This window comes from Myxocyprinus asiaticus, chromosome 21 (genome assembly GCF_019703515.2).
Source record: "Myxocyprinus asiaticus isolate MX2 ecotype Aquarium Trade chromosome 21, UBuf_Myxa_2, whole genome shotgun sequence".
Classification (NCBI taxonomy): Eukaryota; Metazoa; Chordata; class Actinopteri; order Cypriniformes; family Catostomidae; genus Myxocyprinus; species Myxocyprinus asiaticus.
The window spans coordinates 25,869,149-25,976,852 of record NC_059364.1 but is presented as its reverse complement, the minus strand read 5'-3'; the positions used below and the strand labels follow the sequence as shown (position 1 = coordinate 25,976,852).

At 38.8% G+C, this 107,704-nt stretch overlaps 3 protein-coding genes across 8 annotated transcripts; all 3 read left to right on the top strand.

Annotated features, from left to right (window-relative positions):
• Positions 1–1,478: 1,478 nt before the first annotated feature.
• On the top strand, positions 1,479–11,846 carry synpo2la (synaptopodin 2-like a). Of its 2 annotated transcripts, none has more exons than XM_051648897.1 (4): positions 1,479–1,843; positions 3,346–3,497; positions 4,234–4,859; positions 7,461–11,846. In XM_051648897.1, the coding sequence occupies exons 1-4, from the start codon at positions 1,742–1,744 to the stop codon at positions 10,046–10,048; spliced, it is 3,468 nt and encodes a 1,155-aa protein (XP_051504857.1). In that variant the 5' UTR covers positions 1,479–1,741; the 3' UTR covers positions 10,049–11,846. The 2 variants fall into 2 exon arrangements, with proteins under 2 accessions (XP_051504857.1, XP_051504856.1); XM_051648896.1 differs by having other exon boundaries at positions 4,150–4,859.
• A 1,563-nt stretch (positions 11,847–13,409) lies between these two features.
• Positions 13,410–25,452, top strand: LOC127412500 (myozenin-1-like). Its single transcript, XM_051648953.1, has 6 exons — positions 13,410–13,545; positions 19,821–19,917; positions 22,210–22,397; positions 22,671–22,926; positions 23,839–24,019; positions 24,110–25,452. The coding sequence occupies exons 2-6, from the start codon at positions 19,830–19,832 to the stop codon at positions 24,339–24,341; spliced, it is 945 nt and encodes a 314-aa protein (XP_051504913.1). The 5' UTR covers positions 13,410–13,545; positions 19,821–19,829; the 3' UTR covers positions 24,342–25,452.
• Positions 25,453–26,386: 934 nt separating this feature from the next.
• LOC127412489 (inactive ubiquitin carboxyl-terminal hydrolase 54-like) lies at positions 26,387–106,559 on the top strand. 5 transcript variants are annotated; one of them, XM_051648892.1, is made up of 22 exons: positions 26,387–26,480; positions 66,272–66,884; positions 77,722–77,814; positions 79,962–80,096; positions 81,018–81,131; positions 82,944–83,026; positions 84,765–84,870; positions 85,739–85,885; positions 86,760–86,909; positions 88,697–88,865; positions 92,072–92,245; positions 92,416–92,604; positions 92,891–93,428; positions 96,193–96,329; positions 97,066–97,227; positions 97,485–97,604; positions 99,942–100,098; positions 100,468–101,402; positions 101,551–101,678; positions 102,123–102,263; positions 102,697–102,928; positions 104,509–106,559. In XM_051648892.1, exons 2-22 carry the CDS (start codon positions 66,738–66,740, stop codon positions 105,078–105,080), a joined length of 4,629 nt encoding a protein of 1,542 aa, XP_051504852.1. In that variant the 5' UTR covers positions 26,387–26,480; positions 66,272–66,737; the 3' UTR covers positions 105,081–106,559. The 5 variants fall into 5 exon arrangements, with proteins under 5 accessions (XP_051504852.1, XP_051504853.1, XP_051504854.1 ...); XM_051648893.1 differs by lacking the exon at positions 26,387–26,480 and adding an exon at positions 46,337–46,442; XM_051648891.1 differs by lacking the exon at positions 26,387–26,480 and adding an exon at positions 50,862–50,997.
• The last annotated feature ends 1,145 nt before the right edge of the window (positions 106,560–107,704 follow it).

The window sequence follows — 107,704 nt, the reverse complement described above, 5'->3', positions numbered from 1 at the left end:
TCTCAAGCGCCACTCCGGGTTTTCCATTTTCTGCTCCACACTGGCTCCATCTCATTGGTGAGAGCAATCCTAGCATGAAAGAAAACACTGACGTGCCAACTTTTAAAAACCTGCTACTTGCTCACGTACTATGGTTTGGAAGGCCATGAGCACAGACAAGAGGAGTGATATGAACAGTAAAGCGTCCCAGTGCTGTTATATTAAATATCAGCACTCTTCAAACGGCACTTGGCCAATCAAATTCAAGGACTGAAAGTAACTGTTGTACAATAGTATTTGTGTCACGACTGTCTGGAATACTCTATTCTGATTGGTCAATCGTGCCATTCCAGCAGTCTGATATTTCAGAATAACGACTGCACAGCTAGTGATGAAGTGATATTTCATCGGTCATCCAGGTATTGCGAGTCATCTTTCCTACATCGCATATCCCTATGCGATCTCTGCGTAAGCTAATGTAATAAACTTTAGCTCAAATCAATATTTCATGACCATTTATTTATTTGTCCAGTAGTCATGTAAAAAGCGGGATAATGAGCAATAAGATGGTCGTTTTCGACATATTAACACCAACAGAACTCGGAGTTTGAATTCAGCTGTTTCTGGAGGCTCTGTGATTTTTTTGTTCTTTTTTTCTTTCACATAATAACATAATTTCAGTGCAAATAAATACTTCATGACTATTTATTTGTTTGGTAGGTAGCCATGTAATAAGTGGGCTTAGGCATTTAGCTGTCATTATCGCAAAATAAACCCCTTTAGGGTTATAAAATATCCCTCCACTTCGCATTGGGGTCCTCACCACGTCATCAGGGTTTATTTTGGGGTAACGACTGGCTGACTGTACCTTATCCCTTACATATCAAGTCATTTAATTACTGAAAAATGACGAGATCAAAATTTAACACCTGTATGTGGAAATAAGGGGTCATCTGATTTAATATCCCACTCAGGTCAGGCATGTGTGTGCTTGTCTAAGAAGGACTGATGGGTCAATTGTCCCAGTTTGAAAGCCAAAAGGAAAGGTCTACTGTCAGTATGTGGGTAGACACAGTCATAAACTAGTTTAAAACCTGAACTTGCTCTTTATCGCATGTCACAATATAAGTTCCCAATATTACTATAATATAACACCCAGAAAAGACCAACCAGACAGAGAATTTAAACTGAGAGTAGTCTTAAATTACCTGACTACCCTCCAACCCAAAGTTACATAGATGAAATATTATATTCTTCGATGTAGGATAGTACACATTGAAAGCCATTTCTTTACATTTTAACCTTAAATGAACTGTTGTCTCCATTCTGAACATGTGCTGTCAAAAATATTTAAGTGTTCAGCCCCCACCATCCCTAAGAAGAGAGGCAAGGGGCTATTTTTATATCAGCAATGTACAAGCCCTCCCAAGCCAGCTCAGTGAGTGACAGCACAACTGGGTCCTACCTTCATCCAACACAAATTCAACTGTATAGGGAGACGGTGGGAATCTCTGCTCTTTCCCTCTCTATGTTAACTTCCTTTACTGCTGTGCTCCTATCACCAGCATCCAGCTCATGTTGTGGGAGGGGATCTTTGTGTGCTTGAGTGTGAATTCATGTTAGAGACTCAACTCAGGTTGGCTACTAAAAGAAACCCTTGGAGATTTTCTGAGGGGGCCCTGTAAATACATGGACTGTCTGTACTAAGGGCCCCCCCAGGCCAAGTAACTGCTGGAAAAAGGACATAAGCACAGACCACACCATGGTGGCTGAGGAGGTTATCATCACTCTATCTGGAGGAGCACCATGGGGCTTCAGACTGCAAGGAGGAATAGAACACCAGAAGCCTCTGCAGGTTGCCAAGGTATGATGGTTTTCGTGAGCACAGAAGAGCAAAATACACTTAAAAATTATTGTAAAATGTACTTTGCTTCTTTTTAACTCTGATGTCAGCATAGTGCTCTGTAGTTCTAATTTAATCCTTAAGCTGTAAAGGACACCAGAAGCACAGGCCCTGTGGTGTGGAACCGATCCTGTACCAAAAAAGTAAAATGACTGACAGAGCTGTGAACTTTCAAGTACTATCTCAAATGTGGGATGACCCCTTAACATTTTGAGTCCTAAATAGCTAGTGTGAACTGTACCTGTAATTATACCTACATTTTATCCTCTTGAGATAGTATAAACAATGGAATCTGATCCAGGAGCATTTCTTCATCTGCAGTTTGTCATAGACATTGGCTGTGCGGTTATTTTCATATAAATTATTTGACCAATAATAATTGAAGGTAATATTAATGTGTGTTATCTCACTGACTAATGATCTTTTAGGGTAGTTGGATGTTTCTAATAATCTTGGCTGCCATGAGGAGCATTGCATTGGCATTTTTATTTGTAGCTACACACTTTTCATCAAAAGTGTAATAGAACTAATAATAGCCTTAGACCATTAAGATCACTTTAATACAATCTGATCTCAGAGCTCATGATTACAGTCTGCTTTTCAAAATTGGAATCGGAAATTGAACGCCGGTTGGAACTGTGGCAAAGTTGGAAGCTCATGACATGCTCATTGAATCTGACTTAAATCATGTCCTGATTCTGTTTCCCCTCTCTATCCCAATTTTATGGTTCTTTACACTTTCTTTGAAAAGGCCAAAGGATCACACAGACTATATGATGCTCTTTTAGCGACTCAGGAGTGCCACACAGAATTAACGAACAGAGAATCTTAAATTTCATTAACACATCAGAATGTCATGACTATTTATAGACTGATTATTGCAGCTTAAGTAAGACTTACAGTCAGTATGAGCGAGAATGAACAAAACAACTTAAATCAGGGCCTATCTTCCTCCTGTTAGTTTGCTGGGTAAGATGGCAGACAGGAGAGGGATTTGACCAATATTCTCTCCAGATGGCATTTCAAGGTGTAAGTGAGTGAAAAGACAACATTTACACACTTGCACATGGGTTCCCATGTTTCCCGTCTATCCCAGCCACCTGATATGCTATAAGTGCTTTTTGTTCTGGTTTCAGACAACAGTTATGTTGCAAATATTCATATAAAATAGTTTGAAACATAAGGCATAGTTTTATTAAGTATTGTGAACAATGTTGTCATCTTGTTTGATGGCCCATCCCTTTTGGCATAAGAAGAAAAACAAGCCCATTTTGTGTGAGCAATATAGGCTTATTTTCAGTCTGTGCACACAACCAAACCCATGAGTCACTTATTGAGTTTCCTTGCAGATCCACTATTAAACACAAGTGTCTAGTGTTTATAGTGTACTCTTTTTAGAATCTATGGAGAACATTTAAATCCATCTTCTTTATCTGTTTATATCTGGCACATTCATCTCCTAGGTGCGTAAGCGAAGTAAAGCATGTAGGGCCGGACTGCGTGAGGGAGATGAACTGGTATCCATCAATGAGAATTCCTGTGGGAGTTTGTCGCATGCCCAGGCCATGAACCTGATCGACAGCATACCAGGAACACTACACATCCGGGTTAGGAGGTAAGCTACACCTTTGCAATGCTAAAGGTACATGGCCAAAAGTATGTAGAGCACCACACCCATACGTGCTTCATTTCAAAACCATAGACATAAATCAATCCCTTTGCTGCTAAAACAGCCTCCTCTGGGAAGACCTTCCCTTAGTTTTTGAAACATGCCTGCAGGGATTTGCTCTCATTAAGACACAAGAGTGCAAATCCAACTGATGTTGGTGGATAAGGCCTGGCTCGTAGTTGGCATTCAAGTTCATCCCAAAGTTTTTAAATTGGTTTCGGGTCTGGGCTTTGTGCAGGCCAGTCAGTTTCTTCCACATCAGACTCAGTAAATCTTTTCTTATGAACCTTTGTGCACATTGGTATTGTAATGCTGTAACAGAAAAGGCCCTCCCCAAACTGTTGACACCAAGTTGGAAGCACACAATTCTCTTGAATGTCATTGTATGATACAGTATATCATTATTAAGATTTGTCCTCACTGGAATTACTGGAATAGCTAAACCTTATAAATTGAAGAAGGGGGTCTTCACTAACCTTTGGCCCTATAGTGTAGAATATGACCGTATTAACAGTAGTTAGACCTCTAAGCCAGGGCTGCTGTGAGCTGCTGTTTATGTCCACCCCTGTGCTACTTTACTCTTTTACATGTCTATCAGGGCACTGGCTGGCTTCCAGTCGGTGGTTCTGGTTGCACGAGCTCCTTCTCCCCGCATTGATAAAGAGTACCGTGCTGCCCTTAGGGCCATGTCCCCATCCAGCTCTAGACCTCACCAGCCCAGTGTACGGCAGATCCATCGTGGGTCCCTAATATCCCTGACTGGACGCAGTGGATTGACCTCTCCTCATGGCAGCGAGGCCTACTACGGAGAAACAGACAGTGATGCAGATGTGGCCGCCCATGAAAGGCAACGCAAGCCGAAAAGACGCAGTCCCAGCAATTCACCCGCAAAGGCTGGTCGAGCTTCACCAGAGGGAGCCGAGACTTCTGAGATGAGCGGGTATGACAGTGCCTCAGATGCCCAAGTGTACCATCCTATGGGGCCTAGTGAGAGGGGAGACACATTGCCTGGCATAGCCCACAGAGAGGTGATTTACCAGCCCCCTCTGTCTGGAGCCTGGTCCTCACAGACATCCACTGAGACCTCATCCATGAGTGCGGATGACCAAAACCCACGAGAAGGGTTAATGGAAGAGGACAGTGGGTTCCAGGAACCCACAAATATTCCTCCTCTTGTATCTCCAGAGAGAGCCAAAGAAGCTCTTATGCTGAGTTCTCGTAGTCAGTTGGTGCCCATGGTTGGGCCAGTTGACCATCCAGTGGATGAGGAGCTTACATTAACATATATGGATAAAGCAAAACAAGCGAGTGAGTATATTAATTATTAGAATCAAAGTCAAGTGTGGTGGTGCTCTTTTACTAACTAAGCAGTTTGTTATTTACCGATTTCACTTCACAACACTAAAAGCAGTATTTTAACATCAAAGTGTCACCACCAACATAGTCTTATGGCAGCCAGTAATAGTTCGTCCAAGATGGCTAAATCGCAAGATATTGCACTACTTGTCTCGTATGAAAAGTTATGACTTGAAACCAACCAATCAACAAACATAATTTCAAATGAATACAGTACATGCATCAAAGTTTAGCTAGCTTCAAATTCAACACTTCATTTTAAGAAAGAAAACATATGTGAACAAATTTGGTTACTAATTCTATATTTATTTATGCAATACCAATGACTGATGTAGTATGTCTATAACTTGTAATATGCTTCCACCGTCTCATTCAAAACCCTGAAGTCACAGGACCACAGTACATAGAAATGATGAGCACCTTAAAAAACACTTTGTCTTCTACATTCATGTAAAGTTTAACCTAAAATCTTGAAGTTGATGAAAAGAAAAAGCTCATGTCGATGTTATGTGTTAACTACCCATAAATAGATGCTTTACTAACTCTAAACGAGTAGCATTTTAAAAGCAAGCTATTTTGCACTGGATCCTTCATTACTTGGCAAGATAAGTTCTAAATTTAACTTGTGATTGGCTTACTGGCTTTACAGATACTGTCTTGAACACCTGCTTTGTAAATATGTTATGAAGGTCACATCTTGTCCCAGGTAATACAGCTAGAATAATACTTAAATTACAGTGTGATTGCCTGCATGTAACCTCTTGAGGAGAGGTGGGCTGATCATCCCTGATTTATTTTAACTAGCACCAGTGTCTATATTTGTCCTGATGCCCACAGGGTTAATAACCTGAGCACTGCTTTACATGAGCTGGCATAAGCATCTCCAGCTGCTTGTTTGCTTGCTTGCACATATCAGGTGACAGTGTCTGCTGCTCTCATTCTCTCTACCTTTCTACCACCACCAATAAACCACCTCTCTCCCTCTAGGCCCACAGCTGAAATAGTGTATTGTGTATTGTTAGCGCTGAGTTAGTTCTCAGTATTTCAGTATTGTTTTCAGACATCATCAGAAATATCTGTCTGCAATTTAGAGTCTCTTAGAGGTCATCAGTGCAAGTCACATATTAGCAGACTTCAGTAGCCATGTTCGTCTTCATAAAATGTAATACAAGGCATACATGACAACAACAATGAGTTACATGTGTTTTACATTCCAAATAACACAGTGTCCATGCCAATCGCTCTGTAGCAGATAACAGTGGTATGTCACTGATCTTGGAGGGTAGCTGAGGAATGTGTTGTTTGTTGATCCCAGATCAGGTGGTAAACGCCATATTGACATCTGTGTTTATGCTAAGATTATTACTGTGGAATCTAATCTGTTGTTAATGGAATATTAATAAATAAATGAATTAAAAACATGTATAATGATAACTGTTCATTCATCTGGTGATAAAAACTTCAGATTTAACAGTTATTTTATCTGACAAAACAGCTAAACTTTATTATTTACTAATGCGTCATCTACATGTAAATTATACTGCAATGTGAAAATGACTTGTTAAATTAATGCATCAGGTCAACTACACAAGCCAATCAACATCTTTATAACTGAAGCAATTGCTTTTGCTGGTGTTACATTTTAGAGTGAAGCCCTTTGTTATAGATTGGATTTTCAGTTTTAGCTCAGTATGCTAAAAGACCTCAAGCTATGTGCCGCAGTACCATTTTAATAAAGTGTACATGCATCTTCAGAACCACAGCTATTTGAGGCAGTGGCATTTAAAGCACCAGAATAAATAAACAGACATAAATCTAAAGACAACCCTAATCTGCTCTCTAAACATTTCCATGCTCTTCTCAGGGACAACAATTAAGCACTGGTAAATTAAGCATGTCCCTATGGTACACAAATCAACTTTGCATCAAAATGATTATCGTTTTTTTCTCTAATTGCCATAGATTAATATAATGAGTGGTCCCTGTTGCAAAGAGCTTTGACAACACTCAAATTTTTAAATGTGCTAAGCTAATTGTGTGGGTCATACTAAGAATTCTTTGAATCTGGATCCCTGGCATGTGAACAGATATGCTTGTTGATTCTACTATACAGTAGCATTTTAAAAGCTGGTTCTTTGCTAACCTTTACAATCTAAAAAAAGTCCTCACTATGTTGATTTTTTGCCTAGTAATCTTTTAATAGAGAAAATTATTCTATCAACATGACCTCAGAACTCCACACAAACCTATACAAAGACTATCGTTGGCAATGCTAACAGAGGAGTTGAGTTTAGCGAGTGATTAGACAGAGAAAAGCTTTAATACTTTCCACACTGCTTTTGCACAATATTACAAGCCTAATGTGGCAAAAGACTACTGCTGACATTATTATGCACATTAGGAGAAATAACTGAAATGCCTCATATGGAATAACCAAGACTGACCATAAAATGTGGATAATGTTAAGCCATAAACAATGCATTATTCTTATTCTAGACATAATTCAACTCAAACTCAATCCTGATTCAAGTGTTTTCATCTCATATTTTGCAGAACTGAATCGCGGAGAGACAATCATGGATAAACAGGTGAAAGAGGCTCAATCCAAGTGCCGCACCATTGCCTCGCTACTGACTGATGCACCAAACCCTCACTCAAAGGGTGTTTTGATGTTCAAAAAGCGTCGACAACGCTCCAAGAAATACACACTGATCAGCTTCGGAAGTGTTGATGAGGACATGAGGCAGGACTCTCAAGAAGAGGATGGTGTATTTCCTGGTAGTGAATCAGAATTTGACGAGGATGGGTTTTCTGCTGCACCTGATTCCACTTGGGACAGTGACTACCTTGAGATGCTGGAGAGAAGATCAGCATCCAGAGGTCTGGAAGGAGAGGGTGGAGGTGCTCTGAGTCCTGGTCTGAGTGATACCTCAGGGAAGGGGGCACAGTTGTTTGAGCAGCAAAGGAGGAGGGCTGAGGAACATGCTAAGAAGATGGAAGCTGCTCAAGAACAGCTGCACAGCCAAATGCTGGGCATTGCACTGAAAGAGACGCAAGCACTTCAGACACAAAAACCACAACCAGACCCACTAACAAAGCCCAATGTCCAGCCACCACCAGTTGCTCTAAAACCTGCCAGACCTTCAAAAACACTACACCATGAAGTTCCACCAGTAGAAACACAAATGAACATTGACAGACATCAAGTTATCCCCACTATCCCTGCTATGGTTTATGAAGATACTTCAAACACAATGACGCCAGCTCCCTCTGTGGTACCTATAACTGATCTCTTAGTAACACCCTCAGAAACTATGATGCCTTCACCACCAACTCCTCTACCAGAACTTCCTGCCAGTTCTGTGTTAAACCGAACCGCCCGACCTTTTGCCCCAGGCTGCATTACCAATCGGGCAGCCACTGCTCCCGTTGTGTTTCACCCTGCAGTCAGTAAGAAGACACCCAGACCTGTTTCAGTGGCTGTCATGGGACCTCCATTTTCAACATTGTCAGAGAAGCATGCCATGGGGGTTTTACCTACCTCCATTTCTACCCTGGTCACAATGAGCCAACCAAGTCCTTATGTACCTGCTGAAATGATACCCACACAGCCCTTCATGCCTGGCAACTCTATACCTCCACCTGCTACTGCACCAGTGGAATCCTATTCTCAAACTTCTCATCACTTCTCCTCAGTGGAAAACATTCAGGTTCCATCAATGCCACTTCCCATAGTTCAAACCAAAGAACCTACTTTTCTTATAGACACTGAAACTCCTGCAATCCATATTGACACCACTGTGACCACTGTGGCCTCTGTTATGCTTCCTGCCATCCCTCAGTCCACTGCGATACTATCCCAGACCTCTTCTACTTTGACCCCTGCAGCTCCTGTGACCCCATCCAGCCCAGTAACTCCACTTTCACCTGTGGTGTATCGCGACCGAACTTCAGCCACTGGTGGCCGTACTGGTATTCTTCAAGAGGCCCGCCGGCGTAGTGCATACAAGCCTATGTTTAAGGTGCCTGACAGCAAGAAGAACTCGCCAAACCCTGAGCTGTTGTCTATGGTGCAGAACCTAGATGAAAGACCCAGGCATAGGTATTCTGAACCTGAAAATGTTGTCCAGAACATGGATGACAATAGGACAAGGATCCCACCACCTGTGGCTCCTAAGCCACGGGTCATACCAGAAATGTCATATATCCCTCAGGCTGAAGGGAAAGGTGCAGAGCTGTTTGCTCGTAGGCAGAGTCGTATGGATTTTTTTGTTGTAGACTCTCCACCTCTACAGAAACCTCAAACTCTTGGGGCTCAACACTCCCAATCAGTCAAGGATCTCATCCAACCACGTGAGCCCTCACCAACCACATCCCAATGGAAGTATTCTCCCAACATTCGTGCTCCTCCACCCATTGGTTACAACCCCCTGCTTTCTCCCTCCTGTCCTATCGGGGTGCAACGTGGAGGGGCCAAGGTGTCCGAGGAAAGCTCGAAAGGAAGTAAAGGTGGTTATGTGTTCCCGAAAGAGGGTATCAAAGTCTTGGACTTCATGAGGAGACAACCCTACCAACTGAACTCAGCAATGTTCTGTTTTAACACACAGCCTTCAACACCCTCCTACCAAAGGCAGCAGAGGGAGGGGCATACTCTGACACAACCTAAGCAGATCCCAGTGAAGGCGGCACGTGTTTATGAAATCAAACGATTCTCCACTCCAACCCCAATGTCAGCCCCAACTCTGAACCCTACAGTGCTTGTACCACGATCACAGTCCACATATGGTGAGCATCTATCCCGTTCTGACATGACATCCCCACCCCCCGCACCTACTTCACCACCTCCACCTAAACCAGTACCGGAATCCACTCCGGCCCCGGGCCTCCCAGAGCGCCCCAGAATTTCAGCTGTGCCCATCCCTCACCCAATGCCCTACTCACCCCCAGCTCCCATGTCAAGTATGTCAAGCCTTAGTTACTCTCGGCTCCAAGCTGCTAAACAGTTTAAGAGTGCACCTGAGTTAAGTGCCCTACCACCAAACCCTTTAAAGTCTCCAATTCAAGTTCCCAAACCTCATTTTACTGCAACACGAGTGGGTATTCAGCCCCTTGCCTGGAGGCCTGGAACCCTACCTCACTGACAAGATTACCTTATATCGAAGAAGCTGAACCATCTGCTTCTGTTCCCTTCTCAAAATTCATATTTTTCAAATTTGATAAATGTATTCATATGCATTTAATATATCTTGAAGATTCAAGGAAACTATATTTTTCATATTAGATGAAAAGTGTTCACTGTTGGAGTCAGTGATCATTGAGGAAAGGAAAACAGAACAATTCTAAATTGTTAGTTATGAAAACCATTCTCTGTTTAGTGTTCAATATAAAAATCTGTCTCTTTTATTATATTAAATATGATATACTCAATATTATTACATTTTACATTAATTTTTGCTTGATTGTTGTAGTGCTTGCAAGGCATCACAGTTGTAATAATCCTCAAACATTCTGGTTAGGGTTTGTTCTAAACCCCCAACACTAAATATTAAACCATAAATCTGTTCTTGTTTTTGGAAAACTTTAAACTTTTTAAGAAATTTCTACAATTGACTTACATTGATTGAATGTTCAGTATTCAAAATGTAACTTATATTGATGACATAGCTGTAAAATGTACAAATTGATTGTGGTTGGTCTTCTTTATTACAACTATTTGCATAGTGTATTGTTATTGGTTTTTCTTGTATGTATTTAACCATCTATACTAATGCAAAGACAGTATGGGAGCTGCATGGTCATTCACACAGGATTTGTTTATAAAAGTTGAACAGGCAGATGTCTACACAGACCAGCAATCAATAGCACAGACTGAACACAAAACATGCCCTGTGTGAACAGCCCCTTATGTGTTGATTCTGAATGTCATGACAACAGCAAAGTGGCTTTGAGGCAGCATTTCATATATGCAGAACCGAAGCCTAAAACCTAAGCTTACCTAAAATGGTATTCATCTTCAAAATATCCTCTTCTGCGTTCTGTGGAAGACATTCATTCAGATTTTGAATAAATTATGACAATTTATTTTTGAGAGAACTATTACAGAAAACCACGTGTTTTGATTTATTTTTATATAAACGTGCTAAGTGGTCAAATCAGCAAGTGTTAAAGTTAGGAAACGTACAGTGTTTGAAAGAGTCCTTGAGACAGACATTTAGGCTATCTGAGCACTGAAGCAGATCTGTCATGTTGAGATAGGCATGAAAAGTGCAAAGCTAGAACTGTACAGGAATATCAGAAGGTTAATAAGCCAACTGGCTTTATTGGAATTAATCAGGATACTCATTGTCAGATGACATATTTGAATGCTTTACATAATGGCTTTGAGGCTGATGATTCCTGGGATGGATTGTTGTAGAATGTGTTCCCAAAGCCCTCAGAGATATGAGGCAAGTCTTAAGGAAAGGAATCTGAGGTCTTGTAACACTCAGGAAACAATGGATGGAAGTACAAGGAAGAACATCACAACAATGTTTATTAGATTTACGGAGAGAACGAATAAATAATGTTTGCTGTTTTGTAGGTGAAAATATATATATTTTTTATTTAGAATATGAATAATGTTGCCAAAGATCAAGTAGATATGGTGTTTAACTCCTGAGCCAAGATCTTGTTTATTTTTCTTTCCCATTAGTGTTATTATGTTTTATTGTATTAACTATGCAATTAAAGCTTTCATTTGTTCAATTGTCTTATTTTGGCTATTGTACAAATCATTAGATTAATGTGTCTTTGCAAAATGAATGTCTCTGAATAGTGGGGTTCTTTTTGCAATGCATATAATGAAGATCAGTTGAACCCTAGGATGCTAGTAAAAGTGTCTTGTATTTATAGTACAATGATAATACTGTATAAACAAGTTTGAATAAAATATTCCTGAAATTTCACACAATTGTCTCTGTCTCATGGCATGAAATGAGAATCTACACTTTACAATTTGAAACTGTGCAGTTGATACCTTTAGGAGATATTTCTACTTGATCTGACACTTGAATTCTTGTTGTAATAAACTAATGTAGTCAGGTTGATTTAGTCATATTATATAATACTGTTGACTAGATTAACAACAGTTAGTTTACATGTCATCATATAAAGCTGATTTTTATAGGTTACCTGACAAAATTTTTTTACAGTGTATTGCAGTGTAGAATGCAGGCAGGATCTCGGCGTCTTGCTAATGCTCTCATACATAACTATTGTAGCCTATTCATTTTTGCTTCTAGGGCATGTTCATTTTAGCCTTCGGTGTATGGGAATTTGTGAATCTGACTCTATTTTTTAATTATCATGGTCAGTGTGGACTTTTGGGAAGATTAAAAACCATTGTTTATGTCACGAAGGTGACTAATCATCACATAGTGATGCTTCTTTGCCACATTTCATTGCATATATCAGGTTATTATATAGTGAAACATGAGTAAGCATTTCAGTGTTTTTTAGCATTTTAGTTCTAATACATATCAAAATTATTAAGAGTCAATGACTCTTCTAAAACTCAGTAGTGGTGAAGTAGGGTACCCTGATGGTTAAGAAGCGCTTTTGCTGGTTCTATTCTCACACATATGCTGTCATCCTATATTTAGTGCTGATAATGTTCAGGCACTTTTTATGGCTGCTCCAAGCTTTCCCCTTTTATACATGTGGTTAGATTCCATTTATGAGTGGATCCTTCCTGAAAGATAGAAAGAATCTGATGAGTTCTCCGGTTCATAAAGTGTAAATGATGCAGGTGATGAAAGTGATGTAAGGCACATTGTCTCTGTGATAGGTTCATTTCAATTCAGTTTTATTTGCATAGTTTTTTACAAAACATATGGCTCCAAAGCAGCTTTACAGAAAACAGAAAGGTGATATTCTGGCAGTGCAGTGTGTGAATAAGGCTTCATGTTCGGTAGAGAAATATTAAAATGCAAGAATTCAGTGTGCTAAAATACCTATTTGTACTACCCAGGACAGCAATGTCAAATGTATGAGATTGCAAATTTGTTAATTTTCTTAATAATTTTCTCATTGCCGCTAAAACTGTTTAGAACCATGTTTTATTGTTATAACATTGGCTGCCCTGTCCAAGACTGACCCTCTGGATCTTAGTGCTTAAATCATTATCATAAAAACAAATTTAGCACAGTTAGGGAGCCCACAATTGGATTTAAAAAGCAAATTGTAGGTGATTAACGAAAGACGAAAAAGTGCAAATCTATTACTGCCGCAACATTCAGACCCTTATGTCAATGTGAAGCTATGTGTGCAATTGCCCGGTCTCTCTCACATTCTCTTACTTAACTATATTTAGCCAATGAAACATCTGCGAGAAAGATATTAGTCTCTTGATATTCCTATCAGCAAAGTGCTGTGCAGACCAAACGCACCCCCCATACCCCTCACTCCCCCTTCTTACCCCAACTCACCCTCCCCTCCATGAATATCTGTCATCCATGTCCCGAATGGATTTTGCACTCCCTGGGTTCTTGGTCTACCCACAGGTCAAAGGTACCCTGGAACTGGTAAACTTAAGCCACCAGCCTTTGCCTATTTTCACTGTACCTTTAAGACCACTTTCCTCAAGGAGTCAAGAGCCTTGGTAAGTTTATTATGAGATTTTTTTCTGTCACTTTACTAACAGCACACACTGTTCAACTAACAGCTGCATGCTGGAGAGAAAATGACCAGCAATAATTTCTGTTGCTGGCATGGTAACCACAAAACTAGTTTGCAAGCAATGACAGCACATGCAAAATGTTTGCACTGATTGGAATAATCAAATTTATATGTACAGTTTTCCCCATGTCTTTTGCTGCCAGAAAGTGGGAAAGTGTTGAACACTCCCCCCTTTAGCCTGGCTGATGATTTTATATGGAGTGCAAAGCCTGTACTGTCCAGCTGGGGGAACTTAAGTCTGGTGAAGCCCAGCTCGTGATTATTTTACATGGTGGGTCACTGTGCCCCCTCATCCCAACACTACATCCATCCATGGTGTCATTTCAGTTTGAGTGAGATTTTCGATTTCTCAGCAGAGTTAAGTCACTGTATACGTGTTTATATGTGTGTATGTTTGTGAACGAACCTAAGTATCTGACAATAAAACCAATGCCATGACTCGTCGCTAAAAGGTCTTGCTTCAAAACAGTGTTTATAAATAGCCATACTGTATTGAGTTACAGTCAAGTCGATGCAGTGTTTGCCATTCACAGAGTCCTGAAGAAACTGCACATGACGTATACTCTGTGCTCAGTGAAGCTGATGGGACATTATGAAAATTCTACAAGATAAGCTCATATTACTGCTTGCCAAGAACTGTTTAATTACCTCCATGTCCAGACTTTGAAAGTAAAATGTTTTGATAATTATTATCAAGTAGCGTGACCAGATTCCTGCTTGTGGAAAACAGGACAGCCCCCTCTCAGCAAAACTGAAATTGACATATCCTTACCTAGGCACAGATCAATGCGAAGTAGAGGGTGCATCATAACCTGTAACTGCTGTCACCTTGTACTTTTCGCTGGCAGCAATTTTTCTCAGTGTGCGCTTGACTTTCAAGAGTTTATTGTAAAATGAAGAGCAGTCCAGTCCAAAATTAAGATGTACGAAAAGCATTGCCTTCATGACTGTTACACTGAGTCAAGATTTATCCGGTGTCCATGCTCCGTTCCTTTTTATTTTTTTTATAAAAAATAAAAAAAATTCTCCCAATTTGGAATGCCCAATTCCCAATGTGCTTTTAAGTCCTCGTGGTCACGTAGTGATTTGCCTCAGTCCGGGTGGCGGAGGACGAATCCCAGTTGCCTCCGCGTCTGAGATCATCAACCCACGCATCTTATCACATGGCTTGTTGAGCGCGCTGCCACAGAAACATAGCGCGTGTGGAGGCTTCACGCCACCCACCACGGCATCCACACTCAACTCACCACGCACCCCACCGAGAACGAACCACATTATGGCGATCACGAGGAGGTTACCCCATGTGACTCTACCCTCCCTAGCAACCGGGCCAATTTGGTTGCTTAGGAGACCTGGCTGGAGTCACTCCGCACACCCTGGGATTCGAACTAGCGAACTCCAGGGGTGGTAGCCAGCATCTTTACCATTGAGCTACCCAGGCCCCCCATGCTGCATTCCTTAATGAGAACACGCAGATGTCCAAGGCAGGCATAAAACACACGACAAACTCCACAACCTTGGCTAAGACTCCGAAGATGATGGTCTTGCTTTCCAGCTCACAAAAAAGGTCTGTTCATCTCTCAGACACGGCCGTCTTATTCATGCTCCACTCAGTGATGCAACGAGTGACAATGTTTTTCGTGCAAGCCCACTCATCAAAGAGCGAGGTTTTGTCAGTCAAACTGAGAGCGGGGATTCTGGAGTAGAAGTGTTCAAAGCTGCTCTGAATGTCTTTTCACTCTGGGATGTCTCTCAGTCTCTCAAGTTTTTCTGTGTTCTCCAATGAGCGGCTCCAATTTTGGAGGTAATCCACTGATGCTGAATAAAAGTTTCTGACTGCACAAAAGAAATCATTTGTTCACATGTCACCAGCTTCAACCAGGGCATCCAACTGCTTTTTAATGTAAGAGGGTATGAATGATTCCTCCAGCCTGGCCTGCAAGACTTCTCTCAGGTCATGAATGTGAAAAGCTATGGCCGTGCACAACAGAATGATAAGCAAAAAGTCCTTCACCTTGTCAGATTCGCAACTTTGCTTCACAAAGAAATCGCTAACACTTGATGTGGCACACTTACTTTTAGCAGCATCTACATGCTTTTGTGTATGAACATGCTGCATGATGTCGGTGCGGCCTCCATGGGAGATGGAAGAGCGAGCTCCACAAATCTCACACCTCACTTTACTAGGCTCTGTCTGTGACTCCTTTTTTAGATATTTAAACTCTTGAAGATCCTCATTAAATGTACATGCACGCTTGCTTGACATTTTTCCAGCCGCAAGTTCATCTGTGTGCTCTTTCAAACTGACTCTTCAATCAGTTCACTAACTGGATGTCTACTGGGGATTGTGATTGGATAGTTTATTCCAGTCATGTACTTCAAATAACATGGTGTGATTTTATTGGTTTTACAAGCCATATCCTTGGCTACCTTTGATTAGAATACTCACGTGACTGAGAAAGCTGCATAGGCAAGAGAGAAATTTTAGGAGAGGGGAAATATGGGACAAAAAACTATTTTTTTCAGAATAAGTCAGGACACTAGAAAAAGTGCATGAATACGGGACTGTTCTGGAAAAAACGGGACTTCTGGCCACCCTATTCCATGTTGATGTAAATAAATTAAAGTGTTGAAATGTTTTAGTGTTCTGTTTAATAAGAATTATTATCCTTAAATAATGCAATTCAAATTATGACGTGAATAGAAGTGAATAGAAAAGGCAGAATATCAAAAGCACAACTCAAATGCAATTGCCATCATTGTTCAGAAGAAGGATTTAAGAGAAGTTATTACCGTAGAACAAGGAAAAGCAAAACATTTAATAAAAATTGTATTAAATTAAAGCTGAAGTATGTAACTTTTTCTGTATTAAAATATTTTCTCCTATCCCACCTTAATATGCAGAGACAACAAGTAAGCCATTCATAGGTTAATTTTCTCGAAAACTGTAAACACTGTTTATGTTACGCTATGAAAAATGCTGTTTGTTTTAAGCAACCAGTTTAGACCCGCCCCAAACAACGTTATTCAACCAATGGCGTGATTTAGGGGTGGGACTATCTCTTTGTTTGACTAATGGCAGACGGGGGGCGTTTGCATAAAACTGTTTTGATTTTTGCAATTCCATTTTGTTGTGCTAGTGGCGCTGAAATATTTCATCTTTAAAAAACTAAAATTTTATAACAAATTCAAATCTGGCTAAATCTGGAAAAATTGGGCTGAAATTATGATCTTCATTCCCCCTATTTTAAATATATAGCTTTACTATCCTTGAACTTTGAAAGGCAGTAGGTCTACATGTACTTCAAGACAAAAAACAAACAATTTACATAGGCTTAGATAATGGCTAGTTCGCCCAAAAATGAAAATTCTGTCATCATTTACTCACTCTCATTTGTTCCAAATCGGTATGCCTATCTTTCTTCCATTGGAATGCGAAAGGAGATTTTAGGCAGAATGTTAGCCACAGTCACCGTTCATTTACTTTGCATCTTTTTTTCCATACACAAAAAGTGAATGGTGTTTCAGGCTAACATTCTGCCTAACATCTCCTGTTGTGTTCCATGGCAGAAAGATAGCCACAGGTGTTTGGAACAACATGAGGATGAATAAATTATGACAGAATATTCATTTTGGTGTAACTTTCCCCCTTAAAAATTAAAAAATATCAATTATAAGTTATTTCTGTTCTGTTGAGAGCCACTGTTTGCTTGTTTGTAAGTCTGATAAATAAGTTTGTAAGGATGTCACAATAATTGTGTCTGGATGTTGTGTCTTAAAATACCACTCCAAGCACTGTTGGGGCAGAAATGACAGACTTCAGCTTTAAAACTTTTGCAGAAATTAAAGGATGGGGATGTATGCTAAATTTTCTTGAATCAACACTTTCCTTGATCAAATCAGTGTAATGCAATGTCGATTTTTACATGTGTGTCAGCTTGTTTAAAGGAAAATTCTCGGTTCAATACAAGTTAAGCTTAATCGACTGAATTTGTGGCATAGTATTGATTACCACAAAATTCAATTTTGACTCGTCCCTACTTTTCTTTAAAAAAAAAAGCAAAAATCTGTGTTACAGTGAGACACTTACATTCAAAGTGAATGGGGCCAATCCGTAAACATTAAAATACTCACTGTTTCAAAAGTATACATAAACAAAAACACATAAACAATATGTGTGGTAACATGATTTAGTGTGATAAAATCACTTACTAACCTGTTCTGTGTAAAGTTATAGTAAATTTTACAACTTTGTTGTAATGACAATGTAATGTCAACAAACCCTAAAACAACTGTAAAAATTAAGATTTAAACAACTTTACAGCTAAATAATACATGAGTTTTAACTGAAGAATTAATGTAATTGCTGTTATAAAATTATAAGCTTCACATTTCTGTCTTTACACCCTCCAAAAATTGGCCCCATTCACTTTTAAGTTTCTCACTGTAACCTTTACTTCTGCTTTCTTTAAAGAAAATGATGGACGAGTTGAAATTATTTTTTGTGGTAATCAACACTGTGCCACAAATGCTATCGATTGAGCTTAACTTGTATTGAACCAGGAATATTCCTTTAAAGGGGTATTTATATATTATATATATAAATAATTTTATTATCTTTCCTGAGGTCCACTTATAATGTTAGTAAATTTTTTTTTTTTTTTTTTTTGTTGCACCAAACAGTCATAATTTAGTCATATATAATAATTTTCCACCCTGTCTCTGCCCTCTGTCTGAAATGCTCAGTTTTAAGCTGTCTGGCCCTTTAAGACTTCATTGTAAACACCCAGTGCTATGAATGGCTAACATCATGAAGCCCTTCCAATACAGCAGTTTTTTAAACGTTTGTTCATTTCCGAAGTAAATGAACAAACTCCACATAACATTATAAAACTACATTTCTGGGTTAATACATAATGTACACCCAACACATATTCATCTGAATGTATCAAACTGTTCGCTCAAGCAGCACCATAAACTATAAAACAGTCATGACATATGACATATTCATGAATGAAACTGGTTACTTATGGTTTTTCATCCAGTAGTCTAATTTTAACTGCCCCATCTTTCAATAACAGTCCTTTGCAATGCTTGAATCATATCGTGAATGTTTCACAAGCAATTCATAATGAAATCTTCTGAATACACAAATGTAATTCAATCCACGGTGATGTTGGGTGATTCAACCGGCTTCAACAGGCCAAAGCAGAATGCTGGTCTTCACATCTCACATCTTCCGTATTTGTTTACACACAGGACTTCATGTGTTTCTCCCAGTCGGTGGCAGCAGCAGAATGAGATGCGTTTTTAAAAGTTGTGTTGTACCGCTCTTAAAACGTGGCACACATCACCGGAAACACATCAAAACAATCAAAGATGTCCTGTAGTGCATGTTTACATAAGACCAACAAACAAAAATAGCACAGATGGGTGCAAAAACGGTTCAGTACTCCTTCAAAACAGCACAACATCAAGACAGCTCAGCTGAATTAAACAAAATTAGGGAAGCCTTTTTTTGGCGTCTTTTAAAAGCGGCGCGAGATGTATGATAACGGTCAAAGCCGTGCACGTTTATGTAGAAAAACATTTAAATCCAGATAGGCACATGAAGGTGTCCTGTGTAAGACCACTTTGGATGAATTTTGCATGACAGGCCCAATCTCTCTCCTCTTCACCTGTGTGACTGACTGAACACCAGTGGGCGGAGCCAAGGGTGCAATGACATCACAAGTTCCACAAATTCCAAACAAGCCTCCTTTTGCAGCTTGGTTTAAATAAATGCTCTTTTTCTATTAAGGAGGAAGTTTTCAGTTCTGAAACTTACAGTATGTTTTTACAGTACAATAACCTCATATCAAAAGATCAAGGAAAATTTGATTCCTCATGTCATGACCCCTTTAATGCATATGTGTAATACGTACACATTTACTTTAAGTATAGATTGTTGTCTGGCCTTTTATTTTAGTTTTTACACAAACCATAATCAGAGTGTCATTTATCTGCACTGAAAGACATGATTTCAGCAAACATGAAAGGCCTCTTCAACTCTTCTCTGAATCTTGCTTTGAAAGTTATAGAATCATCTGTTATGTGAATTTGCTATTCAGTAGATATACATTTTTGTTATAGTTTAGACATAGTTTTATAGTTATAGATATCTAATCAAACCCTCTACTCTGATATTGTTTTTCTCAGTCTGAAACCATGCCTCTCTCAGGAACTCCAGCCCCACCCAACAAGAGGAAAAAGCCTACCAAGATAATCACTGACCTGTCACACATAACCCAGGATGGTAAGCCTTTGTCCTCAACATTGATGCATATTGACTGACGAATGTAATCATACTGTACAACCAAGCAAGGACGCCATGCATTATACATATTAATGCAAGATTTTCTCGAAGGTGGAAGCTTTGCTAAGAATAACATTTCCTGACCATGATATTGAGCTCTGAGACTAACAGATTCTGCCCTTTCTTTTATCTTTTATCATACATACACCGGTAATAACAGTTTTTCTTTATATACAGTATCTTTTATGGTGCAGTATATATAATTGATGTGTTTTTGTTTTTTAGCCTTGTTGAGTCTGACAGGTGAAAAGGTGTTTTTGAAAGTTGTCATTAAAGAGATTAGAGGCTTTGACGATAACAAAAACACAGACAGTATCTAACCTGGTCCAGCAACTGTGTTGGCAGCCATTCTAGGGTGATGACAGAATGATCAGTTCATACAGAGAGACAGACAGAAAAGTAAAAACGTTATTTATGTCACTTTCAAACTGTTCATTGGGAACTTTATCTAAATTTCAGGGCCTGTCACTAAGGTTTCATGTGTCTGGATTAATCTGTTTTAATAAGTAGGCATATGATATAGCAACAACATTTATCTTGTAGATTTCACAGCCGAAATGCCAGCTGTCTCTCTAATTATTACTGGAGTATCTCTCCCTTCTCCTCACATTATAATCATGAGACTCATACTCCACTGAAAGAATATTACATATGAGTCTCCAGGTGGAAAACTTGACTAATTAACATGTTATTTTCTATACTTTTAAATGAGACCAAGAAACTGTTGTTGTGGAAAGACAGAAAATATAGCTTGTGAGGAGATTGCTGTTGATGCTTTTGTCTGAGAGATTCCTGTGATCTTGACATTTATGTCTGTATTTTCACTAACTATCCTTGGGCAAAATTATTTTTTGTGACCACACAGTCATATTCTATGTTAAGCAGTCAGTGACATTATAGCTAATGCAGAGATAACTGATAAGTTTCAATTGAAATTTGTAGTTTACTTGATCACTGTCATCAGCATTTTCAGGGAACTGTGGATTATTTTCCAGCACAAACAGTGGGTGGCAGGATGACTAATAGCTATCCGGTTACTGTTATGATTACAGTGTAGAAAAATACCTAGATACATTTGTAAAATATGAATGATACACTGAACACGGATGACCTCTGTTCTAGAGAACCCAGGAGATATTTCACTTTCTAAGTATAGTCTTTTCATATTAATAATAGGATGCACAATTATAATTCAACTAATGCATTGTCAGCACTATGATGCTAAAAAACCTCTCAGTTCTCTTTCTGTTGTCTCCCAGAATACTAAATCTATGCACTAGCTTTTCTGGAATTTTGTATTGATATACTTCAAATGTGATTGAATTGCTTTTGTTCATATTGTTCCTCATTTGTAAGCCCTTGGATAAAGGTATCTGCAAAATAAATAAATGTAGATATAAAAATGCAATAATGCCGATTGCACTTTGCATTAACATGAATAAATTAAATTTACTAGCTTGCCAATTTACATGCTTTCAACTTAGAAAAGGACATACTCATATTAATGTTATTATTACTGTTAAATTGATCACACTGTTTTGTAAAGATCTTGACCAGTAATTTCACCAAATTAGTTATTAATTAATATCTTAATATATACTTATGCATGGCACAACAGCACGATTGTGGGTGTGATATTGCTTTTATACAACAGTTCAACATAAAATAACAATAAATAAAAAACATTTCAGTCAAAAATTGACCAGTTAGTTCAAGCATTTCTTCTCTGCCAGCAAAAATATTTTTTTTAAAAAGCCAAAGGATCAAGACAACTCCACTCTCTGCACTACACACTCAATACTCTGTTTTGAACTAGTTGTGTTTCATTCATAAATGAATCAGGGTTTTTGAATGTATCTTTTCAGTGAACAATCGTTCTCATTCACTTCCTTTGTTTCTGTGGTAAATTACTCTGTGTTTTTAATTAATCAGTTGAGTCAATGATTGAATGACTCACTTATAACATAAAAGATGCTCATTTGTCGCCACCTACTGGAGTAAATATGCAATCTCCAGAAATGGATACTGAGCGAATCAGTGAATGAAATCAAAATGAACGATGAATCTTTGGAAAGCCATGGACCCAGAGAAGTGGAGTGATACATATAGTGAAGCATCACCGTGCTGTTGGACTGTATATCAGCACTCTTGGAGCGCCATTCGTTCAATCAGATTTGAGGACTGGAACTAACTGTTGTATAATACTTACTAATAATAACTCATTATTTCTAGAGTATGATTCAGAGCCTGAGGCTTCAGAGTTTGATTTGGGGAAAAAGATAAGGACACCAAAGGATACCATGCTGGAGGAACTGTCCCTGATGAAGAACAAAGGCTCCAAGATGTTCAAGATGAGACAGATTCGTGTGGAGAGGTTTATCTATGAGAACAACCCCGACCTCTTCAGTAGTGAGTCTATGGTAAGGAATGTTAAAATTCAATATACTGTAGTTATCAATAAAATTCAGTGTATCTGTTCTCAGATGGTAGATTTTATGCATCAAACTGTTCTTATGTTCTAATTCTAAAATCTATCTAAATGTATTCTCTGTAAATATTCTTCATTCTGTAATCATTCTGATCCCATTATTTTCATTTCAATTTTCCATTCCAAATACAATCTGAGTCTTGATTTTGAAATGCCACTGAATTTGTTCTTCCACTAATTATATTGTTACTGATCTCTGCGTAAGGATAACCTCCAGAAATTTGTGCCCAGTCTGGGGGGCCAGATGATGGATGTTGGTGGCTGCCTGATTGGTGGACAGATGGCTGGCCATGCTGGTGGGTCTGGCCAAGCACCAGTGCCTCCTCCTAAACCAGGAAGCTATGGCAAGGGAGCAGGGGGTGGGCTGGCAGCAGATGGGCTCACTGGAGGTGCTGCAGGGGCAGCAGGAGCCGGAGCAGGAGCCGGGGGGAAGGATGGTGTGTCAGGAGATGCCTCATGGAGTGAGTAGGAACCCAGAATAGCTGCTTTTCCACTATCGGGCAAGTTCGAGCCAGGGTTATCAACTAGTCAGCCAATAGCCTTGGGCCACAAGACCAAAATCGAACTGCATTCCCACCATTGGGCCAATAGCCCCGCAGTGTTGCCCTAAAACCTGCCCTTAATACGCCGCCCTGGTGCCAACGTCACACACTTGCCCATTTCGCAAGCAAGAGGGAAACTCAAGCTGAGGTATCAGACTCTGGGGACTAGCTAGCCCTTGAATTGAGCACAGATTTGTACTGTGCCCACAATTTTTTCTGGAACTTGTACCGCTGTGCACTGGATACACAATTTGGCAAGTTCAGCTACAGTATATTTAATGATGTTGCACATTTTCATCAGCTCAAATATTTAGAAAAGCCCTGATTTCATCTACTGACCAGTACTGACGATTCTACATTCTCCGTTGATCTGTTGAGATAGCTAGATATGAATAATTTGGAAAGGAGGATCTTGGTGCTTAAACATCTGACCTGACTTTGCCTTTGACATTGACCCCGCCTCAATCACCAGTTGGCCTTCTTTGGCCCAAGGGTAATCGGCGGGCCAGGGTGCTTGTCAGTTGGCCCCAAGGAGGCACAATGAATCCCCGGAAGTGATGGTAGGAACGCAACTGGTCCTGGCACGAACTAGCATGCCCTCATTTGGCCCAATAGTGGAAAAGCGGCTAATGAGATCTTCAAACACTAGCCAGTTCACCCACATTAAACTGCCATTGAGACTCATGATGAAAACAATTAACAAATGTTAAAGTGTTAACAAATTACATAATCTCTACATAGCAGGTTTTTATGTAGATGTACATGATCATTTGTTCAATAGTGCACATGACTGATCCCTTTCAATCAGTTTATATTTCTTTTTCTCAATAGGCGAGGAAAATGCTAAGGCTGCTTTGGAAAAGGCTAAAAAAGGATCTGAACATGTGAAGACATATACTTCACCTTGGGAACGGGCTATGAAGGGAAATGAAGAGCTTCTAGCCACAATGAAGCCTCAAATGCCAGGACCCTCTGCTTCTAAGGAGCTAAGCAAATTTAAGAGCTTCAACAGGTGCCTCACTGCACTTGCATCTGGCTATAATTGTACTTTTTTCAATCCTGTTACATTTTGTCTTCATTATGTGTCTTTTAAACTGTATAGGAGTGCTATACCCTATGGGGGCTTTGAGAAGGCTGCTCAGCTGATGACCTTTCAGCTGCCAGACATCGAAGTGACTGAGGAGCCAGAACCAGCAGTGGTGTACCAGCATGATATAAGCTCACGGCCCTCATTTAATCGCACACCCATTGGCTGGGGAGGAAGCATTGAACCAGGCAGTATTCACATGGAGTTGGATACTATACCATTTGATGGGGAGACTGGAGACCTGTGAACCTACAACCCTTCAAACAAACCATACCTAATTTATGCCTGCCCTAATTACCCTGCACTCTAATTAACAGACAGACAGACAGACAGGCAGACACACACACACAAAACATACACATAGTCACCTGTGCACCAATGCTTGTGTCCTGTAGCATATTCAAAATGTTGTCCCAAAGAAATTGTAACAATCTGTAGAATCATTAGGATGACAAATAAAATGTACAAATAAGTAATGTCCAAATGTTGCTCTCTCAATGTACACATTTTAGCTTTAGTCTACATATGCATCTGAATGTGGGCTTTTTACAAATAAATATGTATGTCTTTGCATGAAGCATGAAGCATGAAGCATATACACTTAAATGATCATAAAAGGTTTCAGTTGGATACTGAATGAGACTGAAATTTTGCTTTGCTTCTTATTTTGTCAGCATGTTGCACTTTAGAGATGGAAAAATGAGCAATACTTGTGCCTTTGGGCAACAAAATCCAGTAAGAAGGGAAGGACTGCTTGACACAAAATGCCTTTTTCTGTCACAAAATAAAATAAAAATTAAAAACAATAAGATAAACAGGTAACACTTTATAGTAAGGTTCCATTTGTTAACATTAGTCAACAAAATTGACGGACTAGCAATAAACAATACTAATACAGCATTAACTAATCTTGGTAAATGTTAGTTTCAACATATACTAATACATAAAAAAAAAATTACAAGTTGTATTAGTTAACATTAGTTAATGCACTATGAATTAACATGAACTAACAATGAACAATTGTATTTTTATTTACTTACACTAACTAAGATTAATAAATGCTGTAAAATTACATATCTTTCATTGTTTGTGCATGATACCTAATACATTAACAAATGTTAATAAATGGAACCTTTATGTACTTTAAAGTGTTACCTAAAAACAGAAAAAAGGTAATTGTGCAATCTACAACCTTCATTTTAAATAACATATGATCTCATATTACAATTCATACAGTGTAATACACAAATCACAATGTCCTTGTTACCACGAACTAGTCTTCTGAAATTTGGCATGATAAAAAGAACTCACTGCTGCGTTTACTCTAGTACATGCCCATTCTTTAATAAACTATTGATAGCTTATATTTTTGTTTTGGTCTTTTGTAACTTTAAAGGGATAGTTCACCCAAAAATGAAATTTCTCTCTTATCATTTACTCACCCTCATGCCATCCCAGGTGTGTATTAATTTCTTTCTTCTGCTGAACACAAACAAAGATTTTTAGAAGAATATCTCAGCTCTATACATCCATACAATGCAAGTGAATGGAGGCCAGAACTTTGAATCTCCAAAAAGCACATAAAGGCAGCATAAAAGTAAGACTCGAGTGGTTAAATCCATGTCTTAATAAGCAACAACATAGGTGTGGGTGAGAAACAGATCAATATTTAAGTCTTTTTTACTATAAATCTCCACTTTCACTTCTACATTTTTCTTTTGTTTTTGGCGATTCACATTCATCGTGCATATCGCCACCTACTGGGCAGAGACTTAATAGTAAAAAAGGACTTAAATATTGATCTGTTTCTCACCCACACCTATCATATCGCTTCTGAAGATATAGATTTAACCACTGGAGTCTTATGGATTACTTTTATGCTGCCTTTATGTGCTTTTTGGACCTTCAAAGTTCTTGCCTCCATTCACTTGCATATTCTTCTAAAAATATTTGTTTGTGTACAGCAGAAGAACGAAAGTCATACACATCTGGGATGGCTTGAGGGTGAGTAAATGATGAGAGTAAATAATTTTTGGGTGAACCAAATACAGTGTTTGTAATTAGATTGGAAAGAAGAAAGTTACTACTGCTCCTACTGCTGACCACAGCCAGCCAAATGGTTGCGATGGTTCATAAGCACTTTTTACCTACAGGTGAAATCCAATTCTATTTAAACAGTCTAGACAGCCTCTGTATTTATTTACAGTTAATACATCCCTAACCATGGCCCAGTCTCACTCCATCGATACCTGAGACGCCAAACATCGCGAGAGTTGGTTGCCTTGGCTGCAGCACACGGTGACGCTGAGGGATGTTTAAGGTTTAGCGGCAGAAAATAACAGATTTTGCCCTAAAGACCAGCCAGGGGAAGGATGCACACGGCAAGGTAAGGAAACAACAATTCACTATCTTATAGAAATTGGCGGCATCAGTTCACCTGACGTTAAATAGGGGGAGAAGAGACGTTTTGCTCTGTGAGTTGTAAAGTTAAGACGTAGCTACTCTTCCTCGGGCATGTGCTGCTAGGATCCTGAAGAAATGCGAGTGACGTTTGTAAACAAACAGGGATGCAGCGCTGCCAGAAAGGATGGCTTTATTCATTTACGCAGCGCTGCGTATTTCAAAGTGGCGCTTTCATGTTTAATATGGTTCTTCACGAGGGTTGTATTATATTACAGGCATATTGTGAAGGAGACTCTACATCTCACATGCTCTAATGTGCTGACCAAGCTGTGCACACTGTTCGTTGTGGCGAATACAACCCAACTGCGTACCTAGAAGTTCGCCACGTTATAGAATAACCACATGGTTGGATCTCGGTCGTGTCGATGTATGAATATATTCTTTCATATAAGGCAAATCACAAATGCAGATTTTCTTATTTTATTTATTGGTGATAAAATGCAACCTACATAAAATAAAAATCGTGGTATTTTTATTTTAGAGGTGATACTTTTCTGGTTCTGTTGCATTGCGTCTTAACTTATCCAGTATGAGACCTATGCTCCTTACCATTTGCAATGACGTAGCGGTTTCTCTTTTCAATACAGTCGATTGTCCTCTAACCGCCAATATCATATGGTGACGTTTTAGCGGCTGTGCAGGTGAGAGAGGCAAAGAGAGATGTGTATAGTAGGTCCTGCAGGGGTGCTGACCCATCCATGCATCCATCCATCCATCAGTATTTTAATATTTTCTAAATAGGCCCTTAAAGGTATAGTTCACCCCAAAATTAAATGTTCTCATTATTTAATTACCCTCATGCCATCCCAGATGTATGACTTTCTTTATTCTGCAGAACACAAACGAAGATTTTTGGAGAAATATTTCAGCTCTGTAGGTCAATACAATGCAAGTGAATGGTGACCAAAACTTTGAAGCTCCAAAAAGCACATAAAGGCAGCATAAATGTAGTCCATAAAACTCCAGTGGTTAAATCCATGTCTTCTGAAGAGATCCAAATGGGTTTGGGTGAGAACTAGGCCTGTCAAGATAATTAAGTTATCAACTTATCGTACGTTACATGGACACGACCTCGATAATTTTTGCTGACCTTGATATTGCCTTTTGTGTTTACATGCGTGTTTGTTAATATAAGAATGAATGTCACCAACATTTTAGCCAGTGTTTTAGTTGTTTTAATAGGTGTTTTTCCTAATAACTGCATAATTCCAGCCAGAAAGTTTGGAAGAGTAAGTCAAAATGGACTTGGTTTCAAAGCCGCATCCCAGAGCTCCAATGTGGGAACATATTGGCTTTAAGCCAAATGAGAGAGGAGAGCCCATTAACGCGAACGAGCCGGTATGTCGACTTTGTTTAAAAACAGTGACAATGAAAAGTGGCACTACAACTAACTAGGGCTGGGCAAAAACATAATTATCGAGATATATATCGAGTATCGTCAATTTGTTGAAAAATATTGAGATGTAATTTCTGAAGCCATATCGCCCAGCCCTACAACTAACCTAAAAGCTCATCTAAAACATAACCATCCCATCCAGTTTTCCGAGCTGGGAACAAAAACAGCAGTTGGAGATGGAGTGGGGCCTTCCCGACTTAAATTATTTTTAACATTCCGATTCCAATGTCTGAATATTGTTAAGAATTGAAAGTTCATTGCTCTTTGAAAGGGTGTACTTGCATTATTATGCTATTATATTATCATTATATCAGTGGCATAAAATGGTCTTAAAATTACAAAAATATCGTTTATCGCAATTATTTCTGGGACAATATATCGTCCAACAAATGTAGTTATCGTGACAGGCCTAGTGAGAACAGACCAAAATGTAACTCCCCTGTCACTATAATGCCGCGTCCACACTAATACGTTTTCATTTAAAAACGCATCTGTTTCTCTACGTTTTTCATACTGAGATGTGAAAACGGAGCTTTACGAAAACGCTCTTCCAAGTGGATAATTTGAAAACGCTGGATTCGCACGTGTGGACAGGGGAAACAGAGATATCTGAAAACTATGACATATTTGTTGTCATGTGATGCAGTCATGTAATCCATTCAACCCAAAAATATCAAGATGGTGGCCCATGTTGTAGCAGCATTTATTTTTACTGTTCATTTTGATAGCGTTGTTAAAGATAAATGTTACTTTGTACAACCTTCAAATTGCATTCCTTCAAAGGCGACGGCAAGTTTACTCGAAATTGCTGTCCGGCGACGGAACACGAGGACAATTGTGTTTCAGACCGTACATGGAACGTAGATTTTTCGCATGCGTAGTAAGGGCATTTTAGTGTGGACAGAGAGTGTTTCGAAAACGAAAATGCCGTTAAAGGTATCCGGATTAATGTGGATGTAGCCTAAATCTTGGCAAGCATGATTTCAAGCTCAATTACACTTCCTAGCATCATCTAGCACTCTGCACATGCATCAAGCACTAGGAAGTGTAATCGAGCTTAAAATAATGATTGTGCCTGACTATAATGGCAAGATGTACAGTGAAAATGAGTTATGGTACTTTGGTCTGTTCTCACCCAAAATTGATTAGATTGCTTATGAAGACGTGGATTAAACCACTGGAGTCGTGTGGATTACTTTTATGCTGCCTTTATGTATTTTTTGGAGTTTGGAGCTTCAAAGTTTTGGTCACCATTCATTTACATTGAATAGACCTACAGAGCTGAGATATTCTTCTAAAAATCTTCGTTTGTGTTCAGCAGAAGACAGAAGGTCATACACATCTGGGATGGCGTGAGGGTGAGTAAGCGATGAGAGAATTAGCATTTTTGAGTGAACTATCCCTTAAATGGTTCATTACTTTTTGTTTTGTTGTTTTAATGTCTGTGGTCACATCTATTTATAGATTATTTATTCCTGTCACCTGCTGTTCAAGGGAAATTACAAGATTATAAAATAATAATAGCAGTCATAAACCTGGAGTGAAAATGTCTGAATGCATGTGAACATTGCAAGGAAACTCTTTGAAGTAACTCTGCATTTCAAAAGTATTATTTTTAAATTGTATTAATTTTTTCTTTCCAAATAGAACAACATTCACATTTTTAAAACGATTTGGGTTTAATAAGTTGGATCATTGCCATGCACAAACATGTTTCAATTAGTTCTCATTGTGATGGTATGTTACGTAAACAAGGTGACGTGTCTCTTAATGCAGAGAAGAGGAGTGATCAAAACAGACACCCCTGCATCCCAACATTCTCCTTATGTTTTTGTATCACCCCCCCCCCCCCCCCCCATTTCTCTGGAAAAAGTAAATAAGAGTCCTGGCATGCATGCAAAAGAAGGATACTAATTGTTATGTAAAATTTAAAGATGAATAAATTAACATACTGATGGTCGGCCCTCAAGGGCCTATGCTACCATGTATTCATCAGCGGACAGAGTCTTCAGTCAGGCTAATTGGTTGGGGGTGTATGAGATTCCTGTAAATTTCACAACATGCTGTATGGGCTTACGACATGAAGGGACAGAAAAGCCCTTGAGGGTAACTTTTATTAAACTTCTCAAGGTAGAGGACAATTGGAGCTAAGTGGAGGACATTCATGTGTAAATCAAAACTTTATCTTCGTTTGATATTTGCCAAGGTCTTTTCCTTGTAAGGGCAGTTTTCCTGCTTAATCAAGATGAAGCCCCAACAGAGACAAAACTTTTCTAATTTTTGAGAAAGCAGCACAAGGTCTCTGTATGGAACAGCTCTTGCCATTTTATAAAATATGTCTTTGTTATTTTACAAAGAATGGCTCAATGTTTTCTATTTTTTTCAGTTATTCTTTATTAATTGTGCTTGGAGAAATGCTTTTAAAGAAATGGAGGGGAATAGAGAAACATAAATCCATTCGTGCTTTCAGTGGTTTCAGTGGTCTTTGGAGAACTGCTCACACACACCTCTCTGTCTCTGATTGAATTCTGTCTACTGGCCTATAGTGAACCAATAGCAAAAACTTAAAGGCCCTCCTCTTACAATGAAACCTGTGTAGCCTACTTTTTATTATACGTAGCATATGTTTGTGTGTCTATGTGCTTATGTGTGCCTGATACCAGGTAACTGTCTCGATCAGTCATAATGTAACAGTCTCTGAAGCCGAAAGTCTGGTCACACTCTACATTAGTTCTATTAAGTTACACTGAACTTACAAAGTCCTCTCTGTAACAATACATAAAGTGAATATGAACACTAAAGTCACACTTAATAATGTCTGAATTTTATTGTGTTAGATAAAATATAAAACTAAATGGCTTTAATTTGAAGGAAAGATAGCACAAGCACACGTTTAAAGCAAAGCATTTCACAAAAACAAATTTTATACTTTTTAAATAAAACAATAAAATACTGGTTGAAATGAAGACAAAAAGTATTTAGACACTTTCTGGTTGTCAAACTTACTGGAACATGTCCATAGTTAATGTGATGAACCTGTGGTTACTCTGCAGGGTAACTGATTTCACACATCCACTAAAAATGTCCTTGAAAACAGCTGGATAAAGGGATAGTTTACCCAAAAATGAAAATTCACTCATCATTTACTCACCCTCATGCCATCCCAGATGTGTATCACTTTCTTTGTTCTTCAGAAAACAAATTAAGATTTTTAGAAGTATCTCAGCTCTGTTGGTCCATACAATGCAAGTGAATGGGTGCCAAAATTTGACTCTCCAAAAAGCACATAAAGGCAGCATAAAAGTAATCCATAAGACTCCAGTGGTGAAATCCATATTTTCAGAAGTGATACGAAAAGTGTGGGTAAGAAACAGATTATATTTAAGTCATTTTTGCAAGAAATTCTTCTCCCTGCCAATCACCAAATCACCAAAAACACAAGAAGAAGAATATGAAAGTAAAAGTTAAAGTGCAGATCGACTGAGCAGGGAGGAGAATTTATAGTAAAAATTGACTACAATATTGATATGTATCTCACCCACACCTACTCAAACTGCTTCTGAAGACATTGATTTAACCACTAGAGTCATATGAATTACTTTTATGCTGACCTATATGTGATTTTTTGAGCTTGAAAATTGTGGCACCCATTCACTTGCATTGTGTGGACCAAAAGAGGTGAGAAGTTCTTCTAAAAATCTTCAGTTTTGTTTTGCTGAAGAAAGAAAGTCTTACACATCCGGGATGGCATGAGGATGAGTAAATAATGAGAGAATTTTCATTTTTGGGTGAACTATCCATTTAATCCATTTCAAGCACTGTGTAAGAGTAATAGTTGATCGTGGACACTTTGTAACACTGGCAACAATAATGTTTGATTACCTGGTAAGGGAAGTTAAGATGTTTTACTGGGTACAATCATGATGTCAAAGTGTAAGAAGACTCAGGGGCCGTTTACAGGAAAATGTTTTATTTGTTTTGGCTGTTCGTTTACACGACAACAGCGTTTTGGGGCCTGAAACACAAACTTTTGAAAACGGGTTTCAAAGTGCAAGGTTTTGAAAACAATGCCGTTATCGTCTCCGTGTAAACATACAAAAACGATGACGTCATGCGCATGCGTATTACGTGTTATATAAAGAATGATGGATTGATAGGGATCAATTTGAGATGTGTAATTATCAGTATGAATACTGGTGTCTTTGCAAATAACAATAATCAACAATTTATTCATTTGGAGTGTTTTGTATGGAGTGTGAACATTGTACAGTGGGCAGAACCTGCTATTTGAAAATCTTGAAATTAATGTATGGATTCAGATGGGAAAAATGTATTTGTATTTTAAATGTTATTTATTTATTTACTTAATTTTATTTGATGTACCTTTACCCTGCAATTCATTCACCCACCGCTTAGCCTATAGACAGAGATGTGATACCATGTACAGTATTCAAAGATATGCTTAGAATATGAAAACATGAGGCAGTGAAAATGCATGTTAGATCCAGTGTACACAAGACCTCTCTCTCCATCAGAAGATATCCATATATCAGAGTTCTGTCTGATATCCAAAACCAGTCAACATCAACAGCTTGTTATGTTAACTTACTCTCCTACCAGCCCAAGAGTCCGCAGGGGGAATACAGAAGAAGGCAGGAGATGAAGTGATGGTAAAAATGAGCAGAGTTTATTGAATAATCTTGAGAGTTCAGTCTATAGGCATGCGCGAGTACTTCAAAACAATGCGCGAGACATTCAAAACTACAATGGCGGACTACAGGACTGTGTTTATGCTGCTCAGGATTTTGAGTTTATTGACGCTTCTCCAGCAAAGTGTAGATTTACTGCATCACTACTACGACCAGCGATCGCCATCTTCATTGTTTGTATTCACCGCTCTGTGGAAGAATGCTTATTTGCGCAGGCGCGTAATGTGTCTTTACAAAGTGACATCGCCAACTACTGGCCTGGCATGCATAATACAGCGTTTTTAGTCGTTTTCACGGATCCGTGTGAACGGGGATCCTTTTGACAACGTTGTCGTCTGTACGCGAAACTTTTCAAAAACGCAAAGGAAAAACTTTTCCGTTTTTAGTACATTGTTGTCGTGTAAAGGTACCCTCAATTTGTTCTAAGATTGCAAAAACTGGTTGACCTTGTTCTGAATAGGCATCTGTGAGTCATTGAATAGGCATTTCATTAGACTATTATTTCAATAGGCTATTGCATTTGTACTGATTGTCTTATTAGGGGTCCAAGCACCTTTGGTGCTGGAACTCTATTTTATCCATACTGATTTTGTTATTATTAGGGGTCCAAGCACCTTTGGTGCTGGAACCCTATTGTATCCGTACTGATTTTAAAAAAAAAAAAAATTTCTTTATTGATTCCTACAAAACACACATATATATATATATATATATATATATATATGGAATCAACATTTAAACCCCACAACCACCCCTCCCAATCCCCAACCCTGCCCTGACCCCCAGCAAACATCCCTGTGGTCACATAAGAGTATATACACATGATTATAGACACAAAAATAAAAAGATAAAAATAATAATAATAATTATAATTACACATCCAGCAATGTCAGATATCCGCCCCATTTTTCCATAAACAAATTCAATTTTCCTAGTCTTCTAAACGACCCTTCTTCAAAGGCCGCCACCCTCCCCATCTCTGAGCAACACTCATGAAATGAGAGTGCTCCAGCTGGTCTCCAACCCCTTAAAAGTAGCGCTAGTTAGGACCCAACTTTTTATGTGTCTATTCTCAATGTCGATGACTGCCCCATTGCCCAAAATACAGAGTCTGGGGCAAAATGAAAGCCGAGTGCCCAAGACATCACACACAAGACTCTGAACCTTCAACCAAAACTCCTGGATTTTATCACACCCCAAAAGACATGGCTTATGTCTCCAACCTCTGATTGGCATCACCAGCAGGTGGATGTGTCTTTAAGAACAAGTATGCCTAAATCCAATCTAGAGGGGGTCCAATAAAATCGATGTAAAATCTTGAATTGCAGAAGGCACACAATATTTTTACTAGCTAGATCAGGGAAATTGGACGGTAACTCTTGCACTCACTTGGATCTTTGTCCTTTTTAAGAATCAGATTGATCTGGTCTTGTGTCATGGTTGGCAAACTTCTAACAAAAGTGGATCCAGTTCTGTAGCATAAGATCTAAAAAAAAATTCAGCGGCAAAGCCATCTGGCCCCGGAGCTTTGCCTGTAGGCAAGGCCTTAATTACCTTGTCAAGCTCCTCCAAGTTTATCTCAGAATCAAGAGAATTTTTTTGCTCAGTCGTCAGCTTAGGAAGTTCTAATGGTTCCACAAAGTTTCTAATATCTTCACCGGTAGACGAAGATGTGGAACTATAAAGATCAAGATAGAATTCTTTAAAAGCATTATTAATATCAATGGCTGAGGTAAATATTTCACCACCAGCAGATTTCACTGAGGGAATGGTGGAAAAAGACTCCCTATGCTTTAGATATCTAGCCAAAAGCTTACCCTGAATAGCCAAAACTCCACCTTCCGCGACAAAATAGTATTATATCTGTATTTCAGTCGGGTCAGTATCGAGGCCATCAGATGACATTCGGCACTTCAGTTCTGCTTCTGCACTTTTAATATTCCCTTCCAACTCCACGAGTTCTCGTGCTTTGGATTTAGGCATACTGTATGATCCAACCCCTAAGAACCACTATAAGTGCCTCCCAAGCCACGCTCACAGAGGATACTGAGGACCAGTTGGTCTCCATATAAACATTGATTTCAGCCTTTAACATCTATTGGAAATCAGGATTTTGCAAAAGGGATAGATTAAAGCACCAACTATATGATTTCCTTTTCTCCATATGTGGCAACACCTCTAAACTCACCACGGCATGATCTGAGACTAAGATGTTTCCAATTGAGCAATCCACAACAGATGAAATGAGGGACTTAGATATATTTAAAAAAAATCTATTCTAGAATAAAGCTTATGGACTGATGAAAAATATGTATAGTCCCTCCCAGATGGGTTTAAAAGTCTCCAAATATCTGTAAGACCAATATTTTTACACATCCTGTGAAGCATCAATGTTGCTCTAGGGGGCTTACACACTTTTACTTCATTATGATCAAGGACTGAGTCCATCAAAAGATTAAAGTCTCCTCCCAATATTATATCATGAGGGGTGCCAGCGGCTTGCAACATCCCTTCAAGATCTATAAAAAAAAGCCCTGATCATCAACGTTAGGTGCATAAATATTAGCCAAAATCAACCTTTGCCCCTGAATTTCTGCTAAAACAATAATGTCTCTTCCTAATTTATCATTTATCTGTTTGAGACATTTGATTTGTAGATATTTACTAATCAGTGTAATGACTCCCCTGCTCTTACTTGAGCCAGCACTAAAGAAAACATGTCCACCCCATATCTGCACAAATTTTTCAGCTTCCTGTGGGGAAAGATGCATTTCTTAAAGAAACACTATATCATATTTCTTACGTTTAAGAAAATAAATAACCTTCCTTCTTTTTATGGGGTGCCCCAACCCATTCACATTCCACATGCACTCTTAAAAATGACTGTTAATTTACTTCAAAATATCAACAGTATAATCCTGTTATTTTTAAATGCAGTACATTACTGTTAATTTTGGTTGGTTAAATGACTTGGACGTAATATTATTTTACAGTATTGATTGCTCAAAGGAAAGAAAACAGTACTTTACAGTATTTTTTGCATTGCATTTTGGGAACACAAGACTACAGTGAGCCCACACGTGTATAAGGGGTGATTTTTTTCAACCATCTTCATCTTCTGAATTAATAGGTGAGTACCCTTTTGCTTTGCTTTTTAGCATAGCCATAAAACATTACATTTATGTTCAACTCATATTGTGCTGTGATAATGATTTTGGTAGCCTACCTGCCATCAGATCCCAATATCAACTAAATAATCTGTTTGTAACGTTATATTTCTGTCTTTAAGCCCAAGATCTTTGTTTCTTTTACTAAAATTGTTTTCTTTATGTGATTTGTTGTCAGATTGAATAATGCACTGGATTTGGGTAAATTTGTTAATTTGCATGTCAGATTTGAGATTGGAGTCTGAGCTGACACACAAAACAGTGCAGAAACACCTCACTTAAGCGGTCAGTGTGGTCAGATAACGTTAACAACTTTAACGTTCAGATCTGGGCTGCAAATCGCAAAAGCATTGTAAGCTTAAATAGGTTGTAGAAACCATTGGTGACAATACTTTCTACAATCTACTTACGACGAAGTCGAAGTATACAATGCTTTTGGGAAACGCAGCTGTACATCTGATAATGTTACGTTTTATGCAGGGATGCATGATATTCCTTCTCTTTTAATCTGAAAACATTGGTGATACTGGAATTGTATCTAACTTTTTAAACACTTGTTTCAGTGGGAAACCAACTGTAACTGTGACACAGAGTGCAGCTGGATTTCTGAAACGGATCTTCCATATTACAGGGTGAGATTCATAAAAACGTAACTTCTTTTTATTCTGCGAAGTGCAGCCTTCAAACAACGTTGCAAATTTAATTTAAATAGTGTTCCATTGTTGTCTCTGTAGCTCGCTGAAATGACAGGCATCTTCGTTTGTGTTCTGATGATGATAGAAAATCATACACATCTGGCATGGCATTAAGGTGAGTAAATGATGATTGAATTTTTATATTTGGGTGATCTGTTCCTTTAAGAAAGCTCTCCTGACACTAATTATGAATACACACATTTGTTTTTCAGGCGTTTCATCGGGATAAATCCTGAGAGAAGCACCAAGGCTGGACGAGGCAAAGTCCTGTCAAAGCGTACGGGGAAAGTCGCCCAGAAAAAGATGACATCAGTCAACCCTCGTGTCTCCAGTCTACTAAAGAAACTAATGGACTTTGAGTGGGACTTTATATAAGTCAGTGAACCCAGTCATTCACACACTCACACACACACACACACACACACACACACACACACACACACACACTCACTCAACCTCACACAAACATTCACATACGAACACTATCTCTCTCACACACACACAAACTCACACAAACACTCTCTCACACACACTCAACACACACAAACTCACACAAGCACTCTCACACACACACACACTCTCACACACACACACTCAGTACACACAAACTCACACAAACACTCTCACACACACACACACACACACACACACACACACACTCAATACACACAAACTCACACAAACACTATCTCACACACAAACTCACACAAACACTCTCTCACACACACACACACACACACACACACACACTCAACAAACACTCTCACACACACTCAACACGCACAAACTCACACAAACACTCTCACACACTCAAACTCACACAAGCACTCTCACACACACACACACACACACACACACACTCAGTACACACAAACTCACACAAACACTCTCTCACACACACACAAACACTCTCTCACACACACACACTCAATACACACAAACTCACACAAACACTCTCTCTCACACACACACTCAACACACACAAACTCACACAAACACTCTCACACACACTCAACACACACAAACACTCTCACACACACAAACTCACACAAACACTATCTCACACACACATTCAACTCACACAAACACTCTCTCTCACACACACACACACACACACACTCAACACACACAAACACTCTCACACACACTCAACACACACAAACACACAAACACTCTCACACACACTCAACACACACAAACACTCTCTCACACACACACACTCAACACACACAAACTCACACAAACACTCTCTCTCTCTCTCTACACACACACACACACACACACAAACTCACACAAACACTCTCTCTCTCACACACACACACACACACACACACACACACACAAAATCACACAAACACTTTCTCAGACACTCACACACACACACACACAAACTCACACAAACACTTTCTCAGACACCCACACACACTGTTTTAGTCATTCATTCAGCCACTTTCTCAGTTATGAGTGTTTGTGTCCAGAGTTCAGTGTTTGGACAGACAGAGATTTGTTATTATTTGTTATAATGTGTATTTATTATTTATATGGCTGAAATGTAAGTTTATTTACCCAAATCAGCTTTGGGCTTTGTTTTACCAATTGCCTTATAATTTTGTACAGATGTTTTGCAAGAATGGGGTTTTGCAAATAAAGAGAGACGTTTTGAAAAGACACTTTGAAGCTGTATTATTTGTCTTAAAAGTTTGTCACTATTTCAAAGGCTACATTTATACACTATTAAAACATGGTATTTTTTATTGCAAGACTAAGGAATAATTTATTAAATCACAAGGTTTAGAAAAAAGTAAACACATTGTAGTCCTTTTTGCTAGCAGTCCATTACTCAATAGCTTATACAGTAGCATGTAGTGTATTTTTACTGTTGTTTACAGTAAAATCCTGCAAATATACCTCTTGTGAAAAAGTGCAAATAAACAGTAATTAACTGCTAATCCTTTTGTCAGTATTTTACTGTAAAGGTAGTAAAATAACAGCTTTATGCTGTATTTGCAAAAACAGTAGCAAACTGTAAATTTCAGCTACAGCAAGATACTGTTAATTTTACAGTAACTTGCTGGCAACCCTGCTGCCAGTTCTTTACTGTTTTTTTACGGGAAAATTTTTAACAGTGTGGAGAGAGACAATCCACTCATATTTACATTTGACATTTTGACATATTAGAAAAAATAGATTGTGTCAAAAATAAAATTATAAAGACCACATTCCAACATTAGTGCAACAGTCAAACCCCGAACTTCCCCCCCAAACCAAACAAACAGAAAAAAGAAAAACATGCGCATTAATCCCATGCATGACAGCGTCAACTGGCGTCCATCGCTCTAAACTCACAGTCCATGTACAGCTACGTGAGCCCCCGCGACAACTTTGCTGTCGGATTGCTCAAGTCTATAAATAATCTATAAAACAAACTCCAGCCAATAGGCAGAATAAACACAAAGAATGTGTAGATTCATTCACAAAAATGTATCAAAGGTGTGTTCCTCCACAAAACAAACTTCAGCCGCTAGCGGAACCAGCACACAAAGAAGAAAGGGGAAAAAAAAGCTGTTCAGTTTCCTCAGGCAGTCAAACGAATGTTCAGTGAGCCGGCTGTTCATGAGTGCAGCAGATGACCTAATCCTTCCAATGTCCTGCAAAAAATACTCCACAAAACAAACTCCAGCCATTAGGAGGCATAAAAACAAAGAACGAGCAGATTCACCCACAACTGACCCGAAGGAGTGTTATTCCACAATACAAACTCCAGCCGCTAAACTTAACCAGCACAAAAAGAAACAAGAAAGGTGCCCAGCTACCTCGGACGTTCAAGTGAATGTTCAGTGAGTCAAGCTCACTTGGGGGCAACGTGAGAAACACACCATGACTTTCTCACCCCATTGTCACTATGAAAAACAATGCTTGATGTTGGCATGTGAACATTTTGCGGCCATCCTTAGTATCTATTCTCAATTTGGCCAGAAACATCAGTGCAAAAGCAACCTTCCGTTGATGTAAGAGTTTCTTGCATTCCTTGAATCGATCATGTTTCTCTCTTGTCGAATTCGCAAAGTCTGGGAACAAGAAAATGCTATGGTTCTTCCAAGAAAGCCCTCCTTTACTCCTCGCCTCACGTAACACGAGATCTTTATCGGATGATCTCAGAAATTTGGCCAGAATTGATCAGGGCTGGTCTCCCTCAGCGGATCTCCGAACCGGGACTCTGTGAGCTTGCTCGATTTCCAGCTTAAGGCCTGTTATATCGAGCAGACTTGGGAAGAGCTAGTCAAGGAATTTTACCATATCTCGGCCCTCCACATGCTCAGGAATTCCAACAATTCAGACATTGTTTAGCCGATTACGATTCTCAAGGTCTTCCAGTTTTTCTCAAACGCATTCCAAGTCTGCTTTGGTTGTTAGCAGATTAGCAGTTAATCCCCTCTCCGATGACTCCAAATAATCAATCTGTTTCTCGACGTCCCCGATTCTTGTAACCAACTCAGAGAATTTCGCCTCCATCGCCGTAATCGATAGACATATTACAGCAAGATCCTCCAAGTCCACTACGACTTTCGGCAGCATTATAGACATACTGGACAGTTGACGTTGAATTTCTCCCGCCTCACTGTCCAAATTGAGTCCCTTGTCTGGAGCCCTGTCTGGGGTATCAGCTTGAGCACGTAAGTGGCTTTTAATGTCTCCAGAGCCCGAGGATTTTGAATTCTTTGACATGTTGTCTTCATAGAGCAGTTATGAAACTGGGTTTATCGAATCTCACCGGTTTATGACATAAAATGAATTAAAAACTAGCAAAGTGCGCAGAGCCGTTCATACGTCTGACCCTTGCATGGCGTCACGTGACCTTCATACTGATTTTCTTATTATTAGGGGTCCAAGCACCGAAGGTGCTGAAACCTTATTGTATCTGTAATGATTTTCATCTTCTTCTTATTTTTATGGCCTAAAAGTGTATGGGCAGCCAAAACCGTAAGTCCTAGAGACAACAAACTTGGCAGGATGGTCCTAAATCCCCCCCCCTCACACAAATACACACCCCCATCCAACTCAAGGTGGTGCTATAATAAGCACTTTTAAATTTTGGCTCATATCTTTGCAACTGTAAGGGCTAGAATCAAATTCTTTTCCCTCTGATTCCTTGGGTCAAAACGAAATTTACTCAGTGGCCTATATCTTCTGAACGCAAAGTCCAAACTTTTTTTTTTTTTTTTGGGGGGGGGGAATTTTTCCCCTTTTTCTCCCAATTTGGAATGCCCAATTCCCAATGCGCTCTAAGTCCTTGTGGTCGCATAGTGATTCGCCTCAGTCCGGGTGGCGGAGGACGAATCCCAGTTGCCTCCGCGTCTGAGACAGTCAACCCGCGCATCTTATCACGTGGCTTGTTGAGCGTGTTGCCACGGAGACATAGCGCGTGTGGAGGCTTCACGCCATCCACCGCGGCAACCACGCTCAATTCACCATGCGCCCCACCGAGAACAAACCACATTATAGCGACCACGAGGAGGTTACCCCATGTGACTCTACCCTCCCTAGCAACCGGGCCAATTTGGTTGCTTAGGAGACCTGGCTGGAGTCACTCAGCATGCCCTGGGATTCGAACTAGCGAACTCCAGGGGTGGTAACCAGCGTATTTTACCACTGAGCTACCCAGGCCGCAAAGTCCAAACTTTACAAAACTTGGAATACTTTGATATGAGAACATTTTGAGGAGGCATTCAAAGTTTCGTCCAATTTCGCCAATAGGGGGCGCTACAGCTAAAAACTCCTTATAATTAATTGAGTGAAAATTTTGAAAATTGGCATGTATTATCTTTGGGTCACGTGCTAACATATCCTTACAAAAACTATTCGACAAATCAACAAAAATGGTCGCCAGCAGCCAATCAAAATTCAGCAGCTTATAACTTGCATTGCGAATGGCAGATCGTTACAAAATTTAAGGATCACTTACAGGTCGCCATAATTAGGCTGTATACCAAACTTGGTGAAAATCGTCCACAAGGTGGTGCTATAATGAGCTAATTTGCATTTTTGCTAATAACTTCTTATCTATAAGGGCTAGAATCAAAATGATTGTTTCCTCTGATTCCTTGAGTCAAGACAAACAAAACATATATCTCCGATTTTATTTCTGCATTGAAAAATATTCTGCCATTTAGAATTTTTTTGAAAAAACGACTTTTGTATAATTGGCTTGAAAATTTTTACGTTTCATCTAGGGACTGTCCTGACAAAAACATGTTTTAGAAATTTGTGATATGTCAAATCGTTTAGAATATAAAAGCCAATGAATTCTTTGGGTTTGAACTGTAACTACTATGACTTTATTTGTGTGCACAAGCACCAATTATGTCAAAACTTAAAACATATACACACCAGGATAGTCTGAGGACATGTGCTAAATTTAATACATTTCCTCTTGTCAACAGCAAATAAAAATATTTATTTCCACTATAATTGACAGATGAAGGATGTACTACCGATTTTGTCCACTAGATGGAGCAGCAAGTTAAGAAATTCCATTAAATCCTCTGAGTTATTGCTCTTGTAATGTAATATCTGTGCAGTAAAAATAGCAATAACAATGTCCACTAGATGGAGTGCCAAGACTAAAAATCCTTGAAAATCTTCTTTGACTTATCTTTTTGCTCTTGTAATGTGCTGTTGTCCAGTAATCTTGTAATTTAATATATGTGCAGTACAAATAGCAACAGCTATCCAACAAATGATGAGACCTATGAAATCTGTTTAAGTTTTTCTCAAGTTCAGTTTTTCCTGATTTAATTGTCCAGCAATCCAAAATCTAATTTATGCATGGTAAATCAAAGATTTATTTCCGATTTTGTCCACTAGATTGAGCGCCAAGACTAAAAATCCTCTTTGACGTAGTTTTTTGCTCTTGTAAAGTGCTGTTGTTCAGCAATTCAAAGTCTGTTCTTCTTCTTCTTCTTCTTCTTCTTCTTCTTCTTTGTCTTCTATTGTCATTCTGTTGTCAATGTAATAAATTTCAAATTTTGCAACTGTGATAAAAATCTTTTGGAAGAAATTTTTACACAAAAACAGTTGTGTCCACAGCATCCACAGGATCTACTATGTCCAATTTAATTATTTTGGCCATGTTCTGGCCATACATGCTTGGATCCTGATGATTGCTGCTTACGGCTATATTTTATTTATTTTTTACTCCCAATGTTTTTCTCTTTCTCATCTCCCCACCCTCTCTCTCTCCTCCTCCCATCTGTTTTTACTTAAATATCTGTGTGTATTATTGAAAAAGCTTGAGTCACAGACATTCCTTGAAAATCATGAAATTTCTGCGAAGCTGTGAAGGCATGGAGTTGCGGGCTGCCATAAGGAAGTCTACACCCTGAAAACATAAGCAATCCAAACCATTTCCAAAAATGAGTGGCGGTCTTCTAGAGACTTTGCTTAGCTAATAACATCTGTACTTTTCTGCTGATATGAAAAGAACAGAATAACCCAAATGTTTTTGACCCAGACAGGTTAAGTGAAAAACACAATATCCACATTCTTATCTCTGGCATCATAATTTCATGGTTGAGCTCTCGGTGTTTATAGATGATAAAGAACAGAGACGCTTCAGCAGCCAAGTCCAGGCGCAGAAACACGCTGAGAGACAGAAATTCTGAGAAATGTACCCATTTGGAGCATCAGACTATTTTTAACCCTCCCCCAGAATTCCCATGGGAGCAGAACACACGTTTGTGAATGGCTACTTGTGTGCGGCCAGTGGCACTGTACATGTACTAATGAATACTGGCCACCCGGAGAGAGACAGTGCATATATTGACAGATGCAGTTGAGCAATTCTAATTTAACCCCATAACCTCTCCAACCCCCTCAAGCCTCTATTTGGGGACACTTTTGTCATATTGTGACAATGTAAATAGGTCAGCCATGGTGATATTTATTGATGTGAGTTTGGATTTGAATTCATATGCAGATGATAAACCTCTTTCTTCACTCCTGGATATTGTGTCATCTAAAGGCCAGTCTCACAAAAATCCACAAAAATTAGGCTGTAGATCCGAGTTTAATTGCCTATAAAATTAAGGCTTATTTTATCATGTATATATTAATCTTTTATCTTCTATAATTCTTCATTTAAGACTGATCAGTTGAAATTAATTAGGCATTTAATTTATTCATTATTTAATTGTACAGTTTAATGTATGTATTAATTGTACCCCATTACTTTGTCCAAAATTACATGGTTTAAAATGTTTTAATAAAGTTCAAATATCCATACTTCCCTACTATATAGTATGACAAAAACAGTATGCCAATGGAGTAGTATGTCCAAATCCATACTATTCATAAGGCAGTAAGCGAGAAATGCCCGGATGACCTACTACTTCCGGTGGGAATCCGATGTGTGGATCGGTTGAACACTTTCTGTCCCACAATGCATCGGGAGCTGAGGAGACATCACATTCAAACGCTGGATTTAAAACAAATGGCGGGGCGGAAGGCTGTTTTCAACAGTAAGTGCAGTATACATAAAGAACGTTGCTCATTGTGCTTAAATGGCGCTTGTTTAACCGAACTTGAGTGGATTATTTTCACGGTTGTTGTTGTCACGTCATATATTCTGGTCACGGGACCATGCGTACGTTCCTGGTTGTTAGTATGTCTGAATTCTATTCATACTGCATCTCGCATACCTAAAGAGCATACTGTTTTACCGGCCAAGACATGCGTTTCTCATCAAATGCAGTACATAATGTGACAGTACGCGGTTTCGGACGCAGCTACATTTGATCACGACGCCAGTAAAGCCTCACACACACATCCTGTTTCTCATACCAAAGACGTTGTTCAGCTGGGAAAACTAAGAAGGTATCTCAATACAGAATGCGACCATTTTTCCACTGACTTAAGAACCGAACGGCACAGTGCATTGAGGCCTTTGCTACAATGAGGCTGGAGCCGTTGTGCAAATAATGCAGATGAATAAGAAACAAGAGAGTCAATATACTGCATCTATGTTTTGAATCACCCTCCACTGTAAGAGCTTCAGAGGGCTGAAAGGTGATAACAGTCAGTCACAACTCACTTTTAAGTGATTCTTATTGGCACAGTCATGTAGAACAGTCAAGTAAACTGATCAGATGGAGCATTTGGTTGGACAAGGTTTCTCAACCTCTGTGTGACGTAATGAATGTTGCGGAGTCTTTTTAGCCGGAAGAGAGAGACTGCAGATTTTAAATGCTTAGATCTTCTGATAACGAATTTTGTCAACGTTTAGAAATACACAAGGACTAGCATATAGATTACTTTTAAGCTAATAGAGATGGACTAAAAGCAAACTTCAGTTACGATTTCACTAGGTCTTTAATGTGAATGGCAGATTTAGATTAAAGAAGACAGGCTCTTAATGTTTGAATGCTTTGGTTTTAATGATGTCTAATTGGCACAGCTCTAAGAAAGTCTTAGCTGTTAATAACTTTTTTAATTTTCAGGACAAATTAGTCATGAAATTAGACTGTACACCCTTTCATTGTCCATCCAGGCAACAACAACATTTAATTATAGTAAAGAGGATTATAACCATAAATGCCCCATATGGACCTTCATTGGTGTTTCTGGCTGTTGATTGACATTTCAGTTGCTAATTTTAAGTGACATTATGGGTAAGTTGGGTTTGATCTTGTAGGCATGAAATCAACTTTTATAAAAACCAATGTTAATTACATATCCATTTTTTTTAAAAGAAAGTGGCTGTGATATTTTTTGGAAATAATCCTGAGGCTTAACTTTTTATCACATTTTATATATTAATTATATTTTAGTGTGTATATATATATATATATATATATATATATACACACAGGGCTCCAGACTGCGACTAAAATGATTGATTGCGACAACTATTTAAAACCTAGTCGCCATTGGCGACAGTCGGGTTGTGTGCGTTCATATGCGGTTTCGTCAGATATCTTATAAATTATTGAATACAGAGTGCCAGTGTGTCTCACGCCACATTTCATCTGTTCTGGTTCTGATTCTGATGACCTCGCTGCACCGCACGCAACAACAAACCCAGCACGAGAGAGTCGTGAACAAATGACTCTTTTGAACTGGGTCTTTTTCATGAATCACCTAAAAAGAACTGAGGGTTTGAACTCAGGAGCTCAGGTTAGCAGTTTGAATCAGACTCATTTTCTCTGAACTGGGAGTGCAGACATTTCAAAATAAGAGTCCCATGTGTATTTCGGGCTTCTTTACAATTAAAAGTCCCATATTGTGTACCAGTTTTTTTTTTTTTTTTTCTTCTTCTTTTGGTAATTATTGATTGGGATTGGAGTAGCACAATAAATTGCATCTGGGATTTCATTCAGTTTGCACTCTTGTAGTCTCTGTGTCTGGAGCCATCCGGTAACAGTAAAGAAAGACTAAGGCAATACTGTAAATCAATGACAATTTATATATATATATATATATATATATATATATACACACACACACACACACACACACACACACACATACACACATACATACATATTATGTATTTGGTTGACTGGCTCTGTTATCTGTCTTTATGCTAACTGTCTCAAGCCATATTTGCTAGGTGAGATCATATTTGTATAAAACACATTGTTTGGCATTGGCTCACATAATACACAATTTGCCTTTCAGGGTCTGTCCAAACAGATAATGTTCATTATGAGCTGTCACATGTTTTTCAGTGGTACCTTGTCTGCCCCTTTAAAGATTTAAAAGGCAGGAAGGGAGGAGGAGCTTCCTGAGGAAACAGGTGTGTGCTGATAGGAATGATGTCATTGTTTCAGTATCACCTGGAAAAACCTGCATGACTGTCAGTGGGACATTCACATTACAGCTGCTCACGACCGGATCACAGATGTCTGCCAGACAGGTGCTGTAAGTACTTCAACACAGTATAAAAGGTTTATAAGAAACCCCTTTTGTCATCTTGAGGGATTGTTTTACAGTTTCACATGTACAGCCTACCAGATGCTGTAGCTGACAGGTGTGATTGCTGTGTTTTAAAATTTTGTGAAATGCATTTTAAGCCAGGCTTTACGCATTGTTAAAGAGGAAATATTAGAGTGTTCTTTTTTGCTTTGTATGATAATGCACTAGCCTATTCTTTCAGGGCTAGAGACTATATGTGGATATGATAATGAATTAACAGTTGCAGTCTTCACTGCTATGCCTCTGTGTTAAACTCAGTGCTGACATGACAGTTGTGACACTAAATCTTTTTTTACACTAAATCAGTCTGTTTTGTTTCACTGTTTGTTTTCATTTTTACTGTAGCTCATGCCATAAAGTAGTCGATTCTCTTTGCAGAGATCTGTTTTACATACCATGAGCTGCTGTGAGTTTTTACAGTATGAAATATACTGCTGATATGAATCTACAACAGGAAATTAATAAAAGGTGCTAGGACTCAGGAATATGAAATGAAAACAGGCGAAGAAGAGAACAATAAATTCCAATAGTGACCCATTTTCCTTTCATAACTGGTGTAGTGTTTGTGTAGCTGATGTGGTCTTAGACATCCAATGAGTTTATGCGTAAGAAGCCTGTTTGCCCTCTGATGTCATTAAGTTGCATGACTACAACCCTTGTGTGTGGGATAATCACATGACAGAGTGAGTAAAGCATGTTTGGATGTCCGGGAGGTGTCACTCAGTGAGGATGATGTCATTCAGAAAGTAGATCTAGTAAAGCAGGAATAGTTAGCCAGACCTCTGAATCACTTAGATTGTTACTATTATTCTTAAAAATGATCTGAATTTTCTCCAGACTTTCTGTGTATTCTTGTTAATTCTTTGTTACATAAACTGTTCCGGTCATGATTCTGTGGTTAGGATATGAAAACTAACAGGAAGTACCTCTTTTCCTCTGTCTTCCCTTACCATGACAGGGGGTTATAAAAGGCTGTTTCCTGAAGTCCATGCAAATCACAAATGACAATCTGTAGCCAATGTCCCACACATTTAAAAAGCGGTATAGCAGTCAGTGACATAATCAGCAGCACGTAATGGTTAAAGGTATAGTTCACCCAAAAATGAAAATTCAGCCAATGTTTACTCACCCCTGTGCTTTTATAACCCCATATGTCTTTATTTATTTTTCTTAACACAAAGGGAGAAATTGTGAAAAAATGTTGTGCTCAGTGATGTCATACAATGGCACTTTATGATGACCACCTCTTCAAGCTACAAAAGGACACAAAAGTATAATTCAGGAGTCTCATGTCTTGTTCTGAAAACATACAACAAGGTTTGGTGAGAAACAAACCAAAATCAAATTGATTATTTAGTGAAGCTCTTGACCAACCGTTGATCTCCTTTGCATGTTCATGAGGCTAAACGAGAGCAACAGTTCACGCAGCCCCTTTCTCGCGACATGGGGTGTTCAAGCGAAAAAAAATTGGGTTATCTAAACAAGGACTGTGAAGAGTTTCACTAAGTTAGATTTCGGTTTGTTTTTCATCAAACCTTATCGTATGCCTTTAGAACAAGTCATTCTGTCCTTCTGAAGCTTGAAGAGGCGGTCACCATAAACTGCCATTGTATGACCTCACTGAGCACAATTTGTTTTCACAATTTCGCATTCTGTGTTAAAAAAAACGAAGAAAGTCATATGGGGTTATAAAAGCACAAGGGGTGAGTAAACAATGACTGAATTTTCATTTTTGGGTGAACTATACCTTTAAATGAAACATAATATGTAGTGACATATTGAAAATATGACTTGTCAGACAAAATGACACTTTCAGAGTTTAGACTAGGAAATGAGACAAAAAACAAAACAAGCAGTATTGATATACTTGGTAATAGCAATTTTATGAACTAACATTTTTCCTTGACTAACATCAACTGCTAATACTGTATATTTGCACAAAACCAAGCTTCTTATGGGTGGACATAAAACATAATTAATGAGTGGACTTGTGAACCTAGGAAACAATTAGTCAGGCTTTTGGAAGAATTTAAACAGGTGGAGGAAGTGTTGGAACAAAGAGTGCAAGCATTGTTATGAATGAAGCATTTTATTTATTTATTTTTTACATAAGCTTTTGTCTTGTCAATGAATAGCCCATTGTGAGAAGAGTACTCCTTTACCCACTTTTAAAACTGACTGACACTACTTATATATATAAGTTATTATTATTAATAGTGGGAGGTATTTTTCTGTGAAATGTTACCCGTGGATATGTTGTGATTGTCTCCATCATTTGTTTTCCCTTATACTGTGCTGTATTGTGGTTTCTGTTTTATTCCTTTTTGCCGTTAATTCCTGTGCAGACTGGAAGCTATACAGTGTTTATTGTTATTTTGTTATTCTGTCTCTATTCCATTTCTATGGAGTGATGTCTAGGAACAGCAGCCTCATCTCATCCTGGAATAGAATGGAACCTAGACAAAATTTGTATTAAAGACCATTTATGCATGTCAGAAATGTCCATCATCATGGTTTTAGGACTTCTGATGTTCATGCTTTGGTGTGGTCAAATCTTTATGTGTTACCACATCAGTCTGTTTTGTTTTGTTTTTTCTCAGAAAGAAAAGTCTTTAACATCTGCCAATATAAAGTTAATTGTGGACTGGCCCTCCCTTCCTTTGTGTGGTCACTGAAAATTATCAGTTTGGACTGGCTCTTTGTAAAAAAAAAAAAAAAGCATTGCATACTCTGGTTCATTAACTGTTTAGCTAATGGAAAATCTGAGTACACAATTCATCCTTTTGTCTTTGACCACAATTGGCCATGTTGTGAGTGTGACTAATACACATACATTGCATTTTAATTGAATTGAACATCATAAGTAGATTAGCAATTTGATTATCTCTCTTTTCATTATTAAACTAAATAGTATTAGTTTGAATGCATATCCCTGGTCTTAGTTTCTGATGTATAATGGAAGTAATTTCTTTAGCTGTGACACTTCAGTTCCCTTCCTCTTCATATGTTTTTAATCATGAGTGTTGATGAGTGGCTGGCTGCTCTCCAGGCTAAACTGTTTTTAAGCCTTGTTAATTATCTTTGTGTGGAGGAAGTAACTCGCCCCACACCATGTTATTTTCATTCAATCAGCAGTCAATCTGGTAACAGTTTGGGAACTGTAAAATTGCTGTTTTTTGAAAGATGTGTTTGGTGCTCGGTTCCTGTCATCAGGCTCTGAAGAGTAAAGCTCTGAAGTTTCCTCCCATGATGTTTGAGAATGAAGCTTTCTTCTTGTGTCTTTTGAGTGTTAAGCTATGTGTTTAATGAATTCTCACAGAATTAAAAAAAATTAAGTGTAAGACTGACTAACGTTAAAGGAATATTCAATGTTAGATACAAGTTAAGCTCTATCGACAGCATTTGTGGCATAATGTTGATTACCACAAAAAATAATTTTAACTCGTCCATCCTTTTCTTTAAAGAAAGCAGAAATCGAGGTTACTGTGAGGCACTTACGATGGAAGTGAATGGGATCCATTTTTGGAGGGTTTAGAGGCAGAAATGTGAAGCTTATCATTTTATAACAGCAATTACGTTAATTCTTAAGTTAACACTCTTGTGTTATTTAGCTGTAAATTTGTTTACATTTTAATTTTTACAAAGTTGTAAAATTTGCTATTACACAGAAAAGGTTAGTAAGTGGTTTTATCACACTAAAATCATGTTAACACACATTCTGTTTACGTCTTGTGGCTATACTTTTGAAACTTCTTGTGGCTATACTTTTTTATAAAGAAAAGGAGTCAACATGAATTTTTGTGGTAATCAGTATTATACGGCAAGTGTTGTCAATTGAGTTTAACTTGTATTGAACCCGGAATATTCCTTTAATTTAGTCAATCCCATATATGTTGGGGGGGGGGGTTGACTTCTAGATCACAAACCACTATATACTCTACTTTTTACAAAGAACATCACGAGAGTCTAGTGTGATGGGAAATGCATTGAATTCAAAGTAAAAGCAGAAGTCTTATTTAAAAGAAAATATCTGTAGCTCACTTGCTTGAAACCTGAAATTCCCTTTCCAATCTAGCCTAGCTTGTTTCACATAAATATGTCAAATCTAGACAGATCAGTTGCAAGCCAAACATTCAGCCATTTACTTGTGGGTATCATCTTTGTCATCTGCAACTGTGCATGGCAAATTAAAGAGGTAAGCGCATCTCTTTATATGGGTGGGCTTTGCTCAGTAGTTCACTCGCCTCCATTGTGTGTGTGTTTCAGGGGGCAGGGGCTGCAGGTAATAGCGCTACCCCTCCCCCAGCCCGCTCGTCCGTCCGTCTCTCTCGCTCTCTCTCAATTATCAAGAGTTCAATGAACGTGCGAAGTAATTTATGTGCTGAGGAGGGTCCGGAGCTCGCGAGGATACCGGCGACTAAAGCTAACGGTACGGGATAAAGTCACGTAACGAACCGGAGTTCCCCCGTCACTGTATCCGGACGTACTCGGAATGAAAAGAGTGAGTTTTACAAACATTTTCTCTAACGCAGGGCTAAACTTTTACACATCAAATTCAGACATTCCACTCGGGATTTGGTTTGGAAGAGACGCGTGTTGTTCCTGAATCCCTCTGGGACTGAGAAACTATGGAACAAAGTTGGAAACGCGGTAGCAGGTTTTATATTTCAGGAAAGAAATTCAAAAGAAAAAGTATCGTTTTACTGAAAAGATATGTACATCTTGTTTCTGCGAGTGCTGAGACTAAAACTTGTGAAGAAATGTGTGAGAATATTTTTCTTTAGAAATGTATTACTTTGATATAAAAACGTAGCAAAATTAAAGGTATAAAGTTTTTCATGGCACAGGCGTGATAATAACAGTTCTGTCTGTTTTCTGTCGCTTTTTAAACACCATTTTTTGTTTCGGCACCTCAAGTTAAAATGTGAACGACGACTATATAACTTATAACAGGGTGCCGATTGTATGCAGTTTCTCTGTGAACGTACGCGTGATGTGAGAAAACACTTAACTTGGACTTTAAGGATGACAAGAAATTATTGAGTGCTTTATTTGTGCGTGATGTTATTGTCGTGCACCTGCAAGAGCTTTTCTACCCTTTTTCCTTTCATTTAATTCTTTCTCAATTGACCACATGAGAACTAGTGCTGAAGTAGCCTGCATGTGGAATACAACATGACAGCATGCCATACACAGTCTATTTAACACGTCTTAACTCTTAAATGCATGGGTGTTTCACCAAATATTATTACATGCACATATATCTATCACAAATTAATCTGCAAAATGGCCAGATATTGTCAGATTTTCTAAACATTCATAGAATACAGTATATTTTGATAGTTTTTAAAGTTGTATTTTTCATAGGTCAAAGAGATAATGCAACAAATCTAGTACAGGATTCATTACTTCTATACTGGAATTTCATGAGATGCAGCTGGCTGTCAAACACTTACTGAGCTTAGAGCCTACCGATAGTGGATTTTACCGATACCGATAACTAAGTTGGGCAGTACCTGCCGATAACCGATTAATCAACTGATAGTTTTTAAAATTGATACTGAATGAAAAATATAACACTCAAAGTAAATAGTGCTGAACTTTATTACAAAAATAAACAGTACTGACTGAACCATGAAAATCTATTGTACTTCTTTTAAATGAAATAAATATTAATATATAGGAACTGCTATATACTATATAACTAATATTCGTATTTTGTTTCCTTAGTCCACAAGAGGACGCAATAAATACATAAACCATACAGTACCGTTATATTATTGCATAGAACATTCCTATTCTGGCTGTTAAAAAAGAGCATTTTATTTTCAACTAATGTGCATAAAATAAATAAATAAAAAGTCCATATTCTCAAAAGTAAAATTAATTTGTGAAAAACTGATTTTAAATGTATTTGGCTAAGGTGGATGTAAACTTCTGACTTCAACTGTACATAGGCTAATTTCAGTAGTACACCCAAATGACAATAGCCAAATCATACTGTTCATGTGTTACACTTGCTATAGTTTACTTCCACATTGCTTCTTTGTCAAATAGCAATGCCAAATGTAAATCTAGCCAATCACTGATACATCAGCGCCATTTTGAGTAACAAATAGCATGTGTAATATGTATGTGTACATGCATATAGGGTACTGATAATTCACCATTGTTGCACAGAAAATCAATGTAATATAGTTGTCATTTGTATGAATATAGTACTCAGTTATCTAGTAATAAACAAATAAATATTTATCCAGTGATAGTAAACTTATATAGATATGAAATAATAATAAAAATAACTAAATAAGCCCAGACACTATTACATACTGTATCTAGGGTCTTTAATGGCCCTATACACTTTTGATAAGTAAGCAATTATTAAAAAAAAAAAAAAAATATATATATATATATATATATATATATATATATATATATATATATATTTATTTTTTGCAATTTTGCCTTTTTTGTTGTCGTTGTTGTTGCTAACATTATTCAGAAGAGAAAGGTTGAGGAATACTAAAGAGTTGTGGGCATAACTCCAACAACTGGCGTGGAATGAGGTCCAGGGTCATTTTCGACCCGAGGTATGCATTAAAGTGTTAATGAAATGAAGTTAACACATATGTGTAGTGAATTGTAGATTTGATAGTCTGTGAGGAGCTTAAGTATGTGTTATTACTATATAAGGCTAATAACAACTCAAGATTCACTAGCACAAACTTTTGCATGTCAGCTCTAGTCACATGTCTAATTGCACTGATGTGAGATCTGGCTAAACCCTTGGTGAGGTCAGCTCCAGATCAAACAGACCACACTAACAGGCTTTGGCACACAAGAGAGTGCTTTTTTGGGGGGGGGGGGGATAAAGCCTGTTTCTTCTCCCACAATACTTTCACCACAGGAGCATGATGATGCATTTGGATTATCATGATGATATGCAGATGATTTGCTGTTAAAGTGTGACAGGAGTTCACAATTTATTAACAAGTTCACAACTTCTTTTCAGGTGAGGTAACACCACTTATTGAGGTGTTTATAATTACTAGATAAAAGGTTTGTTATTTTTGGATATTTCAAATGATTTGTCCATTGCCAACAGCTGAATATTATCTGGAAAGCTATCCTTGGGTAGGAACAGCACTGAAGCCAGTTTTGATGTAACTGCAGTGCTAAATGACCACAGGCTAAAATACAGTGTTCTCAACCCCATTCTATGCTGTGGAGAGAGAGTTCGCATCATACTGGCCCAGATTCAGGTTGCCTCACAGCTTCACAGATGGTTCGAGGGAAATGTAGTTGGTTGTGCCAGGCCAAAGTGATGCTCACTGGCTCATGCTTACAGGAGAACAACCAAACTCTCCAACTGTGGGTCGTATCCTCTGATCCCCTGGTTTGCGATCTATGCCATGAGGTTGTTGTTTTTTTTATTCAGGTAATGCTTAAGTTATCTTGTTCATTTTGGATGTATATATTGGAATAGGACATATAAACATAAGGACAGTGTTTGTGTCTGGCTGTATCCTTTGCTTGACCACCTCATATGCTTGCACCTCATCCTTCCAAAAACAGCATCGGGCCTTGGTTTCCATGGCAACCGCAACCCACCCTGTATTTTTTCTCTACAGTGGAAAATAACTGCGCTCTAGCTTGGACCTGTGCTTCCTCAGCACCAGGCTCCTGCTGTGGAATGATGTCAGTCAGGGACTGATGGAAAAGGTGGAGAGCATATCACCCGGGGATGGGCCTCTTTCTGTTTCCTATCGTCCTACTAAACTTTGAAATTGTGTTCCCTCAGAAGATAAAATAACCAGAGACTTTTAAAGCTGCTAGTTTGACTGTTCAAGGTTTTCTTGTCTTTTTGTACTCCACAAGCGGTCTTTGAATGTAGGTTAAGGCTGATTACATAAGCAGAGTAATGTCTTATTAATATAATTAACTGGACAGAGAAAATCCCAAACATAGCTTTAGCTGCATGCAAGCCTGTGCACTATCCGTCCAAACAGCATTGTTTATTTAGCATGTAGAGATAAAATAGCTTAATCCCTCTAACGGAATGGACTCTAAATCACTTTCACTAAAGTAAACTGTAGCAACACTTTGGCCAGATAACTGACTTGTTTATCATTCAATTTCAGTTATAGAAATAGGGTGCCAAGACTGTTGGTCTCATCCAACCACACTGTCGCCTGGCGACATGTTTCCCTCAAGCTTTTGTCCCTGTTGGATATTTTCTCACTGCTGGTTCATGTGAAGTTTTGGCAAAGAGGTGTGAAGCTTCTCACCGGTGAGACATTACAGACTTCACTAGTGGCACAAATGTGCCCTGCTGGATTAAAAATATCAGATAGCTGCGTCAGAGGTGGTGGCTGGGAGGGATGGAATTCTCTCACCCCTGATGGCTAAATGGGCATCACAGTTCCCAGCAGAGTCTGTAACTCTAGGAATAATCCTGTGACACCTTATGCTGGATTGTGTCAAGGCATCCAGGGACTCCCTTACCACCGGTTTCCTGTATTTAGTGCTTTACTTAAAGGGATAGTTCACTCAAAAATGAAAATTCCATCTTAATTTAGTCACCCTCATGTTGTTCCAAACCAGTATGATTTTCTTTTCGTCTGTGGAACACAAATGAAGATGTTCGACAGAATGTTAGCCTGTGTCCCCATTTACTTTCATTGTATGGAAAAAGTATCCAATAAAACTGAGTGGTGACTAAGGTTGCAAAATTCCTGGAATTTTCAAAGTTGGAAACTTTTCATGGTAATTAACGGGAATATATAGGAATTAATGGAAATAAACTGGAAATTTGCAAAATTGCAAGTTAGAATATAACAGGGAACTTGAATGTAGTTGAAAAAAAAAAACATCTTGCAGCATAATCTTGGTTAAAACAACCAGATTTAATGCAAATTCAGTTGAATTTCTACCCTGCGTATTCCTCAATCACATGCACACAGCACACTACTTACTGCAGTCTACTTACTACAGCAGAACTATTGAAGCCACACTACTGCATTTGAGCCCAAGGACTACATCCAGTCAAGTAAGTTTTGATGATATTACTAGGGTAAATATTTGTGATCTATGGTATTAAAGTTTAACTAGCAAATACTAAATCAAAATGTGTTTACACAGTAGCTAGCTAGCCAGTAAATCAGATATGCTAAATGTAAGCTAGCTAACACCATTTCATTGACAATTTAAGAGGCTAGATATCATGGTGCTAGCTAGCTCAACTGTGATGCTGTGTCTTCTGCCTAATGCTAGCCAGTTTTCTGTTATCATACAAGAATGTAGTTTATAGTTTGATTTAGCATGCTGACTGAGGAGTGTTCATCTATTCATCTAGCCTATTTCTATTCATTGGCCAGCATCAATTGTAAAATATTTTTACCATTCCAGAATATTCCAATTGTTTAGCTAACTATTTATATATCTGTGCATGGCATTGCATTAGTGTTCTTTACAAGCTTTTTTCTAATCTTATTCTATATAACAATGCCACGTACGCCATCTGATGTGTGGATACATTTCAGCCAATGTAGAAGGCTGTGTACATTTGCAAATACTGTGCAAGATCTATGTTAAGAATGCCACAAAGATGCAGCAGCATATAGCCAAGTGCCCAAAGTTTTTTCCAATATTTCCAAAATTCCCCAGCTTAACTTCCCATAGAAAGTTTCTGGAAAGATTCCGGAAATTTTTCGCCCCTTTGCAACCCTAGTGGTGACTGAGGCTGCATAACATCTCCTTTTGTGTTCCACAGAAGAATGAAAGTCAAATGGGTTTGAAACAACATGAGTGAGAGTAAAGGCTGGATTACACTACTTAACTTTTAACACCAATGTTAGGCCTGATTTGCAGTCAGGTCGAGTCAGTGCTCGTTGATGCTAATCGGCTCCAGTCTTCAAATTTTGGGCCAGTCAGAGTTAACAGATTTTACCAAATATTGTGTTGTATATATACTGTAATGGTACAGAGTATGATTTCTTACCCTCAGATTATGATTCTATCTAGTCAGAGTATCTCAAATGCGTTTGATATTTTAGCGCCATCTATAGAGTAAATCTATTAGTAAGTGAGGCTTCATGACTCAAATCTCAAGTCTTACAGTGATCAGCCAATGGACACTGAGTATGCAGGGCAACAAAGCTCATGAAATGGAAATGGCGAACAAGCACCAACTAGATAACTTTTAACATTACATGCCTCCAACTCTCATTGCAGTCTTTAGAGGTCACACTGGCTGCGTCTTCCCACCCAAGATCGCACCCAAATGTGCTTGGCACTTTTCTTTTGTGACACAGATTAGCAGCATCAACAGCAGCAGCAGTCAAGTCCCGTTCATCCATGTTTGTTTAGACCATTCACATGTCTCATAGTAACGTGAGAGTGTGTTTCTGCGTGATTTGTTCCAATCGGATCTGCTTGACAGTCGGGTAGTGTGGGATCCTCAGTCGTTTAGTGTGCGAGTTTAGTTTTACTACTGCATTTTGAATCCAGTCTGCGGAAACTTCTTGAATGAATGAATTTTACACTTATAAAGTGCTTTTCTGACACTACACTCAAAGTGCTTTACATAGGAAACAGGGGACTCTCCTCAACCACCACCAGTGTGCACCATCCACCTATGACTATGGCAACGGCAGCTATAGTACGCCAGTATGCTCACCACACACCAGCTATTGGTGGAGAGAAGAGAGTAGAGTGAAAGAGCCAATTCATGGATAGAGGTTATTAGGAGGCCATGATTGATAAAGGCCAATGGGGTAATTTGGCCAGGACATAAGAAGTGCCCTGGGATTTTTAATGACCACAGAGAATGTCTCATCCAAAGGATGATGTCTTTTTACAGTATACTGTCCCCATCACTAAACTGGGACACTAGGACCCACACAGACTGCAAGGTGAGCACCTCATACTGGCCTCACTAACACCTTTTCCAGCACTAACTTTAGTTTTCCCTAGAAGGTTTGAACATGAACACCGCACCGGTGTGAAAATTATGATACCATGGCAAGTCAAGTTGGGCTTACTGCTTGTTGTATTGCAGCCTGTCGGCCAGAGAGTAGAGTAGTGTGTTGCTGGACCAAGGCCAGGTAGAAGCATTATATGTGATTAGAGGCTTGTTCTGGACAGTGGGATGAAGAGCTTGAGGTGTTCCATAGACTATCTTGTTGCATAACAGCAAAGAGACCAACTGCCATGGGAGCAATTGTCAGAAAAGTTTAAGCTTTATCCTGCCTCCCACATTCTCAGTCAAATTAGATGGTATTGATTGAGAAGGGTTTGGATTTAAGCTTTGTTGTGCAGGAATCCATTTGTAAGCATTTATATGCAAAAACTTTTGCCATGCAGTTTATAGTAGGGATGTGCACGAGTAATCGACTAATCGAGAACTCGTTCTGTACCAGCTAGTCAACTATTAAAAACACTACTCGAATATTGCAAATTAATTTTCCTTTGCACATTTGTGTGCAGTGGACAACATTGAATTATCCATATAAATTAACTTTCCCTCTGGATCTCTCACCATATCTCGTGTTACAATTGAGTCCACTGGGGGGTGCTGTGGATATGTGTCGTCAAGTTGTTGGATGAGAGGAGACATGATGGCATCTGTGTGTGCTTTCAAGCAAAGCCAAGTGTGACTATACTTGTAATGTTTGGATTATTTTTTTAATTCTGCTCTATTGGTATTCGGTTCATGTTTAAGTCAAGCATACCAACAGACAAGGATTTGTTTTTATGGTGGAAAGGAAGCGGTATGAGAAACTCTGAAGCTTATCAGACCGGTATGTGCAGTAAATATCCGAACACGGGCAGAGCGCATTCGATAAAAAGCCAAATTTCACCACATGTTTTTCTGAATGCCAGGAATTGATGGAACATGTGAAATTATAAAAATGTTATGGCCTTTATGTAAACTCAGTTTTTATATGTGCATTACCCTAATGCCATCAGTATTGGTTTCTATGTAAGCACCGGGTGAGTGCAAATGTTTTTGTTTTTTTCAAATCTTTTAAATGTTTTCATGTGCTCCAAAAAACTGTATTTGTGGTACTAGGCTACCATTTGAAAAATACAGTAGGTACTTATTGTTTGCAAGTTCCCATGCTGTCAGGTAAATACAATCATGCTTGGCTTTGTAATGTATTTCTGTCTGTCATTCTGAAAGAAATTCTTCTGTACATTACTAAAACGCTCCTTTTAATAGTAGTAGCAGTGTTTTGACATACTAGACCAGCAGTCACCAAATAGTGGACCGCTGTCCAGGTCCGGACCTCGGACTGGTTCCATCACTCAGTCACCCAGTCACTCAGCACGCCCTGGATTAGAACTCGCGACTCCAGGGGTGGTAGTCAGCATCTTTACTCGCTGAGCTACCCAGGCCCCAGACTTTTACATTTTCAAAATTTTCCCTCAAGGGATACCTCTGAACCCCCAAACAATATATTTCCTTAATAGTCACAAGGCCTCCTGTATCCCTTGAGTATCTACAGATATTCAGATAAATTGCTTCAAAATGAACAGTTGATTTTATCTTTTAATATTTATAACAAAGTGCTCTCGATTGATGAACTCATTGAAATATTTTAAACTTTTGGTAGAAGATCCCCCAAACCCATCTACGTTGGCTTTGTGTCTGGAGCCCCAATGTCCTAATCCTTGTCCAGTTTTAAAGAGACTTTTGATTTCTTCTTTTACAAAGTACTATTACTGCCAACTTGGAAATTTACAGTTAGGCCTACTATTTAAAAAAATGAGCATTCCTTATGTCATTTCATAGCTATGCTGACTACTAACACCATGTAAGTTATTGTCCGGACCTTTGCTGGGAAGGAAATCTAGAGACCGGCCTCTACCCCTGTACTAGGCTGTCTTTACAGAGTCAGTTAAATTAATTGGTCTTTTTGATCACTAAACCTACTTTTGCTTTTTCAGGGAACAGAGGCATACAATTTATAATTGTGTATAATAAGATGAATTACATTTTTGTTCCATACCTTCCTGGCATTAGAAATAGGCAAGCAGCAATCCACAGTAAATCTTGTCTTTTTGATGACTTAACATGATCTGCGAATCCAGATTCGCTGAGTGAAACTCTGAGACATGCTTGTTTACCAGCTTTTGACTCACCAAAACCATGTGGCCACCCTTGTTTACAAAAAGTTACTTCAGGGCCTAGTAAGACCGTCTCAGCCACTGTCTGGGAGCTAATGAGGACCTTACAGTAGACACTGCTAGTTCTGTTTTCAGCCAGACAGGATAATCCATCGTCTGATCGGGCTAATCCGCCTGCTTGAACTGCCATTCGACCTACTTCATGCCCTACCGGCCAAACATTACAGCATACCTGGGAGGTGAAATCCTCCCAGATCCACCATTAGCTATTGAGTGTTTGTATGTATGTTGATGTTTGAAACGCAATTATTTTCTCTCACTAGCATCTTAAAGGTGCTGTGCATAATTATTATTTTTTATTATTTTTATGGTTTGGTGCCTCTGATGCCACAGAAATTAAACACTGCACCTTTAAAAAGTGAACAGTACATGTCATGCAGAAAAGTCAGTAATTGTCATTGGGTTCATCAGATAGGACTGAGCAAATCCACGAAAATGTTAACCATACCATAGAAAAATAAAGTTTTAATCAAAGGCACAAAACCTCGTTTAAATTGTTGATATATGTCTATATTGTAATGTATTATAGTGCTTGAATTAATTTTAATGGTGTGTGGTGAGCATACTGGCGTACTATGGCTGCCGTTGCCATAGTCATAGGTGGTGGTGCACACTGGTGGTGGTTGAGGAGAGTCCCGTGTTTCCTATGTAAAGCACTTTGAGGGTAGTGCCATTCATTTTTAGGAAATGCCATTGTTTATCCACCTCACATGAGGGGTGCACCCAGGGCCGCCGATAAGGGGGGACAACTGGACCTTTTGTCCCGGGCCTGGGCTTGAGGGGGGCCCTGACTGGAGGGGGGTCCACAGAAAGGCTATTCCATATCGTAGAGCACATCTAAACGCATTCAGTGGGAGATGCAGTGCTTGAAATCAACACCCACCAAATGCATGTAGAACTCCGTCACTCTTATTAGCCACTTTGGTGGTTATGGCCTTTATTGTTACAAATGCCAATGTTTAAAAAATGCCACTGTTTAAAAAATGGAAGAACAATGGTATTTTTTCATGAATGCAGTTACAGTTTGTGGGATGGGGGATTTTGGCTAGTGAAAATGCTCGGTGGCTAGTGACTTTGGAATACAACTAGCCACAATGGCCGGTAAAGTTCAAGCCCAGGGGAGACTCTGTGTTTCTGCGAAAAAAAACACGGAGACAGTGCGCAACCGTGAAAGCCATCTGGGTAGCGCATGTTGATGGGATAACTTTTCGCTTCAAATGGTCTCCCTTCGTTACTTGAAATACTTATAAAAATGCATTACGGACACTTCATATCAAATCATGTGTATGTCAATGAGAGAATCATAAACTTCCACAGCTCGTTCTTTACTATTATAATTCTGACAGATCACTGACTGGCTTTGATCTGTGACTCGTTTCAAGCTACTACATCTATAGCTTGTATTTAGGAAGGGACCATTTTGAAAAATGTTGCAATTTGAATTGTTAAATGATAAACAATCTAATATTGCTGTGCTACTCTGCATGTTCTGCTTATTCTTTACTCCCACCAGGGCAACACACGCTCGTGCATCACTGTCTGAAGCTTTCAATGCAGACTTCAAAATGTAGCCTTTTGCGGCTTAGAATTCATGCAAGGCCATATTGTGATTTTAGTCTTATTACAATTCATTATGCAGCCTTGATGGATATCGGACAGATGTCTTAGAGAACAAAGTCTACAACTTTTTAATGTTTTGGATGGTTTTCCCCTCATCATGTAAGTTCTGCTTTCACAACTGTCACGTCCGTAACGACGGTTTTTCCCCATTTATGTGAAAACAACAGTTAATAAAAATGTAATCTTACATGTTCTTATGAGTGCCAACCCTCCTACATTATGTGGCTAGTATTATTTCCGGATTGGGATTTTCAATTCACAGAGTTTTTACAAAATGTGCAGTCTTCCATAAACTCATGTCTATGTTAGTCACTTTCGTAACGCATGTTCATTTCATGATCTAAAGTGGAAGAAAACTTGTTTAGAGTGAAAACTCTTATCTGCAGGTGTCTATGATTATTCATTCAAATTTTTCAATATACTGGTCATGAGTACTTTATATGTAATGTTAATTTTGAAGTGTCACGTCCATAATGCTGGAATTGCCTGACTGCATAAGTTATGTAGAGTTTATCCTAAAACAAATGAATGATAACTTCTTGGCCACTATTCTTTCCTCATTGCCCAGTCATTTTCAAGGGTTTCCACTAGTCGTTTGGCATTCTAGACATCACTGATCATATGACAAAAAACTCTAAAATATATCTTCTAAAGATACACTTCTAATAGTACCTTCTAAAAGCTTTGACAAATCTGGCCCAAAGTTTAGACATGTTCTTTGAAGAAGGATGTTTTACCCTGTGGTTTATAGACAGCTTTTTTTTTTTATAGCGAGTTTAGGCATTTATGCGGTTTCAAAGCCATAAACACAGACTCACAACCCAGTGACTTAAGCAGAGCAAGGTCAGCTGGTGACTCAGGGCTAGGTAAACACACATCTTGGTAGAATTTTTCTCTTCAGTTCTTCTCTCTCATTTCTTTAAAAAAAAAAAAAAAAAAAAAAACATTTCTGTTCATCAATTCGCAACAGCTCTTGCCATCTCTGTTCCTGTCTGCCTTTTCCTGTTAGTCCGTTGTCTTTGGCCTATGTCTTTTCTCTCTGTGATTTCCCTCTCTCTTTTTTATTTGGCTCTGTTCCTTGAAAACTGCCCTCAAGTCTGCTTGTGTTAAAAGCACATAAGACACTGAAGGACATAGGCAGATTTGTAAACTTTTGAGGAACTGTTCGAAGCTGCAGCATTTAAACTTCCTACCAGGAGCTTTAGCTAAAACTAAGGACGATGGTCCACCATATCCTCCTCCTCACCGTAATGCAAGTGCACTGGCAGGCCAAGTGCTGCTAATATAAGCCTGCCTGTGGGAGACTGGCTTAAGAGCCACGTCTGTTACGTCACTTACAGAGTTATGTAAGGCTGAATGATTAATCGAAATAAAATCGAAATGGCATGTGACATAGTGCGATTATCAAACTGCAAATGCTGCAATTGATTTATATAAATAGTCTGCACACGCTAAACAGCGTGCCTCAGACACATCTTAATACCAGGTGTAAACGGGGCCCATGATTCAGTGAAATTAGGAATTGGGAGGGCGATAAGCCTTTGAATGATGTTTTGCACAAAAGAGGACGGTTTGATCACTCTGTTTGGCTCGATCGCTCGATTAATAATATAGCTTAATAATATTATCAGAAATAAGTAATTATGTACAGCCACTGAATATTGATATCTCTTTGTTCAAACACTAGCCAAAACTTTTAATGTTTGAGTACTTTCCTCTCAAAAAAGGATGCACTTCCAAAAATATGTTGACCTACCATCTGCAACAACAGCTGAGGTAAATGCATCCTACACTTTTTCCTTTGTTAATTAATCTTTTTAAAAAGTAAGTTGTAGGTCATAGAGCATTTTGTTTCTCTTGTGTATTATCCATCACCTATACAAGACTGTGGTGAGAAAGTTGTTCCTGGTGCTTGTTTAACAAAACCAGAGTACAGTATCAATGTCAATACCCATGTCCCTGGATGAAGTATGTCTTGAATCTATTAATACTTCTTGCATGCATACCTAAAGAACGTACTGTTTTACTAGCAGAGAAGTGCATCCTTCATCAAATAGAGAAGAGTGGATAAGAGCATTTCTCTGCATTAAAAGGCCATTGTCAACTCTTACTTCCTGCTGTGTACCACCAAAATAAAAGATTCCGCCAAAATAAAGGCCTGCATAGCTATAGCACCCTTTCTTGAACAGTGTTTCTACGGGCAGTAGAGCATGTTTGCCAATTAATTATTTTTGGTCAAGTTTTTTTTTTTTTTTTTTTTTAATGTTAATAATCATTTCGCAGTTCAAATCACAGACACAATATTTTTCAAAATAATCTCAATTAGATTTTTTTGTCATAATCGATCAGCACTAGAGTTATGTCAGAGTGCTGTGTCGGAGAGGTAGATCTATGAGTCATGTTGTGGAGCAGCAGTCACAAGTACATTTGTGGACTACGTGCCCTGCCCTGTTAGAGGTGGGTTGAGATCACTGTCCATCCGCAACACTCAACGAAGGATGTTCTGTAATGCTGGCTTGGAGTGGACAAACAGATAAATCCTTGTCTGCAAGCAAGTGTTATTTTAGCCAGCAGGATGAGATCTGAGTGTATCAGATTGTAAAGGAAATTATACAGCTACGTTGTCAAGACTTTGCGGTTTGTGTTTTCTGAAGCGAGTCTGTTCCCAATTAAAGGGTTAGGGTTAGTTTTAACCTCCCAATTCAGTATTACAGAATTATTTATTTGCTGATTCGCTATGTATAGTGTTAAGAAACCCATGTTTAATTACTAGGCTGCATTATGTCCATTTGATCCCAAATTGACGCGTTTCGTAGGGTTATATGGAGGCTAAGATCAGCCCTTTAACATAGTATCTATTTATTTATCAGGGCCTGAAATTCATCGTGGGATTGTGGGTGTTGCGCACAATTTTAATAATTCCCGCAAGTTCCACATTCATAGTGCAGGAAAGTCCCGCACACTTTTATTCACTTTACAGTGCAGCTGCGAATTATTAAACCAATAGATACAGATGAACAAATCAAATCAATAAACTTGTATTTGTATCAAACTGTAACTCCAGAAGATGCGCAAGTAAATCCACTCTGTCTCTCCTCTCTCTCTCTCTCTCTCTCTCTCTCTCTCTCTCTCATGCAGCTGTCAGCAGTGCGTTGAGCGCTTGTTGAGTTTATTGTGAGCACGTGCAGTGAGGGAGCGCTTTGTTGGATAGTTACTGAACTTAAGATGTTATAGATGTATAAACTTTTCTAAACCTGTTAATTCGACATGCAAATGGCATTATACTGCGTCTCCGTTAGCAAGTGACAAGATAAAACTATCGCTCCTGTTAAAAATGAACAAAGCTGTTAACATTGCAAACATGATGTTGGAGTGATCTATAGTTTTGTCATATCTTGGCGCTCCATCATTAGTCATAATGCAGTACGTTGAGAAGAAAGGCAGAAATACCAAAAATGCTTTGTGTACCAGCTGCATGGTGAAGAGAGACACTTAAACACCTGTTACATCTCTCATCTCCATCTGTCCATCCAGGGTCGGAAATTAACAGGGGCTCTGGGCAAAAATGCCCCCTAAATTAAAAATATGGGGGCAAAAAATGCCCCCCGCAAAGAGTTCTTGTATTTTTTTTAATAACATCTGATAGCCTATAGGCCTACTTCCAAATACATACATCATGATCTTCACTGGAATTTTCTCTGAACATAATTTGTTTTGTGTTGTCTGTTGTGTAGAGTCAGTGGCGGATGCTTGCACCATAAACGTGCACAAACGGGCACTCACTTCTCACGCTCCACAACAGTTCGGTGTCGTGCTCACTCGCTAAATTACATGACCGTTCGGTCCTTCTGTTGAAAATATACTGTCTTAGTAAATAACACTGTCTATAGCCTACTTACCTGCCCATCTGTTCATCTCACTTATGCACCTCGCTGTTTGAAAAGCCTCCTCACCTGCTAGAAGCCAAAAGTGTGGGAGGGATGGATGTTTTTTATTTATTAAGTTAATCATGTCTGAGAGAACACAAAATATAATGTTACCAAATGCTACAATGTAGTTAATAATAATATTAATAATATCTGAATAAATAGCCTTGATGTGAAATAAATGATAATACAATAATGATTAATAATACAATAATCATTTATCATTAATAGTAATCATTAACCACTTTTAGGATATGAATCAAATCTCTGACTAATTTTCATTGTGAAATGTATTTTTTTTTTATTATTCAATTGGAGTTCAATAGGAGTTGTTAAGTTTAAGCTCCTCATTCCAAACCTGGAGAAATGCTGTCATCTCCTCCTCTATGTCAGTGCATTAGTTTTATAGGCTATGTTAATTGAATTGACAAAATGTTTGGAAAAATTTGAATGAAAAAGTTTTGTTTCAGTAACAATGCACATTATGCAATGTACAAATCATGCAATTTTGTAATTACTGAAACATGCTATTATTAAAATTGAAATAATTAAAGGATGACAGGGTCATTTTATAAGGTTAGAATAGAAAAATGTTTGCCTTTGTAAAGGTAAAAAAAAAACTGACCCTGGAAATCAAATATTGCCCCTTATTGAAAAAGTTGATTTCTGACCTATACAGGAATTGAGTGAGATTTAGGTGAGTTTGTGGTAAAATTTCAGACGTTTTAGTGTTACGAGTTTGATCCCCCCCATATGAGCTGTGTAAGGAGGGAATTCCCCCTCATTTTCAGAAATTAATTTTAGGCCCTGATTTGTTGAATATTCAACTGTATTTGTAATCTAAATTATTTATTAGATTAATTGTGCAGCCCCAGCAATTGCTGTCACTTATGCCTCCGAAACCGCAAACTGTCATTGAAAATGAATGACTTCTGGTCGATTTTTCGCTGCAAATCACTACATGTGTCAATGTTCCATTAAATTGGATTGAGTGTGTAGAGATGTTAACATTTTTATTTTCGTTTTTTCCCCCCCTAGATTTACAGTGTTGTGAAGATTCACGCCCTGCAGACTTATTTACAAGCAACAAGAGGACAAGACACATGCCGCCAGTCTACACACTGTTGCTACTGTTTAGTGGAGTAACACAGAAAGCTGAAGCTCACCACACCTTCCACAACCCAGAAAACTATGTGTAGAGCGAGTGTGAAATTCCACAACCAATTACCTGAGAGAAGTAGTAGTTAACAATTGCAAGAGAGAGCATTTTTCTGTCTGATGCAAGAGGACAATAAGAAGCCAACACCCTTGGATAAACGCAGTTTCCCCAGAAGAAACTATTTGGATATTTTTTTTGTTTCAATAAGTTTTTAACTTGAATATTTGACACACTTCTCTTAGATATAACGCTTTAATGAATTACTCCTTGCCTTTTTTGAGAAGATGAATTTGAGATTGTTGTTATGAGGAGAGATGAGTTAGAACTATACAGGTTTCCTCCACCATGTCATGGAAAAGAAACTACTTTGCATCTGGCAGCAGTGGGTTGCAGGGAATATTCACCCCACGGACCATGACATCAATCGCCCCTAGCAAAGGACTCATCAATGAGCCAGGACAGAACAGCTGTTTCCTGAACAGCGCTCTCCAGGTAAAAGGACATATGTTCATGCCTTAACTAAAACATGGAAACATGTTCATTCACACACCGTTCGCCATACTACACATTAGGGCTGGGCGATATGGTCCAAAATTAATTTCTTTGTATTTTTAGGCTGAATGGCGAAACATGATATTTATCTCAGTATTTTCTACAAAGTGGACTAAATGTTTAGTTGTAAGTCAAAGCCACATGTGAGATTGTAAATGAAGCTTGCAACGCACTTTGTTTCGGGGCAGAAGACTTTTCGGGCTGCAAAGGATTCGCAGCCGGGGTTGCAGCAGCAGCACGAAATTTAACACATACTAAAGTTTATGTTACTGTTGTAAATGGTGGAAGAGATTTGAAGTGCTTCCACTTTTGGATGCAACCTGTTTATGGCATTCTCTACAGTTGGCATGCAGGGCTCAGCATCAAGTATTGTGATGTGCTTGTCCTTCGGACTAGTAAATTGGTCATTCACTTTTCCGAGTAAAAAAGTTACTTGTCCAGAGAGAAAAAAGGACATGTATCGGTTACATGCTTAAGTAAAGTCAGAGTTTCTGTTGTATGTTTTCTAATATTAAGACATGGCCAACCTAATAATATTATACCTATGCAATCAACTAGATTCTCTGGGACATAAATGTAAACTGCGCAGGATAGGGGAGGTTATTTTTTGTTACATGTACGCACAGTAGTCAAATAAAGGAAAGGATCAATCACCATCATTTACAGCAGGGGTGCTCACACTTCTATGGAATAAGATCTACTTTTCCATAATTTTACTGCAGCAAGATCTACCATATACAATATATACATTTATCGCAATACCAAAATTTCAGTAGTCTTTAGTGAAATGTGATGATTTTTGATACCAGCTTCAATACCACAACAAATAATAGCCTGACACTAACTAATTTGTTAATTATAAAATAATTAAGTTCTCAGGTTATTATTCAAGAGTAGTAAACAGTCAGTAATAAAATAACAAAAGAAAAGCAATGGATAGAAAACCCCCCCACTATAGAACAAAAAAAATAGTGTACTCAGAGCACCAGCACATGTAAAGTTGTGCGGAGAGTGTGAAAGAGGAGAGATGCAAACACGGCACGGCTTTACGGAAGAAATGGGTTATGCAACGCAACATCAAACTATATCGATATAAACTGTATTGTCTCATCCTATATCTCATTTGAAAATATATCGATATACCTTAAAAAGTCGATATACCGCCCAGCCCTACTACACATGAGCCACACACAGGCATACACACAATGTACTTTCTTATCTTCTCTTATACTTGAATCAGTGGCTTGTATTTCTTGTAAAGTTGCTCAGATAAAGATGTGACTCATGAGTCAGAAATGACTACTGGTACTCATGTTCAGATGAAATATGACTTTTAGTGCCCAACCGATATATCGGTCGGCCGATATTAGCTTTTCACCGATATATCTGTATCGCCGTATATTTTACCGATATGCGCCAATATGAAAACTTTTTTCAGAAAATATAAGTCAGAAAACAGTGCTTTAGAATTGGTGTCATAGCGTAGTTTGTCCAGCAGAGCACGCTCCGACTCCATTGTTTACAGAGCTGACTGAGCTGATGGTGGCTCTGCAGACAGGGCAGAGTTAAGCGGTGCGGATTTCTCTTCTCATTAAATTGCTAACTAGTTTGTGAAATACATAATGGAAAGTTAATATACAGTGACCCCATCATTTTATATAACTAATATAATGTTAAGCCTGTCCCTGACAACCATGTCACTCCTGTTTATAACATGTGTTTGCTGTTAGCCAGCTATATTTTGTCAGTGCAGTCAGTAATGTAGCAGATTGAAAGGTAAACATCAGAGCGTCTTTTTGCAGCTCAGCAGACAGCAGTGCGGTGGTGGATTGTGTGTGGTGAGTGTTGATTTCATGCTTCGCTGTTACCTAGTTGGTGAGACACAATGCTGGAAAGTAAATAAAGTCCATCTTTTACTTTCCTTGGCAACGAGCTTATAGCTAACTAGCTAACCACGTAGCTACTTTCATACCTTGTCAGCGTGTAAACATGTATTCACCAAACTGTTTTGTTTAGGATTCACAGTTTGGTACCCCCTTCAACCGAACAATTCCAGTTGTTGCATTTATAAAATTTAATATTTAAAAGTCTGGTTTTCCAGACATTAAAATAGGATACGTAATAAAAGTAGATTTAATAAATAGTATATTTGCCCTGTTTAAATAATATATAGGAACGGTATCTTAAATAAATGAGGGGTGATAAATACTAATACAACAGCCTGGAAAAATAGACATTTATTAATTTTAATATCCTATATATTTTGAATGTGTTGAAACTTGACACCGGACGATGCACCCTAAAACGGCACCGTTAGATCGGTTTCATGCTGAAGAGCCGCTTAAATGTAAGTTTTTGTTTGTTTTTTTCTCTCTCGTAAATGTAAATGAATGTAAATGCCAACACTATCATATATGTCAAAATGACTAAAGCCTGTCAACCAAAACATGAGCTCATTGATGTCATTAAATGAGTCTGCTTTTTTATTCCATCAGTTACTCCTGGTCAGAGGCAGCCGTATATATTTAGTTTATACGTAGGGTTACGACCTACATAAATTTAATGGTTTAACGCTCAAATATTTATTAGAGCGTAAATTGTGACTTAGTGCCCATTTATGCCACAACTTGGCTAAGTTGTAACGTACGTATAGCTGGTGCAACCGGCCCCTGATGTTTATTTAGCTATTTATTTTATTTTTATTATTGACTGATACTAAAGATACAGTACTGATTTTTATTTTATTCATTTTGTATTTAAATGGTCAGCAATTGACTTATACTAACAGTAGTGATGTTTATTAAGCTATTTATTGTATTTTTATTTATTCTTTATTTTCTCAGTGTTCATTTCTAGAATTTGTTGACAGTGTATAATAATAATGTCAAATATTCTTTGATAAAAATATTTAAGAAAGCAGCCTCCTGAGTACCTTTGCATAGTTATATCGGTGCAAAATCACTGCACAATCCACATAGAAAAAGTCTGTTTTCATTCTAGCTCAAAAATGAGCTATGACCATATCGGTAATCGGTGAAGTTTCCCCCTCTAAAATCGGTATCGGTCTCAAAAATCCCATATCGTTCGGGCTCTAATGACTTTATATGGTGCTGTTAGGTATGCATCTCTTGCATCATGTGGCTTCTGTGTAGCACAGTGTCTGTGTGGTCTCCTAAAGTTAGTGCAATCTGACAGAGAATGTTTAGTATGCAGGTGTTTGTGTACATGTCTGAGCAAATGGATGGTGGACTTTTATAAATTAAAACATTGAATCACAGTGAAAATGGTGAATCACTGTCTGCTGAGGGGTTTAAATATATATATATATACACATCAGTTGAAGTCACAAGTTTACATACACCTTAGCCAAATACACTTAAACTCAGTTTTTCACAATTCCTGACATTTAATTGTAGCAAACATTCCCTGTCTTAGGTCAGTTAGGATCACTGCTTTATTTTAAGAATGTGAAATGTCAGAGAAATAGTAGAGAGAATTATTTATTTCAGCTTTTATTTCTTTTATCACATTCCCAGTGGGTCAGATGTTTACATACACTTTGTTAGTATTTGGTAGCATTGCCTTTAAATTGTTAACTTAGGTCAAACGTTTTGGGTAGTCTTCCACAAGCTTCTCACAATAAGTTGCTGGAATTTTGGCCCATTCCTCCAGACAGAACTGGTGTAACGGAGTCAGGTTTGTAGGCCTCCTTGCTCACACACGCTTTTTTAGTTCTGCCCACAAATTTTCTATCGGATTGAGGTATTACATTGACTTTGTGGTCCTTAAGCCATTTTGCCACAACTTTGGAGGTATTCTTGGGGTCATTGTCCATTTGGAAGACCCATTTGCGATTGAGCTTTAACTTCCTGGCTGATTTCTTGAGATGTTGCTTCAATATATCCACATAATTTTCCTTCCTCATTATGCCATCTATTTTGTGAAGTGCACCAGTCCCTACTGCAGCAAAGCACCCCCACAACATGATGCTGCCACCCCCATGCCTCACGGTTAGAATGGTGCTCTTCAGCTTGCAAACCTCACCCTTTTTCCTCCAAACATAACGATGATATTATGGCCAAACAGTTCCATATTTGTTTCATCAGACCAGAGGACATTTCTCCAAAAAGTAAGATCTTTGTCCCCATGTGCACTTGCAAACTGTAGTCTGCCATTTTTATGGCGGTTTTGTAGTGGCGGCTTCTTCCTTGCTGAGCAACCATTCAGGTTATGTCGATATAGGAATCATTTTACTGTGGATATAGATACTTGTCTGCCTGTTTCCTCCAGCATCACAAGGTCCTTTGCTGTTGTTCTAGGATTGATTTGCACTATTCGCACCAAACTAGGTTCATCTCTAGGAGACAGAATGCGTCTCCTTCTTGAGCAGTATGATGGCTGCGTGGTCCCATGGGGTTTATACTTACATACTATTGTTTGTACAGATGAAAATGGTACCTTCAGGTGTTTGGACTTAGGTTATACTTAGGTTGAAGTCATTAAAACTAATTTTTTAACCACTCCACAGATTTAGTTTAGAACATCTACTTTGTGCATGACACAAGTAATTTTTCCAACAATTGTTTACAGACAGATTGTTTCACTTTTAATTGACTATATCACAATTCCAGTGGGTCAGAAGTTTATATACACTAAGTTAACTGCAGCTTCAAGCAGCTTGGAAAATTCCAGAAAATGATGTCAAGCCTTTAGACAGTTAGCCAATTCGCTTCTGATAGGAGGTGTACTGAATTGGAGGTGTACCTGTAGATGTATTTTAAGGCCTACCTTCAAACTCAGTACCTCTTTCATTGACATCATAGGAAAATCAAAAGAAAAATTTACAAATACAAGTCTTTTTCATCCTTGGGGGCAATTTCCAGATGCCCGAAGGTTCCACTTTCATCTGTGCAAACAATAGTATGCAAGTATAAACGCCATGGGACCACACAGCCTTCATACCGCTCAGGAAGGAGACACATTCTGTCTCCTAGAGATTAATGTAGTTTGGAGCGAAAAGTGCAAATCAATCCTAGAACAACAGCAAAGGACCTTGTGAAGATGCTGGAGGAAACAGGTAGACAAGTATCTAGAGCCACAGGAAAATGAGTCCTATATCGACATATCCTGAAAGGCTGCTCAGCAAGGAAGAAGCCAATGCTCCAAAATCGCCATAAAAAAGCCAGACTACAGTTTGCAAGTGCACATGGGGACAAAGATCTTACCTTTTGGTGAAATTTCCCTTGGTCTGATGAAACAAAAATGGAACTTTTTGGCAACAATGGCCATTTTTATGTTTGGAGGAAAAAGGGTGAGGCTTGCAAGCCAAAGATCACCATCCCAACCTTGAAGCATGGGGGTGGCAGCATCATGTTGTGTGGGTGCTTTGCTGCAGGATGGACTTGTGCACTTCACAAAATAGATGGCATCATGTGGAAGGAAAATGATGTGGATATATTGGAGCAACATCTCAAGACATCAGCCATGAAGAAAGCTCAGTCACAAATGGGTCTTCCAAATAGACAATGACCCCAAGCATACCTCCAAAATTGTGGCAAAATGGCTTAAGGACAACAAAGTCAAGGTATTGGAGTGGCCAACACAAAGCCCTGACCTCAATCCGATAGAAAATCTGTGGGCAGAACTGAAGAACTGTGTGCGAGCGAGGAGGCCTACAAACCTGACTCCAGTTACATCAGTTCTGTCTGGAGGAATCGGCCAAAATTCCAGCAACTTATTGTGAGAAGCTTGTGGAAGGCTACACAAAACATTTGACCCAATTTAAACAATTTAAAGGCAATGCTACAAAATACTAACAAATTGTATGAAAACTTCTGACCCACTGGGAATGTGATGAAAGATCATTCTCTCTACTAATTTCTGACATTTCACATTCAGAAAATAGTGATCCTAACTGACCTAAGACAGGGAATGTTTTCTACAATTAAATGTAAGGAATTGTGAAAAACCGGGTTTAAATGTATTTGGCTAAGGTGTATGTAAGCTTGTGACTTCAACTGTATAATCATAAACCGCTGCAGATAGAATACAGGGCACGTGGTGCCCTCTGGCTGTACACGCTGAGCAGCACAGCAATATGAAATGATTTATCATTACTATTCAACTTGCAAAGTTTGTCAAAATGATCGATTGCCAGATGTTGGCTATAGATGCAGTACCTTTGAAACATGTCACAGAACAACATAATAATTAGCGATCTAGCTGAATCATCATGGTAAAAGGAGCGGTGGATGCTTGATTCTCCCATTTATAATCTACCCATATGATTTAATATGAAGCGCCCGTAACTGTCACGTAACTAACACTTTACTATGGGTATTTAAAGAAAAGAAAGGAGACTGTTTATCAACTTGTATATGTGCATGATTGTTGAGCTACAATCACATTGTACAATCATTCCGGGAATATTACTGGTGTCTTTGATATCAGTCTCCATGTTGTTAACGTGTTACGTTCATTTGGAGCATGCACACGTGCAGCCTGATCAGATTGAAGGCAGCATCAAGCCAAGCATATTTTTTCTTTTCCTTATTCATTCTTTGGTGGATTGACAACATATCTAACAAGAGCGTTTACTAATAATTTCAGGCAAAACCTCGATTCCTCGATTTATTTTATTTTTTTCTAAATCGTGTCAAAACGTAAATTAGAATTTATCAGAAAAATTGCTCAGTCCAACTGTGAGCAGGACCAGACAGAATCTGTACATTCAGAACTTCGCATAAAATCGCAGAATTGTGACATCTGTCATTCATAAAAGTTTAAGGTATCCCCCTCCCATGTATGTTTGTTTAATTAAATATTTTCGCTAATTTCTTTATGCTTTCAGCTACCAGTGAGAGAATAGTACTCTCAGCTCTATTTAATATATTTTACTAAGTTCTCTTCCCCCTAAATCCCTTCCACAGAATTCCACAGATTTTCCTTCAAAAACAGTGAAATTGCAGAGAAAGAAAAGTACACAGATTTCATCTGGGCCTGCTTGTGAGTAATTCAGGCTTTTAAGAATATTGCAAAATGTGTAAAAATATCTTAATTACATTAGGTAGGGTGGTGATGTATTTGGTAATAGTTGACCCTAAAGACATCAGTACCTAATTTGCATTTTGTTTTTGTTTTTTCACATGGGAAAATACCTTATTAATTGGTCGATATCATTAGCAGTGGATTATAGAAAAAATTCTGTGGAGTTTAGGGACATATTGTCTAATATTCTACATACCAAGTTCCGTGAATCAGCCACAGAAGCATCGTCTGTATATGCTGTAAATTTATGTCTTTATGAAACCCCTTAAACTTCAAGAAGAAATGCTTCAGATGATTTGTAATAAATGAGTTGGAAGGAGGAAAAGAGGGAGAGAGTTATGTCTAGGCCATCTGTGTTTTCAAAGCTGATGTCATATGATCTCCTGTTGATTCTGAGAGAAGATAACAGTATTGGTCAGGATATGTTATCATCAACTTCCTGTTGAGTGCAACGGTAGGTAATGTTTGGGTTTAGGCTATTTATAAATGCTTAACAAATTTGCCACTAACTTAGATTTTAAGGAAAGCACCCTTGAACGGTTAAGTTTATTCAGAATTATTGCAGCCTTCGGGTACATTTTGAGGCCAGTTCCTAATTTCTGCTGATAACTGCACATGATGTGAAATGATCGTGTTCCGTGAAGGGAAGGCCTCACGTGTTCGCACACATTGTTTGAGTGTTTGATGAGCTGAAGGAAGTAACTCCCCCCTTCTCGTTTATCTGTTTTCCAGTCAGTCGTAGTAATTTTCACTTTGTCTCAGTCTATCTCTCTTTTTCATCACCTTGCCTCCTGTTTGCTTTCCGTCCCCTGGACTCTGAAGCGTATAATATGGTTAGTAATGGGCTGTGGTGTCCCTCTTTGCACTGGGCTATCTCTGATCTGTCCAGTTTAGGGACTCATGCAACTTTGCTCGCTCTTATTGAACTAAACTTTCAAGCAGCAATCTGCTGCAAGCTTCAGAGCCATTTCACAATGACAGGCTCCACAGTTTATCAGTTTCAGCTTCAGTTTCATTTCATTTTGTAAAGACCTCCTGATATGGCTGGGATTTATTGTTTTTCACTTATAGTTATTGTTTTGTTTTTATAAATAAATTATTAAAGTGGCCTCAGTGACCGCTGTATGACTGTCCCCTTACAGATCAGTAGTTTGAAATCCTCTCCGTGATGACGGTGACTCTGAACATTGTTTTAATGAGTAGATGTGGCCCAGGTTGCCAAGTAGACACTTGTACCTCTTTTAAGTCCTGCAGGCTTCTCCTCAATACAGGCACTCTTGTCCCATGCAAGTATAGAACTATAGTAGACAGCTCCAAATTTAAAAAAAAAGAAAAGCTGAATTTAGTTTGCAGACATTCTCAGAGGCAAACTCAGTGGCATGACAGGAACTCCCAGAACTTAAGTGTCAAATCATTGATGTCAAATCAATAAAAGGGAACTTGACCGTTGAGACACAGACATATCAGATAGTCCATGGCCACTGGCTCAGAATGTTCTTGTGTGTCTGACGAGCTGCCGTACATACACCCAGAGACCTGCAAGAGCAGTGTTTAACAATGTTTATTTTGGGAATGTCTTTATGAATGCCATTGACGTTTCTAAGGTTATTGGTCACAGATCGTCCCTTTTATTCCCTTCTTCTACGCTTACCGACTAATCCTTTAGTGATTGCCAAAGCATGCAGAGTGGTGCAGTTGGAATGGTTTTTATGTGTTAAATCATCATTTTTATCTTTTCCAATAGGTTTTTTCTGGATTTATCCAAACCAAATCATCCAGCCATCTCCCAAATTTGCATTAACAATTTAATACATTGCTTTTTGGTCATAGATATTGTTAAACTTAGGACTACAGCTGACCTTGCCAAGGCTTCTATTAAAACTTTGTCTGTCAATTTTCCTAAACAACTGTTTCCTAAGACCATGTGCTTTGCTTTGCAAATAAAAAGAGTATCTTTAATGACTTTGATGGATACTGGGAAAGTGCTGTTTAAGTTATCTATTGGGCAGGTTGAATGTTCATGCTTGAGGAAACATTTACATAAAAGCTTTTGTCTTGTGTTTAACCAAGCCAGCATTGCATTGCATGTTTAATCACTTCCCTTATAGTCCTGCTTGCCATGCAAAGGCCATCAGCAGGAGGTTACATAGGGTCATCAGAATGATGGCCTGAAAGATCAATGCTGTTGAGTACTATTACGTTTTACTGTGCAGAGACAGAGGCGTTGACCCAGCTGCAGTCAAACAGATGTTTTCTGATTTTGGGTCTCTAAAATGACTCTATTAAATGGATTCTGTCAGTACTATAGACTTTTAAAGGTGTTCAAAATAAAGCAAACGTAAATTTAATGGAGAGCTCTGTAGTCTGCATAAGATTTCGGATGGAAACATAAGTAGGTCTTATATTGTTTACAGACCTACACTGTAAAAATTAAAAAGATCCCAAGCACCATTTGGGATTCCTCAGATGCCACATCGCAGAACCCTCTGGAGATCCTCCAAACCCTTTCAGTTCTTTGAGAAACTTACTCATAGTTCCTGCAAGAACTCCAAAGAACTCAAAAGACTGTCAATGGTTCCTTTTAGTAACCCCGTCAGCTTCGAAGCACTTGATATTGATATATATATTGAGTTCATAAATAGGACACTAAAGGCTCCTTTAAAAGGTGCCTGGAAGATCTCGTGAGGATTATACCGGTGTCAAATGGTGCCTCAAAAGAGTCTTTTCATTTTTACAGTGTAGCAGAGCTAGCTTTGGAAATTGAAGTTCATTGACAGGGTTTATAACTATTAGAACGATTAAGACATCATTTATGAAGGCAAAGTCAGACAGCAGATTCAGTTGGGTAGTTGAGTCATGTTAAGTGGGACTGACAGCTCTCTCAATAATTCAGCATGCAAGCGTTAGATGTTCAGGACAAGCAGTAGGGCAATGGCACACAAAGTCCCAGCTCATGGCAAGCAGGTGGAGTCAGGTCGGCCCCCGAAGCCTCTCGGGCAGGGCCAGATGGGAGGTGTATATGATTCTGTGTGTGTGTGTGTGTGTGTGTGTGCATGTATGCGAGCTGCCCAGCAGGAAGCTAGCAGGTCTTTGTTCTGCTGACACTTCGCATCATCCTTCACCTGGAGATGCATGCGTTCCTCAGAACGGAAAACTCAAGCTGGAAAACATTCTCATCACTTCTGTACATCTCTCCTTTACTTACACTCAGACTTTACTTTCTGCTACCTATTTCTTCACACTCTTGGCTGAAGCAGACAGGCTTATCAGATCTATGTCATCTGATTGATGAAACAACATAATTCTTCTCTCGTCTGATGGGTCAAGATCGGATTACGAGGTGTCGAGAAAGTTGGACTTAACAGTAGCTCTCGAGTACAGCTAGCATGGACTCTGTCTTTGGCTGTCTTGGATAGAAGTTCTTCATCTCCAAACCGGCTCTACTTCTTAGATGGTCTTGCCCTCCTGTGAGACAGACACTTAAGAAAGGTGGAAAGTCAGCTGCAGTCAGTACAGAGTAGCAAGTGTTTTTTGAGCTTAATGCATTTTTGATGACTAGAGTTACTCAGACGTTTTATAAGCTGTGTTGAAAGGTGTCTGTTGCTTGTTTCAACCTTTTTTCATCCTTCCAGAGTGCGAGACAAATCATGTCTGTGTGCAGGCAGCGTTAAAAATGAGACAAAACTCTAAACCTGTTGCTTTAGTCTAATTTTGCACCTTTTTTTAACAGGTTCTCTGGCATCTGGATATCTTCCGCAGAAGTTTCCGGCAGCTCACTACACATAAGTGCATGGAGGACTCGTGCATCTTCTGTGCTCTGAAGGTAAAGCAGGAGACCTTATTCATAATGCAATATAATCTCCTCTCCATTAAGGCTGCTGTGATTCAGTAGTTTCCCTTTTTTATTTCAGATAAACTGTAATGTGCCTCTGCCAGCTGTATATGCTGTAAGATTCTGAAATGTTATCAAACATATGGGGGGAAATGTTAAATAGTGAATTTTATTGTCCTTTTGTCTGCTTCCAGATGACAAATTGATGATAGACCACTCAACCAACAGTGTATTACATTTTCATGTACTATCAAAAAAAATGGGGAAAAAAAATGGGGGGAAAAAATATATCAGATTTTTGGGTAAAAAAACTAGACATCCTGTGTTTAATAGAGCTGCATGGTAGTCTTGTCCAGATGCCCATCGTATAACTTTTAAAGAGCTTTGTGTGAAAGCAGCTTTTGTCATGCCAATCTTTTTCCCGTCCTGTTTCTTTTCTGTCCCTCCCTCCCCTCTGTCTGTGTTCCCTCTCATTTTATATTAGATTCCATCTAATGTTCTGGAGTGCCATTGGCGCTTTCCATCAAAAGTTCAATAACTCAGCTGGAATTAAGAGAGCTCTCCCCTGAGCCCTGGGCCAGTGCAGTTGGGGGCTGCCTGTCTGCTCTTACACTTTGCACTGGGACAATATTCCTGTCCGCTCTCTCATATGATTCAGGCCCTGTCTGTATTTTCTTTCAGATGGCTTCATGATCATTGATAGAACTGCAGTCTCTGTTTCTTTTTTCTTTTCTTTTTTTCTTCTTTTTTTGGAAATTTCAACTTTCTAAGCAAAGTTGAAGCTGTAACGACTCTGTTTACTGGATAGTCTTGCAGAAAAGCATTTCTTACAGGATGGGAAAGAGTGTCCACACATAGCAAGAGAAGCTTCATTATGCTGGGTTTAAATGGGACTCGAGAGAAGAAAGTCTTGTTCTGCCAGAAATGAAAAGTCTGTCTTCATTTTAGATGTAGACCAATATATCGGTTTTACTCAAAAATCTGTGCCGATAGTTGCCAATATTTTTTTATTTCTCAGTGGCTTGTTTCTACAGTATAAAAGCAGCCTCTATAGTAAAATAAAAACAGTCACATGGGGATTTGCTGTGTCTAAATCTTTCATCACTGACAATATTCAGACATATTTATCCTCACTTCAATGCATATTTTGTTATTTTGATTAGATAATCAAATGTTCTAAATTGAAGCGAGGGCATACAAAAAAAATGCGACTGTGTGGAAATGCCCTGTCAGCACAAATGTTGTATCTCCAACTTCATATCTTCTGAATAATAATAACCTTGTGAATAATAATGAACCTTATTACTCATTAAACCTAAATCTGGTGAAATTTGTAGGCCTATATACAAAACCCTTCATCTGGTGAATATAAAGGCATTAAAAGACTTAATTACTTAAATGCTTAAATATAGAGCATTGTAACGGAGCCAAGTCTCCGTCATTGCAAAATAAGTGTCCCTGGTGTGTTTTGGGCTTGTTAAAAATCCCAAGTTATGCACCAAATTTTCATATTTTGTGGTTATTATTGGGAATTTTGGTTAAATATTAAACTTCTTGTGGATTCTTGTAGCCTCTATGTCTGTTTTCCCAACACCTTAGTTATCGGTATCGGCAAAATCAATTATCAGTCGACCTCTACCTCATATCATTCCAATTCCACAAGATTTTCTTTTCTTCCATGAAGTTGGCTACAGTGGAGGGTAAGCCGTGGTGTTGATGTTCTCTTTGATTATCACTTACCTTTTTTGTTGACTAATGAGAGTTGTTTATGTGTGTGTGGGTACTAATTAACATTAAATACTTTTGTTGATGTTTTGGGTTGACTTATGTGACATTCTGTATTCTGTTTAAAACTATTTTAAACAGCATTTTATCAATTCTTTTATAATTGTTTACATACTTTTTTGGTCACTTTTATGACCTTATATTAATTGAGACTGAGAGACTAAAGGGAATATTTCTGCTTTTAAAAAGGACCATTTGAAATGAGAGAATTTTTAATAAACCTAAAAGAAATGGTTGAAACTTATAAGACCTGAGATATACACTGTCCCTTATACCTTTCTCTTTATTTTAACCAAAAAATAAAGTCAATGCACATATTGTGCATCATCTACCATGTGTTTGTGTGTTTTCAGAGCATCTTTGCGCAGTTCCAGTTCAGCAGTGAGAAGGTGCTGCCCTCTGATGCTCTCCGCTGTGCTCTAGCCAAAACCTTCCAGGACGAGCAGCGATTCCAGCTCGGCATTATGGACGATGCGGCCGAGTGCTTCGTAAGGGCTCTTAACTCTTCTTCCCTCTGTCGCCCTCCCCTTCAGAGTATCCTTTTCCTCCCACTCCCCTCCATTTCCTTGTTCTCTCCATTCTCTTTACGATGCCATCACATGTCAAATTATCCTCTACTCTACTGAAGAGGTAGATTGTTGTGAGGAAATACACACAGTCTACATTGTTAGCATATGCTGCCTGACATTTGTTAGTGCCCTTGGTCCATCAGGGCAGGCAGAAGGAAGAAAGGAAAGGGTTTGATTTTGATTTTGATTTTGATTTTTTGGCTCTATATCTCTCTCTAGTCATCTGTATCTGTCATTCCCTCTCCTTGTTGGTTATATACTTCACTGTCTCCTTTCTTGTCAGTTTTTCCACTGAAAGTAAACCTCCCTGTTTGATCACAAAGACACTCGTTCAGTTTATAGAGTGATTACTCTCCTCCTGTTGACTCACTTTAAAGTTACTAGCATCATAACATTCAAGATGAAAAATGACGCTCTGTCTCTGCTTCTTTCTACTGCTGGGATTGCAACATTGTACAAAATGCTGACCAATAAGAACTGCAACCACAATGTGCAAATGTTATTTTATTTCGCCCTTAACCACTATTGTTGTCTGACCATTATGCAAGACTGGAGACACTGGTGAAGGGCAGATGCTTAGTAAATGTTCAATATGTCCCTGTGGAACATGAGCCGCCCCCAACCTAAAATTTTGCAGAGCATGCTGTTATCCACAGACTTAGTACACACACACTGGACAGCAAGAATCAATTAACATGAGACATACAGGACAGGCACATTCTGTTGCTCTCACATTCTTTTCCTCAGTGGGATTTTACTTCAAGTTCATTGGGATTACAGCACACTAAGTGTTAATAATTGAGCATTAACTGTGGTTGTTTTTTTCTCCGTCTCTCGCAGGAGAATATTCTCATGAGAATCCACTTTCATATCTCTGACGAGACCAAGGAGGACATCTGCACAGCCAAACACTGCATCCCACACCAGAAGTTTGCCATGACACTCTTTGAGCAGGTGAATCCTCTTAATTAACAAGTGCTTTCTCTGCTTGAGCAGTCTTTTCTTTTGAAGACAACATGAAATGCATTTGCAAATCATTAACTCCAATAATGGAAAATATTTTCAGGTGAAACAAAATTCATCTAATAGTGATTTTATACATCAAAATTTGATTGGAGCATGAAAAAAAGGGCCATGATATTATTGGTTACTATTATTTTCCTTGCCCTAACAGCCTTTATTTTGTCAGCAGAGGTGGGGAAAGTTATTGTTTTGTTTTGTTTTGATGAGTTTTTTTCATGAAAAATATGTTGTGCTGACAGTCGATTAATGTTTTTTAAAATCACAATTAATTGCATAACTTTTTTGTAGATAATCGTGATTAATCGCAGATTTTTAAATTGCTTAAATTTGGCACTATATATACTTATTTTTGTTGTTGTTGTCAAAATGCAATTATTTCCATCTTGGCAAAAAAACAACAAAAAAACAATATGTAACATTATAATGCTTTATTAACATTTTCAAACAAAGTCTTCCAAAATAAATGCACTAAAAAAGCACCAATTCGAGTAATATTAAAAGTTTCCCAAAGTCTAAGTGGGAGTTTGACTAATTGAAAGAACTAGTTTCCCCATAGGTTGCATATTCATTGCAGTGGGCAGTAAGTCTCCTAAAATCTCATCCTCCACAATATTAATCTGCCGGTAAACTGTGGCTATCCACTTTGTTACAGCAATCGTGAAGCTGCGGTCATGATTCACATCAGGGTGTCAGCGCCACTTGAACTTACCATGAAAAGTGCTTCCAGACAAAAATGTCTCTTTCAGCGTTTTGGTGATAGTTAAGACATGACTTGCTTCTGTGGTAATTAAAATGTGCCTTACAAGTCACATCTGGGCTTGTTTTGTACATCATACAGTGCTAAGAGCTCCTTTCTCCATCATTTTATCACTGATGTGGAAGCGCTGTCAGAGATTCTTTTATTTACTGAGATAACAACCTCCGTGGCTCTATCATAGGAGATTATTATGACAGTACCGCACATAGAATGTCAATGGGATCACCGCATTATGCTGTTTTATGCTAAGCTTGTAGGGTCATCTTGGTTGAAGGGCTCTGGCGCTGTGTCTGTTTGTGAAGTGTGCATCAGTGTAATGAATCCGGCGGACACATTACAAAGGTTCTGCCATTCACACAAGTGTTTATGCTGTATTAATGGTAAATGCATTAATCGTGATTAAGAAAAATGTACGCGTTATACTTTTAAAATTAATTGCATGCGTTAACGTGTTATTTCTGACAGCTCCGATTTAGTTTTTGCATTATAATAGCATGCAATGATGAATTATACAACATAAGACACAGGGCATTTATTAAGAAAGTAAATACAGGATTCCCACAGTCATGGAAAACCTGGAAATATCAGGGAATTTTAAAATTGTGATTCCCAGGCCTGGAAAAGTCATAGAAAGGAATACAATCTAAAAGTAATGCAAAAGTCTTACATGAAAATTTCTATTGTAAATATAATTTTTTTCTAGTTGATTGTCAGCTCTAAAATATTGCATCTTCTGGAATAGAAATAGCTCCTCATGACTGTGATCTCTATAAGATAATAAAAAATATATATATTATAGATATTCAGAAATCATGAACCACATGAAAAGTCATAGAAATTAATTGGTCAGATGTGCGAGAACCTCTGCAAATAGTATTCATTTTGATTTCATGTAGTTGTTTAAAGTTTTGTTTGAGCTAGTTTTCAATATTATCACTCCATTCAAATAATGATTATTTAACCATATTTCTTTCTTTCTCATTTAGTGTGTGTGCAGCAACTGTGGAGCCTCTTCGGACCCCTTGCCATTCATTCAGATGGTCCACTACATTTCCACCACTTCTCTGTGGTGAGCACAACACCTCTGCAGCACACACACATACACACTTTGAGTGATACAGGCATGCATGTTAAAGAATGAGGTCACTTTGAAAGCTGAGCGCAAAAAGGGCCACACTGTGCACAGAACTGAAAACATCATGTCCTGCACTCTTCTCCAGCTGAGCAAATTATTTCTCTGCCACATAAAACAGTGAAACCCATCAGAACAGAAGAGATTCCCTCAATGGCCAAGAGCACATGGCAACCGCCAGCTTAAATATTACTCTAGGTCTCCTGGACACCAAGGCCACTGCTCTTCATCACAGGTGATGAGCTGTCAGACACAAAGCTGAGCCTCAGAGCAGAGCAACGTCTGCTTTTAGAGCTGCACAGTTGCAGATGCCCTCTTGATCGCTTTATCAGTCTGCTGCACTGGCAGGCTGAATGCATGGTGCCGGGTACAAGCACTTTTGAGAACAACAGCAATGAAAGAGCTTCATAAATATTCCAGTATATGGCTCGGTGATTAAGGAGGCTTTTTATGATAATAGTCGACATTGTAGTAGGTAATCGCTTTCTTCTGCTCAAAGCCATTGACTCCTTGTGTCATTGACGTGTGTTGTTAGGTATGATGTGGAGTGGAAAATGACCAAATATGATAAAAGCAATATAATAAAAGTTCAGTAATGATCAGTAAGTAAATACATTTATTGAAGGAATATTCCGGGTTTAATACAAGTTAAGCTCAATCGACAGCATTTGTGGCATAATGTTGATTACCACAAAAATTAATTTCAACTTGTCTCTACTTTTCTTTCAAACAAAAGCAAAAATCTGAGTTCCAGTGAGGCACTTACAATGGAAGTGAATGGGGGCCAATCTGTAAACTTTAAAATACTCACTGTTTCAAAAGTATAGCCACAATACATAAACAGTATGCATGTTAACATGATTTTAGTGTGATAAAATCACTTACTAACCTTTTCTGTGTAATGTAACATTTTACAACTTTGTTGCTATGACGACATAACGCTGTGAACCCTAAAACTTCTGTAAAAACTTTAACTTTACAGCTCAAATAATACACAAGTTTAACTGCTTTTTATAAAATTATTTGCTTCACATTTCTGCCTTTTTTAAAGCCTCCAAAAATTAGCCCCATTCACTTCCATTGTAAGTGCCTCACTGTAACCTCGATTTTTGCTTTTTTTTTTCTTCTTTTTTTTTTTTTTAAGAAAAGGAGGGACGAGTTTTTGTGGTAATCAACATTGTTACAAGTGGTGTCGATTGAGCTTAACTTGTATTGAACCTGGAATATTCCTGGAGTGTGTCTAGGTAGCATTGTGACACTGGCATGGCTGTCTCCCTGAGAGCTGGCTAAACTGAGATGTTGCTCTGAGCTCAGTGTTGCAGTGTCTTTGAGGTGCAGTGCCCTCCGCTGCAAGAATGAGATTAAACTGGTCCAGACGGTGACCTCATGAACACACTTTTGAATAGACGATACACATTATACACAAACACACCCAAACATTTGACTCACTTCCACTTAATCCAAATGTTTATGTCATATATGTCATATAGTATGTTATAAATGTTCTAATGTGCAATTATAACATATAAATGAGTGTGTGTGTGTGTGTGTGTGTGTGTGTATGTTTAATATTACATTTCACACACAATTGCAGATATGTAAAATGTTTCTGAGAGATGCATTTGAATGCTTGTGTCGTCTTAACATATAATATGTGTTGTTGGTTACACTACAGTAACCAGGCAGTGCGGATGCTGGAATGCCGGGAGAAGCCCACTCCCGACATGTTCGGAGAGCTGCTAAGGAACGCCAGCACAGTTGGAGACCTGCGCAACTGCCCGGTTAGTATTACCACATGCTCAGCTCCATTAAATCAAGCTAATTAGGCATAATGAAGTGTGTGTGTGTGTGTGTGTGTGTGTGTGTGTGTGTGTATGTCACTTGTCTGGGTTTGAATAGGAATTTAGCCATTGAGTAATCACTGAGCCAAAACAGGAAGCTAACATTGGAATGCTAATTTGTCTCATGGCCTTGACTTTTTACATAAAACACATATTTGTTTTCATGTCAGATCAGTGGAAATCTTTAGACAGGGTAAATCTTATCAAAAGTTAAAAAAAATAAATAAATCTGTCATTATTTACTATATAACAAAAAGAGATGTTTGGCAGAATGTTGCTTCAGTCACCATTCACTTTCATTGTATGGGGAAAAAAGATTAAATGAAAGTGAATGGTGGCTGAGGGTAAAATTCTGCTTTTCATCTCCTTTTGTGTTCCACAGAAGGAAGCTGACAGAATTGTAACAACATGAGGGTAAATGGCGACAGTATTTTTATTTTGGGGTGAACTATCCCTTTAAGATATGCATATTACAATGAATCAATATACATTATTATGAGATATTTTTCCTGCACTGTCTGTTCACGAGTATCCATACAATTAAATGTTTTGAGATTTGGCACAAAATAATGTTTTTGAGTGCTAAAGTGTTCTTGCTGCTTTATTTATGATAGACACATTGTCTTGACCCTGTGCTGCAGCCATGCTTCACATTCAGTCATACACATACACAAACAGAATACGGCAGTGCATATATGCTTTGTTGAATATGTTAGGATGACTGTATGGGAAAAGTTTGGCTAGTGGTAATTTCATTAAGCACCAGAATTAGATTTTTTTTTTTTTTCTCTCTTTCTTTCGTCTACAGGGTAACTGTGGAGAGAAGCTCCGAATTCGACGTGTTCTGATGAACTCCCCAGAGATCATCACCATCGGCCTGGTGTGGGACTCAGACCACTCTGACCTGGCTGAAGATGTTATCCACAGCCTGGGCACCGTCCTGCGGCTTGGAGATGTAAGATATGCTATCTACCAGTAGTCAGAATCCCCAAAACTACGCTCTCAAATCTTAAATAGATGGATAGATAAAGCCCCACTGGTGCAAGGTGCAGCGCTTTATGCCTGACAAGGCCCAAACACTAACTATATTGAGTTGTTCAGGTTGTAGTCCTACATCCTGGCAGACAATTTGCATTTGCAAGCTGTGGGTTCCCTCGGGAATTTCCATTGGGTTTGCATAATGTCAGTTTAGGATAAGGTCTGTGGTTAAAATATGTGGAAGAGACATTAAATTTTTTTTATACACATAGACATTACCCAAATGCTGCTATGTTTTTTTAATTTGTTTTTATCATTTGTTGCAAACACATTGCTGTCAGCATAGATGAACAAACTCACAGTTTGAGAGCATCTTTGATTGGCGGAAATGGGAGCTTTTTGCTGTTATAAATGGTGATGAATGCAGTGGGGCTCAAAGCAGCAGTGCTAATTTTAATGCACATTTTCAGATTACAGGCAGAACGAGTAAAATAAGCTTGATGAATCAAAAACTGGCACACATAACAAGGATGTTCTGCCATTAAGTTCAGCCTCACTAAGGACATGTAGTGGGTGCACCTTTCAGTGTGGCATGTAAACAGTTTTAAACTGGCCTAAACAAATGACAGAAATACACCTAGAATTCATGAGTGGTAATTCAGTAATCTCTGTCGCAGCTGTTTTTAATCCATTTGAAAGAGCTCACGGTCAATCAAAATCTCTTGCCGGAGAAGTTCCTAAACTTTTACTTTGTCTTTGTAAAGGTGTGATTGTGTACATTTACTGTCATGTGTGTGAATGTGTATGTATTTATGAGTGAAAAATGACTTCTCCTCCTGTTTCACCCTTAGCTGTTCTACCGAGTTACAGAGGACAAAGCCAAACAGGCGGAGCTCTACTTGGTGGGTGTGGTCTGTTACTATGGCAAACACTACTCCACTTTTTTCTTCCAAACCAAAATCCGCAAATGGATTTACTTCGATGACGCTCATGTGAAAGAGGTAACCATCTGATCAGCACCGTCTTTGTAAAACCAGTGAGGGTGAAAGACACAAGCTAAACTGATGCCCTTAGCATGCCGGTTTGCTGGGGTTTTACATAGAACTTTATTTATACATGCCCTGTTGTAATGTTCCTTGCTTGATCTGTCCACAGAGAGTTTGTGTTGAATTATTAGCTGGAATAGACTGATGTTTTGGCTCGTTATTTGTGGTTTTGGGGTGGATGTATGCAGAGGTTGCGCTAGAAAACATATTTATCCATCCATCACGTTGTAAAATCAGTGGATTCTGACCACATTCAAAGAAGGGGTAAATGCACATGCATTTTCATTATCCGGATTTTGCGATAGTCATCCATTGTTAAAGCGCTGTGTTGCTGGTTCTTGCCTTTTTCTGTTAATTTCGCAATGTGAAAAACAAAACAGACACTGCCGTCCTGCAATCATGTTACACGAACAATGAACAAAATCCCATTAATTATTCCATTGGAATGCAATTGGAATATCACGCCTTTCTCCTCAAATCCCACTTGCTCTCGTCTCTCTTCTGTTTTCTAATAACTGACACTCACGTGAAACTCATACATTTCAGATGAGAAGCAAATGCAATGTGCCAAATGTGAGATTAATATTATTAGATTTGCTTCGGCGACGTGAAATTTAGCTTTGGTGGCCACCAAAAAACATTGAATGAAAAACCTGGACTGTTAAAGTGATAGAAAGCATTTGAATTATCCATCAGTGTTTTTAAAATTCGCTAAAAGACGGATATTTTTAGTTACCACTGGCTCTAATGTTATATGCAAGTAGTGTTTTCCATTTTGCGCGGGTAACTTGATCAGATCACTATCCGATCACAGTGGAGACACATTTGACTGCAAGGTATAAATGCAGTCCAGCTGAAGAATATCCATATACTATCCGGATATGAAACGCATGTTAATGCAAGGTGTAAATGGGGCCTTAGAAACGTGTCCATTCGGGGGTCAGGTAAACCCATAACTAGGTTTTTAGGGCTTTTCTATGACCAGTTAGTCGACTAGTCATTCAGGCAACCCACCAACAAGTCGATTTTGAAAATATGCAATTATGCACAAGTTTATTCTCGTGTTTATGTTACTCTAGGTGGTGTTGTTCCATGCTGAATTGCAAACCTGGACGTGCAGGTTTTTAGCTGCATAATAGCAATGCAGGACCATGGATCCTGGACAGTTGCATACAAAACTGCTTTTTCTGTGTGTCTGTAGAGTCTGGCAAGCCTACACTGACCAAAAAATGAGCTGCACAGAATGCTTACAAAAGCCCACTGAAAACAAGGATATCCCACTATTGTTTACAACCCCAGCTGGACAGTGGCAGGGTGTGGCCTACATAGAGACACAGCAAAAACCGCCATGATAGCCCACTGCAAACTATCACGCACACGCACTAAAGCTAATTCTACCTCTCACACATTTACACATTCGTGCATGCTTGTCTGTTACCATTCGGACATCCTGTATCTGATTATGGATGGAGTGTAGAAAAAGTCGTCGGTTTGGGAAATCTGAGTCAGGGTAAGATCGGTTTGAAAATGTAGGAAAAGGGTTGGTTTCACTCACAACTTGCTATTCAGGGTATCCAGAACATTTCAACTTTTCAACATTTCAAATTGCTGCTTGTGATGAGTTTTACAGATGTAGACAGTAACTTATGGTTTTTGATTACTGCTCGTTCAAAATGTTTATAATATGCTGTTAAAAAGTGCTGTTCTCTCTCTCTCCTCTTTGCTCTTATTTTCTCTCACAGATTGGGCCTAAGTGGAAGGATGTGGTGTCCCGTTGTATAAAGGGGCATTACCAGCCGCTACTGCTGCTTTATGCTGACCCCCGAGGGACGCCGGTCTCAGCTCAGGATCTGGCTTCACGCCTAGACTTACACCACTATACTAAAGCATACTATGACAGCGAAGATTCAGGTACTTTTGTGCCAGCATAAGGGCTTTTTATTTGTGGAACACATTTCTTTGGTACGATTTAAGGAGGCAGTTGTTCTAAATCAATTGTTAAATTCATAACAACAGCAGTAAAATATGAATAATTATAATGAGATCCCATTATTGACTTTATTAACAAATCATTAAGGCTAAAGAAAGCTTCGCCATTAAAATTGCTTATACTTGGGGTTAGGGAAAAATACCTAGGGTTCCCACACATACTGGAAAACCTGGCAAACTTGGAATTTTGCAATGCAGTTTTCCAGTCATGGAAAATAAGAAAAATACCTAATTGTCCTGGAAAATAATGATTTGTCCTGGAAAATATTTTAGTATAGTAACATTTTTGATTGTGTCGCCAACAAGGTTTTTGCTACATGTACCATAGTAATGATCAGGATTTGATACACATTTTTTTTATCGTTTTTGTGTATTTGCCGGCGGCTGCGCATTGTGAATCAACATCAATAGTTGGCTCTTATGAAAGAAGCCCTTTCATATACATTCTGTACTCATCTGTTGTCATCTCTGCTTTACTCCAACAAAATAGTTTAATGAACTTTACATTTATATAGTGCTTTTCTGACACTACACTCAAAGTGCTTTACACAGTGAACAGGGGACTCTCCTCAACCATCACCAGTGTGCAGCATCCACCTGGATGATGCGACGGCAGCCATAGTGCGCAAGTACGCTCACCACACACCAGCTTTTGGTGGAGAGGAAAGAGATTAGAGCCATAGAGCCAATTAATGGATTGGATAATTAGGATGCCATGATTGATAAGGGCCAGTGGGGGTGAATTTGGCCAGGACACCGGGGTTACACCCCTACTCTTTTTCGAGAAGTGTCCTGGGATTTTTAATGACAACAGAGAGTCAGGACCTCGGTTTAACATCTCATCCAAAGGACGGTTTAAGTATTGATACAATGCAAAATATGATTTTTATTTATTTTTTTCATTCCAATATTGTTGTTGTGTTAACTACAAAACATTTCAATTGTAAACTTGAGACAATGACAACAACAAATGACAATTTTTTTTATAAATGAATTCACACCCCGTAGTGGTAGTAGCATGGTGATGCGGCCTTTACACCTCGGGATGTAAATATATATATATATTTTTTAAAATGATCTGAGTCTGCTTATACCGCAATGGTAAAACATGGTCGAAATCAATTATCCAGTCATAAAAATTGCAAAAAAAAATGAAATGTCACGGATTTTCATATAGATGAAAATGCATTTTTGAATGCAAAATTAATCAAATTAAAATCACGATATGTCCTAGTGTGATTATTAAACTGCGAAAGGCTGTGATTTCATTGAATATATATAATCTGCATGTGCTGCGCCCTTCAAAATGTGTGTAGCTAGCCGCTCACACTGAAAACACCATATCATGATCATCACGCACGCTCGTGTGTGTGTGTGTGTGTGTAGTAGATAACAGAGCATAGCACTCTGAAACATGCAGCACATACAGTAATGTTTACTGTAATTTAATAAAAATGATAATAATGTATTAAATGAGTATCTCACTCGTACACTAATTAATACACGATTCATTTGATAAGACAATAAAATTGTATTAAATTGTCGAATACGGAGCTCAGAAAAAATCCAATAACAACCATCCAATAACCACAATATACATCATGATCTTTTGTGTGTTTTTGCTTCAAAAGTCAAAATCGGGTGTAAATATTACACCCGATTGGCACATAAAATGTTCTGGAAATGCGCCTTGAAAAGAGTGGGAATCCTGATACCCTTAAGTATTAAATTTCAACGGAGAACTTGTCGTGCACTGTTACAGACAAGAATGATACCTCAATTTTTGCGGCTTGTTGACAAGAGGGGAGCTAAGTGAATGAACTCAAGATTTTTGCCTGGCAGACGACAAAATAGCTGACAAATCTCATAGATTCTTATTTCATAGACTTGGGGGTGGGCCAGCAACCACCCAAAATACCCTAGCAACCACCTAGCAATGCTCTAGCACCACAAAGAACACCCCAGCAACCGCCCACAACACCCTAGCATTATGGCGGTGAGTTCTGCATGGGCAAGCACCACTCACATTTTTTGCTTAAATTGTAAAAATCTAGGGCTCCACTTTCGTGACGGTGCTTGGTACAGCACTACGCACAACAACCGTGCAATAAGTCTTATCCAGTTTTCATGAGAAGGCTAATTCTATTTGTCCCAGCGCAAAGTGAAAGTGGGCATAGGTGGGAATGTTTGCGCTGTCTGTGGGTGTATGCGTGCAACTGTGGGTGTGTTGTATGTGAATGAAGTGGCGCAAAGTGTAATTTGCTAATTTCTATTTAATTAATTAAATTCTCTTAATTAATAAAAGTAGGTCATTGCGCTAAGACGTATAAGAACCATGTCTATTCTCAACGTAAAGTCTAAAATCGGTTGCTAAATTTGTAGTTTGGGGATTCCTCCAGCAGATGATATCTAAAAGCTATTGATCACTTTAATACTAGCCATGATTTGTTTGTCAGTAGATCAATATGATTAATTATAATTATGATAATAATTTTACGTTTATTTTGTATAGCGCCTTTCCAAACCTCAAGTACGCTGTACAGAAATTAAGCATAAACAGAGATACATATAACATGTATACATTACAAAACAATGAATAATCTGAAAAAAGCAAAGCATATTTCAAGCATGTGAGACATGGGCAAGCAGGATGAGAGCCAACAGTCCCAGAGAGGCCGAAAGTGAACATATAGCACACACATCACGATCTGTAGCAGCGCAGGTGACAATACCGTCACAGAGCAGAGGATGCATTGCATACAGCCCATTTACACCACCAAAATCTTATGAATGGACTGTCTTTATTTATATTCATGTTGCTTGACAGGGAATGGAATATATGATAGGAACCAGACATGCAGTAACCGGAGAAGAACCTCTGAATTAAATTGCAATTGACCAAGTCTATTAGCACTTTGCGTGCAATTTCGCAAACCCACTTGCGCCTAGACTTGCAAGAAAATATCAAAACTTCATGGTCATGTCCACTGAATTTGCGCATTCGATGTAACGCATAGTGCTTCACTTAAGACATTGCACTCTTAAAATAGGGATTCTAGTTTTACACATATACAGTTTCTCCAGGTACTGGCATCTGTGATATTCACACCTTCTGTTTGTTTTTTCAGGCCGTGAACCCTCTATTTCCAGTGACACACGGACAGATTCTTCCACAGACAGCTACAGCTATAAACATTCTCACTCTCATCATGAGTCTATGGCTTCCCACTTCTCCTCTGACTCCCAGGGAACTGTAATTTGTAACCCTGACAACGCCTCCCACAGCAGCCAGGAAACCGCAGGTATAGCAGTATATATGTTCACTCTGAAATTTAAATGCAGTTTTAGGCACCATGAAGATGCACTGACACCAGATGGGTTCATCAATTTAGGAGTTATGTGCTCACATCTGTCTCCTGTCCTGTTGCTCTTTATCTTCAACAGTGACTTTACTTGTTGTTTATTTGTGAAGGTTCTTTGACTGAATCCGATCCAGTGCAGCGCCATACTCTCCGAAAAGACGGGGTCTTGGACAGGAAGGGAGGCGTTTTGGAAAGGAAACGAAGTGCCAGCAGGCCGCGAAAATTTGAGAAACGTGTTGATTCTAGGAGTCGATGCTCAAAAACAGATGAGGTGTTGTCTGCTGGCTACCACAGCGAAGGTATTCAGTTAAACAATATTACCCTGTCACCAAACTTGGAACAGGAGCTGGACCTCACTGCATAAACATTGTGTTGTTTTAATGGACCCAGGGTATTAATCCTTAACTTTGACATTGTGGACAGTAAATGCAAACTGCATTAGATATTGTCATTGCTTGTACTTGCTGTGCACTATAAGATAATGTGCTATTAGGTTAAGTAAAAATAACATTCCCTCTTCCTCTTTTTTTAAAATGATTTCCTCTCTCTCTCTCTCCTCTGACTCTCTCTCCCTTTCTCTTGCAGGTGAGACTTTAAAAGAGCAGCAGGTTCCTCGCTCTCTACCTAAACCCAGCTCCAGTCGACTTCGAGACTTCAAGGAGACTATGAGCAACATTATCCATAACCGGCCACTTTCTGCATCGTCCTCGGGCTCTGCATGCCCACCTGACTTCACCGCTAAGGTGCGAGACTGGGAGGCAGAGAGCACCAGCAGTGACTCCAAGTCCAGCTCCTCTGGAGGACGCTACCGTCCGCCATGGAAGCCTCGGCGTGAGGCCCTGAACATCGACAGTATCTTCGGCAAGGAACGGCGCAAGCAGGCCGGGTACAGTCCATTAGGAGCTCTTCTTCCTGAAGACACCAGGCCTCAGGGGGAGTTAATGGGGTCCAAGGAGCAGACTACATTTCGAGGCCTGCCGGGACCCCTGGGAAGAGGGTCAGAGCAGCCCCCACGGCTCATCCAGAGGATTGAGAGTGGCTATGAGAGCAGTGAGAGGAACAGTAACAGCCCCGTCAGCCTTGACATGCCTGTTAGCGAGGGGACCAGTAATAGCCCACACAGGTATGAGTATGAGTAAACACTATGGATGTTACAGTACAGATATTTTGGTACCAAGTCAGTGCTAAAATGCAATTAATAACAATACCAGTCTCTCTGCTGTTCACAATTGCTGTCTGACTGACAGGTGCCTGCTATTGTACATTCACATGAATAAGCTCCTGCTGTAAAGAGCACTAGTGCAACATGGTAAATGTCAGGGTGTTAAACTTAGCGCAATTGGTAATGTTTTATTGAATGTAAACAGGTGGGACAAAATTCGAATTTGTGACTTGCAGTGTAAATGCAGCCTAATGGATTTGCTGCTGTTTATTATGTTATGCTAATGAAAACTATATTAACAAGAAAGAGATGACTTTAGTAGCTTTAGCATTTGCCCTCTGCAATCGAACATGAACACAAAGTAAGGCTTAAAGAAAATAATTATAAAACGAGAAGTTAATTTCAGGCCTGATTCTCAATAAAATTAGAATCTGTACAAACAACATTAAATCATCATTACCATGTTATATCTATTAATCATTCACTGAAGACGATGCCAATTATTTAAGTAGTTTTATTTTATATTTGATTACTTTTTGCTGAATGTTTACTTTAATACTTGATACTGCTGTTAGATACCTGAAAAACTTCAAGCTATGTTTACTTAAAGGAATATTCCGGGTTCAATACAAGTTAAGCTCAGTTGACAGCATTTGTGGCATAATGTTGATTACCACAAAAAGTCATTTTGATTCGGCCATCCTTTAAAAAAAGCAAAAATCGAAAGTTACAGTGAGGCACTTACAAAGGAAGTGAATGGGGCAAATATTTGGAGAGTTTAAAGAAATGTGAAGCTTATAATTTTAGAAAAGCACTTAAATGAATTCATATTGTTTATGTCTTGTGGCTATATTTTTGAAATAGTGAGTATTTTAACGTTTACGGATTGGCCCCTATTCACTTCCATTGTAAGTGTCTCACTGTAAACCAGATTTTTGCTTTTTTTTAAAGAAAAGGAGGGACGAGTCAAAAACATTTTTTTTGTATTATGTCACAAATGCTGTCATTTAAGCAGGACTATTCCTTTAATTCAGAAATACTTGAGGGCAACATTTCATCGTTATAATTTAATTTGTATTAATATTGAATTTTTTTAAATAAAGGAGTGTGTACAGTAGTAGTGTTGTCAAAAGTACCAGTACTTCGGAACCAAGTCGATACTAAAATAAAAAAGATGTAATGATACCAGTGTTTCTGTAGTACCGAGCACCGACTCTATCCGGTACCAGTGCGCAGTATGACTGACACACGACAGCTTTAAAATGCTCACAGGCTTAATTTTAACTGCTCTTTTACATCTTTTACACTGAAATTGACAATTAATCAAATTAAAATCGTGACATGTCCTAGTGTGATTTATTAAACCGCTAAAGGCTGCAATCTTACTGTGGAAGAGCTGTGTACTTTAAATAAATCTGACCGCTCATCCACTAGAATCTCCACAGACATTGAGAATCATTCACGTTGTATGAGATGACAGAGCAAAGCACTAATGCATTGTAAACTACACAGTACATGTAAAATATATATATATATATATATAATTAAAATCACAGCATTTGCACTTTAATCTCAGCTCAGCTTTATTTATATCGCATTTAAAACAACAGAGTTGACCAAAGTGCTTCACAGTAATACAATTTTAAACATAACATTTCAAAATGAACACATACACAAACACCAGTAGTCTAAAATACAAACACTCCAAAAGTTTGTCCTACATTTCATTTGTCAGAAGGCCAGTGTAAAGAGATGAGATTTCAGACATGACTTCAAAAAGTCTTCAATGGGGGCCTGGGTAGCTCAGTGAGTAAAGATGCTGACTACCACACCTGGAGTCGCGAGTTTGAATCCAGGGCGTACTGAGTGACTCCAGCCAGGACTCCTAAGCAACCAAATTGGCCCGGTTGCTATGGAGGGTAGAGTCACATGGGTTAACGGACGCGGAGGCCACTGAGATTAATCCTCTGCCACCTGGATTGAGGCGAGTCACTACACCACCATGAGGACTTAGAGCGCATTGGGAATTGGGCATGCCAAATTGGGGAGAAAAAGGGGAGAAAATAATAAAAAAAATAAAAAAAGTCATCAGTGATCCCACTGCGCCATGACGCGAACTGTTTATCCGGAAAAGTGAAGCATCTGGCAAAAAATACACGTCATAATAAAAGCATGATTCAAAATACAATCTAGATGCCTGAAATTGAATAAAAATATATTACAACTGTATAGTAAAATATAATATTCACTGTAATAATAATAATAATTAATCAAAATATCACAAGCAAGACAGCTGTTGAATAAAAGTTCGGCAAAAAAATATTCAATGACATGTTGAAAAGTTCTATTTTCACTTGTTAAAAGTTTTAAGAATTTATTGATTAGACACCATTTTGATGATGAAATTAAATGCAACTTTTAAAAATATTCTGGAAAATAATAATTATTAAACTATAATTATTACAATAATTATTAAATAATTAAAAAAAACTAAACTGGTGAGTTCAATAGCACATTATAATATTATCATATTTTTGCTGTGGTATCAAGAACTGTGACATTTCACTGGTATTGGTACCGACTACTGAAATGTTGGTACCGTGACAACACTATACAGTAATATATTGAAAAATAATGTTAAAATGCTTTTCACCTGATACAAGTTTGAAAGCACATTATTCATCTTTCTCGCTCTCTCTCTTTCTGTCTTCTGCTTGTCCTTCAGCTTTCGAGAGGGAAGGTTACAAAAGCCTTCACCTAATGTCAACCCATCATTAAAGTCTGTCACCAAATCCAAGAGCAGCAGTAGCCTACTGCAAGATGTCAAAGCGTCAGTCAAGGGCAAAAGTCACATGAGTTTAGGTGTGTACAGTATGAGCATGTGTGTTTATTATCTAACTTGTATGAGGGTCATTTTGCATGTTCTTTACCTAAGGATATAAATCATTCTTGTCATATGTTTAATGTTTATCTTGCTGTTTCAATGTATGTACTGTACTTAATATAATGATAAGCAAGCAGTTTTGAGGAGAATCTAGCATAATTTGTGACAAAATACATCCTGTTCCTTTCTCCTAAATGTTATCTCTGTACATGTTATGTAAACTGACTGAGGAACATGAGATTGCCATGGAGAACTATCAACTGCTTTATCTGTTTGTGCTTCTGCCAGAGTAGTTGGGTGTTATCACCATCCATCATTTGTTGTATTTAATTGTGCATTTAGAATCTGTTTGCATTTAAGGCTGCATTTACAGGCGTAATGTACAGGTTCAATATTTTTTAACATGTATTCGATTTTTGATCTGCCTGTTTAAATGAAAAGTCATCATTTACACACCCTCATGTTGTTCCAAACCCTTAAGACTATCTGTTTTCCATGGAACACAAAAGGAGATGTTACAGCCTCAATCACCATTCACTTTTATTGCATCACTACATTTGAGATGAGAAAAAGTTTTTTTTTCTGTGTACAATCAGTGTGCCAGATATCAGTAAAAGATCTAAATTGGTTGACAATGTAAATGCAGCCTTAGATCATTACATTGTTTGCACATACTGTTTCCCTAATGTTCTAATGTTTGTATGTGTGGCGCAGCGGACGAGGGCCGCAGTGAACTAGATGAGCTACAGGAGGAAGTAGCTCGCCGGGCCAAGGAGCAAGAGCTACAGAGACGAAAGGAAAAGGAGAAAGAGGCAGCCATGGGCTTCAATCCCAGACCCAGCAAGTTCATGGATCTGGACGAGCTTCAGAACCAAGGTAACCAGCATGCCTTGCAAGAACATTGGGAGTGGCTCTGTCTCCAGATGCATTTCTTGGGTTTCTGCTGTGGCTTAACCTTTGGAGCTTGGGACTGCGCGCGTGTGTGTGTGTTTGTGTGTGTGTGTGTGTGTGTGTGTGTGTGTGTGTGTGTGTGTGTGTGTGTGTGTGTGTGTGTGTGTGTGTGTGTGTATGAAATGCAGGTGTGCAGGCTTCCGTGCTGAAAAGCGCTGTGCTATGCTATTTGTCACCTGCAGGGAAAGGGGAAGGCATTGAGCGCTGTGTGTTGGAGGCAGAGTCTCTGCTAGACCAGTCTCTGAGACTGGAACAGGCAGGAGAGGTGGCCACTGCTCTGTCTGTGGTTAACGAAGCAATGTGTAAGTAATCCTGCCCTCAGTCTGCTGCCTGCTATCACTACTGCCACTAAGTGTATGTCTGTGTCTGTACACCACTGTGTTTGAGCCTCTTTGTGTGTGTGTGTGTGTATGAGAGAGACTATTGCAGGGCTTTTATAGGCCTGTTATCACTGCCATCACCACAATTACCCCATATTACTATGACATGTTTTAATTTCAAAAACAGTAGTTAAAATTTATCTTGCTGGAGTCATGGATAACAAAGTTATCGGTTAAGTTGATATACACCAAGGCTGCCGTGCCTTTTTGCCGTGCCGCCAGTCTGGAATGGCTGGGACATCATAATGATACCAGGCAAGGCTTATGCCTGTTTGTCTGTAACCATAGAAACCAACCAGCAGCTCTAAAGTAGGTGGGCCAAGCACTATGGCAACAACCCCTGTGCAAGAACTTTGGTGGATTCTACGTGTGTATAGTGTATGATGTAATTAAGCAGTAAGCTAGGAGACGCCAGCCATTCTATATTGTTAACAGTCACTGCTGATTATATAATTTGAGATTATTGACATCAGCCCAAAACCCTTGTCCTTTTGGCACAACACACAGCATAGTGTCTGCAACCTCTTTAGCAATAAGTATATTCACAATATAGCACAGTCCCAAAATCCTTATTCATTTATAAAATTAGTACTACATAATAAAAATATTATAGACCCAAAATTGCAATAAACCTTGTGTTATAAAGCATATTTAATAAATAGCATCCTTCTGCTGGGAGATTTAGTCCCTGACATGTAAATAATAACAAAACATCATTCTATGGGTGCTGTGTATTCAATTACACGGTAGCTAAGGGAAGTGTTATTTTGCATCATAGCTTTTGCATCCAGGATTTAGTACTATCCATTTTATGAAAATCAATCAAACAAAATATGTCTCTCTCTCTCCCTGTCTGTGATCAGAGTGTGTGAGCCTTTCAACTACCAGTGTCTTTTTATGTCTGTCTGTCTTTGACTTTCATAAGTCAACCCTGAGGATTGTCACTTATGCGGTGTTCACATGCACACACACCTTTCATGGCCTGGCCCCTGTGTTTTACCTAAACCTTACTCCCCCACCTGCCTCCACAAATTCTCTGTAGTCTCTGTAGTTTTAGGGTAAGAGTTGGGTAGATTGCAGCTCATATCATGGTGAAAGTAATCTCGTTCCTTTTGTAATTACTATATTACCATTATTAGATCTATACTGAGAGGTTAGGCTCAGGTAATTCGCTTTTTTAAGTTCCATTGCTGAACTACAGTTCATTTTGGTTTAAATTAACTTCATTATAATTTAATCATTTTGTGTTGACATAATTTAACATTTGTGTAAGGACTTAGATTCCCCATCTTCCCTATTAGTGTGACCCTTCCCCTCAAACCCTTCCTCATAACTATACCAAACAATAGCCACTTTTCCACTATTGGGCCAGTGCGTGCCAGGGCTATCAACTGGTCAGTCAGGGGCCAATAGCCTCGACCCGTGGGACCAAAACTGATCTGTATTCCCAACATCGGGCCATTAGCCATAAAACATTGCCCTAAAACCTGCCCTTAATACGCAGCCCTGGTGCCAACATCACACACCCCACCATTTCACAAGCAAGAGGGAAATTCAAGCTTCAGAAAATCAAGAGATATCAGACTCTGGAGACTAGCTAGCCCTTGAAATGAACACAGATTTGTACTGTCTGCAATTTTATTTTTATTTTTTTACTTTTTCCCAAACCTGTTCCGTTGTGCGCTGGATAACCAACTTGACAAGTTTCAGCAACAATATACTTCATCACGTCTTCATTTTGACAGACGCCCTAGATCTGACATTGCACATTTTCATCAGCCCAAATATTTAGAAGAGCCCTGATTTCGTCTACTGACCAGAACTGACGATTCTCCGTTCTCTGTTGATCTGTTGAGGTAAGATGGTAGCTAGATATGAAAAATTGGGAAATGAGTATCTTGGTGCTGAAACCTCTGACCTGACTCAGCGAAATTTCGCCCTGACATTGACCCCGCCTCAGTGCCCAGTTGGCCTTCTTACAAGGGTAACCTTTGGGCTTGGGCGCTTGGCCGTTGGCCTCGAGGAGGCCCCAAGGAGGCACGATGAAGCCCCGGAAGTGACAGTGGGAACACAACTGACCCTGGCACGCACTAGCACGCCCTCATTTGGCCTGATAGTGGAAAAGCGGATATTGAGTCCATTTTCATTTCAGTTTTTTGTAACAAGTGTGTTTGCATGCACCCCATGACTCAGCTCTTTATTTTCTGCATCTGTTACATTTTTTTCTTTTGCCTATTTTTGTTTTTGTTTGCGTTGTAGCTAAACTCAGGCATACCTTGCATGAGAGCAGCACTAACGCTCAGGGCAGGATGCAAAAGTGCATGAGGAGAGCACGAAGTCTGCAGCAACGCATGCAGCAGCAGGAACTGCAGCAGAAGCAACAGGAGGAAGAGAAGGAACAGAAACAGCCTCTCAGGTACCTGCTGCTGGCTGCAGTTGTGTGTTTGTGTGTGCTCCAGGAGCCCTGCACACACCAAGAGCAAACATGCATTGTGCCATAACATGATCAAAACTCTTGTAAGAAAGTCAGGTTAGTGTAAGAGTCCATATTGAAATCCAGGTGCTGAAATGAGCTGCCCAGGTAATGTACAGTAACACTGATGTATAGAGAGGCAGATCAGATCTGGAAGTCTTAATACTGCATGACACTATCAGAAGATACTGATTCAAGATGCTGACAGTGAAAGAATTTACCTGAAGCTACTTTGAGCTGTGTATGTTCAGGAACTCACTGTTTTTTTTTGTTGTTGTTTTTTTTGTGTGTGTGTTCATGTTCTGTATTCAGTGAACAGCCTGTCCCGGTCGAAATACTTCTGACAAATGTTAAAGAAGAGGATGAGAAAGCAGTTTCAGAAGATGCATTAAGACCACTTTCACCTCTCCTCATGAAACCTCAGCCTGCAATTAAACCGATTCCTGATGCCCCTGGCCTTTCTGTATCCCCCCACCATACAGACCCACTCTTAACGCAGCAGGGCAGTTCAGGTGACAACTCTAGTCCTGTAACAGAGAATGGACCACACTCACACACATGGGGCCCCAAAGACCCCATCACAATCACAAACTCTCTTGTACAGACTGCCAGTAAATGCAGTTCTGCCACTGTGCCTGTGATTGCGGTGAATAGTTGTGAGGGTCCTCTCCAGCCCTCTGCTTTGCCCAACTACAAGCATTCTAGTCCATCTTATTTGAACAGTCAGTGCCCACCTCTGTCACAAAGTGCCCATCACACATCTTCACACATCAGCTCCAACTCTGGGGATGAGCAGAAGGAGTTACCACAGCAGGCTCGCCCTCAGTCACTACGTGGCCCATCAAATGCACCCCACGGCCATGTTTCTGATGCCTGTCAAAAATCAAACACACTCCGGGCATCCCCACGTAACTGGTCTTGCCACAGTTTGGAACGACCTGATCGGCATCCAACTGTGATAGATTCCTCCCTGCGCTCTTCAGCAGACCTCAACTCCCCCTCACCTCCCTGTCCTCCATCCCTGTCTTCACCAGCACTGGAGCACCATCCAGCCGCCCCCATGCCTGTGGAGCGCTGGGCTGAGAATGTCAGTCGATACTACAATTCCCAGAATTCAGCACTGTCAGGACGTGGCTCACCCAGTGAGGAGCTGTCAGAGCTGGATTCGCTCTATCAGGCCAGCTTAAAGGCTCCCAGCATGCCACGAGCCCCACGAGGACCCAGCCCTCAGCATCCCAACAGATCAGGTAAGGGCAAGATTTGGGGAAAACATTAAGACTGAAAGAGTTATATGGGAAATCTTTTCCAACATTTTTTATTCATTTTGTTTCATTTGGAGAAGTGAAGTAGACAAGTGCAGTCTTTTGAGTGATGATTGGGTCATTGTCCCTCTAGGTCCCGTTGCTTCTCGAAAGCACATTGCAGGACTTTCTGCCACTCCTGGTCGTTCCAAAACGCCCACAGCAGAGATTGAGAGATGTGCCTACAGAACGCCAGCATATAGCAGTAATCTGGCTCGGAAGGTGAGTTATCACACCTGCATTATCTCAGTAGTAGCTAGACATTAAACACCCCATGGAATTGAGTTGTGTAGCTTTTGTACATGTCATTTAGCATTGAGGCCATCTATATGCTAGCGTACTCATAAGCTGACAAAATTTTAAATGTACACATTTAAAATTTACAGTCTTTATTTTCCAGGAAAACAGACCAAAAATATTCATTACTCATCTTGCAATCACAGGCAATTTTGTTCAGTAAAATTAAAAATCCCCCCCACTTCTCAATTCCTGTTTCAATTGGAAATATGTCAACATAGGAAAGAAAACTGCACTCATCAAGGCATTTCATGTGGTCTTTAAAACACTGTTTAAAAATGCATCTGTAATTTTCAGTGAAGTGAAGGACATTCTTACTGTGGATAAGGATGTGAAATGCTAATGCAGTTTGTCTGTATGTGTGTACAGCCTGTTTCTGCTGCTGTCTATGGTGCGCCGCTGTGTGAGGATGAATCATACAGTGCAGAGAACCTGCGACGAATTGTTCGCAGTTTCAGTGGGACTGTAATCGGCGGACGAGCTGACAACATCCCCCCCTCTCGCAGCTTTGTGGGTGTCTCACACACTTCACACTCACTTGGTCAAACATGTTCCAAATTATGCACTCAAACACATTAGCACCATTTAATTTGTTTGGTCTCAGTATGTATTAAATGTAACATCATGGTTGGGAAATCTTTGATGTTTGTGAACTAATTTTGAAAGAGGAATACTGACACCTGGTGTGACTATTTAACACAGTGAAACTTTAGTACATAAAGCTTATTTACTAAAGGTTGTTTATGAACTTTGTTTTGATCTGAAAATTTTGTTTTCATTGCATCTGTACTTTCATTACCAATTCATTTTTTTATTTTCTGTTGTGTCATTTCTGTCCCTGTCATATTGCTGCTGGGAATTTGTCTTATTTTTGTCTCTCCTACCTATCATCCCTTTCATTACTCTTTTTTTTGTTTGTTTTTTGTTTGTTTGTTTAATGAAGGACCCCGCTGTCTCCAGGATACCCAACCATGTGAGCATGCAACTCCCCACACGTCAGTCCAGCACCTCCCTGCATGTTTTACCCCCTCCTTCCCACAATCCTCCTATGTTCTCTCACGAGCCGCAGCTGCAGCCCCAGTACCTTCACCAAAGTCACCACCCCGCCCCTCCATCACACCTGCACCAGCAGACACTGAGGCCTAGCGTATCAGGGCCCTCTTATGGACAAACAGGTAACCATCTCCCTCCACCTGACTGTTGAGCCTCCATGCCACAAACAAATTTTTTTCTGCCACCAGTCCTCATTGTTGTTCCATCATTATTTTCTGATGTTTGAGATGTTGAGGATTATGTAAACTGAATAACTGAGCTCCAAATTAAACGTTATAAGATAAACAGTTCCAACGATCATGGAACACCTGGAAATACTCTGGGAATTTAACCTCCTGAGACCCAAGTGTGACTGCTGTGTGCATTTTCCATTTCCCTTTTTGATTTGTAACTAGTAGCACCTAATAAACAAGCAAAAAAAAAAATTCTTCTAGAGCAAATAGTTTTCCTAAAAATGTATGGCAACATATGTGGACAGTGGGACTGAGTTGTGAAATTTTAAACAATACCTATCTATTTTTTTTATCAGTTGTTTATTATGTTTCCAGGAGAGATGGTTATTCATGTTTTTGAGATGTTACAGACATTACATCAGAAATGAGCATAATCAATTATGATTTAAAATAATGGCCAGAATTATCCAATCACTGCCAACCATGTTCAAATAAAATGATACATTATAAATTCTGAATCTATGTACTGATTACTGCCAAACATGTTGAGGTGTCCAAACATCATCTGCAGCCTGAAACTGAACTTTTGGTCTGATTTTAGGATTGAATTCACTTAGCTGCATAGTGAGCTATAGGATGCTCCCTTGCTTCCTAATTAGTGAATGACTTAACCTCCAGTGTGCTGTCTGTCTGCACTGGTCTCAGAACAGTTCGAAATGCTCCTTATTTTCATCTTAACTCCATATAAAGCCTCTGAAAGCAACATTTTTCAGCTGTTGGGTGAACTCATTGATTCTCAGTGTAATTATGCACAGTAAATATAGGATTTCTAAGGAAAATACACTTAAGTACACATTAGTGTACATTGTGTTTAGCAGCATGGTAAATCACTCAAATTTTAAAAATGGCATATCAGATAAAACTAAAGACTCTAATCTTTTGACCCAGCAGGTTTCAATGTAAAAACTTAATTAGGTTTCTTACAAGATGTAGTTTTGTTGGCGTTTTTCCCAAAGACAAACTCTGCTGTGGTCGGCGCCATGTTGTTTTATCACATGGCTGTGTGCGTTGAAACTTTAACCCTTTACTGACAGCACATAGTCTCCTGAACTGAGATCAGTTGGTTTAAATTTATTTAAATTATGCGTTGCATATAGTGAAACCAAAATACAAAGTCCATGCAAGTTTACGCGGGGTCGCATGAGGTTAAAAATTATGATTTCAAATCTTTAAAAGTAATGGAAATCTCTGTTGTTAATATAGGTTTTTCTAGTTATGCATAGCTCATAACTAGAAAAATATTTATCTTTTTCATGAATAAAAAAAAACAAATCTTAATCCAGTTATTACGAGCGCCTGGAAAATCTTTGAACAATCATGGAAATTCCTTGGTCAAAACTCAAAAACCCATTTGTGTGTGAATCCTTCGTATTTTTTTTTTCTTTGTTTTTTTTCTTTTCTTTCTACAATTTAACTGTTTTTTTGTCCCCTGCATGCATTATTCAAATATTCTTTGATGCTCTCTGCAGGAGATATCCAAAAGGCCAACAAGTTTCTGGCTGTGCTTGACCGGGGTGAAGCGCTCTCCCGTGAAAACTACCACAGTGTCGCAATGAGCTACGGGACTCTTCCACGGGCTCTCCGTCGGTCAACATCAACCGGGCCCCCGGTTCATCAAACCAGGCCAGAACCCCCGGCTGGCCCAGGACCCCGTCGCCACCCAGATGCTTATGGCACACTTTCCCGCCCTCACCGTAATGCACCATCAATTAAGACAATGGATGTTTTTTACAGACAATCAAGCCATGGTGCCACCCCAAACCCACATCAGTCCAGCCATCATCACCCACATCTAGCCTTTGAGCCACCAGCCCAGCCACTCCGTCTTGATGTGCCCCCTGAGAGGGACTGGAGGACTGCAGACTATAGGGTGTCTTCTAGAGACGCTCTTGTCTTCAACAAGCCAGAGCCACGTGGTGGGACATCCCGTGGCCCACCTGCCTATCTCTGTGCCCTGTGCAAGCAGAATCAAGCTGAGCCCTCTAGAAGTTATTGCCAAACCTGCAGAGCCCATATGAACCACTACAGGATGACCAGCTGAGTGATAGATATACATACTGGAATACACCTCTGAAATACATCTTTCTAGGCACTCATTCTCTGACTTGACTTGGAAGTACAGAAAAAACATGATGTTCTATAAATGAAATGACTGCATCTTACCCGAACACACAGAATGACAAGGTTCATTGCCTGAACATTGCCTGCTGATATACAGTGTTTGCTCCATATATGCACAAGTTCTATAAGACTTGTTTTACTTTATGCTCCTTGAAATTAGCATTCCAAGCTAACCTTACTTAGTTCTGTGATTGTAATTTAACAATGTTAACAAGTTTAGTGCACTTCAGAAGTGTTACGTTAGAAGCGTTCCTCTGTTGTAACTTCTCCCATTTTTATGGGAAAACAAATGTTTATGTGCAACTACTTAACTTAGAGGGCTGTAATGTAAGTGTGCATCAGATCAGTAATCAAAGGTACATCAGATTTCTCCATTGTACCAACAGTTAATTTTCATCCACCTTATTGGCATTTGTGTCGGTATTTTTGTGTACAGTATTGCCCAATAGTAGCATCAAAACCTCCCTAATTGTGATCGTTTTTATTATTTTGTAGTAGCAGCAGTTTTAACTTTTTGATTTATACAGTATATCTTACATTAAATGTTAAGTGCAAAAAGTTTTTAGGCTGTTAAGACTTAAAAGATAGATGACAGAAGAACAGAAAAATCTGCAGTGCCTTGGATTGTGAAAGGTAACACAACTGGGTGTCAGTTCCATTTGATAGATTTTGCAGCCATATAATATAATACATGCTTATTATAATAGTGCGAAATTAACTTTTCCCCACTTGGAGATTAAATGTTTTATTTTTAATTTTATTTTGTTATTTCTTGGAAACATGGACTAAGATCATTAACTTGTTTATGAAGTCTTATGCAAGTGTGAAGCAATGTCTGTTAGCTGAGTTTTAAAGTGCAAATGTGCCATTTCATGGAAATTAAAGTGTTACCTGCTCATCATAGCGGCCACAAGAGTACTTTATATTGAAACGGGGCCAAATTTATTAAAGCTTTTCATACGTGAACGCTGATTAGAGCAGGTCAAATACCTCCAATCGCATGTTCATTTTTTTCTTCTTCTTATTATTTTTTTTGACATTTTTTGCATGTACTATAGTTTCGTAAATCGGGACCTAACAGTGAATCATAGTGCCTCTGTATTGAATTATCTGAAGCTTGGCCAATATGCAGTGCAACACTGCCCTGGCATGATTATTAAAAGAACATGTATCTGTGACACAATTGCTCCTTTTCTTCCTTATTCCTCCTTTCTTTCATCCCTCCTTTTTTTCTGAATTAAAATACAAAAACAGATATTGCAAAAAAAGCAAGGCTGTGTATGTATAAGTGTGTACAGATATTAAGTCTTTGACTAAGTACAGATGGATTCGGACATGTAAATGCTGTGCTAGAAATGAAACTTGTATTTTTGCAATAAAGTTATATTGAGCTCCTGTACCTTTTTTCTGACTGCCTTTTTCTATCTTTAGAAAATATAGTTACTTCATATATATTCACACTATGTCTTGTTAAACTTAATCTTAAGTGATGAGTCTTTCTGTTGTGCCAGTTTCATGCTAAGACCTTTAAACAGGGAATTTTAAAAGTGTGCTCATGGATTCTTTTGCTAATAGCTAATCTTACACCAAATTAATAGTCAACACATGAGATTCTTGTCATGTCAATCTTAGGCCATGTCCACACTTAAACATTTTCATTTGAAAACACATTGATTTTGCTATGTTTACACCTCTCATCCACACTGCATTTTCCTCCACTGAAAACAGGAATAAATTAGTGTGGATGTGGCCTTAGAGAAAATGCTGCTTTATTCGAAATGTGTCATTGCACATTAATGATTGTTGCCATGTTGAGATCATATGACCTGCCAAATATTGTTTGCTTTTTCTCAATAATCCCCTTGAACTGGATGCTTTCACTTGCGGAATAAATTAATCATGGTTGACTGTGATTAGTGCATTTTTACTTTTGCTCTTAGCGTGATGCTGCATCTACATCACTAGGTGTCAGCAAACATAACATTATTACTGAGTGAACCTTTAAAATTGTGATTTCCAGAGCTGAAAATGTCATGGAAATTTAATAAAATCTTAAAAGTCATGGAAATTTTTTATTGAGAATATGTATTTATTTTTTTTTAGTTATGGTCTGCATGGGACTCAGAAAGCCAAATTATACGTTAAGCCACGTTCAAATCTCAGGATGTCTTTTGGGAGACATTTATGCACCAATAAGTAAAATGGTTTCTGATATACAAATGGAAATCCTCCCCAACAATCTCTATAAAATGATTATATAATTCTTTAGTCAGAAGGTTTGTTAACCCTGTTCAAAGAAACATACAAATTACTTTCTTAAAGGGATAGTTCACCAAAAAAAAAATGAAAATGCTGTAGTTATTTGCTTACCCTCATGTTGTTTCAAACCTGCATTAATTTTTTTTTTAACATAGCATTTTGTGTTCCACAGAAGAAAAAACGAATAATGCTGGTGTGGAACAACATGAGGGTGAATAAATGATGACAGAAATTCCTTTAAAGGAATAGTTCAACCAAAAATTTTAATTCTCTCATCATTTACTC

Coding starts and splice junctions, on each gene's coding strand:
- synpo2la (XM_051648896.1), top strand. CDS start 1,742: ATGGTGGCTGAGGAGGTTATCATCACTCTATCTGGAGGAGCACCATGG. Junction 1,844..3,345: donor AGCCTCTGCAGGTTGCCAAG/GTATGATGGTTT, acceptor TTCATCTCCTAG/GTGCGTAAGCGAAGTAAAGC. Junction 4,860..7,460: donor GGATAAAGCAAAACAAGCGA/GTGAGTATATTA, acceptor CATATTTTGCAG/AACTGAATCGCGGAGAGACA.
- LOC127412500 (XM_051648953.1), top strand. CDS start 19,830: ATGCCTCTCTCAGGAACTCCAGCCCCACCCAACAAGAGGAAAAAGCCT. Junction 22,927..23,838: donor GTCAGGAGATGCCTCATGGA/GTGAGTAGGAAC, acceptor TTTTCTCAATAG/GCGAGGAAAATGCTAAGGCT. Junction 24,020..24,109: donor AAATTTAAGAGCTTCAACAG/GTGCCTCACTGC, acceptor TAAACTGTATAG/GAGTGCTATACCCTATGGGG.
- LOC127412489 (XM_051648892.1), top strand. CDS start 66,738: ATGTCATGGAAAAGAAACTACTTTGCATCTGGCAGCAGTGGGTTGCAG. Junction 83,027..84,764: donor ATTTCCACCACTTCTCTGTG/GTGAGCACAACA, acceptor GTTACACTACAG/TAACCAGGCAGTGCGGATGC. Junction 92,605..92,890: donor TGCTGGCTACCACAGCGAAG/GTATTCAGTTAA, acceptor TTTCTCTTGCAG/GTGAGACTTTAAAAGAGCAG.